This window comes from Bufo gargarizans, chromosome 1 (assembly GCF_014858855.1).
Source record: "Bufo gargarizans isolate SCDJY-AF-19 chromosome 1, ASM1485885v1, whole genome shotgun sequence".
Lineage (NCBI taxonomy): Eukaryota > Metazoa > Chordata > Amphibia > Anura > Bufonidae > Bufo > Bufo gargarizans.
The window spans coordinates 426,545,119-426,689,297 of record NC_058080.1 but is presented as its reverse complement, the minus strand read 5'-3'; the positions used below and the strand labels follow the sequence as shown (position 1 = coordinate 426,689,297).

Sequence of the window (144,179 nt, the reverse complement as noted above, 5' to 3'; positions counted from 1 at the left end):
CCAAAAACCAAACGGCGCACCTTTCACTCTACGCCCCGCTGTGTGGCCGTACAGTAGTTTACGGCCACATATGGGGTGTTTCTGTAAACGGCAGAGTCAGGGCAATAAAGATACAGTCTTGTTTGGCTGTTAACCCTTGCTTTGTTAGTGGAAAAAATGGGTTAAAATAGAAAATTAGGCAATAAAATGAAATTCTCAAATTTCATCCCCATTTGCCAATAACTCTTGTGCAACACCTAAAGGGTTAACAAAGTTTGTAAAATCAGTTTTGAATACCTTGAGGGGTGTAGTTTATAGAATGGGGTCATTTTTGGGTGGTTTCTATTATGTAAGCCTCGCAAAGTGACTTCAGAGCTGTAGTGGTCCCTAAAAATTGGGTTTTTGTAAATTTCTGAAAAATTTCAAGATTTGCTTCTAAACTTCTAAGCCTTGTAACATCCCCAAAAAATAAAATATCATTCCCAAAATAATTCAAACATGAAGTAGACATATGGGGAATGTAAAGTCATCACAATTTTTAGGGGTATTACTATGTATTACAGTAGTAGAGAAACAAACTTTGAAATTGGCAAATTTTTCCCAATTTTTGGTAAATTTGACTTTATGCAAAAAAAAAATTTTTTTTTAACTTTTTTTTACCAGTGTCATGAAGTACAATATGTGACGAAAAAACAATCTCAGAATGGCCTGGATAAGTCAAAGCGTTTTAAAGTTATCATCACTTAAAGTGACACTTGTCAGATTTGCAAAAAATGGCCTGGTCCTAAGGTGTAAAAAGGCTGTGTCCCTAAGGGGTTAAAATAAAAATACTTAACCAATAAAAAAAAAAAAATCATGGGCATCGCAGTATGCGAAAAAAATGCCCATACAATTAAAATAAAACCAAATTAATGGCATGTGGTAAATGGCGTTATGGGGGGGAGGATTAAAAACTGAATTCACAATTTTTTGTCACAGTGATCAAAAAGACTCATGCACTTCAAATTGGCATCACTGAAAAGTACAGGTCACCCCGCAAAACAATTGCCCTCACACAGCCCCCTACACATACAGAGAGTCAGAATGTGGTAAAAAAAATAACAATTCTCAAAAGGTTTAAAAACTAAAATTCGGTATTAACCACTTCAGCCCCCCTAGCTTAAACCCCCTTAATGACCAGACCACTTTTTACAATTCTGCACTACACTACCTTCACGGTTTATTGCTTGGTCATGCAACTTACCACCCAAATGAATTTTACCTCCTTTTCTTCTCACTAATAGAGCTTTCATTTGGTGGTATTTCATTGCTGCTGACATTTTGACTTTTTTTGATATTAATCAAAATTGACCGAAATTTTTGCAAAAAAAATGTCATTTTTCACTTTCTGTTGTAAATTTTTTCAAATAAAACTACATTTCTATATAAATTTTTATCTAAATGTATTGTTCTACATGTCTTTGATAAAAAAAAAATGCATTAAGTGTATATTTATTGGTTTGGGTAAAAGTTATAGCATTTACAAACGATGGTGCAAAAAAATTAATTTACGCACTTTGACTTTCTGAGCACCCGTCATGTTTCCTGAGGTTCTACAATGCCCAGACAGTAGAAACACCCCACAAATGACCCCATTTCAGAAAGTAGACACCCTAAGGCAATGGTTCTCAACCTTTCTAAAGCCGTGACCCCTTAATACAGTTCATGTTGTTGTGACCCCCAACCATTACATTTTTTTCCTTGCTACGTCATAACTAATTTTGCTACTGTTATGAATTGTAATGTAAATATCTGATATGCAGGATGTATTTTTATTGCTACAAATTGAACATAATTAAAGACAAATCACAAAGACAAAATGTTATATATTGTCAAATATTTATTTCTAATTACAAATAAATGAAATTTTGTATTGAAGCATGGTGTAGCATGGGTAACATACTTAATATAACAACAGTAAACAACATCGCTACATTTTGCAACAGTATGCATAAAACAGCCGTTAGTGCGAAGGTTGAGATTGCTTCCTTCTCACCAGATCAGAAATTCTTGGGGCAGTCTTTGCAAGAGCACACCGAAGATCATCTTCCACAACAAGTCTACTTCTGTATTTAGACTTGATAACCAACAAGCTGGAAAACCCTGTTTCACATAGATAAGTTGTTGGAAATGGAAGAAGGCGCAACACAGTCTCAGACAGAACAGGATATGACTGCAAATGCTTGATCCAGAATTTTGTAACTGGCATTGTAGAGAAATCAATTCTTGCTGCATAGTTGTTAATAAGTTCAATGAACTCCTCTTGTGCTGTCTCAGGAACATCTTTAACTTTGACTGTGAATGGGCTTCTGGCCAGAGCAAATGGGGTGTCTGGTAGATTTGGAAAGTACAATGAAATTTCATCTTCAAGCATATGCAAGTGTTTCACAGAAATTATCATTGTAATTCTTTTGTCTGGTTCAATGCCATGTGCCTCAAAGAAAGCAGCTATGGTAGGCAACATGTAAATATTATTGTTATCCAATTTTTTTTTGCCAAAGCTGAAGTTTCATTTGGAATGATCGAACCTTTTCAGACAAATCAAGGCACGTTGCATTTGGTCCTTGCAGTGATAAATTTAACTCATTCGAGATGACAAAGATGTCAACCAAGTAAGCTATTTTCTGCAGTTCACTTTTATCGCTGAAAAGTGCCTCAAACTGTGGTTTTGCCTTCTGATTAAAAAACCTTCTGAGATCATCACGAAGATCAAAAACACGTTTTAAAACTTTTCCTCTTGATAACCATCTCACTTCAGTATGAAATAAAGCATTGTGTGTCGCATCCAACTCGTTGCACAGTTGCGAAAACAGTCGACTGTTTAAACTGCTAGCCTTTACAAAATTGACACAACTTATGACGCTTTTCATAACTTCCTGTAAATTTTGTGGCAGCGTCTTCGTTGCTAATATTTGCCTATGAATCATACAGTGAGTTCCAATGACTTTTGGTGACTCATTCAGTACCAAACGTTGAAATCCAGATCGACATCCTAGCATAGCTGGAGCACCATCAGTACAAACACCACAAACCTTTTCCCAAGAGATCTGATGCTCTTTCAGAAATGATTCAACTTTGTCAAATACATCATGTGCAGTAGTTGTCGTTTCAAGAGGTTTGCAAAAAAGAAACTCATCTCCGCCATTAATATACCTCACAAAAACCAGTAACTGAACAGTTTGCCACGTCTGTAGATTCATCAAGCTAGATACGAAATATTGGAAGTGGAGCAGATTTAATTTCCTGTACTACCTGACTAAGAATATCAGCAGACATATCATCTAATCGTTTGCAAACAGTATCGTTAGATAAGGAAATTGCATTCAATTTCGTAACATATTAGTCTCCGATCATAACTCGAACAATGTCTTTGGCCGCTGGCAACAGTAAATCCTCACCAATGGTGTGAGGTTTCATAGCTCTGGCAATTCTACGTGCCACCAAATATGAAGCTTCAACGGCTGCTACATTTTGTTTGTAATACTTGCCATTAGGGGTGCACAGAAATGAAAATTCTGGTCCGAAACCGAAAATTCAGGATACCCCTTGACCGAAACCGAAACTGCCTTTTTGCCCAAATACTTTTAAAAGACCCCCCACCCCATAACAGTGCCATCCACAGACCCCCCCACCTCATAACAGTGCCATCCACAGACCCCCCCACCTCATAACAGTGCCATCCACAGACCCCCACCCACCCCATAACAGTGCCATCCACAGACCCCCACCCACCCCATAACAGTGCCATCCACAGACCCCCCCACCTCATAACAGTGCCATCCACAGACCCCCACCCACCCCATAACAGTGCCATCCACAGACCCCCACCCCATAACAGTGCCATCCACAGCCCCCCCCCCCCCCTCCCCATTGTACAATTATTAGAAAATAGCAGGGAGGGACTGGGAGGAGGAGCTGGGGGCCGGTGCGTTCACTGTGCTCCGGCCCCCAGCTCCAGTAGTTATAAAATGTTGTACAATTAATAAGCATTCTATTCATGAGGCCCCCTCTGCAGTATTACATTCAATACAGCCACATCCTACTCACAGGGCTGTCATCTTAAGGCTGGCCGGCCGGGCAGAGGAGCGGCAGCGTCACAACTGACGTCATGTGCCCGGCCTACTTTCTGAATGAAGGAGGCGGCGCAGGCATGTGACGTCAGTCGTGACGCTGCCGCTCGTCTGCCCGGCCGGCCAGCACAGCCCTGTGAGTAGGATGTGGCTGTATTGAATGTAATACTGCAGAGGGGGCCTCATGAATAGAATCCGTATTAATTGCACACTTTTTATAACTACTGGAGCTGGGGGCCGGAGCACAGTGAACGCACCGGCCCCCAGCTCCTCCTCCCAGTCCCTCCCCGCTATTTCCGGCCGATATGTAAAAATATCGGCACAAACAGATTAGGTGCATTTTCGGCCGCCGAAATTTCGGTGCACCCCTACTTGCCATCAGTGTCAAGTCTGGCTTTTTTGAGTGCATCAGCTTTGCTTCTAAAATAGTTGGTATCCCTGCCGGCAAAGCTCGGATGCTTGCTATCAAAATGGCGTTTTAGTTTGTTTGGCTTCATAGATTCAGCTGATAGAACTTCACAACAAATAACACATTGTGGTTTCTCAATCCCTACTGTAATTATTGAGGTAAAACCATACTGTAAAAAATCCTCACTATATTTTCTTATTTTAGGGTTCTGCTCTACACGATCCATTGTCATGGTGTTGCCCTGTCTTGCCTCCAATGCCTTTAACACAGCAGCTGCTTTCTACAATACCTGCTCTCTGCAGATGTGTGACCAGTCTGCATAAATACAATGGCGCCAACCTCAGTGTCGGACTGGAACTCCCGTGGCCCACCTGGAGAATTGGGTCTGATGACCCACCAAAAACACGCACAGACACCAATACACCAAATGTTAATTCAAATACACAAGTATTCATTCATAACCACAGAACTTTAGCATAAATACAAATAAATAACTTTAAAATAAATAAACAACAAATACCCCCTAAAAAATAAATCAATGGTGCGCATAGTACCCCTCAAATAAATAACTCAGTGGTGCTCAGGGTACCCCTCAAATAAATAATAAATCAGTGGTGCTTCAAGTCCCCCCCCAAATAAATAAATCAGAAGTGCTCAGGGTCCCCCAAATAAATAAATCAGCGGGGCTTCAGGTCTCCCCCAAATAAATAAATCAGCGGTGCTCAGGGTACCCCCAAATAAATAAATCAGAAGTGCTCAGGGTCCCCCAAATAAATAAATCAGCAGTGCTTCAGGTCCCCCCCCCAAATAAATAAATCAATGGTGCTCTGGGTCCCCCAAATAAATAAATCAGAAGTGCTCAGGGTCCCCCAAATAAATAAATCAGCGGGGCTTCAGGTCTCCCCCAAATAAATAAATCAGAAGTGCTCAGGGTCCCCCAAATAAATAAATCAGCAGTGCTTCAGGTCCCCCCCCCAAATAAATAAATCAATGGTGCTCAGGGTCCCCCAAATAAATAAATCAGAAGTGCTCAGGGTCCCCCAAATAAATCAGCGGTGCTTCATGTCCCCCCCAAATAAATTAAGCCTTGCTCAGCCAAATAATTAAAATAAAATTAGCCAGGCTTAATTAAATCATTGGTGGTGCATCAGTGGTGCTCAGCGGCAGTGTCATTAACGAAAAAACTCGGACCTCAGCAGACAGGCGGCCCGACTTACCCGTCCAGACGTCAGGCTCCTTCAAGCACAGGCAGTGATAGGACATCACTTCCTGTGCGCGAGGATAAGGGTCCGCAGCCGCTGTGCGGGCGACCCACAATAGGAAGCCTCAGGCCGATCGACGCCCAAAGGGGTCGCGACCCCTAGGTTGAGAACTGCTGCCCTAAGGTATTCGCTGATGGGCATAGTGAGTTCATGGAAGTTTTTATTTTTTGTCACAAGTTAGCGGAAATTAAATTTTTAATTTTTTTTCTTGTAAAGTCTCATTCCACTAACTTGTGACAATTTTTTTTTTTTACATGAACTCGCCATCCCCCTCACTAAATACCTTGGGGTGTCTTCTTTCCAAAATGGGGTCACTTGTGTGGTCCAAAAGTAGTTTGGAATTCAAATGCGTAAAAAATGCCCTGTGAAATCCTAAAAGTACTCATTGGAATTCAGGGCTGTGGAGTCGGAGTCGGAGTCAATTTTGGGTACCTGGAGTCGGAGTCGGCAAAAAATGAACCGACTCCGACTCCTACTAAATTTAAATTGGAATAAAAAAATAAAAAAGCAAGTTTAAATGTCCGAATTCATAAACAGTTATAATTAATGACTTCTCTACTGTAAGAATAAAGGCCAATGCATGCAGTGCCTCACCTAACCGCAAAACAAACGCGTTCAGTGATGTGAAGAAGCATGCTTTTCATATGCTTCACTATATGGCACGCAATGCACAATTAGGAGTGGCAATACATATACTTTCCATTGTGTTGTGTTCTGATGTTACAGGGAACACGATGCCCATGGTTTACCTAGCCTCTCACTGATAAGGGATTAAGTAAATATGTGTTTTGCAGTACTAGAGACACTTGTATAAGTGAAGGGAATGGAGGGTCAATAGTTCAAGACTGAAGCTGTAAACCATGGATGTCAAACTCATGGCCCTCCAGATGTTGCAAAACTACAACTCCCATCATTCCCTGATAGCTGTAGTATGCCCAGGCATGATGGGAGTTGTAGTTTTGCAACAGCTGGAGGGCCACGAGTTTGACATCCCTGCTGTAAACCATTGGAAAAACTGCTGTCATTCAGCTAAGGCTATAAAACGTGTAAACTCAGAATGTTATCTTAAACTTTAAACATGACTATGGGATTCTTCTAGGGAAATCATGTTTTAAAATAAATGTCCCTTCTTGGATCCTCCCACTGCCCTGTCTTCAGCAGAAGATCAGCACACAAAGGAGAAGGCAGCAGCTTCTGCCCAACTACCTGTCTGTGCTAGAAGAGCTTAGAAGAACTTTTTTCTTTCCTTCAAGGAATGTATAAAATACATTCGCATATTAAATACAGAGGAGTCGGGTTCGGAAGTACAAAAAACTGAGTCGTCGGAGTATTTATCTACCGACTTCCACAGCCCTGTTGGAATTTGGGCCCCTTTGCGCACCTAGGCTGCAAAAAAGTGTCACACATGTGGTATCGCTGTACTCAGTAGGGCAATGTGTTTTGGTGTATATTTTTACATATACCCATGCTGGGTGAGATAAATCTCTGTAAAAGACAATATATGGGTATATGTAAAAATACACCCAAAACCACATTGCCCTACTTCTCCTGAGTACGGCGATACCACATGTGTGACACTTTTTTTGCAGCCTAGGTGCGTAAAGGGTCCCAAATTCCAATGAGTACCTTTTAGGAGGGCATTTTTAGGCATTTGGATTCCAAAATACTTCTCACGCTTTAGGGCCCTTAAAATGCCAGGGCAGCATAAATACCCCACATGTGACCCCATTTTGGAAAGAAGACACCCCAAGGTATTCTATAAGGGGCATGGCGAGTTCATAGAAGTTTTTTTTTGGGCACAAGTTAACGGAAAATGATTTTTTTTCTTACAAAGTCTCACATTCCACTAACTTGTGACAAAAATAAAATTTTACATGAACTTGCCATGCCCCTCACGGAATACCTTGGGGTGTCTTCTTTCCAGAATGGGGTCACATGTGGGGTATTTATACTGCCCTGGCATTTTAGGGGCCCTAAAGCGTGAGAAGTCTGGAATCCAAATGTCTAAAAATGCCCTCCTAAAAGGTACTCATTGGAATTTGGGCCCCTTTGCGCACCTAGGCTGCAAAAAAGTGTCACACATGTGGTGTTGCCGCACAGAGAAATCTCTGTAAATGACAACTTTTTACATTTTATTATACATAGTTGTCAATTTACTGAGATATTTCTCTCACCCAGCATGGGTATATGTAAAAATACACCCCAAAACACATTGCCCTACTTCTCCTGACTACGGCGATACCACGTGTGACTTTTTTGCAGCCAAGATGCGCAAAGGGGCCCAAATTCCAATGAGTACCTTTAGGATTTCACAGGGCATTTTTACGCATTTGGATTCCGTGAGGGGTATGGTGAGTTCATGTAAGATTTTATTTTTTGTCACAAGTTAGTGGAATATGAGACTTTGTAAGAAATAACAAAAAAAAATAATTTCCGCTAACTTGTGCAAAAAATAAAATAAAAAATCTTCTATGAACTCACCATGCCCAAAAAGTGATCTTTATAGCGCCGCTGCAATTTTACGGTGTTTTTGCAGTGATCAGAAAAAATATTCTGTCACTGCGGTGGGGCGGACTGAACGCAAGTGTGCACACAAGATCAGGCCTGATCGGGCGAACACTGCGTTTTTTGTAGAGCCTATAGAACATGTCCTATTCTTGTCCGCAATTGCAGACAAAAAAAAGGCATTTTCTATATAGTTCTGGCAATGTGCAGATCCCAAAATGCGGAAAGCACATTGCCAGTGTCCGTGTTTTGTGGATCCGCAAAACACATATGGACGTCTGAATGGAGCCTTACAGGGGGGTGATCAATGACAGGGGGGTGATCAGGGAGTCTACATGGGGTCATCAGGGGTTAATAAGTGACAGGGGGTTGTAGTGTAGTGCTACTTACAGAGCTGCCTGTGTCCTCTAGGTGGCAGGTATATTAGACGCTGTTAAAACAGCGTCTAATATACCTTTCTGATGCAATTATTTTAACATCTACAGCCTGCCAGCGAATGATCAGCGCTGGCAGGCTGTAGTATAACTTCCGAGCAGCACGTTGCTGTGAACGCGCACGCATGCACACGCTTACGCGAAATCCCGGCTCTCGTTAGATGACCCGCCGGCGCGTCAATGAGGAACAACCCGGCCGCCTGCAGCACGCATCCCTGCGTTAGGTATTCAGGAGAAGGTTAAAACACAAGAAAAATTATACAAGTGTGGTATTGTTGTAACCGAACCGACTGGGAGAGTGAAGATAATGTAAGTTGTAAAAAAAATGATGCGTTGTTTCCCAATTCTACTCCATTTGGAATTTTATTTTCCGCTTCCCACTACATTGCATGCAACTGTAAATTGCGCCATTAGAAAGTACAACTTGTTCTGCAAAAATCAAGCCCTCGTAAGGCTATGAAAAAAGTTAGGACTATGGCAAGGAGGGGAGTGAAAATCAAAAACGCAAAAATCGCAGAGTCCTCTAGGGGTTAAGGAACTTTCAAATATTTTAACCCCTTCCTGCCAAATGATTTAACCGTATGCTTTGATTTAAAGTGATTTATTGCAATCTATAGTACAACTGCAGGGATAGGAGCTATCTCAGATCCTGGCAATTTAACCCCATAGGTGCTGCTGTCAGAGGGGAGAAAATAATGTATAGTGGAAGGTGAAAAATAAAAATGTCATTTTTCCACAAATCATTTCAATGCTCACTATGCTGTGTACAACTTGTGCCACTGTGAATAGTCAGCTCTGTATTACATGTATACCGTTTTTCCTGATTGTGGAAACACCCTACATGTGGACCTAAACTGTCATCTGTATATACAACAGGGCTCAGAAGCGAAACTGAACCATGCACATTTGACACCCAATTTGGCGATTTACATTGGTTGAGCCCCCAAGATGTGATGTCATTTGGGAAATTATGCCCTTCAAGGAATTTATCAAAGGGTGTAGCAAGCATTTGACCCCATAGATGTTTTCCAGAAAAGAATGTAGTGGGTGGTGAAAGTGAATATGTAAGCTGTGCTGAGTGTGACAAGATGGTGAAATTACAGGTACATAAAGGATAACTTTATTAATCCATGGATGAGTGGTGCACTTTGAACGAATCCTGGCAGAGGCTAGGTTTTACCGTGATAAATGGTTATCTTTTGTATCTTCCTTTTGGACTACACTTTTCAAACTGGGGTAAATTCTTGGGAGATTCCACGGTACTGGTACCTCAGAGGCATTGTAAATGTAACATGATATCCCACTACAGCAAAATCTGAGCTTCAAATTTCAAATAGCGCTCTTTTCCTTGTAAACTCCACTTATGGGATATACTCTAGAGAAATTGTGTAACAAATGGGGTGCTCTTTCTTCCATTATCCCTTGGGAAAATAGCTAAAAATTACATATTTTTGGAAACCTTAATTCAAAATGTTCACAGCCCAACTCTAATAAATTCGAAGAAAACTGTGGGGTCAAAAATGCTCACTACACACCTAGATGAGTTCCTTGAGGGTTGTAGTTTCCAAAATCGGGTTCATTCTTACATTTTGCTACCTCAAGAATGGATACTGTGTAAAACCTCTGCATAAAATCAAACTTTACAGTGCTTAATGAGAGCTGGAGGGCAGGAGAGAGGTGGCAGCTCATGACTATTACATTGGGTCAGCTTGTACTGCACCTAATAAAGTGTGGCTTTATGCAAACAACCACACGAAAGAAAAAAAAGTGACAGTGTCCATCACTACTAATTCCCTTAATCACTGCTTTCGTGTCTTATTTACCACAGGTTCCTTTAAACAAACTGTGGGCCTACTTGCAGCGTTAAACCAACTCTGAAATAGGCCCATACACTAACATTATACATGTACAACAGAAGACTCACCTCCAATGCACTCAAAGATAGAAAACGAGTATATTTAGCACCTGCACAATTATGTCATGTTGTCTGGAAAGTGGACCGATGTCTTATTTACTGAAATACCTAAAAAACTGTGTTGCGTCAAACACATGATTATTAAGGCGGCAGTAGATCTACATGTCCGAGTAGGACACCGACCTGGCAACCAATATAAGACATGTGTCTTCAAGTCAATGTTCCATTAAACACAGACCAGAAAAGTGCATGCCCCGATTTAAAATCAAAGTATCGGTAATTGGGCAATTTGTAGGAAAACATACATATCTAGAAAAAACTGTTAGAATTAAACAAGAGCATGTACAGTTAATGTATGTTGTGAAAACAATCAGGGGAAGGCTAATATCAATGAAAATCACTACCAGATGATTTATGGACATTCAAATGTTGGCATACATAGAGGATAGGGGTAATGGGGAATATTACCGAATTATGAACTTACTAAAGTGAAGTCTTCAAAGATTCTTTTTTTTTTATGGTCTCTCTCCCAAGTCGATCCTACCAGCCCAGTCGCTCCCATTCTGCAAATGGCAGGACACGTAACCCAGTCCAGCGCTGCCTCCAGGGGCCGATTGACCTGACAGTGAAAATTCCCGGTGGCAGTATTTTCTGATGGACTGTGGTATTTTGGCTCTGTTGGGGTGGCATAATGTGCCACAATATGGTATTGCTGGCTCTGCCTTACATCCGTTTGGACCAGACTACAAAAGGGGCCACTTTAAGTATTTTTCAAGGGCGACTTTAACTTCTCAGTTCGCCCCTAACTGCCTCCCACTGAAAGATTACACATGTGCCAGTTTCCTTTCTCGTTCAGGTCCTATGTCCAGGAAGTAAACTGGCACAGATGGTTAATTTCAGTGGGAGGAACTAATGGACGAACTCATGGACGAACTCATGTGCCCCTCTATCAGCTGCCATTTGCAGGACAGGAGCAGCAACGCTGTCAGGAGAGAGGACTTAGGCTACTTTCACACTAGCGTTCATGGGTCCGTTCGTGAGCTCCGTTTGAAGGAGCTCACGAGCGGACCCAGACGCCTCCGTCCAGCCCTGATGCAGTCTGAATGGAGCGGATCCGCTCAGACTGCATCAGTCTGGCGGCGTTCAGCCTCCGCTCCGCTCGCCTCCGCACGGACAGGCGGACAGCTGAACGCTGCTTGCAGCGTTCAGCTGTCCGCCTGGCCATGCGGAGGCGAGCGGATCCGTTCAGACTTACAATGTAAGTCAATGGGAACGGATCCGCTTGAAGATGAGCCCATATGGCTCAATCTTCAAGCGGATCCGTCCCCCATTGACTTTACATTGAAAGTCTGAACGGATCCGCTCAGGCTACTTGCGCACTTGCGAAATTTTTCTAAGTTATTAATGCAGACGGATCCGTACTGAACGGAGCCTCCGTCTGCATTAATATGATCGGATCTGTTCAGAACGGATCCGATCAAGCGCAAGTGTGAAAGTAGCCTTAGGCTACTTTCACACTTGCAGCAGAGTGATCCTTCAAGCAGTTCCGTCGCCAGAACTGCCTGCCGGATCCAGCAAAACGTATGCCAACTGATGGCATTTTTAAGACTGATCAGGATCCTGATCAGTCTTAAAAATGCCTGATCAGTCAGAAAAATGCATTGAAATGCCAAATCCGTCTTTCTGGTGTCATCCAGCAAAACGGATCCGGCATTTATTTCTTTCACCTTTTTTTTGGTCTGCTCATGCGCAGACTGGAAGGACGGATCCGGCATTTTGAATGCCGAATCCGGCACTAATACATTTTTTTTTTGGGCCGGAGATAAAACCGTAGCATGCTGCAGTTTTAGCTTTTGCCTGATCAGTGAAAAAGTCTGAACTGAAGACACCCTGAACAGATTGCTCTCCATTCAGAATGCATGGGGATAAAACTGATCATTTCTATTCCGGCACTGAGCCCTTTTGACGGAACTTAGTGCCGGAAAAGAAAAACGAAGTGTGAAAGTACCCTTAAATGGGAAATAGGCCATTAAAGAAAACAATGCAGAATATCTGGAGGCTATTTTTAGTAAGCTGGTCCCGATTACAAATAAGGAAGGGCTTGATCTGTTGGCAGCCAGTTACAGAGCGGAGGCAGCTGAGCAGACTGATGCAACTTTGTGGTTAAAGATTCAGTGTAAAGGTGCATTCACGCAACTCCCCAAAAACTATGGATGACGTCCATGTTGCATCTTTTATTTTTTTGGGAGGACCCATTGTAACAATGCCAATTTTTGGCTGCAAAACAGACAAGAATAGTACATGTTCTATCTTTCTTGTGGGGCTGTTAAATGGACATTGAAATCAATGTGTCTGAATCCAATCCGGAAAAAATGTGAATCGTATGTGGAGCAAAAAAATACGGTCTTGTGAACTTAGTTCATTCATTTAGATTCCTGCTCACTCTAGACTTAGGCCTCTTTCACACGAACAATGCGTATTAGGTCTGGATGCTTCAGGATGCGTTCTGTGAACTTGCACCATTTTGCAAGCAAGTTCAGTCAGTTTTGTCTGCAATTGCAATGCATTTTAATGCATGATAAAAAACAAAGTTTACAAACCGCTCCTAGCAATCAGTGAAAAACGCAATGCATCCGCACTGGCTTACGGATGCAATGCGTTTTTCACTGAAGCCCCATTCACTTCTATGGGGCCAGGGCTGCGAGAAAAACACAGAATATAGAACATGCTGCGTTTTTCATAAGACGCAGAACTGATGCATGAAAAAAAAAAAATATGTACACAGACCCATTAAAATTAATTAGTCAGGATTCAGTGCTGGTGCTAGGTGTTCACGTCACGCATTGCACCCGCGCGGAAAACTCTCGTGTGAAAGGGACCTTAGGAGTCCAGTGAGCAGTCTCATTAGGGATTTAAGTATACATCTAGATAGGTGTTGGTGAGTAGAACCATCCATTAAGAAATAAAAAAATAAAAATCCTCATGTACAGAAACGTAAGCAATCCACATTTTTTAAGGACCCATTGACTTCAATGGGTCAGTGAGCTGCATTTTTAAAAAAAAAAAAAAAAGAACCAGCACCTCCATAATAAGTAAATTTATGTATTAAAACAAGAGAGGATCAGATCATTCATAAAACAGATCTTATCGCGGATCAGTTTTGTAAATTTTATAGTCAACTGTATAATTTACAAGACACTCTGTCCCCCTCACAAATATCATCTAAGACCCAACTCATAAAACAGTGGCTAGACACTTTAAACCTACCCAAATTAAAACCTGAGCAAACGGCTATTCTAAACTCTCCATTCACTATGTTGGAGCTTAAATCTGCTCTACAAAACTCCCCACTTTATAAGAGCCCGGGTCCTGACGGCCTCCCAATTATTTATTACATCACTTTTCAAAATATACTTCTGTCACGCTTCCTCAAGGTTTGCAATGGGGGGGGGCGGAGTCATTCACCAGTGACATGCTTGCAGCGCAAATTACTATTATTCCCAAACCTAATAAAGATCATTCACTCTGTGCGAACTATAGGCCTATCTCACTCCTCAACGATCTTAAATTGTATGCTAAGATGTTAGCAAATAGACTAAAAATATACTTGCCAGATCTTATATCTGCGGAGCAAGTTGGGTTTATTCCAGGTAGAGAGGGGAAAAATATTATTATTAGGGTTATCCAACTGATGCAATGGGCTCAACATTCGAAAATCCCCCTAGCAATTCTCAGCATGGACGCAGAAAAGGCGTTCGACAGAGTGGATTGGTTATTCATGACCCAAACCCTGACCAAATTCGGAATCCCAGACTCTTATTACGAGAGTAATGGCAATGTATCAAAAACCTACCGCGCGTGTTCTGGTGAATGGCACACTGTCTCCGTCATTCAGTATATCAAATGGGACGAGACAAGGTTGCCCTCTCTCCCCATTGCTCTTTGTGTTGGTGATAGAAACCCTCATGCAAGCTTTTCGGATCAATACCGCAATTAAAGGTATTAAGATTGGTGCAGAGAACCATCAGACTGCAGCTTTTGCGGATGATGTGTTACTGTTTATTACTAATCCTGAAACGGCCTTTAAAGAGATTGAGTCGTTACTCCATGACTTCTTTGAATTGTCCAATTTCTTAGTGAATTTATCTAAATCTACGATCTTGAATGTCTCTTTACCGGTGACGATTATGGAGGTGTTAAAAAACGCTGCAACCTTTCATTGGACAACGGACCATATCACTTTTTTGGGAATTAATTTGACCACTAGTTTTTCCCGGTTATATCACGAGAACTTCCACACTCTTCCGAAACGTATAGAAGATCTTATAAGTTCCTGGGATATCCCATTTGTCTCTTGGTTTGGCCGTAGAACTCTGATTAAAGCTATTCTAATGCCAACAGTTTTGTATTACATTCAGGCGTTACCTATCCCAATTCCCAGAGCCTTCTTTAAGAAAATCCAAAGCATCCTTCTGAAGTTTTTATGGGGTAAAAAAAAGACTAGGATACCTTTTAAACAGGTCAAGCAACAGACAACTAAAGGGGGAATGGGGGTACCAGATGTATATCTATACCACAAGGCAGTAATGTGCTTGCGCTGTTTGGAATGGTTAAGAAGTTATTCTAATCGCTTAGATCTTTCAATTGAATCCAACATGGCTAACATCCCTTTGCGCTCTCTGTTGTTTATGAAAGGTACAGTGGCTAGAAAGACATTGATGACAGCTAGCTCCATAACTATATACTCAATAAAGATATGGTCAGAATCTAAATGGCTTACAATATTAACCCCGAATTATCTGACACTAATGCAAGCAAGGGATATATTATTTCAAGCACCTACACAGTTTTTAGACACCCTACCAGTTAGGGCAAAATCTATTACAACGCCTATTTTAAACCTATGTATAGAAGAAGATGTTCTTACATACGAAGATTTGCGTTCTCTTCCGGCGCTGACTAACCTTTCCACTTTTCATCTGGCCTATTTACGCCAACAGATAAAAAACACTTATTACTTCCGATAGTAACAACTCACACTCCATTTGAAAAATTAGCTTTACAAATAAAGGAACCAAAAGGGAAAATCTCACAACTATATGAGATACTACTTTCCATCCAGGGGTCAGAAACCCCTATATTTATTCAGCAATGGTCAGCAGAGCTGAAGATTCAATTATCCCCCTTAGAAGTAAAACATGCACTCAGTGCGTTTCTTAAGGTGTCCAGGTGCGTCAAGCTGCAAGAGAACAGCTATAAAGTTTTAACAAGATGGAATTACACAGCTCAAAGACTTCATCGCATGTTTCATGAGTGTAGCCCTGTGTGCTGGAGATGTAACCTAGAAATGGGTACACATACCCATATCTGGTGGGAGTGTAACAAGATGACCTCTTACTGGCAAGAGATCTGCAAACTTATATCTGACATTTGTAGCCTGGAATTGCCTATTTCCTCGAAAGTTTGCCTTTTAGGAGTTCTGGGTGAAATCAAGTGCCCCAAAAATAGACGTTTGCTATGTAACACATTATTAGCAGCAGCTAGACTTATGTTGGCAATAGCATGGAAACAACCAAACCCACCAACTATTCAAAATTGGATCCTCAAATGCGATCAATTATATCGTCTAGAACAAATCACGCACTGGGATGCTCGCACCCCTATGCAGTTCGAAAATGTTTGGAATCCATGGAAAACATTTAGGAATTTTTCTGGGATCTGAGTTTTTACTGCGATAGGAATGTTGTTGCGATGGTGGGCCTCCTCCTTTTGAGCTGCTTTCCTTTGAACGGGTCTCTTTCGGTTGTGAACACTCACACTGATTGCTACTGGTTGGAGTTAGTACTAGACATTTCACTTTGCACCTGCCTTGATGGAGTTCTGTGCTTTACAAAGCTACTCCCCCCCCCCCCCCCACAACTTACCTCTTTCTTCCCTTGCTTTACCCCCCACCCTTCCCCATTACCCATGTCTTCGTTTCTTTTTGTATTATTATATTTAAGGTCAGTTCATTTAAATATATAGTGGATACGCAAGTACCTGATAGATTAAGATGAACAGAGGCGTTTTTCTTAGAGGATATCATTTGGAAAACAATGTGCATGTTATTCTTTGGTATGTGCAACTATACGAATATACGTTTATGCTGTATGCTCAGGTTATGTGTATACTCACAGAAGCTTGAAAAAATGACGACCTTTATGATGTTTATTTCATGTCGGAAAACAACAAAAACAATTTTAAAACAAACACAAGTAAATTTGAGAGCGCAGGTGAACGCTACCTTGGCTGAAACACAATTGGATTAGTAGAACTACTGGTAACAGCACACTGCTTATATCTTTGTGCAATTGACTAGCAGTGTGCCGTTACCAGTAGTTGTACTAAATCCAATTGTGTTTCAGCCAAGGTAGCGTGCACCTGCGCTCTCAAATTTACTTATTATGGAGGAGCTGGTTCGTTAGCTTTTTTTCCCCTATAGTCCATGTGCTTTTAATTAGATAGATTGTACAGCTGTATTCTACTTTGCCCATACTGCAGGCTCACAGCCTGGGAGAGGCACATGTAGGATACAGCTTGGTACTACTTTCCCAGATTGTAGGCTGTAAGCCCAGGAGAGGCATGTTAGAGTAGGACCCATCTGATTAGAAGCCACCTTGACGCCTGGTAGATGGGCTCGACATATGTTTGCTCAATCATATGCGCAAAGAGCTTCTAACTGCACTTGCAGTAAGTATGGCCACCAAGCCGCTATTATTTTTTCAGTGTTTGCTTATATCTGTGCAATTGACTAGCAGTGTGCTGTTACCAGTAGTTCTACTAATCCAATTGAGCTGCATTTTGCTGACAAGTATAGGACATGTTCTATCCTTTGCAGGACAAACATACGAATGCGAAAAGCACATGGAAGGCATCCATATTTTTGTTTCACGAAAGATAGAACATGTCCTATACTTGTGCACAAAATGCACACTGTGGACCCTTTGAAGTCAATGGGTCTAAAAAGCACACAGACCACTTCCAAATTTTGGGGACAGCAAAATGCTTACAGTTGTGTGCATGGGGCCTTATCTGGAATCTTTTCCCACAAAATACCAATCTGTTCAGTGCATCTTGCTCTCAACATACCAATCACAGATCAGACTATGTTTAATATGTGTAATAAGTGTAACTACAGTTTCATATTTTTTTTTTATACCCTAATGGTATAGTACACCCTGCTGTATGAATGCTTTTGTGCTTTATAAATTTAATCTTTTTCAGTTTCACCTCATAACTCCCTGAAATGTGTCACTTTCACATTGAGCAGGTCTCTTCTCAAAACATCATGTGCAGTCCGTCTCGTCCCTGACAAACAAGAGACGGGAGAGCACTGGGAGGAGGAGCACAGCCTGGAGCGCCTGTGCTCAGGAGGAGCACAGCCCTGAGCGCCTGTGCTCGGGCAGAAAGTGGAGGGCTGCTTTAGATGGTGATATTTCCTGAATGGTAGCAGCTAGAAACATGCAACTGGTCTTGTTTGAAAGCTGAAATTCCAGATCATAATGACAGTTAAAGACCAACAGAGGAGAATTCACTGTTAGAAATCAAGTCTGGAATAATTACGGGTAAAAACCTGCTTTTAATTTTACTTTCAGCTGCATTCACTGCATTCCGATTTCTATCAGTGATCTCTTCTGTACTGAAGATATTGCTGTCATTCTGGTATTGTCTGAAAGCTTGTAATGTCAGCTTTCAAACAATACAAAGCCCATATCTCCAGTTGGTACCAAACCAGAGACAACAACAACTTTTAATGTGGCTATTAAGAGGCTAAAACAAATGCTTGCTTACTGATTTCATGTCATTGCAGGGCTTGTCTCTGGTTAGCTGTATGTGAGAGGATACACACTGCTCTGGGGTAGTTTGGGGAACTATCTGCATTCTAATTGGTCCTGCTAGTTCATGTAAGGAGGGTAAGGGGTTATGGGAAGTAAGGGAAATACAGGATGGCCTTAAGGACATGGCAAAGATCATCACAGGAGGTGCAGCAGAGGCCATCTTAGGAAGATGCTGAAATAGAGGCACAGAGAAATAGGGTTGCTAAGGGCTGAATACAAACATCAGAAAGGTAAAATTACATAGAAACATAGAATGTGTCGGCAGATGAGAACCATTTGGCCCATCTAGTCTGCCCAATATAATGAATACTATGAATAGCCCCTGGCCCTATCTTATATGAAGGATGGCCTTATGCCTATCCCATGCATGCTTAAACTCCTTCACTGTATTTGCAGCTACCACTTCTGCAGGAAGGCTATTCCATGCATCCACTACTCTCTCAGTAAAGTAATACTTCCTGATATTACCTTCAAACCTTTGCCCCTCTAATTTAAAACCATGTCCTATTCTAGCAGTTTTTCTTCTTTTAAATATTCTCTACTCTTTTACCTTGTTGATTCCCTTTATGTATTTAAAAGCATCATTTAACTGTAACTACAGCCATTACGCATTATCATTGCGGCCATGAATCCTTTGTATCGACATGCTGATTTTTACCAATTCTTATATAGTGATTGAAACCTGTCTGATTTATACAGGCAATTTGCAATGCATGCGTTCTGTAAAATTAACTAAAATAAAGCTTCATGAATATCTTCCCTTCAGCATCACATATGTTAGAATTAAATTTTTGGTAGTGAAATCGCAGTTACACTTTAATCCTTTTATTGGTAGTGTGGCAAAAGTGAAAAACAGTCATTTAAAGTCAGTTTTAAGATTGACATGTTGGTCTGGTTAAGGCCTCATGCACACGACAGTTTTTTTTCACGGCCCGCAAAAACGGGGTCCGTGATCCGTGACCGTTTTTTCGTCCGTGGGTCTTCCTTGATTTTTGGAGGATCCACGGACATGGAAAAAAAGTCGTTTTGGTGTCCGCCTGGCCGTGCGGAGCCAAACGGATCCGTCCTGAATTACAATGCAAGTCAATGGGGACGGATCCGTTTGATGTTGACACAATATGGTGCCATTTCAAACGGATCCGTCCCCATTGACTTTCAATGTAAAGTCTGGAGTTCTTTTATACCATCGGATTGGAGTTTTCTCCAATCCGATGGTATATTTTAACTTGAAGCGTCCCCATCACCATGGGAACGCCTCTATGTTAGAATATACTGTCGGATATGAGCTACTTCGTGAACCTCAAATCCGACAGTATATTCTAACACAGAGGCGTTCCCATGGTGATGGGGACGCTTCAGGTTAGAATACACTACAAACTTTGTACAAGACTGCCCCCTGCTGCCTGGCAGCACCCGATCTCTTACTGGGGGATATGATAGCACAATTAACCCCTTTAAGTGCGGCACCTAAAGGGGTTAATTGTACTATCATATTCCCCTGTAAGAGATAAGGGCTGCCAGGCAGCAGGGGGCAGCCCCCCCCCCCCTCCCCAGTTTGAATATCGTTGGTGGCACAGTGTGCCCCCTCCCTCTATTGTATTAAATCGTTGGTGGCACAGTGTGCCAACCACCATCGGCCCCCCTCCCTCCCTCTATTGTATTAAATCGTTGGTGGCACAGTGTGCCAACCACCATCGCCCCCCCCCCCCTCCCTCCCTCTATAGCAGTAACATTGGTGGCAGTGCGCGGTCTCAACAGTAGAAGATTCATACTTACCTGCTTCTTGCTGCTGCGACGTCTGTGTCCGGCCGGGAGCTCCTCCTACTGGTAAGTGAAAGGTCTGTGCGGCGCATTGCTAAAGAACTGTCACTTACCAGTAGGAGGAGCTCCCGGCCGGACACAGACATCGCAGCAGCAAGAAGCAGGTAAGTATGAATCTTCTACTGTTGAGACCGCACACTGCCACCAATGTTACTGCTATAGAGGGGGGGGGGGGGGGGGGGGGGGCGATGGTGGTTGGCACACTGTGCCACCAACGATTTAATACAATAGAGGGAGGGAGGGGGGCCGATGGTGGTTGGCACACTGTGCCACCAACGATTTAATACAATAGAGGGAGGGAGGGGGGGCGATGGTGGGGCACACTGTGCCACCAACGATATTCAAACTGGGGAGGGGGGGGGGGGGTCTGCCCCCTGCTGCCTGGCAGCCCTGATCTCTTACAGGGGGATATGATGCCGCACCTGAAGGGGTTAATTGTGCTATCATATCCCCCTGTAAGAGATCGGGTGCTGCCAGGCAGCAGGGGGCAGTCTTGTACCAAGTTTGCAGTGTATTCTAACTAGAAGCGTCCCCATCACCATGGGAACGCTTCTGTGTTAGAATATACTGTCGGAAATGAGTTTTCACGAAGTGAAAACTCAGCTCTGAAAAAGCTTTTATGCAGACGGATCTTCGGATCCGTCTGTATGAAAGCAACCTACGGCCACGGATCACGGACACGGATGCCAATCTTGTGTGCATCCGTGTTCTTTCACGGACCCATTGACTTGAATGGGTCCGTGAACCGTTGTCCGTCAAAAAAATAGGACAGGTCATATTTTTTTGACGGACAGGATACACGGGCCTCGGCTGCAAAACGGTGCATTTTCCGATTTTTCCACGGACCCATTGAAAGTCAATGGGTCCGCGAAAAAAAAACTGAAAACGGCACAACGGCCACGGATGCACACAACGGTCGTGTGCATGAGGCCTAAGTCAGAGTGTTCTACCTCAACAGCTTCTTAAAAAGTATCCCCAAGAACACAGGGGAAGAAGAAAATGTGTTATAGCTTAATAGGAGGTGAAAACATATGGAGGCCGTGTCACACAGAATAAAGTAGCAATTGCTGCCAAAACTATGTATACAAAATGTGCATTATTACAAAATGAAGTATGTGTATATCTTTTTATATGGTTATTTGAGAATGAATGTACTGTACTTTGTAGAGAATTTCTTTGACAAGACTATGCTGCCCTATGGATAATAGGAGTGATCGTGAACAAAGAATACACAGGGCAACTTTTTAAGAATTCTGTGCATTCATGAGGAGGGCACTCCTCTCCTGTGCGCCTCACATTGAATAAAGGGTTGCTGTGCATACAGATACACAATATCCATACATCAACCACCAATGCAGTATTTTTTTGATCACTTCTACTAACCAATTGCACAATATATTTTTGTGCTGGTTTCATATTTACCAACATTTAACAAGGACCTTTTGTTTTGTTTTTTAACCTACTACCTTATGAAGTAGTCTGCCTGCTGCAGATGCTAAACCAATAATAGCTTACATAGCGTGTTCAACATGAGATTTACCAAACCTTGCAAGAACAACTCTTCTCCCTGGCTGTGAAATGGTCAGCTGCAAATGGACAGGGTCACAGCAGGGAGAAGGAGATGCCTACTGAGCAGAGCTGAGGTCTCCTCCTCCCTTTACCAATGGTCCTAATTAGCATATGTGGCGCCAATGGGGGCATAGCAACGCAACAGAGGGGTTTTCATCTGAAAAATAAAAATTAAGCATGTGCAGCAGGTTAACTACTTCATAAGGTAGTAGGTTAAAATAAAATTCCATGAAAGATCCTCTTTAAAATCACTGTCCCCATAATTTTTGGGTGTTTTGCATAAGCTTGGCCCCTTTTGTGAGACTGTCCTGCCAATATCGGAACAGTTGGCAAGTTGGCAAAAATTTAAAAAAAGAAACTTGCAAGGATATTTTCCCTTCAACTTTGTTTATTGATGTACTAAACATGGAAAAAATACAAAGGATTCAAAACACAAAATAAAAAACACATACAGCCTGTGAAATACTCAACAAAATATATATTATATTTAACAGATGTGTTAAGTCATACAGTACAAGTTCAAAGCAAACACCAGTCTCACATTTTACCAAGTGCTCTGAGAAACATTGCAAAGTGAGGAATCATTTTCATGCTCTTTTACCAATTCTAGATCCATCATTCAAAAGTGGGACTGTAAATCTGTATTCCAATACTGCAGAACATTTACAGATTTGTATATAAATATACCATAAATACTTTTCTCAAAGGATGGCTATTCACAGATTTAAGAGAACTTTTAAAAAGGTAATAGAAGCAAAGAAAGAAGCCTGAAAAAGAGCATGAAAACTTAACACTTTGTCACACACCTTTACAGTACATGTACTGAACTACCATAAAAAAAACATAACATAAAACAAATATAAAAAAAAAAAAATTGCAGATGCAAGTCATACATGTATGTAATGCATAGCAAACGCTGCGTGTCCTTAGAGGAAGCCTTTCAATTTGTGCGAAAAAAAAAAAAAAACACAAAGAAACAGAAAAAGGCTTCCCTTCATACCTGTAAAAGGCACCTAACCCTCAATTTTTTTGCAAACCCCACTTTCAATTGCTTTCATATTTAATAACCACCACAATCTTTCCCGAGTGGGTTAATGAATATAGTGAATTGGATTTTCCAAAGCATACACAAAATAAATCCAGTTACTTTTATACAATCTAAATAAATCACAAATGTGCAAGCTAATGGTATACTACCTACTAGAATAGGATATAAAGAAAAAAAAAGTTGTAACAAATGAATGCATATTTCAAGTTCTCAGGACCAACCGAAAAATATGGTGCTTAAGTAACAATATAGTTACAATACATACACAACGAAAAAAATAATAGATATAGAAATGTCTTTCTTTGCCTAACAAAATAACCAAAAGTTGAGTGGACTTAAAGTTGACACCCAGCAGCAAAAAGATGTGTACAATCTACCAGCGATCCTCCAGGAAGCTGCAGACATCATCATGGCTAGGTTTCTTTTTTCTCTACTCTTAAATGATTATAGGATAATCTGTACAATACATAAAAGCTCAGGTGCTAGCTTTAAACAAAATTACATTTCCTAAAGGACAAAATTGTGCCTCTTTTGTAGGCTGGCAATGCCAACTCTTCTTACACAAAATTGTAAATTGTATAAATAAAACCAAATTAAATATTCAAACAAGACTGCAAGTACATCACTAAACACCATGAGCTCCTTTCTGAAGGGAATGATTTAGGAAGAACAGATTTTTAATTTTCCCCCAAAAATCTTTTGGCAATTTAACTGTATTTGCCAACTCTTATACTTGATTTTTTTTTCCATTTGTTCGAAAACTACAAACTGATGTGAGCAATTACAGAATAACCAGGATGACCAACAGGAAAATACAATACTAGAATCAAACAATATCAATTTTTGATTCCTTATACAAAAATGTTAACAAAAAGTAAAAGAATAAAAAAAAAAAAATATTCACCCTTATGTCACTTCGATTCCCAATGAGAAGTAGGACAGGATCCTTGTCTCCAAAAATACTGATAACACACAAATATCCTGGCAAGTTTTAAAAGCTCACAAGGTTGTCATATGAAGTAGATTTTGCAAAGTATTCAAGTCAAAATAGTTTGTTCCAGGACCAGTAAAAAGTTTGTTCAAATTTTTTTATTTTACTTTTTTATAAAAATAGATGCTTTTTCTCATTTGAAACCCACATCAAAGAGGTTCTCTCTTTGGCAAGGTACTACTTTATGAAAAGTCCGCAGTAATCTTACAATAGGCTTTATTAGAATTGAGGCCACCCTTGCCCCTAAACCTAAATAATAGCTGTAACATAAAGCTTTACACTTTACAAAAAGAATATATATATATATATAAAATAACTTTTCCAGAATACAACACTAAGAAGTGCATTGAACAAATAAAAACAAAAAAAACAAACGCAAAGCTATTTTTTATCCTTTCAAACACACAGGATCGAAGGCAATAATGTAAAAACAAAATAACGTTCTTCCCATTGCAGAAACCGTAAAAGGCCCCACCAACTGAAGGCATTAGAATGCAATGGGACAGGTAAAAACCCTGTTACCTAACGTCCATATTCAAACATAAAAGATAAGAAATGCAAAGACCAGTAATAACAAAATCTCACAAATACTAAGGTTGATAAACCATATTTAACTTTGCCTACCTCACCTCCACACACTGTGTGTAACAACTATCAAAGTAGAAAGTTTCTCAACTTGCCTTTGATGCGTGTGTGTTAAGAGGAGTGAGGTTAACTTGTTAAGCTTTCTGTGTTTTGCTAGTTTTGAAAGACACCTGCAAAACTCTGTCACCAAGGCGGTACCCGTTAAGACTGGCGATAGCCATTGCTGCCTCATCGTAGTTTGTCATAGTCACAAAACCAAAGCCCTTGCATTTATTTGTGTTGAAGTCACGGATGACTTTAACGTTGGTGACAGCTCCAAAAGGACCAAACATCTGCCACAAGATGCTTTCATCTGCGTCGGGTGCCAAGTTGTATACAAATATGCACCATCCAGTGCCAGCATGTCCAGGGAAGTTTATACCAGCTAAACTGGTCATACCGTCAATGGTCACTGGTGAGAATCTACTAAAAAAAACAAAAACAAAGCAAAAGGTAATCTGTTAGCCATACATGTTAGTAACTTGCCTAAGAAAAAATAAAATAAAAAAAATGATCACAACATGCCAAGACACACCCAAAACTAAAATCATAGTCGTGCATGCAAAACATTACAATATATTGTCTACAGAAAGTGCAAACTCTTTGTGAAAGTACAAAGAAAAGTCTAAATAATAGTTGTATGCAAAAAATGGAAACATGGAAGTGAGAAAAAAATTAAAAATAGAAAATCCAAATTAGACCCCTTACCAATTATTCTAAATTCGGGCAGATAGCACTAGACTTGTAGCTTAACATGCTGTAATGTTATTCACTGAATAAAATGCGCATAACTTAGAGGACCTTTCATTAGTTTAGCCCTAGTCCAATTTTGGCCTTACCTTAACAGGGCAGCCCCTACTGATGACATGGCACACTTTTGTTTTTCCAAAGTTCATCAGCTCTTGACCCCGTTGATTTCAGCACCTTATATTATAATGAGCCGACACTGTTATACTAGGTGGAGACTCGCAGTTTCACTGGGGGCAGTTCTCTTCTCCCTGGCTGTGAGCACATCCAATCAGAGTGCACTGCTCTTAGCCAGGGAGAATGAGCTCCTCCCTGGCTATAAGCGGTGCGCTCCAATTGAATGCGCTTCTCTCTGGCTAAGAGCGGTTCGCTCTTTGGTGGGGGCGGGCTTGCCCTATAAAGGTAAGACCATAATTAGACTAGGGCTAAACTGATGAAAGGTCCTCTTTAAATGGTTGCAGAACTTATTAGCTTTTCCAAGTTAGGACTTATTCACACGCAAGTGATTTCCATCAGTTATTTTGAGCCAAAACCAGGTACAGATCTTTTCCTTATACCTCATGTCTGTGGGGGCTCCAATCCTGGTTTTGTCTCACAATCACTGACCAAACACTGATGTGGGAACAAGGCCTTAATCAGTCACATGCAGTTTTTTCACTCCCATAATCTGTTAGAGGAAAGAAAGTCTTTAGAAAAGGCTTGCCCATTATTTTGATATGGAAAACACAGATGTAGGGTATACAGAGCTGGAATACTGGTGTGGATATTTATGTGGAAAATAAAAGGCAGATGCAGCTCTAGAAGGAAACAGCAATTACCTTATAAATAATATTGCTTTTACAATAGATACAATCCTGTATTCACATCATCTCTGTTGTTCTGCTCCATTACTTGAACAGAACGACAAAAGTAACTGAAGCGCCATTTCCAGTCAATTGACGAAAACAAAATGGCACCTAAAGGACCCATTGACTATAATGAGGTTTCTTGATGGATGCCCCTAATGTATTGTAATTGTCCATATTGCCTCCTTTGCTGGCTTTATTTTTCCACTGCATTATACTCTTCTCGTTTCAATGGTTATAACCACCCTGCAATCCAGCAGCAGTAGTCATGCTTGCACATGATCGGAAAAGGCGCCGGCCTCTCTTGTGGCCAGGACCGTGAGAGCTCACATAGGTCAGTACTTTTTCCTATAATGTGCAAGCATGGCCACCGCTACTGGATTGCAGGGTGGTCATACCCATGCAATTAGAATATAATGCAATGGAAAAATGAATCTAGCCAGCCAAGGAGGAAATATGGATAATCACAATACATTAGTAAGTGCCTTGTATTAACTATGTCTACATGATAAAAGCCATTTGCTGATACAAGACAACCCCTTTAAGTATTTCTTCAGCAAAAGAGGTGCCATCTAGTATGATCAATACAACAGTCAATTTGTTAAGAATATGGACAACACAATAGGGGGAGATTTATCATAAGGGGAATTTTTAAAGCCAGTTTTGCAGGAGTCTGCGCTACTATAATTCACAGAACATTCATCAAATATTGCAAGATGTTCCATAAACTTGGTGTATGTTTAAACCTTGCACTTATGTCTTTAGACGCTTTCTACATTACTCCTTTACTGAAGTGAGATTGAGATAAGCTTGATAGGCTAATAAAAGCAAGTGGAGTAAAAGTGCTTATTGTGCACATAAGCCCAAAGTCATTAAGGCCCTATTTGAAGACAGACTTCTGGAGTAAAGGGTTTGAGAAATTCCCCCTATAAATTTCACCTGTATGTTGTGTTCATTCGTATGAGATGGAAACCGGATGACACAAAGAATGGAATTAAAAAAACGCCAACATGGATGTGGAAATCAACACAAGTTACATCCAGAATTTGATAGACTACGTATCAAAGACTGCTTTAAGTTATGGATGTGAAGACACAAACTAAAAACAAAATGCAAAAGAACAAAGCCACAACTAGAAAAGATCTGCAGGCGGTTTACCTCTTTATGCCTCCATAAGCCATATTGAGCAAATTGTCCAACCTGCAAAACACATTCAGCAGACTGTTCAGTCTTGGCACAAATTGCCACTTGAAAATTGAGTGGAGAATTCCCTGATCAACAAATGAGCGTTTTTGGTTTCCCCCATGCGAGTGCCAATAGAGCACTTGCTCGTACTCAGCGAGCGCTTTGTGTACCTAGTTCTTTAAAGTAGCCGTGTAGAGTTAGGATACGGTCTCACACAAAAACAGTTGTGGATTTTTGTGCAGCAAATCTGTAGCTGTAAGAGATTTTAAAAAATCTCATCCACACGCTGCATAAAAAATCTGCAGCAACAATTGACCAATAGTGCCGATTAAATCTTCAACATATCAGTTTATGTTGCCAACTGCACTGCAGAAAGAAGTTTCCACAGCAAAAACCACATGTAATTCATGCGATTTATGTTGTGGACTAGCGGCAAAATCTACAGTGGACTCCCCCCCCCACTGTATTTTATATACCCTTAAAGGGGTTCTCTGGGAATAATCAGTTTTTAGCAAATGTCCACAGCCTGCCTCTCAAAACAGAAGACTCATACTTATCTCTTCCGTTCCAGTCCCCGCAGTACTGACATCTGGTGCAACAAGGGCATGGTCACATGCTCCACTGCAGCCAATGACTGGCTTCAGCAGGGACATTCTGATTCTGGCTTTTTCCACTGTTTGCTGTATGGCTGACACCAGTGCTAGACACTAGTCTGTCGGACCTCCAACTATTAGACACTGATGACCTATCCTTTGAATAGCTCATCAATATCTGGAGGGTGAAAATCCCTTTGAACATTTACAACAGAGATGAGCACATTGATTCTTCTCACAGCAAGGCTTCTTCACCTGTAGGGGCTTGTCCACCTGCCACAAGATTGACAGGGTCAGACCTTAAGACTGGCCATAAATTTCTTGCATGTAGTTAGATTCGATTTACCAATCTCTAATTTGCAATAAAATCTGACAGCAGGACGAACCTTATTGGGCCAAGGCCACACATCACCAGCATTTTCTCGTCTAGCCCTGTAATCCTGCACTGTACATTCAACCAGTTGCACAATACACCGACTTAAGATCCTAACTGCACAGATAATTACTGCGCATGTGCTGATGGTTGAAGAGCACAAGTGCAGATTTACAGGGCCAGGTGAGAGGATGCTGATGACAATCAAGGGGAGTGCTTCTCGGTGAACTGAAGCAATTAGGGTGCATTCACACCCTGCGGAATATGTTGTATAAAATCCCATAAATGAAAATCAGTTCCATTCATTTGAATGCGGTGGCAAGCACATGGACTTCTGAATGCATTCAGGTGATGAACTCCTTTTTTAGTTGCAGAAATGTCTGCAACAAAATCCACAGTATGTGAATGCACCCCTATTTGCATACAACGGCACAACAGATTTTCACATAGGTATGCAAAATCAACCCTGGTTAACTAGATAACCATATCTGCTGATAAATGCTCTTTAATCAACTCGCCTCAAAATCCAAATTGTTTTTCTTTCATCAAGAAGACAATTAGATAATCCCAGACAGATAGCTAAGCAACTGCAAGCCTAGTACAGTCCTTTATACAGTGTTTTTTCAGCACTTTCAAGAGCCCAAAACAGGCATCACTTCCATTCTTTGCATTTGCCTCCAATGTGCCGATCTTAGTGCAGACTCTGCCCCCTTTAATATAGTTCAGATAGTTAAAGCAATTTCCACTCAAACTGTTTAAAACCTCTAGGGACCGATGGTTTCACTAGAAACCATCATGAACTTTACACTTAAGAGTTAGCGCGCGCACGCCCCCCCCCCCCCCCCCCCCCCCTCACGAAGTGGGTTTGTGGGCAGATTCATTAAAAGGTTTCTGTTAAGGATTTAAAATGACTGCCAGACACCTGTCCCAGAATGTGAGTGGGACTGGTTGCCTCAACTTGCAGAGCTGCCTGGGAGAGAGAGGGAATGAGGCATCACTAAGCTCTGACACGTGCATATACTACACATTGGTGAGTGCTTCTGTCAGGCTGCTCAGCCATAATGGTATATCTTCGGTAAGATCACATCATTACCATCTATTGTGGAGAAAGTATAGTGTGTAGTGAGGACCTACCCCATCAACCCCCAGGCAGCTCTACAAGTGAAAGTAACCAGTTCAGCTCTCAGTCTAGGACTGGTCGCTGGCAGTTATTTTAAATAATTTCCGGAGAACCCCATTAACCTTGCCCTCTGAGCCAAGGTCTTACTTTTGACACAGAAGGCATCACAGATCGTAGATAAATTTGGCCTAAATAGCCATACTAAAGAGGACCTGTCACCACAAAATGCAGTGCAATCTGAAAGCACCATGTTATAGAGCATGGGAAGCTGAGGAGATTTAGATATATTGTTGTGGGAAAACATTCAGTAAAACCTCTAATTTACACAATTATATCTTTGCTTTTTCCACTTCCTGTGAACAACTATTGTTACAGGACGGAGGAGTTATCAGTGACAGCTCTCTATGTACTTATACACACAATGCTAAGTCGCTGATAACTCCGCCCTCCTGTACCGATGGCTGTTCACAGGAAGTGGAAAAAGCCAAGATATAAATGAATAAATTACGTGTACATCACTACAGTATTCTTACCATGACTTCTATAGATACCAGTAGCTGAAGTGAAGCTTACTTGCTTGCTGGCTCACCACACCTGCAATGCTCTGCTGTGCTCCCTCACCGAAAACATCCAATTTGACATTGCCTGCAGCCAATTCCTGACCAAGGCTGTGACATCCCCTTATGTCATGAAAAATAGTCATATGACGCAAGGGGATCTGGTCACTGCAGTGGCCAATGATTGGCTGCGGGCAATGTCAAACCAGATGTTTTTAGCGAAGGAGCCCAGCACAGCATCGCTGCAAGGAGCCAGAGCTGGAAAGCAGGTAAGTAAGTTTTTCTTTTATTGTTCCGGCCAAGTGTGTCTGTTCAAGGGGAAAGGGTTGCCTTTCTATATAATACCAAACGTATACGAGGTGAAGGAACTATTGAAGATAAACTGTACGTTACCAACTTGCCACTAATGGCAATTATGTATTCAGCTGAAACATTACATGGTGGACATCTATATATTCCTGATTAGGAAGCAACTTTGACCGCATGGGCCCTGCAATTGTTACGGATATGTGCGCACAATGCTAACGTAGGCCAAACAAAGAACCATTTTTAGAGACTTTTTTTCTCAATGATCATTTTCTTTATCTTGCATATAAATGCATTATGTTGCATTTATATATCCTGTTTGTTGGACTGTCCTGATACAATAATATATCGCAGTTTCCAGATAGTGGAAGTGCTGGTCCATCTATTTACTTACACTTGCACAGATTAACCATGTCCGCCTGAACTCCCTTCTCAAGGCTAAATACACCACTTTTAATGCCCCTAATCAGTTTAGTTGCTCTTCTCTGTACCTTTTCTAACTCCAGGACATCTTTTCTATGAAATGGTGCAGGAAATTGAATTGTATACTCCAGATGAGGATACTGTACCCAGCTGGAGACCAGTGATGCAAGGCTGTGTATATTGGGCTTCTGGATTTGGTGCAGTCATCTTTGATATTGGGCTGCCTGCTCCAAATTTTCTCTCTCAAAATGGCATCTGTTACAGAGGTATTTGCATGAAAGGCTATGCCTAAGAATAAAGGCGCCGCTGCTAATAATCGTTAATTTAAAAGAAAAAAAGGCCATTAAGGCCCAAACACCTCTAGCATTAGTTTCTAAATACTGTGCTTGTATGTTTTGCTTTACACAGTAAAAAATATAACAATGCACTTAAAAAAAAAAAATAAAAAAAAAATACGAACATACAAACCAACCTAAATCGCTGAGCTTGTTGAGCAAGTGGTCCTGGGTACCTCCGGTTTGGGGATTGGTATAACTGGGACAGAATAGTGTGGTTTACTTTTTGGCTTGGGTTGTTCGCAAATTTAACAGTTATGGGTTCTGTTGCTCCAGGTGGTTTCTGTCCATTGAGGCCTTTAATAGCTTCCTCAGCCTCAATCCTTTTGTCAAAGCGAATAAATCCAACTCCCCTGGATACACCTATTGCGGAAATATAACTGCATGTTATAAAACTGAATTACAGGGCAACAGCATGCAGCAAAGATCACATCAGCCGCAATAAGATCAGTCACAGAAAACGATGCCAAAACAATACGTTCAGGTTACATGTTTTACTTTGATCGTCAACTATGGCTTGCTTATATTCCTAGGGAAAAAATATATTTGTACTATTAACCAGTATATAGAAAAAAGGGCTCTCAACTGCTATCTTCTGAAAGAAAAGATAATTAAATGGGTTATGCCATTGTTCTATGGTGGCCACAGCGCACCTCGATTTGTAACAGGCTTTTGTCGGGTGCATGTCCCTTTATAGACCTGTCTCCACCTTAGGGCAGGTATTTTGTAGTGTACAGACAGCATGTGATCCATAGTTACATAGTTAATTTAGTTGAAAAAAAGACATACGTCCATCAAGTTCAACCAAGGGATAGGTGGGGACGCGAATGCCAGAAGGAAGTGAGCATCAGGGCTACTCATGTCCTAAAGCCCGAAATGTCACTACTATTATGCACCTGAATGTTTAGCTGAAATGAATAAAGAACACTTATGAATACTACAAATTGGTGTGCCGTCTGAAATCGTGTACCTACAAAGGTGTTGTCATGATTGATATAAATAATGAAAAGCAGACATCATATAGTACATGACAACCTCTTTCTAACAAAGCTAGAACCAGCCCTGTACCTCACATGGTCCCAGAGATCTCAGGTATTGCTCAGGTATTTTCTCTTTAGGCTGGCAACTCAAGGGGACAGTCCCTTTTTAGCTGCAGCTCTCTCCCCATCACAGCTCAGGGGGCAACATTATAATGAAAAGAATCTCACAAATAAAACATTTTTGGTAACTGTATAAATTACAAAAGTAACTACTTTTCATAATGGTGGCACAACCCCAGTCATGGCGATAAGCTCTTGACTAACCAGACATATAAATAGCTCTAAAGTGGCCCATTTTGAGCCTTAGCAATGCTCCTCTTTCTTCGGTTTACATAAGGCTACTTTCACACTTGCGGCAGGACGGATCCGACAGGCTGTTCACCATGGTCGGATCCGTTCTGCGGCTATTTCGCCGTGCCCTCGGACCGCCGCTCCGTCCCCATTATAGTCACGGCGGCACGGCGAAATAGCCGCAGGACTGATCCGACATGGTGAACAGCCTGTCGGATCCGTCCTGCCGCAAGTGTGAAAGTACCCTAACACAGTCAGACAGAGGAGCGTTGATAGGGCTCAAATTGGGCCACTTTAAAGCCATTTTTCTAATAGAAATTTAAGATTTTAGTAATTAAAGTATATTACAAAAAGGGTTAGTATCACTGACCCTACACACAAAAAATAAAAATTAAAAATATAAATAATTTATATATACACACACACACACACACACACACACACACACTTTAAGAATCGCTGAGACCAGGAAAAGTCTGTGTGGCACTACTGTGTACAGGGATCCATGGCACGCTAAACCAAAAAAGGCCAGCAGGGGAGCACTCTTCATGTGAGACAGCCTCCTGCTGGCAGTAAAATTAACTGAGCCTGCAGTTTCTGGATTAACCCCTTCCTGCCTCGACTGGCAGGAGGGGGTTAATTCACTTTTAAAAAAAAATTCCCCCCACACACACTTTCATTGATTTAAAAAACTATGTCCATTAGTTTTACTCCGATTAGTATGCTGGATCTTGTGTGTAAAATATACACACATTTTTTCCCATTTTGCTTTCTCAAAAAATTTAAACATTTAGAAAGGTCTTATTTTGATATCTTATAACTGCTACAAAGAAATTGAAAACTTTTCTTCATAATTCAGTTTTTCCTTAAAGAGAACCTGTCACCGGGATTTTGTGTATAGAGCTGAGGACATGGTCTGCTAGATGGCCGCTAGCACATCCGGAATATCCAGTCCCCATAGCTCTGTGTGCTTTTATTGTGTAAAAAAAAACAACAGATTTGATACATATGCAAATTAACATAAGTCATATCTTAGTTGTGTGACCAGAGAAGAGTTATATTTTCAAGCTCCGACTCATCTCAGGTTAATTTGCATATGTATCAAATCGTTTTTTTATACACAATAAAAGCACACAGAGCTATGGGGACTGGGTATTGCAGATGCGCTAGCAGTGATCTAGCAACCCATGTCCTCAGCTCTATACCCAAAATCCCGGTGACAGGTTCCCTTTAAATACATTTTTAAATATATCTAATGGCACAAAAGAAAGGTCTAAGATGTCCCATTAAAAATAGTATCAAATACATATAGATTGGCTCAAAAATCAGTTATTTGCAGTTAGATAGGCCCATTGCTAAAAAATTGGCCTGGTAAAGAAGAGGGTACACGTTGAGGTAATGAAGCAGATTCAATAGCAGGCTTTCAAGACTACTTAAACAGGAACTTTCACCTGAAAATGCAATTTAAACTAAAGATATACCCTTACTTGCTGGCCCCCAGTGGTGCTTATTCAGTTCTTCATTTTGCACTCAGTGCCCCCATTTGTCCGCGGTACCCCCCACAATATTTCCCGCCTTCTATGCTAATGAGCCATTTGGCTCAACTGGGCGGGCCTGCAAAAGGGCGTGCCTTTCTTCTCCCTGGCACGGAGCGCATCCAATCAGCACGCTCCGCTCTTAGCCAGGGAGAAGAAGCTCCAGTTCTCGCGAGATTCCCGAGAACTGGAGCGATTTCATCCATCCTGAGCCGGCGCCTCAGACGCTGCTCCAATGCTCGCCGTGGGAATCTAAGATGGCGCCGGCTCAGGATGGATGAAATCGCTCCAGTTCTCGCGAGAACTGGAGCCTCTTCTCCCTGGCTAAGAGCGGAGCACGCTGATTGGATGGTGGGGGGGTAAGCGCTCTGCAGTCAGCCCTGAGGAACTAAAAAGGAACCAAGGAATGTAAGTTCAGTAATCCTGGTGTTAAGGCACACCAGTGTTGCCCTAACTATAGCATGCGAGAGAAACTGAACATAATGTACTAGCATACAGGAGAATGCTAATACACTACAGACAAAATAATTTTTTAAGACAGTAAACCCTAACTGGGATGATTAAAAGAATACTGTTGCATTTCATAATAACATACCGGCAGCATATATACCTATAGGAATTCAGTTAAATTAGCGGGCCGCAGCCCAGGACCGGGCTCTGGAAGATTGTTTGCCGGGCCGCGGCGACCAGGGAAGTCTTTAACGCGGTACTAATGAAGCGCTTCCATTATGTAAGCACTTCATTAGTACAGGAGGACCAGGAAGCGGTGAAGGATCTGTGGAAACAATGGAGATGGTTTCGATTTTACGTAAAAAGTCCATAGTATGTCTAGTATATGATGGTAATGAGTAATGACTAAACGAAAATCCTCAAAACTGTCTAAATATATACCACAATGATTAATAAGAGTAGACTCCTGACACAATGGGACGACCCTTAAGTAACTGCAGCCCTTTATGCACCTTCGGAAGACTATAAAACGTAGCCAAGTGAGGAGATTGCGGAGGAAACGCATCGGGGTTTCCATCGTCTATAAGGTTGATTTTTACACCCATGTGAATATGTACATATCAGATACGTACACGAATGTAGGGTTTTAATAGGGCTCAGTCAGGCTCTAGGTACGGGGACAGGGGGCCTCTACCATGAGGGGCCTTCCTTGGGGAGAGACTAGAATTTAGGGCGAATAATAGGGATAGAAATTCTACCCAAGTGCTCAACCTTGCCACCCCACTTTAACCTTTTGGTTCGTGCATCAGCCCTGCTACAAAACCAGTTACTAATTTGTTTTGTTAGGCGAGAGCCTTTTTTTCTTTCTTTTGTCTATCACTAGGGTATTCGCCCTGTTACCATCAAGTCTAATTAAAGGTAATTTTAAAAGCACATTGACTCTCCTGAATTTTCCTGCATCCTAGACAACCTGCAAGTTTATCTGACCACAGGCGTCATAGTCTTGCACGGGCCAGGGAGAGTCAATTCTGGACGAGGAACCAGTGGGCCTCAGTGCTGTTCACTGATGAAAGTCGATTCATGCGGAGCAGAAATTATGGCTGCCGTCAAGGAGCGTGCTATGCATCAGCTACTGTTGTCACTAGACTAGCCTTTAGTAGTGGTGGTGGTGTTAGTGTGAAAAAGGTGTGTCTAGTCAAAACAGAATTGCCCTACACTATGTGAATGGTACAGTGACAAGCCCATACTACTTGCATAACATCATTAATCCAGTCATTGTGCCTCTGCATGAACACAGACCTATTTACATCTTCATGGACGACAATGCGCCAGCTCATTGAGATCGCATCATTGGGGAACGGCTGCTGGAGACTGGGGTACCTCAAATGGAGTGGCCTGCACTTTCTCCAGACCTGAATCCCATTCAAAACCTATATGATTAGCTGAGTCACCGTGCAGAGGCTCGTAACACTGTACCCCAAAACCTCAATGGTCTGAGGGCCGGTCTTCAAGAAGAGTGGGATGCCACACCTCAGCAGACAATAAGCTGACTTGTGAACAGCATGAGAAGTCATTTTCAAGCTGTAATTGATGCTCAAGGCTACATGACAAGTTATTGAGACATTGACATTTTTGTGGTGGTATACCCACCACTGTTGGCTTTTGTTTCAATAAATTGCTTGACATGAGGAAGTCATAATTGCATGCTTCTACTTAAATGCTCTACTTTCATAATATAATATCGCTGCAGCGTGAACTTTTTACGATTTCCATAAATTTCACCCGAAAGCCAAATATCCATAACTTTTTGTGAGTAGTGTATGTGGTATCACTAATCTTACTGACAGAAAATGAAGGGCACAGGTCAGTTATGCTGCATATGGAACGCTGTAAGGGCAAAACTCAAAACTGTGGCAAAGTTGAATTTTTCACTGTTCTGGGGAGATCTTTGGATGACACAGATATAGCTGTGGGCAGAGAGCTCCTGCGCTTATTTTTATAGTGCTAGCTTGGACTGAAGCCCACTGCAGTGCTGTTCTCATCTTCCTGTGCCTTCCCGCATGCTAATGGAAGCAGGCATTGGCATTTTCATTAGGTGTCCTGGCAGGGGGCCACATGAGATGATCCCGCGGACCGTATGTGCACTGCGGGCCGGAGGTTCCCCACCCCTGCTATATATACAAAAAATAATAATTTTGTTATGACTTCTGGAAAATGTTATTGGTCCTTAAAGGTAACCTGTCAACTTTATGTCGACATCACTGAGGGCAGCATAAAACAGTGACAGAAATGCTGATTTCAGCGGTGTGCAACTCATAAGCTAAAAGTTAGCGGTTTCCAAGAACCAGCATCATAATCCTTGCAGCCCAGGCCTTGAAAAGAGTCAAATCTACCTGAGAAGAGTAATGGTTATACATAATCCCCTGCTCTCTCACCCACCTGCTGATGGTTGGCAGTTCTCTCCTAGAGAGAAAGGGAGAAAACTAGGTAGAAGACTGTCAGTCATCAGCAGGTGGGCAGGGAGAGCAGGAATTCATGAGTAACCAGGACTCTCTCAGGAGCCCGGGACTCTTTTCCAGGCCCAGCAATGATTGTGATGTCTGTTCTCTGCAACCACTTACTTTTAACTTTTAAATTACAGACCGTTGAAATCACCTCACCTGTCTGTACTTTATTATACTGCCGTTAGTATGGGCAAAAAAAAAAAAAAGGTAATGAGTTGCGCATTAAAAAGATTAAAAAATGTCACTCTTATTATAAGAGGTTTTTCCAATTTAAATGGGACTATTAGAAGGTTAAAAAAATATATATTCTGCTTTACATATCACTGTGTACCGATCTGAGACAAGCTTATGCGCTTTGAGTCCTACGGGAGAAAAGCGCTTTACAAATGTTTTGTTGTTGTTTACATATCAGTGGTGTCCTATCCTATTAGGATAGCCTATCAGCTTGCAACCAATGAGGGTTTGACCTCCTCACCCACCCCATTGAGAAACCCCCACCCAAAGTCAGAGGCTGTGATAGATGCTCAACAGTGGAAACAAGCACCCATAGACTGTTACAGTAAAAGTCTGTTTGGCAGAGTCCTAAGTGGTCAGATCCCCATTGATCACACACTTCTTTATTATGTACAAGATAGGAAATACTGAATTGTTAGTCCTATAAAACCCACCTAGGTTTTAGAAAAGGAAAATATGAAAAATATTTTTCATCAGACCCTCAATATTAATCAGACCACAATAACCAGTTCCCGATCACCCATAGACTATAAACATCCTGGCGGTCAAGATTTAAGTCTCTGATAACATGTTACAGTCTTATCTTGGTTATCTTGTGACAAAAGCCATTGAAAAGTTAGTCTAGATTATTTTTCTTATTTCTTTTACTTAATGCATTAAAGGGGTTATAGGCCCCTAAAATACCTCCCCATAAGCCCGGTGTCACGGACACTCCCGTGACAGGTGCCAGGAGATCAGACTGGCAACACATGGGTTAATCTGAATGGTTCCTTGTGGATCATTTGTGTCTGTGTTGTTTTGGTAATGACCACACCTCTGGCAGGTGTTGTTGGTTTAGTCATTTAACTTCCCCCATCTATTACTGCTTAACCCTTTTGGGGGTGCGGTTTATAGCTTCAGTTTCTGAACTACCTGGTTGTTGGATCTCGGTTGAGCTCCTGACGCTGCCTTTGCTCAATGTGAAGTTAAGTGTCGTCTTTCCTATTTGTATTTTGTTCGTTATATTTCCCTGTCTTTTGTATCTAGGCCTGAGGGAGACTCCTGTTCATCCTTCTGGTGGAGGAATAAGTTGTCTCAAGTCCTGTCACTATACCAGGGCGTGTTGGGGCTCTATGTTAGGCCCCATGCACACGGCCGTTGTTCACGGCCGTGTGCGGGCCGTGGAACCGCGGCCTGGATCCCTTCCTGTGAGCTGGAGCGCACGGCGTCACTGGTTGCTAGGACGCCGTGCGCCCCCTGCTGCCGGCACAGTACAGTAATACACTGGTATAGATCGTACCAGTGTATTACTGTTCTGTGCCGGCAGCAGGGAGCGCACGGCGTCATAGCAACCAGTGACGCCGTGCGCTCCTGCTCTCAGGAAGGGATCCAGGCCGCGGTTCCACGGCCCGCACACGGCCGTGAACAACGGCCGTGTGCATGGGGCCTTACTGTGTATAAACTTTCCTACCATCGAGGTCAGTTCATACAGACAGTCAGGACTTGGATTAGGGTTGTTCTAGGAGGTGACCTTTTCCTTTACCCTAGTTTCCAGGCCTAGTTCCTATCCTTTTCTCCTGTGCTAGGTGTGGAGTTGCCCACCCTCACCACATCCACGAGTGACACTTGGCCCCTCACACTGATAGTATTTACCACGCTCTCTGGCACCCGTGTCACTTGATGCCCGCTGCTGCAGAAAGAGCCTCCCTAGCCTCACCCACGATGTCAGGGAGGCTTGTACCTGTCGCGGCCTGCTATTGGCTACCCCCCGGGATGTTTTCGCACGATTGAGAGATGCAGCAACGGCCATGCGGGGATAAGGGGAGACGCTGGTGCCAGGAAGCAAGGTAAGTACTATCCATGTGAGGGGCCTGGGCATATGGTGAGGCATTTTAGGGGTTGGATAACCCCTTTAAGTTTAGCTTAGATGCATCTGTATTAAAACGTGGAACCAAACTCTGCTTCGGTTCTGACTGGTACCTCGGAACTGAAGCAAAGTTCGGTTACAAGTTTTAAACTGGCTTTCCACTTTTAAAATCAACTACCAAAGTTATGCATTGAAGTCTCGCGCGTCTTCGGCTCATCAGAGCTCGTACATGTTAATGCTGTACGGAGATGGATCTCCGTACAACATTAAAACTATTTTTTTTGAGAAGCGACTTCGGATTTAGCATCTGAAGATCTCTTTGCTCATCACTATCCTTAACCAGCTCTATAACAATATCACACGATCTACTCCATTAGGTGGACGTCGTAAAAAGTGCAGTTTGTCCTGCACAAGACAAGCTCTCAGACATCTACATTATCAGAAAAATAGTTTATGGCAATGTAAAATACAACAGATTTTTTACAAAAATTATGAAAAAGTAGTACAACATGAAAAAAAAAAGAATGTCTCCTTATGGCTCCCATACAGTATAATGTCTCCTTAAGCTATTTCAGGGAGCCGCTGCACTCACTGGAGCTCTGGTGATGCGATACAGGCTTCTGACAGCTTTCCAAGGACATGTACATGGTATAGTGGCAGTGCTTGGTACTGCAGCTCAGTCCCATTGACTTGAACGGCGCAGAGCTACAGCTTGGCCGTGTGACTGATGTACAGTGATATCGCTGACCTAGGAAGAGGCTGTGGCGCTCAAGGCCTCTACTAACAGCTGATCGGCAGGGGTCTCGGGTATCACACCCATGCAGATCAGAAGGTATGCCAAATTAACCAACATCCATCAAAATAGAACCACCTCAATATCTTATGGCCAAGTACTAGCCAGGGCCTGGTGTTTAACATTTGCCTTGAAGAATCAGCTGTGTATTTCAGCATAGAATTTCTGTAAAAATAAGACTGTTCACTTCTTAGAGCAGAGGGACCATTTCTACACAGCAGCTTGGAAATGAAAATTATAGCGGCTGCAAATTTATTACAAGTCACGGAAATGATTCCAAACCTGCACCTTCAGGGTGGAAATGACTCAGGATTGGCTCACTGCATTCAAATATCTATTTTTGTACATGCATATTTATAAAGAACTCCAGCAGAAGATTGCATTTTCTGGCCCACATATCACATTTGCTATGTTCTGGAGGCAAGACTGCTGTTTTTCAGAAGACTTTTCTATAGCTTGATAATAAAAAAAAAAAAAGGAAAAAGGTGTCGCATGGCATTATTGTCTACTTACCAGTGACTTGGTCAACAAGAATACGAGATGTAATAATGCGACCGTACTGAGAGAACAGTTGTTCCAGCTCTTTCTGGGTCATAGTTTTTGGAAGTCCGCTTACATAGAGGTTTGCATCCCTAATAGATGCTGAACTGGGACGAGCATAGGAAACCTTAAAAACAAAACAGTGAAAGGTTTCAGACTGAATGTGTTCACACCGTATAAGATAAATAAAAATGCCTGCTTTTTCTGAAACTAAAATACCAATCTGCACGATGGAACACAAATGAAAAGGAAAGGGGGGGGGAAGAGAAACTGATTTCAAATCGAACCACCTAAATTAACCCCATAGCGACAGTACGTGTATGATGAACCCTGGGGGCTTTAAATATGCCACTCAGGAGCTGATCGGGCGCTGTAGTCATGGTCACTTAACCCTTCAGTTGCTGTGGTAAATTTTGATTACGACATCTGAGCAGCCATTTGGAGGAAGTGTGCTCCATCAAACAGCGCCACTGAAATGAGACCACAGGAGCAGTTTGGTTGCTATGCTGAAGGCTCCCAGATCTGCCACATTAAGATTCCTGCTGAGTCACCACTGCGTCTATGATATGACTATATAACTATCACATGTTCAAGCCCTCTAAAAGGAGGAAAAATAAAGTTAAGAGTAAAAATCATCAAATAGCCATGTCATCAGCCAGCCAGAATCCCACCCCATGCCGATGAGGGGCAAGCTGTCTACTGTGCTTAATCTTAGATTGCTTCACTAAGTGGTCTGGTGTTTCACAATCCAAAGTTAACCCGGTGAAACAGCGCTAAATGCAGTTTGTGGTCACACCCCCCCCCCCCCCCCAAGAAATAAAAACTACAGTTCACCCCGTATAAAAAAAAAAAGCCGTTAATTTTTTTTTTTTTTTTTTACTGGTTTACCTGAATAGCAACCTCTTAATGTTATCTATGTCAATGTATTATTTATATGAATTACTATGAATTCCATACTACTCCTTGGCTAACACATACCTCAAAAAAGCCAAGAGTAGAATAATTACCCTGCAGACAAATCTGGATGGAAGTGTCTATTTAAAAGGGTCCAGGGAGCTAAACATTGATTCCAGACTCAGGTCCAGTCAGCGTAGTCAAGTGCAATATTTAATGCACTGTATAAAGAGTTTTTTAGGGTCTACTAAGTTAACCTCAAGCGTTATATACAGAGGTCTCCTGGTGTGTGCAATTTAACTTCATAGGAGATTATTACAGATCTGCACTCTTCATTAGGAATCATCCAGAAGTATAAACGTCTGTTAAAATATTGAATACGTTCCTGTATATATGTCTGCTAATATGTAGTTGTCACTTATGGTGTGACTGTTGGTAATATACAACTGTCACTTATGGTACTTTCACACTGGCGTTATTATTTTCCGGTATTGAGTTCCGTCCTAGGGGCTCAGTACCGGAAAAGAACTGATCAGTTATATCCCCCATGCATTCTGAATGGAAAGCAATCCATTCAGGATGCATCAGGTTGTCTTCAGTTCAGTCGTTTTGACTTTTCAGGACTGAGAATACCGCAGAATGCTGCGGTTTTATCTCAGTCCAAAATTCCGGAACACTTGCCGGAATGCTGGATCCAGCATTTTTTCCCCCATTGTGTCACGGCTGGCGGTGGGGGAAACCCCCAGGCGTGCGGTGCCAGGAGATGGTAGGGTTACCCCTTGGCCGGGACCACAGAGTTAGGGAGCAGGTCACCTCCTATTGCGTCCCTAACGCTGACCCTGTCTCCTATCTGTATGAGCCGACCTTGGTGGTAGGAGGACTCATATGCCGGAACCTTAAAGTCCCTACGAGCCCTCAAGTCGGCCCTGTACTAGGGGACAGAGTGAGACGACCTGCTCCTCCTAGGCACGGGGGAGCAGGAGTCTCAACGGCCAAGCAACACCGGGGAATACAATAACAGACTTATGGCAGTGACAGGCAAATGGGACCAACACATCACTCACCTGCCACAGACAACAAACCCTGGATCCCATGTGCAGGTGCTGCAGTTCAGACACCAACAAACACAGCACACACCAGACATCCCACAGGAACCCAGGACCACAAGCTGCACTAAGACCCCACACACACACCTTGAAACCACAAGCTGCACTAAGACCCCAAATAACACCGTGAAACATAGAAATTCCCAACAGAGGTTTTATGACCAGAAGGATGGTCCTCACCAGGCAGATGGAGGAGACAGGAGGCTGCTCCAGCCAGCATGGCTGAGAGCAACCTACTGAAGCCTGCAAGAGACTCAGGCTATATAGGCCAAAAGGCCACACCCACCAGTCAACCACACCCAGTGACAACACACACACACTGGGAAGGGAGTTAACCCTTCCTACACCACAGAAGGGAAAACACCAACTTAAAGGGGAATAGCACACACACTCACTCACCTGTCACCGCTGGCAACGGCATGCGTGGCAACCGTGTCCTGCAGAACAACCAGCAGGCAGAGACCCTGCCACCACATGCACAACACCAGACGTTGCCACGGACAACCGCAGGTGAAGGGAGGTGTCCAAGTGCATACAACCAACACAACCTCGTGCACAACAAACAGACCAGGAAGTGCACACAAACACAGACGAAGGACGTGCACACCAAAACACGTTGCCAAGGGCAACCGCACGCATGCCTGTTATTCGCGGCAACCGCACCTGAGGCAAACCACTAAGTGCCCCCAGCTGCGGTTGCGACAACACCAGACCGCGGATAACTGCATGCGGCTCCCAAGGAATCACGACCATGACCAGGGGTCGTGACACATTGACACGCATTAATGCCGGATCCGGCCCCGGCATTTCAATGCATTTGTCATACGGATCAGGATCCAGATCAGTCTGACAAACGCCATAAGTATACATAAGTTTTGACGGAGCTGGCAGGCAGTTTCCACGACTGAACTGCCTGCCGGAATCCTCTGCCGCAAGTGTGAAAGTACCCTTATATGGTACAGTGCAGTGTATATATAGCAGTGTATATCGCAGCCCAAAAACCTTATAATTTATGCTCAAACGTATTGATGTTGTTTCAATTCATATAGTCCACATTCATAGATGTGCTGGTGCGCATATATATATATATATATATATATATATATATTAATTTTTTTCGATAATTAAAAACACTTATGTCCACAGTTCCCCTTATATTAATTTCATATATCCTTGAGGTATTGTTTCCTCTTTAATAATCTATCCTCAGTGGTGATGGGGTTCATGTACTCACTGTCGGTGGATAGTTGTACACTGACCGTGGCGTCCCACGTGGTAAAAGGTGGCGCTTACCCTTTACCTCAGTTTCCCTCGGCTGTGTACGGGCGCTGTCTGTATTGTAGTAGCACTCACTGAATCGCGATGGCTCACGGGATCGCCGTTCTAGCTCGGCATCCCATGTGCTGCAGAAGGTTGCACTTAGATTACTGGAGTATTCACAAGGCTCGTAAGGTTCTATCAGTATTGACCGTGGAGAGCTCCACATATATCCTTATTTTTCCAGCATAAGCAATCAATCTTTTTGAGTGGGTCCTGAATTTTAAAAGAGATCATGATTAAAACCAAATGCGTTTCGGAGCAAGGGTAATTTCACACTAGCATTCTTTTCAGGTATTGAAATCTGGTAAAGGGTTTCAATACTGGAAAAAAAAACGCATCAGTTTTATCCTAATGCATTCTGAATGGAAAGCAATCCATTCAGTATGCATCAGGATGTCTTCCGTTCCGTCCCTTGTACGGTATTAGACCGGACAAAATATCAAGCATGCTGCGGTATGTTTTCCCGGAACAATACCACACTTGCCGGCATTAATTTCCATAGACATGTATTAATGCGTCATTCCGGTACCAAGTGTTCTGGAAATTCGCACATTGCCGGATCCGGTTTTCCCGTCCGCGCATGCACCGGGCTTTTGATCTTTGAAATAATTTAAATACTGGATCAGTTATTCCAAATGAGACATCCGGTACATCACGCTATCCGTTTGTCCACGGCTTGCCGGAACTGCCTCCCGGATTCCAAAAACGCTACCGTGAAAGTACCCTTAATCGAACTCCTTCAGTGGCCATATTAGCCCAGGAGATCCAACCCACTTATATACCCATAGTTCAGGTCTCATTTAAAACCCAAAATGGACTTTCCATTTCCACAATTACTCCATATAGTTCTCTTTTAATCTTTAATCATAAAACTGATTAAAAATTTATAAAAATAAATAAAAATGCAAAATAAAATGAAAATAAGAATAAAGTGGAGACACATATCAAACTGTTTAGATATTGATGATTTATCATCTGACTTCTATACACATCCCATAATTCATCCGGAGTAATTTTCTTGTGTGTCATTTTCTTCTATCTAGACGTGTGGGGTGGGGGCCTCCTGCCAAGGGGAGATTGGAATGCTGGTATAACAGCCTGACTCCAATTTCCCCATCAGCGAAGGGCACCCATCCCGATTATACAGAAAACCGAAGAGTTCTAATTCTGCATTTGATCCCCCCCCCCCAGTTAAGGGTCCATTCATACCTCCGCAAAATGGGTCCGCATCTGTTCTGCAATTTTGCAGAACAAGTTCGGACATATTCATTTTCAATGGGGCCAGAATGTGCTGTCCGCATCCGCATTTGCAGAGCCGCACTTCCGTTCTGCAAAAAAATAGAACATGTCCTATTCTTGTCTGCAATTGCAGACAAGAAAAGGCATTTTCTATGAGTGCACCAGTGATGTGTGGTCCGCAAAATGCCGAACGCACATTGCTGGTGTTCATTTTTGCGGATCCGCAAAACACATACGGACGTGTCAAAATCAAATATTCTTCTTTATTCCTGCCGTGACATCCTGGCAATGTCATTTCCCACTCGCCAATGTTTTGTGACCTTATCGAAGGCTGCAAGTTTTAGGTATGTTGGATCTTGATTATGAAACTGTTTAAAAGGTTTTGATAGGGAGTCTTTTTCATAACCATTTTTATACTTTAAAAGCCTTTTTTGTCTTCCCTACATACTGCTTTGTACAAGGGCATTCGATAATGTATATGACCACTTGTACTGCATGTTAAAAATTTATTTCATAATAAAGTTTCGTGTAGAACAGACCTTTCTAGTCTTCTTTGGAAATGTAGTATTTTTACAGTTGCTACATTTTTCGCATTTATAGAAGCCTTTCAGATTGAGCCAATTTTTATTTGTCTAAGGGTACTTTTACACTAGCAGCAGCACGGATCCGACAGGCTGTTCACCCTGTCTGATCCGTCCTGGTGCTATTGTCATGTCGCCGCTCCGTCCCCATTGACTAAATATTTTTTACAAAGGGAACCGCCATGGGTATCAGGTTTGCCCCCAGCTACACTAATTTATGGCATAGTGGGAACAAGAACATATTGTGCCTAATCTGGAGACAAACCTGGTACTCTGGTGGAGATATATTGATGACATTTTTATGTGGCAATAATCAAAATGGAACTCTGGTCCCAAAATAATTTGTTTCTCTGCAAATCTTCTAACCTGTAGTACTTGCCATAAGCCAGTAACTAAAACCAGTTATATTCTGTATTCAAGTTGCCATCTATGTACCGTATTTTTCACCCCATAAGACGCACTTTCCCCACCCCCAAAAGTGCCATTTTTACTCTAACACTGATACATTGCGGGCCGCAATGCTGCACAGCATGGCCTGCGATATATCAGCGGGGAGGGAGGAGAGGCTGGAGGCCGGCAACTGCTGTTGTAATCGTGGCGGAGCCTGGTGCAGTCACTACTCACCGGGCCTCGCACACAGCAGTATACATATGTAAAGTGTAGCAATCCTCTGCAGTAGCGCAATCCACGTAGTACTCACTATGAAACGCCCGTACTAGCAGGCAGGCTGGCCAGTCAGGCATTTCATAACGTAAAGTGGGAGGAGTAGGAACGCAACTTAGTGACCAGCCAGCCTGCTAGCACGGGAGTTTCATAGTGAGAACTACATGGATTGCGCTTCCGCAGAGGATTGCTATACTTTACCTATGGATTGCCTACATTTTAAATATGAATACTGCTGTGTGCGGGGCCCGGTGTAATAGGGTACAGTGATTGCACAGACCCCCGCCGTGATTTAATCAACAGTTGCCGCGTGTTTAATCAAAACGCATTGCACCCGCGCGGAAAAGGCTGAACAACTAAACTCAATCGCAGACAAAACTGACTGAACTTGCTTGCAAAATAGTGCGAGTTTCACTGAACGCACCCTGAACGTATCCTGAGCCAATCCGTCACGCTTGTGTGAACCCAGCCTTACACTGCAGAAATACATCCAGGCCCCTCAAACTAGTGTCAATGCTTTTCACCTAAAGAATCCTCTTCTATGTTTGTGTACAAACCTTCCTTCCTCTAGACGCAGAGGATGTCCCCTTGTCACAGTCACAGTCCTGGGGATAAATAGATGATGGGAGAGATCTCTGTACTGACCCCTGATATATTTATACATAGTAATTAGATCTCCCCTCAGTCGTCTTTTTTCTAAAGTGAATAACCCTAATGTTGACAATCTTTCAAGGCAGTCCCCCATTCCAGTTATTACTTTATTTGCCCTCCTCAGCTCTGCTATGTCTGCCTAGTTCACAGGAGACCAGAACTGTACACAGTACTCCATGTGTGGTCTGACTAATGATTTGTAAAGTGGTAGGACTGTTCTCATCACGGGCATCTATGTCCCTATTGATGCAACCCATAATCTTATTGGCCTTGGCAGCAGCTGCCTGACACTGGTTTCTGCAGCTTAGTGTGCAGTTCACTAAAATTCCTAGATCCTTTTTCCTGTCAGTGTTACACCCAGTGTTTAACCATTTAGTATGTACGGGTGACTTATTATTCCTTCCCATGTGCATAACCTTACATTTGTCAGTGTAAAAGGACGTGGGTTGCTAGATGGCCGCTAGCACATCCGCATTACCCAGTCCCGATAGCTCTGTGTGCCTTTATTGTGTCCAAAAAACTATTTGATACAAATGCAAATTAACCTGAGAAGAGTCCTGTCCCAGACTTCTGTATCAAATCGTTTTTTGGACACAATAAATCCTGTATCAAATCGTTTTTTGGACACAATAAAAGCACACAGAGCTATGGGGACTGGGTATTGCAGATGTGCTAGCAGCCATCTAGCAACCCATGTCCTCAGCTCTATACAAAAAAATCCTGGTGACCGGTTCCCTTTAAACCTCATCTGCCACTTATTTGCCCAAAGCTGCAATCTATCCAGACCCATCTGTAGCTGTATACTGTCCTCTTCTGTGTCAATTACTTTACACAGTTTAGTGTTATCTGCAAAAATTGCTATTTTACTTTGCAAGCCTTCTACAAGATCATTAATATATTTGAGAATAGGGCCCAATACTGACCCCTGAGGTACTCCACTAGTGACAGTGACCCAATCTGAGTGTGTACTGTTAATAACCACCCTCTGTTTTCTATCACTGAGCCAGTTACTTACCCCCATACAGACATTTTCTCCCAGTCCGAGCATTCTCATTTTATATACTAACCTTTTATGCAGTACAGTGTCAAATGCTTTGGAGAAGTCCAGATATACAACCATCCATTGATTCGCCGCTGTCAAGTCTAGAACTTTTCAGTTCAATTTTTGTTTCATCTGACCATAACACAGAAGACCAAATGTAGTCTTTGTCCAGATTAGCTTTTGTAAAGGCCAAAAACAAGCTTGTGTGACTGGTCTGCATCCGTGGAACCCAGCAATGTGCAGTGTCTGTTGGATTGTCTGCCTTGAGACGTTGCCACCAGCAGAGCCAAGATTCACCAGGATGGCCTTGGTAGTGATCCATGGATTCTTTTTCACCCAACTAGCCTCCTGGCCAGCACAGGTGTCACTTTCCGACCACATTCTCAGATTTTCTACAGTGTGGAACATCTTTTATTTTTTGCTCAAATGTAAATAAAAGTTTTTGTTCCACAATAATGCCTCTTGTACATAGTTGTCTCCCAAAAGATACTAAGACTATGTAATTTCCCGTCAAAAACTTACTTGCTGGGTGAATAAAAGTAACCAAGTCAAAATTTGGCAGGGGAATGATTATGGGCAAAGCACACACCTCAAAAATCAAGAAAGGTCTTTGGCTCCTCCTGCTTCCTCTTCTGCTGCAGTCTCTCTCTGCCTCTTCATCCACCTCTGGAGTGACAGTGCCACCTGCCACCCCGCAAACAGGATCTGCCAACACCACCACCACCATCTGCGTCACCAAGCCTCTCTACAATGTACCACGGAAGCGTACAGCTCTCCATCTCCCAAATACTGGAGCGGAAGAGGAAGTACCCTTCCTACCCACCTGCGATCCCTGGCCCTGAATGCCAGCATTTCAAAATTACTGGCATTTGAAATGCTGTCATTCCATCTGGTGGTGACAGTTTTAAAAGCCATATGGCGGTGGCTGTCCGACAGTATGTTGTGCCCAGCCGCCACTACTTTCCCAGGCGTGCCATCCCTTTCCCTGCACAACCAAGTGGGGGACAAAATCAGGTGTGCACTGCGCAATGCCATCTGTGGCAAGGTGCACCTCACTACGGATATGTGGACCAGTAAGAACGGTCAGGGACGTTGTATATCCATAATAGCAAACTGGGTAAATGGAGTGGCAGCTGGGCCTGAGGCTGATAGCAGTTTGGCACATGTCCTTCCGATGATTGCAGGGCATTTCAGTTTGCCTCCTGTTGCTTCCTCCTCCCACTCCGCTTCATCATCCTCCTCCAGTCAGCATAACACCTTCACCATCAACTTCAGCACAGTCAAGGGGAAACAACAGCAGGCAGTTTTAAAAAGTATCTGTTTGGGGGACAAACCCCACACCGTGCAGGAGCTGTGGACGGGCCTTGAACAAAAGACCAATGAGTGGTTGGTGCCAGTGAGCCTCAATCCCGGCCTGGTGGTGTGCGATAATGGGCAACATCTCGTAGCAGCTGTGACTAGCCGGTTTGACGCACATCCCTTGCCTGGCGCATGTGCTGAATTTGGTGGTACAGAGCTTCCTTAAAAATTATCCTGTTATGTCGAGCTGCTGCATAAAGTGAGGGCTGTCTGTGCGCGCTTTCGCCGTTCTCACCCTGCTGCTGCTCGCCGTTCAGCGCAACTTCGGCCTTCCCGCTCACTGGAACAGAACCACTTCACCAATGACTCTGGTGAAGTTCAGGTCTGGTGACTGTGGAGGCCAGGTCATCTGGCACAGCACCCCATCACTCTCCTTCATGGTCAAATAGCCTGGAGGTGTGTTTGGGGTCATTGTCCTGTTGAAAAATAAATGATGGTCCAACTAAAAAGCAAACCGGATGGAATAGCATGCCGCTGCAAGATGCTGTGGTAGCCATGCTGGTTCAGTATGCCTTCAATTTTGAATAAATCCCCAACAGTGTCACCAGCAAAGCACCCCCACACCATCACACCTCCTCCTCCATGCTTCACGGTGGGAACCAGGCATGTAGAGTCCATCCGTTCACCTTTTCGGCGTCGCACAAAGACACTGTGGTTGGAACCAAAGATCTCAAATTTGGACTCATCAGACCAAAGCACAGATTTCCACTGGTCTAATGTCCATTCCTTGTGTTCTTTAGCCAAAACAAGTCTCTTCGCTTGTTGCCTGTCCTTAGCAGTGGTTTCCTAGCAGATATTCTACCATGAAGGCCTGATTCACACAGTCTCCTCTTAACAGTTGTTCTAGAGATGTGTCTGCTGCTAGAACTCTGTGTGGCATTGACCTGTCTCTAATCTGAGCTGCTGTTAACCTGCAATTTCTGAGGCTGGTGACTTGGAGGAACTTATCCTCCGCAGCAGAGGCAACTCTTGGTCTTCCTTTCCTGGGTCCGCATGTGAGCCAGTTTCTTTATAGCGCTTGATGGTGTTTGTGACTGCACTTGGGGACACTTTCAACGTTTTTCCAATTTTTCGGACTGACTGACCTTCATTTCTTAAAGTAATGATGGCCACTCGTTTTTCTTTACTTAGCTGCTTTTTTCTAGTCATAATACAAATTCTAACAGTCTATTCAGTAGGACTATCAGCTGTGTATCCACCTGACTTCACAACGCAACTGATGGTCCCAACCCCATTTATAAGGCAAGAAATCCCACTTATTAAACCTGACAGGGCACACCTGTGAAGTGAAAACCATTTCAGGTGACTACCTCTTGAAGCTCATCAAGAGAATGCCAAGAGTGTGCAAAGCAGTAATCAAAGCAAAAGATGGCTACTTTGAAGAACCTAGAATATGACACTTTCAGTTTCACACTTTTTTGTTCTGTATATAATTCCACGTGTGTTAATTCATAGTTTTGATGCCTTCAGTGTGAATCTACAATTTTCATAGTCATGAAAATAAAGAAAACTCTTTGAATGAGAAGGTGTGTCCAAACTTTTGGTCTGTACTGCATATTTTTTTTAGGAACGTATAAAATATTTTAACAGACGTTTATACTTCTGGATGGTTCCTAATGAAGAGTGCCGATCTATAATAATTTTTTATTTTCATACTTTTTGACGGGGTGAGTCATACAGATAGAGCACCTTATCCAAAACAATCTGGGTGGTGAGCCACTTAAATTTATTTTTCAATTTAACTTCATGCAGCAAACAGGCTTGTGCAGAAAGCTTCAAAACTAAAAATTTATATAAACAGTAATTGTACAAAATTTCAAACTGAGCAACTTTTTAAATGCTTCATCTATGTTTATAAAGGATTTTTACTAGACAAGTTGTTCATGGATTTGGAAATTCAGATTTCGCCATAAACTGGCAAGTGTCTCTGCAAGTAGACTGGCTCAGTTATAATTTCATTGAGAAAATGCAAGGTTCTGTAAAGGAAAGCTGCATTAAATTCAATGCTCAGCACAGATTTTTGCAGATAATGTGAACAGGGCATAATATACCCCAAACATACACATTACCATTGAAATGCTAGAGGCTTCTGCCAGGATTTATACACACAGACATCATCATAGTACACAGACAACATAGCCTTACTTTAGTCATATCCAAAGATAAGGTCCAAATGCTGACTTGTTTAGGCCGAATGCACACAGCCATGTTCCGCGGCCGAGAGTGGTCAGTGGTATGGCGGGCTGGATTCCTGTTCAGAGCAGGAGTGCACGGCGTCATTGGTTGCTATGACGCTGTGCGCTTCATGTGGCCGTTGCACTACAGTAATACACTATAATACACTATATGAGTGTGCATTCGGCCTTACTGTGAGCAGTGCACTGTGAAAGCAGTCTCAGGATCCACACTACAGAACTGAGAACACCAAAAATAAAAAAGGACTAGATGTACAGAGTTCATACAGGCCATTTTTGGCATGAACATTTTCGCATTCATCCAGTTCAAAAACCACCATAAGGCTCCATTCACACAACCGTATTTTTGGTCCCCGTCCGATGTGCATTTTTTTTGTGGATTGGATGCAGATCCATTTACTTCAAGGAAAGATAGAACATGTCCTATTCTGTCTGTTTTGAGAATAGGCATTGTTACAAAGGATCAGCAAAATAAATAAAAAAGAAAAGAAAAAACTAATGCCACCAGGATGTCACACAAGCGTCATCCATATTTTTTTGTGGATCTGCATTTTGCAGACCGCAAAATACATAAGGTCGTGTAAATACAGCCTTATCCAGACGTCACTGAAGGCAGCACATCGGAAGAGATGACCGTACGCGGGTGTTTTTTCTTTCTTTCTGATGTCACTTGCAGCTTCCCTCTTAGACATACACAGGCAAGAAAATAAAATTGTTCATGCAGTTCAGACTATGTGCAGCACCTCGAATATTACCGTATGGAGCATCTAGAAATGCTGATCCTGGCATTATTTGAAATCTTAAATTTCAGCTGTGACAAGCATTTAAAAAAATATCACATATTGCATAATGTACATCTGTACAACTGAGGGTTTAACTGAATTACCGTGCATTCAGAAAGTCTTCAGACCCTTTCACTTTTTCAATGTTATGTTGTGGCCTCTTGCTAAAATAGGGAATCTGGCAGCTCCAAAACAAGTGCAAGTGACGTTGCATCAGGTTATGTAATTTTTATCTTCATACTTGCTTTAGGGTTGTTGTGATACCAAAATTTTTGTTCCATTTCGATACCATAAAGTAGTATGGCCACTGCCACCAATGATTTTAATACTGGGGAGGGGCGCCACCAATGATAATTAACCTTTAATACATGAGGTGGGTGCCGGCAGTAGAATCACATAGCTGCAATCAGCGGCAGTTAACCCCTTAGGTGCCGCACCTGAGGGGGTTAACTGACGCTGATCACGGCTATGCGATTCTGCTGCCGGCACCTGTATTTGTATTAAAAGTTAACTTTCATTGGTGGCGCAGTGCGTCCGCCTCTCTCCTTATTGCCAGCAGCGGCACAGGGCGGAGGGAGGAAGCGACGACTCCTCCCCTGTGCTGCTGAGAACACGTGCACGCTGACAGCAGCACACTCCATGTTCTCTGATGCTAGGCTGTGCAGTAGCGCAGCCTAGTATCGTATCAATACCGGCACAAAAGTATCGATATTTCGATACCCGCAACAACCCTAACTTCCATTATGTGCCAAAAGCTCAGGAGTCCTCTCAATGCGTTTTACTGGTGGTTTGTAAAAGATCAGTGTCCAAAAGCAAGCGAGAATGAAGATAAAAATAACATACCGTATGTTTCAAACTATAAGACACTTTTTAGCAAGAAAAATTGCTGCAAAAAAGACCATTATATATATATGTTCCAAAAGGCAGAGTACCAGCAGCTCCGCACCCAACTCCCTCCTTTCTGCCCTGCTCTATGCTCCACTATCCATGCCTGACCTGCTCTGTGCTCCACTCACTACCTGTATCGAGTTCCTGGCACTTTGCTATATGTTCCTCCGGGATGGGTCAGTAGTAATAAATACAGGTTTTGAGCAGTCAGTACAGCCTTGGATCACGGCAGTACAAGCAAGCAAGTTTGCAGCACTCACAAAAGAGACAAAGGGGCTTGTGTGAGCAGTGAAACATTAAGGAGGTGTGCAGGTACTACAGCAGATATATTACAGCTAGGGATGAGCGAATTTCATATTTTGGACTCCAGCATAACGGAAACCGGACGGATCAGTTATGCAGGCCATAGACTTCAATTATGAAGGAATTAATAACTGAATGCCCCTAAAGGCATTCAGTTATGGTATTGTGTTATGGTCCGTGGTAACGGAATCCATAACAATTCAGATTATACCACTACCTGAACCCAAATTTCTAAATATGAAATTCACTCAACCCTAATTACAGCACTTGGTGTTACAGGTTAGTCAAAGTATGAAAATAGTGCTACAATTCAGTATTTGTGATTCATAGTAGAGAAGAGCCGATTTGCTGAGTGCAGTAATACACGTTCCTCTATAGCAGTCTCAGCCATTAAAAACAACCCAGCAGCACATGAGAACATTACTAGCCTGGAGAATGATTGTCATAGACAATGCTTTATGCTGCCAGAATCGTTCACCCTCTTTTTAGTTTGCATATTGCCTACAGTATATCCCTTTTACAGTCAGAGTTTTGCTGTTGTCAAGTGTTTAAGATGAGCATAAAAAATGGCCAGCCTACAAATGCTGTCACATTTACACATGATCACAAACAAGCATTGAACCACTTATCGTCCATGTAAAAAGGACACTGCCTTAGAACACCAGGCAAGTTTTCATTAGTAGAAAATAAGTTATTTTTTTCACATTTTCTGTGGTCTAAAACCTGCATATGTCAGTCAAGTGTCTTAGTCCAAAAAATACAGTAATTGAACTCAGCATCATTGAAGCTATAGTTTGGGGTGCTTTGGAGCTGACAGATTCCCTTTAATGAGAAAGTAAAAATATAATTTTAGAAATTATTGCAAATCACAGACCCTTGGCTATGACCCTTGAAATTTAGCTCTGGAAGCTTCCTATTTCTCTGGATGATCTTTGAGATGTTTTTACACCTTCAGAGTCCACCAGTTGATTGGACATTATTTGAAACGACACACCCTTGTCTATATAGGGTCCCATAACTGACCATGCCAAGTCATGAGGGGAAAACTGCCTGTAGAGCTCAGAGACAGGATTATGTGAAGGAGAAGGGTCCAAAAAAGAATTCTGCTCCATGAACGTTTTCAAGAGCACAGTGGCCTCCATAATTCTTAAATGGAAGATATTTGGAACAACCAAGGATCTTCCTAGTGTTGGCTACCTCTTAAAACTAAGTAATCTGGGGAAAAGGGTCTTGGTAATTGAAGTGACCAAGAACCCAACAGTCACTTTGGCTGAGCTCCAAAGATCCTGTGTGCAGATGGGAGAAACTTCCAGAAGGTAAACCATCACTGCAGCTTTCCATCAATATTGTCTTTTATGGAAGTTGCTGGATGTTTTTGTTGGACACAGTATCTTTAAATGGCATTTAATTTATCTTTTATTGGAAAATGGGAAAAATCACTGTGCACTAAAAATGACATGAAAACCTTATTTACATAGTTAGGCTACTTTCACACTTGCGTTCAGAGCGGATCCGTCTGAGACGGATCCGCTCATATAATGCAGACGGTGGCTCAGTTCAGAACGGATCAGTCTGCATTATATTGTTAAAAAAATTCTAAGTGTCAAAGTAGCCTCAGACGGATCCATTCAGACTTTACATTAAAAGTCAATGAGGGACGGATCAGTTTGAAAATTGAGCCATAGTGTGTCATATTCAAAAGGATCCGTCCCCAATGACTTACATTGTAAGTCTGGATGGATCCGCTTGCCTCCGCACAGCCAGGCGGACACCCGAACGCTGCAAGCAGCGTTCAGGTGTCCGCCTGCTGAGCGGAGCGGAGGCTGAACGCTGCCAGACTGATGCATTCTGAGCGGATCCGCGTCCACTCAGAATGCATTAGGGCTGGACGGAAGCGTTCGGGGCCGCTTGTGAGCCCCTTCAAACGGAGCTCACAAGCGGACACCCGAACGCTAGTGTGAAAGTAGCCTTACATAGTCAATACGGTTGAAAAAAAGACATAAGTCCATTCAAGTTCAACCAAGCGATAGGTGGTGATGTGAATCCCAGAACGAAGTTAGACTGATTTCTACACAGATCTAGGGTAGCCCGGAGAGGCCAAAGGACCAGCATATCTTCGACCTAACAAGCCTTTTCAGTCACCACACGTTCCCAGGTACCGAAGCAAAGATCCAATTGAACCTGCAGACAAGTGTGGGGCGTTGGTCATTATGGACAAGGCACAATATGTTTCTGAAATACAACGCCAACTTAATGATACTACAGTCTATCAGAAACTCGCCAATAACCCATCCTCTACCATCACCAGCCACATCAACAATATCCTCTGACACTCTCTCTACGAAAGGCAATTGACAATTCCCCATTTGATTTTCTAACACAACTATACCCAATAAAACTTGTATTCTATACTCTACCTAAAATTCTAAGATTTACATAATCCACCAGGACGCCACATAGTAGCGTCCACAGATTTCATTTTATCCCCCCTGTCCATATTTCTCAAAAAGATCCTCATACCCCTGGTCAAAGAAACAAAGTCAAGTAAGAAATACTTGACAACATCTTCTCCAAACAATTAGACAAATTGACCCTTTATCACCAGATACTATCTTAGTGACCTAGGATGTGGCCAGCTTGTATACCTCTATACATCATGACAAGGGTATTCATGCAGTGAAAATTTTTTGACGAATACAGTGTTACATAAATAGGCGATTGCCCTTTGTGTTGATCTCCTTGAGACGGTACTTCGCAACAACTTTATGTTTCAAGATGTCTTCCACTTTCAAAAACAAGGGACCGCGATGGGGTCCAACGTGGCCCCGCCCTACACAAACTGCTATATGGCAGACTTTGAAGAGACCCATGTTTACACCAACCATCTCTTTAGGGCCTACATTCTTATTTGAAAGAGATACATTGACGATATATTTTGTATCTGGAGGGGACCACAAGAAAATGTACTTATCTTTCATAATTTCCTGAATTTCATCTCTTTCCCCTATATCCTTCTCTGCTTCCTCTTATTTTTCTGTTTTCCCCTTCACATTTCACCCATGATACCCCTGTACCTATTTCCTCATGGACCATGACACTATTATATCCAGATTCACCTTTGACCATGTTATTTTGTCTGTAATTTTACCTTAATTCTTCATCAGATGCACTGGGAAACGTAACCAGTGTCCTTTTGTTACAGTACTACCATAGTTTTCCAGTGGTCACTACCAAGACAATTTGTATTCAGCATAACACTTGTACTGATAACCATTATGATACTATTAGGACAATTGTATTCAGCATTATGACACTACTAGGACTATTTGTATTCAGCATAACACTTGTGGTAATAAGGAGCATAGTCTTTTTTGGTATTCACAGCCTTCTTTTGTGTTATGTCAATGTATTATTTTGTTTGTTGTAGGATTGTATTTGTTTCATTGCACTTTTAGTGCCTGATGAAGGCTTGCATGCCGAAAACGTTAACACACGTACTGCCGCATGATTCCTATGTACTCAGCATTAAAAGCATCTTTGGTTCAAGATAAACTGCTGTGATCTGTTACCTGCAACTGGGATGGGAACCCTATATACCGCAAACATCAAGCAGTGTGTGACAAAGCTTTAAGAACCATACATATTTTCATAAGTATTTATGTCAATTACTTTCAAGAATTCATCTAAACCCTTTTTCCAACTGTCTACTGTTCCTGCTGTGACCACGTCCTGAGGTAGTCTATTCCACAGATTTACAGACTTCTAGTAAAGAAGCTTTGCTACTTCTGAAGACTGAACTTTTCTTCCCCAGTCGGAGGCAGGGCCCCTTTGTATTTTGAGGGTATTTTACATGGAACAGTTTTTCACTGCATTTTTTTGTATGTCCGATTTATATAGTTGTATAGGTTAATCATATCTCCCCTTAGATGTTGCTTCTCAAGACTGAAATACATGTAATTATTCCTCAGAACTAAGAACTAATGCCCCTTATCAGTTTAATCGCTTTCCTTTGTACTTTTTCCCAGCTCCAAGGCATCCTTTCAATGGACAGATTCCCAGAACTGAAATGCATATTTCAGATGAGGCTGCACCAAAGCTATGTAAAATGGTAATATTACATCTCTGCCCTGCGTGTCCATGCCTCGTTTAATGTATGACAATATCCTGGTAGACTTAGAAGAAGCTGATTGACATTGTATACTGTTATGTAATTTATGATCTACAAGTACATCCAAATCCTTCTCTACAAGTGACTCACCCAGTGTTACATCACCTAGGACATACTATGCAGAGAGAATTCTACTACCAAGATCCTTTTTTAATATAGGCACCACATTTGCATTGCGCCAGTCACTTGGCACTATACCAGTCCCTAGAGAAACTTTAACCCCTTAGGGACCAGGCTAATTTTCACCTTAAGGACCAGGACATTTTTTGCAAATCAAATGTGTGAATAACTTTAAAACGCTATTACTTATCCAAGGCATTCTGAGATTGTTTTTCGTTACATATTGTACTTCATAACACTGGTAAAAAGTAAAAAAATAAATAAATCCTATTTATAAAAAATACAAAATTTTATTTTTTGGGGATGTCACAAGGCTTAGAAGTTTAGAAGCAAATCTTGAAATTTTTCAGAAATTTTCAAAAACCCACTTTTTAAAGGACCAGTTAAGGTCTGAAGTCACTTTGTTAGGCTCACATAATAGAAACAGCCCAAAAATGACCCCATACTAGAAACTACACCCCTCAAGGTATTCAAAACGGATTTTACAAACTTTGTTAACCCTTTAGGTGTTCCACAAGAATTAATGGAAAATAGAGATACAATTTCACTTTTTTGGCAGCTTTTCCATTTTAATAATTTTTTTCCAGTTACAAAGCAAGGGTTAACAATATTTATGGCCCCGATTCTTTAGTTTACAGAAACACCCCATATGTGGTTGTAAACTGCTGTACGGGCACACGGCAGGGCACAGAAGGAAAGGAATGTCATATGGTTTTTGGAAGGCAGATTTTGCTGGACTGGTTTATTTACACTATGTCCCATTTGAAGCCCCCCTGATGCACCCTTAGAGTAGAAACTCAAAAAAGTCACCCCATTTTAGAAACTACGGGATAGGGTGGCAGATTTTGTTGGTACTATTTTAGGGTACATATGATTTTTTGTTTCTCTATATTACACTTTTTGTGAGGCAAGGTAACAAGAAATAGGTGTTTTGGCACACTTTTTATTATTTACAACATTCATCTGACAAGTTAGATCATGTGGTATTTTTATATTGCAGGTTGTCACGGATGAGACAATACCAAAAAATGACTTGATTCTTTAGTGTCTCCACATTCTGAAAGCAATTTTTTGGGCAACTGTCTTGTGTAGGGGCTTATTTTCTTTCGGGATGAGATGACTGGTTGATTGGCACTATTTTGGGGTGCGTATGACTTTTTGATCGCTTGCTATTACACTTTTTGTGATGTAAGGTGACAATGGCTTTTTTTTATGGTATTCAGCTGAGGGGTTAGGTCATGTGTTATTATGGACACGGTGATACCCAATATGTATACTTTTAATTTACTTAAGTTTTACACAATAAGCTTTTTTTTTTAAACAAAAAACATTATGTTTTAGTGTCTCCATATTCTGAGCCATAGGGTTTTTTTTTTTTGTTGTTTTTGGGCGATTGTTTTAGGTAGGAGCTCATTTTTTAGCGGGATGAGGTGACAGTTGGATTGGTACAATTTTGGTGGGCATACGCCTTTTTGACCGCTTGCTCGTTGTACTTTTAGTGATGTAAGGTGACAAAAAAAAGGTTTATTTAGCACCATTTTTTATGTTTTAAGGCGTTCATCTGAGGGGTTAGGCAATGCGTTATGTTTATAGAGCCAGTCAATACGGACGCGGCGATACCCAATAGGTCTACTTTTCTCTCAATTTAAAAAATAAATAAAAATTAACTTTATTTGGGGGGAAATGACTTTTTTTTACTTGAAACATTTTTTTTTTTTTAGGGGAAAACTTTTTCATTTTATTTTTTGTCCCACTTTGGGACTTTAACTTTGTGGGTCTGATCCCCTTTACAATGCATTCCAATACTTCTGTATTGAAATGCATTGGCTGTATGAGTAATACAGTGTGTATTACTCATACAGCTTCCTGCCTGCGAGATCCAGGGGGCTGGATCTCACAGGCTCTTCATCGGAAGGCGGCGCCGATGCCTAAGGAAGGCATCATGCTGCCTTCCATGCCATCGGGTCCCCATTACAGCAGCACGAGGACCCGATGGCACCGCCGACCGCCCGCCGCATTGACCAGTAAAACCCGCAGATTGGGTGCCTGCTCAATGATTTGTTCAGATCACCACCCGCCGTGGTGACCGGAAATACAGGACGTACAGGTACGCCCTGTGTCCTTAAGTACCAGGACATCAGGGCGTACCTGTACGTCCTGTGTGCTTAAGAGGTTAAAAAGGGGCACAGCAATGACTGAACTGAGCCGTTTAAAAACTATTGGGTGTAATCCAAATGGACTCAGAGCCTTGTTCACGTTTACCTTATTTAACCTCCTCCCGTCCGCCCATAGGATAAAAACGTCCTATGGGTGGATCTCTATTTCTGAAAGGACGTTTCTGAACGTCCGTTCAGAAACTGCAGCTGCACGCTAATCGTGCAGCTGCTGATCGGGTTGCCCGCTGTCAGTGACAGCAGGGCAACCCAGAGAGAAGGCAGGGACAGTGCCCAGGTGTCCCTGCCTTCTAGATCGCTGCATACACAGACATTTAGACATATTTGGTATTGCCGCGTCCGTAAAAACCAGCTCTATAAAAATATTACATGACCTAACCCCTCAGGTGAACAAAAAAAAAAAAGAAAAAACTGTCAAAACAAGCAATTTTTGTCACCTTACATCACAAAAAGTGCAACACCAAGTTTTCAAAAATGCCTATGTCCCACTAAATGGTACCAATAAAACAGTCACCTCATCCCGCAAAAAATGAGCCCCTACATAAGAAAATCTCTTTAAAAATAAAAAAATATAGCTCTCGGAACATGGACACATTAAAACATAATTTTTTTGTTTCAAAAATGCTATTATTGTGTAAAACTTTAATAAATAAGAAAAAGTATACATATTAGGTATCGCCACGTCCGTAACAATCTGCTCTATAAAAATGTCACTTGACTGAACCCCTCAGGTGAACGCTGTAAAAATAAATAGAAACTGTGCTAAAACGACCCATTTTTTGGTCACCTTGCCCCATAAACTGTTATAATGAATGATCAAAAAATCATATGTACCCAAAAATAGTAGCAATTAAACTGGCACCTTATCCCCTCGTTTCCAAAATGGGATCACTTCTTGGGAGTTTCTACTGTAAGGGTGCATCAGGGGGCTTCAAATGGGACATGGCAACTAAAAACCATGTGGAGTTCCTTTTCTTCTGCGCCCTGCCGTGTGCCCATACAGCAGTTTATGACCACATGTGGGGTGTTTCTGTAAACCGCAGAATCTGGGTAATAAATAGTTTTGTTTGGCTGTTAACCATTGATGTGTTAAAGAAAAAATTGGATTAAAATGGAAAATCTGCCAAAAAAGTGAAATTAAAAAATTTGATCTCCATTTTCCTTTAATTCTTATGGAACGCCTAAAGGGTTAAAGTTTGTAAAATCGGTTTTAAGTAACTTGAGGGGTGTAGTTTCTACAATGGGGTCATTTATGGGGGGTAACTACTATGTAAGCCCCACAAAGTGACTTCAGACCTTAAAAAGTGGGTTTTGGCAATTTTCTTAATTCCAAAATAATGCCAACATAAAGTAGACATATGGGGTATGTTGAGTAATAAATATTTTATGAGGTATCACTTTCTGTTTTAAAAGCAGAGAAATAGAAATTTAGAAAATTGCAAATTTTTCATAAATAAAGGTGAAATATATTGACTCAAATTTATGACTATCATGAAGTACAATGTGTCACGAGAAAAACTCTGAATGACTTGGATGTCATGGTCTTACCTTCTTGCTGTTCTCCTTCGTTTGACATGTGCTGGCGGCCATCTTGGTTTCTGGGTTTCTTGTAGCCTCCCACCCTGCGGCTTCTCCTTCCCACTGGGAGGAGCTGGATGCCTAGCTCATATATATAGGAGGTCTGTGGCTTCAGTTCCTTGCTTGGTCCTCCTGTGTTCACATGCTTCTAAGACTGCTGCTGCTTCTGGTTCCTGATCCTGGCCTCGTCTGATTACCCTGCTGGTTCCTGATCCAGGCTTCGTCTGACTACCCTGCTGGTTCCTGATCCAGGCTTCGTCTGACTACCCTTCTGGTTCCTGACCTCTGGCCTCGCAAGACCCTGCTTCGGTGTAGCCATCCGTTTGGACTTTTGCCTTACAGCTTTATGTTCAATAAAGCCTTCTTATTTCCACTTATCTCTTGTTGTACGTCTGGTTCATGGTTCCTTGACATTAGGACCAAGCCATGAATTCTGACGGTTACAGGGCCATCCTCGCTACCTACGCTGGTTGCCAGACTTGATCAGCAGGATCACCTGTTGGGTCGGTTCGCTGTGGCGTTGCAAACCCTGCTTGAACGCACGGCTCATTTCGCTTCCGTTGCCGATGGGTCGGTTGTCGCTCCTGGGCCCGCTCCTACTGCCGCTCCGGTTGTTGCACCAGAGTCTACCCCGACACCTGTTGCTGCGCCTGCGGTGTTTCGGGGTATGACCGGTTCTGCCCCCCTTCCACAGCGCTTTGGGGGAGAGCCAACTCAGTGCCGAGGTTTCCTTAACCAGGTGGGCATTTATTTCGAGTTGCTGCCACATGCCTTTCCTACTGAGAGATCAAAGGTGGGCTTCTTGATCTCGCTGCTCTCGGACAAGGCCTTGGCCTGGGCCAGCCCTTTATGGGAGAACAACAATCCGGTGTTTTCCGGTTTTGTTGCTTCTCTTCGGAAGGTATTCGATGTGCCGGCTCGTGCTGCCTCTGCTGCGAAGCTCCTTATGTCCATCAGACAGGGTTCACGATCCGTAGCTGAATACGCCATTGAGTTTCGTACCCTGGCAGCAGAGGTGGGCTGGAATAATGAGGCTCTGGTAGCTGCTTTCTCTCATGGTCTCTCGGATGCCTTGAAGGATGAGGTTGCAGCTAAGGACCTACCAGTGGAGCTCGAGTCTCTTATTTCTTTCCTGATTTTGATTGACACCAGACTCAGGGAGAGACCTTCCTTTAAGGAGAGCCTGCGGAGGTCTTCTAACAGATTGGCGCCTAAGTTTGCCGTCCCACCCGTGCCTCCCTCTCCTCCCACGCCTCCTGGGGATGACTTGTCTGGGGGTGAACCCATGTAGCTGGGGTTTGCTCGCCTGTCCGAGGGGGAGAGGGCACTCCGGAGACGCGAGGGCCGATGCATGTATTGTGGTCTCTGTGGGCATTTTCGGTTGGCATGCCCGAACCGTCCGGGAAACGCTCGCACCTGAGATCCTGTCGGGGGCAGATCTTGGGTGGAGTCTCCTCGTCCCCGGTTTCCCGTGTTGACAAACCACTGATCACTGTTGTCCTCTCCTGGGTCGGGGGCTCGGTGACGACCCAGGCGTTGGTGGACTCTGGTGCTGGTGGTTTGTTCATTGATAGTGTGTTCGCTGCCGCCAATTCCATTCCTCTGCAGCCTCGAGGTTCCCCACTGGCTCTTGAGGCGATAGACGGCAGACCCCTTCTTCTTCGTGACTCAGGAGACCCTTCCAGTGGGGATGGCCATTGGTGCCGTTCACAGAGAGTCGGTCTGTCTCCAGGTTATTTCGTCTCCACACTACTCGGTGGTCTTGGGGTACCCCTGGCTCCAGAAGCATAATCAGACTTTCGATTGGAGATCGGCCGAGATCCTCTCGTGGTCACCGCAGTGTGGGGCTAGTTGCATCCATGGGCCTGTCAAGTTGCTGTGTACTTCCTCGGACTCTCTGTTGCCTCCTGAATACGAGGAGTACCGGGATGTATTCGATAAGGTGCGTGCGGTTGCCCTACCTCCGCACCGCCCATACGATTGTGCCATAGAGCTACAATCTGGTGCCGTTCCTCCTCGTGGCAAAGTCTATCCACTGTCGGTAGCGGAGAATGAGGCCATGGAGGAGTACGTGAGGGAGGCGCTTTCACGCGGACACATTCGCAAATCCTCGTCCCCGGCAGGGGCTGGATTTTTCTTTGTGAAAAAGAAGGGCGGTGAGTTGAGGCCTTGCATCGATTACAGGGGTCTCAATCGCATCACGATCAAGAACGCTTACCCGATACCCTTGATTTCCGAGCTGTTCGATCGCCTCAAAGGGGCCACGGTCTTTACCAAACTCGACCTGAGGGCGGCATATAACCTGGTAAGGATCAAGGCGGGCGATGAGTGGAAGACCGCGTTTAACACCAGGACCGGTCATTATGAATCCTTGGTTATGCCCTTTGGGTTGTGCAATGCGCCCGCAGTCTTCCAGGAATTCATCAACGATGTTTTCCGTGACCTGTTGCAGCAGTGTGTGGTGGTCTATTTGGATGACATCTTGGTATATTCTGAATCCATGGAGGCCCACATTCTGGATGTCAGACGAGTGTTGCAACGGTTACGAGAGAACAAGCTGTTCGGTAAGCTTGAGAAATGCGAATTTCACCGATCCCAGGTAACCTTCTTAGGTTACATCATTTCCGCTGAGGGGTTCTCCATGGATCCTGAGAAGGTTTCGGCTGTCTTACAGTGGCCCCAGCCCAGTGGTCTTCGTGCCCTGCAGCGCTTTTTGGGCTTCGCCAATTATTATCGGAAGTTCATCAGGGACTTTTCCATGCTAGCCAAGCCTCTCACGGATCTGACCAGGAAGGGCAGTAATCCCCAGGTCTGGCCGCTCGAGGCCATCCGAGCTTTTGAGGCTCTAAAATCCGCCTTTGTGTCGGCTCCGATTCTGTCGCATCCCAACCCTGGGTTGCCTTTTGTCCTCGAGGTGGACGCGTCTGAGACGGGAGTAGGCGCCCTCCTGTCTCAGCGTAGAACACCAGAGGGTCCTCTGCTTCCTTGTGGGTTTTACTCCCGGAAACTGTCTTCCGCGGAGTGCAACTATCAGATTGGTGACAGGGAGTTATTGGCCATCGTGCAGGCCCTTAAAGAATGGAGGCACTTGCTCGAGGGTTCGGTGGTTCCGGTGCTCATCCTGACGGACCACAAGAATCTGACCTACCTCTCTGAGGCCAAGAGATTGACACCACGTCAGGCCAGATGGGCTCTGTTCTTGTCACGTTTTAATTACGTGGTCTCCTACCTACCCGGTTCCAAGAACATCAGAGCGGATGCCTTATCACGGCAGTACTCCGAGCTGTCCGGGGAGGAGTCGATTCCGACTTCGGTCATACCTCCGAATCAGATCCTGGCCGCTATTCGCACCAGCCTGACCTCTCCCCTGGGTGAGCAGATTTTGGCGGCTCAATCTGGTGCTCCCTCTGGGAGACCCAACGGCAGATGTTTTGTGCCTGAGGAGTTGCGCACTCGGTTGTTGCGAACCTACCATAACTCCAAGGCCGCGGGGCATCCTGGAAAGAATCAGCTGTCCTGGGCTGTTTCACGTCTGTTCTGGTGGCCTTCTCTACGTTCCGACATCGCCGCATATGTAGCGGCATGCTCCGTTTGTGCCCAGAGTAAGTCCCCTCGGCACCTTCCGTTGGGCCTTTTGCAACCCATAGCCACCGGGGAGCGTCCATGGTCACACCTGGGGATGGATTTCATTGTGGACCTCCCTGCATCCCGAGGCCATACGGTCATTCTCATGATTGTGGATCGGTTTTCCAAAATGTGCCACTGTGTTCCTCGCAAGAAGTTACCCTCTGCACAAGAGTTGGCCTCGATTTTTGCCAGGGAGGTCTTCCGGTTGCACGGTTTGCCCAAGGAGATTGTGTCGGATCGGGGGAGTCAGTTTGTGTCCAGGTTCTGGCGCGCCTTTTGCTCCCAGTTGGGGATTCATCTCTCTTTCTCCTCGGCCTACCACCCTCAGTCCAATGGGGCCGCAGAACGATCCAATCAGGCCTTGGAGCAATTCCTTCGTTGCTATGTCTCCGATCACCAAGACAATTGGGTTGACCTCCTGCCTTGGGCTGAGTTTGCCAGGAACACGGCGGTGAACTCTTCCTCTGGGACGTCTCCCTTCATGGCCAATTATGGGTTCCAACCTGCCGTGTTACCAGAGGTATTCTCTCCCCAGGATATTCCGGCTGTGGAGGATCACCTTTCCGTCCTACGTGCTTCTTGGGTACAGATCCAGAGGTCCCTTGAGGTCTCTGCGCAGCGCCAGAGACTCCAGGCTGATCGCAGACGAGCGCCCGCTCCTTCCTACCAGGTCGGAGACCGTGTATGGTTGTCCACCCGCAACCTCAACCTTCGAGTGCCCACTCCCAAGCTGGCGCCTCGCTTTGTTGGTCCCTTCCGAGTGCTTCGCAGGGTAAACCCGGTAGCCTATGCCCTTGCGCTTCCTCCTGGCATGCGGATCTCCAACGTGTTTCATGTCTCCCTGTTGAAGCCACTGGTGTGTAATCGTTTCACTTCCTCAGTTCCTCGGCCTCGTCCGGTCCAAGTGGGCAATCGTGAGGAGTATGAGGTGAGCAATATCCTGGACTCACGCCTGGTCCGCGGTCGGGTGCAGTTTTTGGTCCATTGGCGTGGTTATGGTCCAGAGGAGCGTTCCTGGGTTCCCTCCGCAGATGTCCATGCTCCTGCCTTGCTCCGAGCCTTCCACGTACGCTTCCCTCAGAAACCGCTCTTTACTCCGCGGAGGAGGGGCCCTTGAGGGGGAGGTACTGTCATGGTCTTACCTTCTTGCTGTTCTCCTTCGTTTGACATGTGCTGGCGGCCATCTTGGTTTCTGGGTTTCTTGTAGCCTCCCACCCTGCGGCTTCTCCTTCCCACTGGGAGGAGCTGGATGCCTAGCTCATATATATAGGAGGTCTGTGGCTTCAGTTCCTTGCTTGGTCCTCCTGTGTTCACATGCTTCTAAGACTGCTGCTGCTTCTGGTTCCTGATCCTGGCCTCGTCTGACTACCCTGCTGGTTCCTGATCCAGGCTTCGTCTGACTACCCTGCTGGTTCCTGATCCAGGCTTCGTCTGACTACCCTTCTGGTTCCTGACCTCTGGCCTCGCAAGACCCTGCTTCGGTGTAGCCATCCGTTTGGACTTTTGCCTTACAGCTTTATGTTCAATAAAGCCTTCTTATTTCCACTTATCTCTTGTTGTACGTCTGGTTCATGGTTCCTTGACATTGGATAAGTAAAGGCGTTCCAAAGTTATTACCACATAAAGTGAGATATGTCAGTTTTGCAAAATTAGGCCTGGTCAGGAAGGGGGCAAATGGCCCAGATGGCAAGTGGTTAAAGGGGTTTTCCGGGAATTAAAAAAAATAAAATACCTAAATATTACTTTATAATATTCCCAAATATCTTTCATTAGTTATAATCACTCGTTTTGCCTGGTGAGCAATTAGGAAAATTAAAATGGCCACTGTCCTATTCGTATACACAAAACCTCTCCTTATTCCACAGCAGGACAAAGCCACATACCCACCTCCTCTCTGTACTTCATGTCTCTTCATGAACTCCATTCCTACAGAGATTTAGCTGAATATCATATTAAACTGTATTCAGGACCCGAATCCCTGACAAGCAGAGCAGAGAGGAGAATGAGGCAGCTCTTTACCTCAGTGTTGTGAAGTAAATTGTCTTTCTGTGCGATTAGCACAGGTTTTATGTGTACTAATGGGACGGCGGACAATTTATTTCTCCTAATGATTGCTCCCCAGAGAAAACAAGCCATTATAACTAATGAAAGGTATTTGGGAATATATTTATAATAAAGTGATCTTTAAGTATTTTCATAATTCCTGGATAACCCCTTTAACTTGACTTGGACCATACCTACAGTTAGCCAGTTGAGTATATTACTGGATGTACCAACAGCCTTGACACCACCAATATCAGATCTTTTTTTTTTTTTTCTATATACAGAGCTTAAATAAAAAGAAAATAATAAATAAAAAAAAAGGCCATGTACAAAACTATAGGCTTTTTTTCCAGATCCCTTAGACGGATTCGGTGATATACCGGCTCAGTCTCATTCGGAATAATGGATCCTGTATTTAAATGTTTTCAAAGACCAAAAGCCCGGCGCATGCGCAGACCAGGAAACCATTAATACATATCTATGGAAATAAATGCCGGATCCTTCAAGTGTGGTATTGTTCCGAGATTTAGGCCGGAAAAAATACAGAGGCATGCTGTCCATTCCGACTGCTTACGGACTGCTTTTCATTCAGAATGCATTAGGACAAAACTGTGTTTTTTCGGGTATTGAGACCCTTTACTGGATTTCAATACCGGAAAAGAATAATGCTAACGTGAAAGTACCATAAGGGCTCTTTCACACTTGCATTTTTGTCTTCCGGCATATGCCGGAAGAATCCTGATCAGTTTTATCCTAATGTATTCTGAATGGAGATCAATCCGTTCAGGATGCATCAGGAGGTCTTTACTTCCGGAACGGAATGTTTTTTGGCCGGAGAAAATACCGCAGCATGCTGCGCTTTTTGCTCCGGCCAAAAATCCTGAAGACTCGCCGCAAGGCCGGATCCGGAATGAATGCCCATTGAAAGGCATTGATCCGGATACGGCCTTAAGCTAAACGTCGTTTCGGCACATTGCCGGATCCGACGTTTAGCTTTTTTAGAGTGGTTACCATGGCTGCCGGGACGCTAAAGTCCTGGCAGCCATGGTAAAGTGTAGCGGGGGAGCAGCATACTTACCGTCCGTGCGGCTCCCGGGGCGCTCCAGAGTGACGTCAGGGCGCCCCACACACATGGATGACGTAATCGCATGGCACGTCATCCATGCGCATGGGGCGCTCTGACGTCACTCTGGAGCGCCCCGGGAGCCACGCGGACTGTAAGTATACCGCTCCCAGCTCCTACTATGGCAACCAGGACTTTAATAGCGTCCTGGGTGCCATAGTAACACTGAAAGCATTTTGAAGACGGATCCGTCTTCAAATGCTTTCAGTACACTTGCGTTTCTTCCGGATCCGGCGTGTACTTCCGGCAAGTGGAGTACACGCCGGATCCGGACAACACAAGTGTGAAAGAGGCCTAACTCTGCCTTTTCCTCATCTTCAATGACTAATGTTATCGTTATTTAAGGGACCTACCTGCTCAGACCTTGTTTTTTTTAGCATTTATATGTTTAAATAATTTTTGGTTATTTATCTTTGCCACCTGCTGTTTGTATTTCTGCTGATTTTCTCTCCCATTTACACATTTTATTAAGCTCCTTGTAAAACGTCAAAGGCTACATTCGACACTTCAGATTTGTATTTTTTAATGCCTTTTTTATTTTATTTATTGCCCTGCAGTTCAGTATGATTACAGCAATACCAAATGTATATAGTAGTAGTTTTGCTACTTTAACCTCCTTCCCAGCAGACATGCTAATGCTGTGATCAATAACATCGATCATGGATATTTTAGTCCTCTGATGCAGTGGTCAAATGTGACCACAGCATTTGAAAAGTAAAAAACCAGAAGAGATCTGGAATGGTGTTCCATAGTACTAATAGGCCAGAGCCTGTACAAGACTTCTAGGCCTATTACAGGTATATTCCAATGTAGGACTGCATTGGAATATTTGATTATTTTAGTCTGTAATAGATACAATTTGATTACTTAATACAAATGGCAATCTCATTATTGGGAGCCTAAAAAAAAGTTAAAAAGTTTAATAAAAATAAAGAAATTCAAATTACCTTTTCCCAAAAAAATAAGCATTGCTGAGTTAAAAAATGCATGTACTATTAAAATACTAAATATTTATCCCATAAGGGGAATGGTACAACTAAAAAAAAAAAAAAAAAATTGCAGATTCACCTTTTTTCCATTTCACCTACTTCAAAAATGTAATAAGTGATCAAAAAGTCACAAATGTGCCAAACTGGATCAATAAAAACCACATATTGTCCCGCAAAAAAAATAAACCCTCACACAGCTCTGTAACTAACTAAAAATCATGGGGCAATGAAAAGAAAAAATATATTTACCAACATTTCTAGTTTTCTCAGTAAACACAGGAAAAAACTAAATAATTGTGGCATCGTTGAAATGAAGGACGCAAGTCAATTTTATCACAGTGAATGCTGTAAAAACAAGACGCATAAAACGATGGCATAATTGCATTTCTTCCCAATCCCACCCCATATGGACTTTTTTCCAGCTTCCCATCGCATTGTATGCAATATTAAATCATGTAAAGTAGGGCTGCATCGGGTATAAAATGATTGATACTTTACCCGGTTCGATTCAATACTGGGATTAGCATTTTTCGTTAGTGCAGTTCAATATCAGTCCGTATCAGAGAACATTGCATGCGGAAAAAGCACATTACATGCCATGCTCTCATAAGCAGCCGCACAATGGAGAAGGAGGAAAAGCATCCATGAAATAACGGAGTGGCCTGATGGGGAGTCAGGAAGGAAATGGGAAGGCAGGGGGAGAGAAACTCCCCATGGTCATTACGGCGCTGGATAATCATAGGTTAAAGAACCTTTGATGATGCTATTGCCATGTGACCAGTAACATCCACTTGTTATTGGTCACATGGTGATATCATAGGTACTTTATCCTTTAACATCCAGAAGGATCTTTCTCAGTGCTCCAGACCAAAAAATATAAATACCTAGTAGCCATTGGTTCCTGAACTGAAAAATGTAGTCACCAAATACAATTTTTAGTCACCAAATCGAAACCGAATCAAAATTTTGGTATCGTGACAACGCTACGCCGATCAGATCGGCGTAGAGTTGTTTCGATACCAAAATTTTGATTCGCTTTCGTCACCATCAAAAATTATTGCGATACTCAATACCATGCAAAAAAAAAAAAAAAAAGCTGCGTGCATTTCACATTTTATGAAACGTTCGGCCCATAATAGAACAGTCCTATCCTATTTTGGTGAATCGCATGGTTTTTATTTATTTGTTATGACGCTCACCGCATAGGAAATATTTTTTAATAATTTAATAGTTTGGACTTTTCGGACGCAGCGTTTATTATTTTTAATTTATTGTTTGTTTATATATTTTATATGTAAAATTGGGAAAGAGGTGATTTAAACTTAATATTTTAGGGTACTTTCACACTAGCGTTTTTCATTTCCGGCATAGAGTTCCATCACAGGGGCTCTATACCAGAAAATAACTGATCAGGCATATTCCCATGCATTCTGAATGGAGAGCAATCCGTTCAGGATGCATCAGGATGTCTTCAGTTCAGTCATTTTGACTGATCAGGCAAAAGAGAAAAAAAAACTGTAGCATGCTACGGTTTTATCTCCGGCAAAAAAAAAATAAAGACTCGCCTGAATGCCGGATCCGGCATTTTTCCCCATAGGAATGTATCAGTGCCAGATCTGGCATTCAAAATACCGGAATGCCAGATCCGTCCTTCCGGTCTGCGCATGTGCAGACCGGTAAAAATGTGTAAAAGGATACAAGACTGATCCATCTGTCCGCATGACAAGCAGAGAGATGGATTCGTTCTTGAAATGCATTTGTGAGATGGATCCGGATCCGTATGCGTCTCACAAATGCTTTCAGTCACATCCACATCGGCGGATCCGGCGGGAAGTTCACACTGCCGCAAGTGTGAAAGTAGCCTTAGTGGTGAAACTCGCACTATTTTGCAAGCAAATTCAGTCAGTTTTGTCTGCGATTGCGTTCAGTTTTTTCCACGCGTGTGCAATGCGTTTTGATGCGTTTTTGATCTCTTAGCAACCATCAGTGAAAAACGCATCGCACCCGCACTTGCTTGCGGATGCAATGCGTTTTTTCACGCAGCCCCATTCAATTCTATGGGGCCTGGGCTGCGTGAGAAACGCAGAATATAGAACATGCTGCGATTTTCACGCGTGAAAAACAACGCTCATGTACACAGACCCATTGAAATGAATGGGTCAGGATTCAGTGCGGGTGCTATGCGTTCGTCACGCATTGCACCTGCACGGAAAACTTGCTCATGTGAAAGGTGCCTTAGCCCCCTTAGGGGCTGGAACCCTTGTCCTATTCACACGGGCGAGATTTCTGAGCAGGTGCAATGCTTGAGGTGAACGCATTGCACCCGAACTGAATCCGGACTTATTCACTTCTATGGGGCTGTGCACATGAGCAGTGCATTTCACGCATCACTTGTGTGTTGCGTAAAAATCACAGCATGCTCTATGTTGTGCGTTTTTCACGCAGCGCAGCCCCCATAGAAGTTAATGGGGCTGCGTGAAAATCGCAAGCATCCGCAAGCAAGTGCGGATGCGGTGCGATTTTCACGCATGGTTGCTAGGATGAAAGTCTATTCACTGTATTATTTTCCCTTATAACATGGCTATAAGGGGAAATAATAGCATTCTTTAATACAGGATGCATAGTAGAAGGTCAATTGATTGGGGGGGGGAACTCACCTCCTCCAATTGATCGCGTAGCTGCTGTTCTCCTGTTCTTTCTTCAGGACCTGTCAAAGGACCTGTGGTGACATCACTGTGCTCATCACATGATACATCACCATGGTAATGGACTATGTGATGAGCTCAGTAATGTCACCACAGGTCCTTTGACAGGTCATGAAGAAAACTGCCCCAGCAGTGTAATCCTGGGGCTCCGATCGGTTACCATGGCAGCCAGGGCGCTATTGAAGCCCTGGCTGCCATAGTTAGCTCCCTGCTGCTGTGTGCACAAAGCACAGAGCAGCAGGGACAGTGTGAGGTCCTATTCACCCTCTATCAAGGTGAATAGGACAAGGGTTCTAGTCCCTAAGGGGGGCTAAAAGTTAGTGTTAAACAAAAAAAATAAAATAAAAAATAAGTATAAATGAAAGAAAGATTTACAAAAAATAAATAAAATACACGTTAAACATTGAGGGGCGAGCCTCCTCATCTCAGAGCGCCTGCGCTATGGGGTTCCTGGTGCTATGGTAATCTCATATGTTGTACAGTGTACTCATTTGACATCAGTAGGGATGCGATTTCAAGTTCAGCATACAAGGTCCAAGTTATCTAAAAATTCCGTTATGCTTTCTGCTACCACAGACCATAACTTATGTGTGATGCTTCGCGATCTCGGCAATACGAATAAATCGCAAATGCATCCAGTTTTAAAATTACGAAAATCACAAGAGCCCTCTCATTCACACAGAGTTAAAACTTTCAGTTACAGCTCACAGAGCAGAGGTAAATTAGCAAATCCTTGCCAAAGATTCTTCCTGATCCCATGATGGGTTATACATCCATCAATCTGATATTGTCTTGACAAAACCCGATAGAAGTGCCCTCACTATTGTCTGAGCGGCCCCGCCACAGCAGGGGTTCTAACACCCTTAAAACTGGTCAGAAACTTCAAGAAAGAATGACCGATCCTTATCACGCATCTGGTTGGTACAAGGAGGGAGATGACCCTAAAGTCACCTCCAATCCATATATTGCATATGTTCCCCATATTTTCTTATATTTCATGGGTTAGGAAAATACGGAATAAACGATCTCTTCCAAAATGGTTGAGGTCATTCTCACACACCTTCCAGGAAATCCACAAGCAAATCAGAGATTCCCGCTTCGAGATATAAAAGTTCTCAGGCACACGGTATTGTCTTCCAGTCATATTTGGTATCAGATGACTCTTAAAGTTCTACGGATTATAAATATGAATTTTATTTCTTAATTTGACCCGTGGGTATGGAGAAACTGGCAAAGCAACGATTCTGCCAGATTTTCTCTCTCGGGGGCATGAACTGCCCCTGTTCCAATTACCAGAGGCTGGGCTTGTATGTGTCACAGCCACCCCCAGCTCCAGAGTGGGTAAAACACATGGAAACACTCTGGTCCTGGTCCTTAATCTACCATCTGAAGTCGATTAACATCACGACCGCCAGCTGGACATGGGCACCCCGCCATCTTGGATTATTCCTTGCAAAGACTATAGTTTACTGGACTCTACCACGGTAATTCTAAACGTTACATCTCTTAATTATTTCTATCCAACCAATCTGTTCGACTGGCAGGTATATTTATCTGTCGTTTTTAATGTACATTTCTGTGTGTAGTTTTTATAATAAAACAATTTAATAGTTTCAGTTTTGCCCTTCTTACTTGATTATCTGTTCTATGCTTAGACATCTGTCCTCAGAAGAGACATACTACCACATTGTCTTATTTTTATAAATTGTTGATTTGTTAGCTAGATTACAAATAACAGTTTCTTCCCTTTAGGAATAGCTATCCCGATTCAATACGAAGAGTGGTGGTAGCAAATTAAGTTTGGCCTGCTCTCCCTCATTTACTGGAAGCCATTTGGCACCAGGAGAGATATAGTTGTGGACTCTCATTGCATTCTTTGTTGGCCGTTTGGCACCAGGAGAGGTGTGGAGTGGGCCCGGCATGCATGTTGATACCTGCATTCTTTGGATAGGTGACAGAAATTAAAGCAGGCCCAGCATGCATGTGGAACCTACACTCCGTGAATTGTATGGTAGCCGTAATGGCACATAAAGGGTAGTATTTAGTGTTAGGACCCCCATCTTACAGAGATCGCCTTGACGTGCGGCAGACGTCCTCAAATAATTTTGTACAAAATGATTTGCCAAGCATCTCTAATTTATAAGTATATGTAGCACTAGAAATCATTATGCATTTTTGTACTTTATTTGGTTTGCAGAGAGCTGTTGCATTGCATGTTTTGTCTTACAGTGTTGTTCTCAGCCATAGCAATGTGCCCCTGCGCATTGGGATGTGCTGACTGACCTCCTTTTTCTCAGCAAATTAAGTTGGTTTCCTGCCCGAAATCGATAATTTTATTTTACCAATTGTACATACAATTGCGATTGTATCATGTATGGGCACACCAACCAATCTTAAAAGTTTAATGTGCTCATAGTGGATTCGCCTCCAGAAGTCTCTAGTGGACAAGACCTGTATGGCAACTGTGGCATAGTACGATGGGATTGGCGGGTGGTTGTCACAGTATGGTCCTTAGTAGCGGAACCCATAACTGAATTCTTTGAAAGCACAACTTCGCTCATCCCTACACATGACTATACATGGAAGAATTAGAGGATTGTTGGGCTGAACATTTATTGAACAAACTATCTTAAAATATAACATGGAAAAACTGCATTGTTTCATATATGATTATCTTTCCCCTGAATAAGGCCTATAAAATATTCTTATCCACTAATTTTATATTAGAGAGCCCCATGTGTTAAAAAAAAATTATAAAACATTTTGAGGTGGACTGCAGGGGGGAAAGACTTTGGGGCTAATGCACACGACCATGTGCTGGCCATGCCCGTGCTGCAGACCACAATTCACGAGCACTGACAATGTGCCTGCCGTCTGCAGACATGTACCACTTCAAAATGTCAAGTTTTGCTCTGGTCATGAAAGGATCAAAAAAGGGTACTTCAATTTTTCTGATGGATACTATAAGTCCCACATCCTCTGTACAGATGTGGCAGAGCTATAAAGGATGGTTACAGGGCATTTATTAGCAGGTTTGTACCTATGACACTGGCTGACCTGTTACATGTGCACTTGGCAGCTGAAGACATCTGTGATGGTCCCATGTTCATATGTGAGAAAGCTGATCCTCTAGGTGTAACAGCACTACCCCTGTTGCTCCTAGAGGCTCATTTGCATATATTAAAACTACATTTTTCTCAGCAATGCGGGCACATATGAACATGGGCCAAACATGACTTCCACTGCCAAGCGGATAATGCCACAGGTCAGCCAGTTTCTGCTGACAGATGCCCTCTAACTCATTAAAGAGGCATGTGCAAATCCCACCACTTTACCTCAGGGCCATACAGGAGATATTCAAGATAGTTCTGCTTCATTTGGTCACACAGGGTCCAAGAGAACTGTCAATTTAGTTAATCCCTTTGATTCAACTGCAAGCTACTGCGACTGGTGATGTCACTTTACCATGGGCTATAGATCTAGTAAATTAATATATTTTAAATTTAGGTCAGTCAACGATGCCTATTCACTGCAAAGACTTTGTTTCATATTTGCCAATCTGGCAGGCTGTTTCGGCCGGGAGCAGCCTGCCCGATCCAGCTGGAATGGCGTCCGACCTCATTAACTATCATGGGGTCCAGCGCTGATCCAGCAAATATGCTGAGAATCGGGCAGACAAATACCGCTGCATGCAGTGGTGTGTGGCCAATTCCCAGTGTTTTATGCCAGAACAGGCTCCCGGCAGTGTGAAACAAGCGCAACAGTCTTTCTGCAGCACTGCAACTAGGTATGCAGTCTCCTGGCCCCAAATGAAAATTATGGAGAAGCAAAACAAAAATGCACTACCATTTAGCCTTAAAAAAGCATAAAGATCAGCTCATAAACCATAACTAGGGATGAGCGAATAGACTTTGGATCAAACATCCGAAGTCTATTTGCATAAAACATCTTTAGAATACTGTATGGAGCGGGAGGTACCACTTGAACTTAACCAGAGTTCGGTAAAAGCTACAGTGGAAATTCATTTTTGAAGTTATTAACCAAAGTCTCAAGACTTCGCGACATAACGTCAGCGCCAATACATTCTAATACTGTACAGATCTCCCGCTCCGTACAGTATTCTAACTTAGTTTTATGCGACTCGACTTCGGATGTTTGATCCGAAGTTAATTCGCTCATCCCTACCCACAACCATCAATTTCTAGGGGGGGATATGTCCAAGAATACATAGGACATCCCTATAATCAAGGCATATGTCGTCAGATTTGTACCTATGAAACTGGCTGACCTGTTGTGTGTGACCTGAAGATCTGTGTAGGTCCCATGTTCATATGTGTCCGAATTGCTGAGAAAAATTTGGTTTTATTATATGCAAATGAGCCTCTAGGAGCAACGGAGGCGTTGCCATTACTCCTAGAGGCTCAGCTCTCTCTGCAACTGCTGCACCCTCTCCACTTTGATTTACAGGGCCAGGCAGTGTACATTTGATCACCCCTGTCTTGCCAATTATAGTGCAGGGGGCACGGCAGCTGCAGGGAGAGCCCCCAAGAGCACATGTAACAGGTCAGCTAGTTTCACAGGTACAAATCTGCTGACAGATGCCCTTTAGATACTTCTATAAAAACTATTTGGGAGCACCTTTTAATCCTTAGCCTTTCCTCCTGGAAACATTAACTGGGTCTTAGTATTCCACTTGTCAAGAATCCTAGGACCCAGTTGTCAATTCATGCTTAAATTTCCTGAAGGAAAAACAGGAGAATGATTAAACACAGTAATAAGAAAAGGCGCTCTACAGTAACAAGGAATACGTATTTACTAAACCTATAATGTGGCACTGGAGGGAGCTGGCTGCCAGTGGCAGGAGTCCGATATTCTGGATGCAGGCAAACGATTGTTACATTTAGGATCATCGGGAGATCTCAGACATTTCAATACAGACATACTAGGCTAACCGCCTAATGCTGCTGCGAGAAGACTGTATTAACAAGCAACTTTAGTTAGCAGATTCCAATAGTCATTTTCTAAAGTCTATAAATGTGCACATCTTTCCTTAACCCACAGTATAAAAAAAAGTGAGGAGATTATGGTTCACGGCAACTCAAACGCCAAATAAGTTCGTAGCAAAAATACTGAAGAAAGGCAACATTATATATGGAAACAAAAATCTGGACCTACTTTAATGGTTTTGGTTTGAAGTCTTAGTCCATTCAGGGTATTGATGGCCTTCTCAGCATCCTTGGGGTCAATGTAGTTCACAAAACCATAACCCAAGCTTTGTCCTGATCAAACAAAAAATAAAGCCATGGTTTAGGACACAGACCAAAAAAGTCACTGGAATATTGTGCACCTATTACTTTGCCCAAGGGTCCATTCACATGTCCGTTGTTTCTTTCCTGATCTGTTCCGTTTTTTGCGGAACAGATCTGGACCCATTTATTTTCAATGGGTCCTGAAAAAAATCAGACAGCACAATGTCCTTATTTTTTAATTTTTTTCCAGGACCCATTGAAAATGAATGGGTCCAGATCTGGTCCGCAAAAAACGGAACAGATCAGGAAAGGAACAACGGACGTGTGAATAGACCCTTATTAAAATATAAAAATAAAAAAATTGTGGTATACAAAATGCTGCATTCAGATAAACATTATGAAGATTAACCTTACCACAAACATCTAAAGGGATCTAAAAAAAAAAGGAAAGGCTTACAAGAATTTCAATAATTCACATTACGAACTCAATACATGACAATAATGTGCCAACATACTGTAAATCAACTAGTGTATATCCTGATTTATAAGAATTATTTAAGGCCGGACAACTGATATACGCATGTCAGGGCACAGATTATATGAGCATGCAGCTTTTTTTCTCTATGGCACTGCTTGACCTTCAGCATCACCAGATGTATGGGAATGATTCCACAGAAACCTATGGTATCATTTATGGCTTCAGTGAAGAAAAATAAGAGGGGAAATGAGTAGATTGACAGATATATGTGAAGGGGCCCTAACAATGGCACTCATTATGGGGTTCGCTGCGTTTTCCACTGGGAAATGAGAGGAATTTGTATGTTTGCTAGTGCTACACAGTAGAAATGTTCTAATTTCTAATAGTGATGAAAAGAGCGCAGCACCATGAAACCACTATAAAAGGGAGGTTTTGTGAAATTTCACCAAGTGTGTTTTGGGTATATTACACATGCCCTGGAATAGGCCGTGGCAAGTTTCCAGAGGCAGAATTTTATTTATCTGATTTTTTTCCTAACTTTTTATCCTAGTAGCCAGAAAATGAAATTCTCAGTCATCCATTTGTGAGCCACTAATCTCAGGCTAATGGTAAACTGTCATTCAACCCTCTTTCAGAGCATTTTGCTAGTTTGTCATGTTACCGGCAGCACTTCTACATCAGTGAATTAATATGAGAATATTGAGAATTCCGTGTAACATAGTACAGAGCAACCAAAGGTCACCCTTGATGAGATTTTTATTCCAGCTAAGCAAATAATAAGGTATCAGTAAAAAAAATACAGCTTCTTAGACCTCATGGTGTATTTGTTTTGTACAATATGCCACATTAAAGCGTCTGGCCATAGGACACAGAGACAGGGTCATTTGGTTTGAAGAAGGTTCTAGCTGCATGCATGTAATGCTCAATTAAGAAATAATAAAAAAAATTCTTAAAGCTTTACTATATTATATTTTGACATTCAAATCTTTAAATTTTCATTCAAAGATGTGCATCTCTCAGTCCTGGACTATTGTCATGTACCTAAATATTCCAAAAGGGCTTTTAGGCAAGATTTCAGCTACTGGCAAAAGTTTTGAGACAAAAAAAAATTTGGTTTTCACAAAGTACAATTCTAAGCATCTCATAATTTTGTTTTTAAAGGGGTTGTCCAGTTTCAGAGCTGAACCCGGACTTATCCCCTTCACCCAGGCAGCCCCTCTCAGATAAGCATCGGAGCATTTCATGATGCAATGCCCTCCCTTGCCTTGCATGGTATCGCACAGGGCAAGGGCTATTTCATTAGATCCAGTGACATACTGTGTCAATGCTAGGCAGACGTCTCCGTCTAGCAGCGAGCCCAGTAACCTCACCGGTAACACTTGCTAGGCGGAGGCATCCGTCTAGATCACAGGCCAAAAGAGAGCATCCGAGCATCCGTTCAGGGCTCTCACAAGCGGTCCAAAACTGATCAGTTTGCATTCTAATGCATTCCGAATGGAAAGGGTTCCACTCAGAATGCAGCAGTTTGCCTCCATTCCGCTTTGGAGGCTGACACCAAAACGCTGCTTGCAGTTACAAAGCAAGGGTTAACAGCCAAACAAAACTCAATATTTATGGCCCTGATTCTGTAGTTTACAGAAACACCCCACATGTGGTCGTAACCTGCTGTACGGGCACACGGCAGGGGTTTCAAAAATGAAATCATTGTGTAAACCATACATAAATAAAAAAAGAAGTATACATATTAGGTAAGTTTTACACAATGATTTCATTTTTTAAAACAAAAAAAATAAATATATGTTTTAGTGTTTCCAGGCTGAGAGCCATAGTTTTTTCAGTTTTTGGGCAATTATCTTGGGTAGGGTATGATTTTTGCGGGATGAGATGATTAGTGTCTCCATATTCTGAGCCATAGCCTTTTGGCAATAGGCAATTGTCTCAGGTAGAGGCTCATTTTTTGCGGGATAAAGTGACTGTTGGTGGCCACACGCCTTTTTAGTTTATTTAGCACAGTTTTTATGGTGTTCATCTGAGGGGTTAGGTCATGTGATATGTTTATAGATACGGACGATATGTCTACTTTTCCCCCCCCCCCCCCCCCTATTTTTTTTACTTTATTTGGGAAAAATTTTTTTTTTTTTACTTGAAACTTAATTTTTTTTGGGGGGGAACTATTTTTTCAACTTTTTTTCACTTTATTTTTGGGTCTGATCCCCTTTACAATGCATTCCAATACAGTGAGTATTACTCATACAGCTTCCGGCCTGTGAGATCCAGGGGGCTGGATCTCACAGGCTCGTCACAGGAAGGCAGCGCCGATGCCTCAGGAAGGCAGCGCCGATGCCTTCCATGCCATCAGGTCCCCCCTACAGCCCGATGGCACCGCCGCAGCACCTTGTAAAAGCCGCAAACCACAGGTCTGAATTGACCTCCGGTTTGCGGCGATCGCCAACACGTGCATTGTACCCAGGTGCCTGCTAAATGATTTGAGCAGGCACCCAGTTCCGATCACCACCCACCGGTGATCGGAAATACATAGGACGTACAGGTACGCCCTGTGTCCTTAAGTACCAGGACATCAGGGCATACCTGTACACCCTATGTCCCAAACAGGTTAAAGAGCTGGTGGGACTGGAAACACTTGACTACACTGTGAGCAGGACTACATTGTTCAGGTTTTCAGCCTCTTAATGTAAGTCATATTCAGCTTCACAGACTGCAAACAAAGCTTTTGAAAACTGAGAAACTGAAAAGCAGTAGATTACAACAAATGATAACTTCAGTTAATACAGTGAGTAATTTTTTGGCATAAAAATAAAAAATTACAATTTTTCAAATAGAAATGCAGTCTGTAGACTGGTTGGTCAGAAAGCAAGATGAATATCAATATATCTGACTAGCTCTAGGCCACATAGGCCATTTTCAAACCGCAATAAATCTGAAAAATATAGCACATCGTTAATTTGAATTCAAAAAATGCATGTTAAAGGGGTTATCCCATCTTAGACAATGGGGGCATATCGCAAGGATATGCCCCCATTGTCTGATAGGTGCGGGTCCTACCGCTGGGACCCGCACCTAAGGAGAACGGAGCAGAGAAAGTGGAGGAGGGCGCATGCGCAGCCGCCCTCCGTTCATTTCTATGGAGCCACCGAAAATAGCCGAGCGCATGTGCGGTGCGCTCCCATTCACTTCAATGGGAGAGGCGGGGAGCTGTGCCTGGTGGTGGTCGGACCCTGGGAAACCCGGGGTCCTCCAGCCACAACTCTCCCCGGCTCCGTTCTCGTAGGTGCGGGTCCCAGAGGTGGGACCCGCACCTATCAGACAATGGGGGCATATCCTTGCGATATGCCCCCACTGTCTAAGATGGGATACCCCCTTTAAGCTGTCTTCTGCCAAATGAGAGTGAGTCTGTACAACTATTCACTTGCACTGAAACTTTTAAAGTTTACTAGCTGAAAACTAAATACCAACTGAAGAACAAAAAAGGAAACATGCAAATGTAAACTGCTATAGATGCATGTTTTAATACATAAAACACTGGATACTAGCATGGCCTGCCGTGAGTCAGTACCAGAAATACTGTACATCGTAGAGAGTGACCTTATGGATGAACGGTATGAAGGGAATGTATTCTATTCTTTTGAAAGGTTTAACTTAACTTTCACATGGAGGCTAGGCACAAAGAATGGTGTTTATTTTTAATAGCAATATACCTCTCCAAGCATTTTCTGAACATTGACACCCGAGGCAGAGTGAAGTAGACACAGGGATAACTGCTCTTTCCTTGGGCTCTATTGTTAAGACAGGCTATTTTGAAGCATTGTGTTGAGAGAGAACAGCTTGATAAAAATAGCATAGTGGCAAGGACACCATCCAGCCAGGATGATTACACCTATTGTACTATACCCACCTCTGTCATTCTGAGACACTCAACCTGCAGAAACTTTAAATGTCTTGCAGTTTTACCCAACTTTACACTAGACTAGGACTGACAAGCTGCTCTATTTCCTTGCACTCTAATGGATACTACAAGAAAATATAGACTAGCACATTCATATAGTCACAGGTGCATATCCATCAAGCAAACATGGTTGGTGTAAAAAAAAAAAAAAAAAAAAAAAAAAAAAAAAAAGGCTGCACAACATTTCACATAGAAACAATAGAGCTGAGAAATGGGGATCATTCTAAATTAAAGTGGTATTAAACCTACGATAAATGAAAAAATAGAAGCTCTTTGCACACATTTTTGATCAAACATGTGTCGGGCCCATCTACCAGGCACCAAGGTGGCCTCCGCAGATGGGTACCTAAAGTGTGCGCAAAGAGCTTCTATATTTCCATTTATAGTAGGTATAATACCACTTTAATTTAGAATGATCCCCATTTCTCAGCTCAATTGTTTGTATGTGAAATGTTGTGCAGCCAATCTTTTTTATCAACCATGTTTGCTTGATGGATATGCACCTGTGACTATGTATTTGCTAGTCTATATTTTCTTGTAGTATATTTTGAAAGTAGCGTCTTTTAGACTGAGCAACGCCCACCTGGGGCTTCGGAGCAGAGTACGTATGTAGCTGGTTCCTACACTGCCCTGAATATTGTAGGCTTAGGCAAGTCCAAGAGAGGTGGTGTTGGGCAGAAAAGTTTCCTCCGGACATAACACTAACAACAGGGCCATAAAGTTAACCAAACCAAAGAATCATGATTCTCAGTCGGTCCTATAGATTTTAATTTTTGCAAACTCCAGGTAGGCTTTCATGTGTCTTTTACTAAGGGGAGGCTTCTTTGTGTGCTGTAGTGATGGCTGACGTATTCTCAGCTGTGAAACCCTTTTATACACAAGGAGCGTCTTTCCAAATCATATTGCAATTTGCAAACATTTCTAAAATTCTGGGGTAGATTTATCAAAGCTAGTGTAAAGGAAAACTTGCTTAGTTGCCAACAACAAACAGATTTCACCTTTCATTTTTCAGAGTTCATTTGGAAAATGAAAGGTTCAACCCGATTGGTTGCATTAGGCAACTAAGCCAGTTTTTCTTTACAAAAGTTTTGATAAGTCTCCCCCTCCGTTTTCACTCATTATGGGGTATTGAGAGCAGACTGATGGGGAAAACCACTTTTTTTTTTTTTTTTGGTTTAGCATTAGGCTGTGAGGTGAAAAAGTGAAAGGGCCTGAAGACTTTCCAAATGCATTATTTACTCCTCTCATACTTTGCTATTATTTAGATTATGTGCTTTTTCATAAGTTTAAACAGTTATATTTACTTATTTTAGTTATAATGGGTATTCATTGCCTTTAAGAGCAATGTTGATTTATATTCACTGTTTTGTATGGATTTTCATGTAGGCCGAAGTAAGTCCATGAGAAAATTACTGTGCCGTTCAAAAGCTAGTGTTATTGTAACAATATATTATACATTTAGAAAGTTAGATTACACCGCACCTGCGGATTCTGAGGCTTTATTGTTTTTCCTATCTGAACATGAATTCTACAGTGTGAGAATGGTCTAGATGTTCCTCAAAGTATATATTCATGTATCAAAGTTTGTCCCTCAGCGCTGAGACAAGGTTTCAGATGTCAGAGGTGTGAAGTGTTGAAAATATTAGGCATGTATGAGTTAACCCTTAATGGTATGATGCTTATTGCTTATACAACAGTGCCATCTAGATATAAGCGGTTAATACTACATCAGTAGCAAAATTACATTCTGGGTAGTATTATGACGTCATGCTCCTTATCAATGCACACACCCCTCCAACAATGATTGGAAAGTTCCAAACTCGGAGGGCGTGTTCATCTGATAAGTTTTGGGTTAAGAAACCAGTTACCAGGAAAAGAAAAAAAAAGGAGAAAAGGAAAAAAAATAAGAGAAACAAACATTTGCATTATAGATCTCTGGAGAATCATTTGGATTATCGGGAAAAACTCTTGAGAGCTGGCTGCCCCAAGACTCTGCACATCACTTGACCCTTGGGTAATGTATATTTTGTTTTTATGTAGTATTGATCTAAATTAATTGGCTTGATACTTTGCCAGATACCCGTTTATTTGCGAACGTGTAACGTTAGTTGCTACATCAGTATTTTCTCTGATTTCAGTTACGATGCATATAACTGAAAAAAGGGGATAATATTGGAGAACTCTTTGTTGGGAATCTTTGTAATTCCTAGTTTGATATCAAGCCAATAATTTATAAGTTTTGTTGCAATACTACCATTATCTGAAGATTGGTCATCTTTTTTGGGGCGGAGCAAGGGCTCGCATCTGTCATCTTCTTGATTGAGTTTTCCGCATAATCCATTGATTGTATATCTCTCACAAATTTAAAGCTGTATTGCATAATATTCTTGTGTTGGTTGAGTAGTGTTTTGTTATCATATAGTGGTGAATTCTGGGTACTGCATATCATTGTATATTATTGAAATTTATGTGGATTCATTTTTGTTTGTATTTTAACCTATTGTATAATAAACCATTTATATTTTTGCATAGACGCTTGTACCCTGTTTTACTGATTGCACAAAATAATCAGGTTCTTGATTGAACTCATTTTGAGATGTTTATGTCATCTCACGGGTCAATATATTTTGCATAATTTTTCTTTTGACCCGATAATTGTTTTTTTATATTTATATAAAGCCTTTGCTTTATATACCCGACAACTAATGTAGAACTACACACTTATTTGTCTCAATATATAAATATCGGGTACTAGAGACATTTTTGGCAAACACATGGGGTCATTTATTAAGACCACATTTTAGATGATGGTCTTAATACTCCTTGCGCTGGTGGTGGATGCACTAAAAAGGTATGTAGATGTGTCAGTCTCTACATAACTTAAGCGCATCCAGCGCCTGTCTAAATCTACACATCCTCCCTTGCTGGTGTAAATGTAGATCATTTTCTACTCCTAAAACAGGCATAGAAAATAATAAATGAGATGGGGCTTGCCAGCCTGCCCCATTTTTTAGACCTGGCGTGAGTGGGGAAAAGTCGAATGTTCAGCCGCAAATCCCTGCTGCAACCAAATCTGACAGATATGCCAAAAATTGGTGTATATATGATAATAAATAACCCCCATAATTTTCAAGTTATATGACCACTGTCTTAGGTCTAATTTTTGCATGGATAGCCAAACTCAAAGTTCAGCTCTCCATTCTGGTTAATAGAGAGGTAATAGGGGACAGGGGTTGTCATATTAAAATAGAGTAAAAACTAGGATAACGATAGTGCTTGATGTCAATATGCAGTACTTGCTTCTCAGACACAGCCTATTCCTTAGGAGTGTTTAGACTGGGAGTGACATACATTTACACCTCAGCTTCACCAGCCGCCTATTAAACATGCATAGCGCAAGAGCTAGACCATGGACATCTGACCTTTTTTGTTCATATGCTTCCAAGATGCAAAATTAAGTAATTTTATAACTAGACTTCAGGGGGCAGTTAAAAGGTGGTTTCCGAGAATATTTTCTTACTGATAACGTATTCTCTGGATAGGTAATCAGTATCTCGCAATGATCAGGTGGAAGGGCTAGACCATGCAAAAATAATAAATAAAAAAAATGAAAATGTGGAAAGGTCCTCATATACAACATGCACAGAGCAAGAGCAAGACAATGGACATCTGATCTTTATTTTCTTTAAATAGGGAGGGAAGGACTCAAGGCAGTTTGTAGGATAAAGACAGCAGCAGCATCCTAGACACACAGATCAAGCAAATATTACTTGGAGGGGCACACCCACAAGAGTAAGGACTGACAATAGGGGGCAGTTAAAGGGGGTTTGCTCCCAAAAACTTTTTTACTGATAACCTATACTCTGGATAGGTCATCAGTATCTGTTTGGTGGGGGTCAGACATCCGGGACCCCCAACCACTCAACTTTTGAGAAGGCATCGGCACACCTGTGAGCGCTGCGGCCTTCTCTCTGCTTTTCCTAGGCCAGTGACGACATGTTCATCGATCACGTGGCCTAGGAGCAGCTCAGCCCCATAGAAGAGAATGATGCTGAGCTGCAATACCAGGCACAACCGCTATATAATGTATGGTGCTGTGCTTGGTAAGCTGCGAGAAGACACCGGTGCTCACAGGAACTCTAGTACCGTCTCACAATAGCTGATCGGCAGGGTTCAGGAGGATAGTTTTTCAGTACAAAAAAAAATAATTAAAAGTTAGAAAACCTTTTTAACTATTCTTATTTTTGGGGAATCAGTAGGGGCAGTGATATTGACCATTTTTGTAATATATTCTAATTACTGAAATCAAACATTTCTACTCTGTTTTACAAACGCTGTCTTCTCTTCTATGTTTACCAGCTCATAGTCACAACTGCAGTGGTGAAATGGTGTAATTACATCTCAGCCGTCCCACTCACTTCTTTGAGATGGCTCCTTCCTATACACTTGAACAGGAAGGATCCGTCCCATTGAGGTGAATGGGATGGCTGAGATGTAATTACACCAGCTCACCTCTGCAGTTGCGACGGCGAGCTGGTAAACAATGAAGAAAAGGCAGCTCTCGTGTGAGAGCTGCTTTCTCTTCAAACAGCTGATCTGATATTAATGACCTATCCTGAGGTTAGGTCACCAATTGGACAACCCCTTTAGTTAAACAGAAAGCAGGGAGCATTGCTAAAGCACAAAATGCATAATACAAAAATGGTCAGTATCACTGCCCCTACACATTAGGGCAAACTGCAGATCCACAAAACACTGACGCCGCCCGTGTGCACTCCACAATTTGTGGAACATAACCGGCTGTCCGCAAAACAAACAAAGAATAGGACATGTTCTATCTTTATTTTATTTTTTTGTGGGGGCCATCTTTTGCAGCCCTACTGAAGAGAATGGGTTTGCATCGGATGTGGACCCAAACATTTGTGTGCATGAGCCCTTAAAGAAAAAAAGAATGACAGTTGCACATCAAGACAGTCTATTGTGGTATAGAACTCCGGATTTCCTTCACCGGATAAACATATCCCCCCTCAGACAAATGTTGGAGATGCTCATCAGGAGTTGGTAACATCTCGCACATTTGGTGGTTCTGCCCCAAAATGAGTGTTCTGGTCAGGAATTGAGGACATAATCAACAAAGTATGCCCTGAGAGGGTAAAGCTTACGGCCTCGCTAATACTGCTTTGGCTACCAGAGGGGAGTTTTAGACCAAGTAAAGCAAACTTAGCCACACATATGATTACTGCAGCTAAACTATTGATTCCGCTAAGGTGGAAGGATGAAAGTCCCCCGTCACTAACAATGTGGTATGAAAAGATGGCGTATTTGTGCCGTATGGAAGAAATGATTGTGAGTACAAAACCAGAATTTTTTTCTTCAAGTGTAGCAACCATGGTTAACACATAAGAAAAGAATGGAGTTGGATGCAAGGGATTAAGTCAAGTGGTGAATTAGGGGTATTCAAAGATTCATTTGTTTGTCTAGAGATTACTACCTCAGGTTAGAATGTGCTCTTAGTTGACCCCCCCCCCCCCTCTTTAAAGTCTAACTATTATTTCCTGTTCTTATAAGGTCTGATTATTCAAATGTCAAGCATATTTGCTATGTGTATTGTCAAGATGGTGTGTACTCCATGCCTCCTGTGTTGTCAGGCATTTAGCCTTTAAAGCTATGGTTTACTTTGCTTACTCATTGCATGGAATTGGATTTTTATTCTATGATACTTCATTGTCATGTATCTCATGTTCATTTCTGTATAACATAAGTTCATTTCTGTATAACATAAGTGCATGCTTATTATTATTGTCACAAACATGCCAATAAAAAGAGATTTGTTAAAAAAAAAAGACCGTCTATTGTGCAACTTATTAGCAATTATAAAAAATTAAAAAAAAACGCATTCATAGTCCATTTGATTAATAGAAACATACTAAAAGGGGTTTGTATAGAAAGCTAGGATACAAAATGTTGCATGGTTACCAAAATGTGAAATTCTTTACATCTACTATAGGTTTTTATGAACTTAGGCAAAGTTGAAATGTAATTGGCTCAAACTGATGAACACAAATATGTAACACACGACTGCTCATAAGGACAGCTGTGATCCTACTCCTGTTTGGCAGACTTTGACTATATACACATTGGCATTTTTACCGAGTGACAACAGGCATGGCTGACCGTGTGAAAGAAGAAGAAAAAAAAAAAAAAAAAAAAAAAAAAAAAAACACATATCGATGTTTATTGCTGAAATATAGTGCAGTTCCTGTGAACCAGGCCTTAACGGGATAAGCGACAGCAAACTTTTTATTGTTAAAAAGGCCATATCTCTGTTTTTGTTTAAAACACGGTTTTTGTAGCAGTCAAAACCAAACATACCCATAACTTTACTTTCCATGACAGACTATGAACAAATGAAATGGGTTTGCAGCATACAGACATAAATTAGGCTACTTTCTCACACTCGTTTTGTGTGAATTAGTCATGGTGTGAAAGTAGCCTTACTGGTTTACTTAATGTAGACAGCTGTAGCCTTTTCTGCATAACCAACATTGCTGTCTTCTAAAGTTATAAAGGGTCAGAGATGATCATAATTGCAGAAAATATGATGGCCCTCTGAACTACAAAAAGGTTAATTCATGGCAATACGAGTCAATAATATGAAGGGGTTGTCAAGTCAAAAACACACAAGTGCACAAGGGGTTCAAAAGGAAAGTACAGTAATATATACATAAAAGTAATGTCCACATACCTTCTATTTTAGGAAATGCCAGTTTGTAAATCCGCAAAGCATGGCAGAAAAGAAAATGCAGGTGAATCAGCAGGAAGGGACATTAAAAACAAAACAAAACAAAAAAAAAAAAAAACAACAATTTAAAGAAAGCGGCGTGCAATTTAATGCATGTGTGAAATCAGATTACATTTGGGGAAACTAAAAATTTATCAGCAAGAAGTAAAAAAAAAAAAAAAAAAAAAAAAAAAAAAGGTATTCTTTAGTGACGCATAATAGATCACTTGGTAAATACTTAAAGCCGCTTATTTGGAAATAAAGCAGAAGAGGGCAGGTTTAAAAATATTAAGTATTTGCAAGCTCAGCAGATATTTTTCAAGCTAGCCACAGGTGGCACTTTCCCTGTCAATGTCCTGAGGTCACAGGCTGTCACACACATGGAAGGCTTGATGATGCGCCTAAGCTTTTAGGCAGTTTTTTCTGACTGCATTAGGCCTCCAGCCTCTTTGGCATACAGCACCACACTACGGAGGTCTTCTAGACTGGTGCCAGTTTCAGACGAGTAACACATGTATTCATACACCTCCATTACAGCCAAGTATCAGCCCAACCGCATGCCTACTGACAGGGATCTATGATGCTGCAAGTACAAGATAGAAGATCCTTAGTCACACCTGGGCACTTGTCTGTAAGACAGGCAAAGACACCCACCATACACTCAGCTGAAACTACTGGGGGAGCATACCACTTATTTTTCATACAAGTCTGATAAAAAAAACTGCTTTGGCATAAAAAAAGAAAATAAAAAAAGTCCGATAGAATGGGACCTTACAAATTGATGCCTGGAGCTTGGACAGAGCTGTAATAAGGTCAGAAACATGCGCCATAACACATTCTACTTAGGGCGTGTGTGCCCCGTCCGTATTGCGGACCACTAACATCTGGTTCGCAGTGTACAGGCACCGGCCACGTGCACTCCGTATAACCCACTGACTTGAAAGGATCCTCAAGATACAGAGCGGTGCAGAGGCACGGATCGGAAGTGCTTCTGTGGGATTTTGATCTGTGCCTCCACACCGCATAAAAATAGAACATGTCCTATTATTTTGCGGCGCGGACCATCTTTTGCAGATCACAGACCCATTAAAGTCAAAAGGCGTGCATTGCGGACCGCCATTTGTAGTCCAGAATACAGGCACGAGACACACGATCATATGCATGAGCCCTTAAAGGGAACCTTGTCACCGGGAAAAGACAATTTACACTAATCACAGTACCTTAAAGTATCTCTCATAGTGTGCCCAAAGATGTATTCATATCTTCTTTCTGCGTTGTGCTTTCTCATAAAATCGACTTATAAAACTGTGTTTGGCACCTTTTTGAAGTCGTGCTGAAGTCACGGGGGCAGCAAACTCCTTGACTCAACCGTCGGATAAGCCCGCCCCTATGCCGCTCCTCCGCATATTGATGGACAAAGGCCCCCTTCTACTTTATGCTGTTAGTCTAGGACATAGCGATGACAGATGGGACAAGGGTTACCTAAGGAGGCATAGTTTAGGCCTGTCAGCAGTAAACAGGACCCGCTGCTCACAATGATTGCAGATGCACAGTAGCAGTCCTTCATCCCCCATACAGGAGGGATGATTGCTGTATCAGAATGATCGGGCAAGGAGGAATGACCACAGCCATGTAACGGTGCCCTTCACTTACCTAGTCACAAACATAGTACAGGTAGAAGAAACAGGAAAAAAGCACTCTCCTTGTACCAAACTTAAGAGGCACTAGCACTGGAAAGACAAACTGGAGGGCTCCTTAGTCAGACCTCCATAAGCAGTCTGCACTATATAATACTCAAAGCTACAATAAAATTCCTTTAACCCCTTTCTCAACCACCAATTTACACTGTGAGTCAGGTATTTAAATATGGTGCCCGTTCATAGGTGCCTTGTGTTGATAACAGCGGACACTGGGGCTAATGTTTACGATCAACGATGACGTCAATCGCACACGTTTAACCCCTAATGTGACCACCGCATCTAAAATCCAGGATCACATGACCCTGGGTGTGCAACACCTCCCTTCAGTGGGGATCAGGGGAGCCGAACAGTGTGTGCAGCAGCCCCAGTCCTCCTGAATGATACAAGGTTGCCACAGGTAAGTTCCTACAGAGACCCTGTCTGTGGCAGGGCTCCATTGGAAACGCTCAGACGCCAACGCTAATGCACTTGGGTCTATGAGAGAAGCAATCTAATAATTGTTTAAAGAATAACTGTCACATTTAGACCCTAATTTCAATTTTCATATATGTAGTTACTAATAACATGATATTCCAGAATCAGTTACTATTAGACTGACTTACCCCATCTTTAATAAGATTCAGCCCTTAGCAATTAGACTGCATAAAACTGCAATCTCACTATTCAGTTAAGATGGCCGCCACTGCCCACACCCTGAGGCTAATCCCACCTGCCCTCACTAGCCAGTAACAATAGCCCCCCAAAAGTGTCAGTAACCAGAGCCCTCCCCCTAAAGGGTTAATCTGCAGCACAAAGGGGTCCTCTTACCACATGTTGCTTTCATTTATACACTGAGCAGATGGCAGATCTCCCTTCCCTGGTCTGCGCTGCACCAACTCTACATTCTCCAGCTCTGCTGAGTGAGGGAGCGTCTGCCAAGCGCAGGGACAGGGAAAAGTGCACACAGCTCAGGCACTGTTATCAGCTGCTGGGGAGGACCTGGCTTTAATCATTTACTTACAGTCCCTGGCTGTCAGTAATGTGACCTTGCACGCAGCCTGCTTCTGCGTCCTCCAGCCAACACATAGACTGACCATGCCTAGCAACACTATTTTAAGCACAGGTAAAAGTAGGCAGTACAGGGAACAAAACTCTGGAATTAAGGGGTAATTGAGTACACAGTGAAAAGTTGAAATAGGGCCACCAAGGAGATATTAATCACCACAATCCAATACGCCCCCCAAAAAAAAAAAAAAAATATTATAATAATAATAATAATAATAATAATAGAAAATTATATAAAAATATTTAAAAACTATAACCATTCTAAATCCCCTCCCTTTCCCCAAAATTGAAATGAATAAAATAAATAACCATAGACATCGCTGCATGTGAAAAACGCCCGTACTAGTAAAATATCAAAATGGTGGCATTTGAAAGTATATCTTGTCCGGTAAAAAAAGCAAACCCTCATATGGCTATATGAACGGAAAACTAAAGTTATGACTCTGGGAAGGCAGAGAGTAAAAAACAAAGAAAATGGTCTCATCCAGAAGGGGTTAATCTTCATAAGGTCTTACATTTTGCCTGGGACAAATGTTTAAGGTTATCTGGAATCTCACAGGAAGAGAAGAAAAACAAGGAATGGCAGACAATCAATGTGAATTTCTTTTCCCCTCACAGATAGAATTTGTAAACTTTTATATAACAGTCATTTCAGAATAATTGAAAATCTGCCACCTGTCAGGTCCTGTTAACACTGCACACTGTGCTGCTGCAGACACCTTTACATTTCTATGCCTTGGGTGTCCCCATGCTCAAGACCTTACCTATTAGGAAGTGCTGCTGCCATCCTGACAGATTTGGCTCACAATCACTAATGGAAATCACTGACCAAATAAATTTTTATACTACAGTTTTTGCACGCACGATCTGTGTGCGTGCTGCAGTGCACCGATCAGTAGTGTGCTCAGTAGCATCTGCACATTTGTGTGAAAAAAGACCTGCAGTTAGTGGTAGTTAAAAATATATATTTTTCTTTATTTCAGTTAGTGTGAGTTTAGGTTTTTGTATGAACGCACCATCTGCATACGTGCATTTTGCAACCACTGAGCGCCAATCAATAGTGTCCATTACTGATTGTGTCTGCTCAGTTTGCGGCAAACACTCCTTTTTACAACTTTTCTTCAAAATTTAATTTCAAATATGTTACAAGCCCTTTCACGTGTGAAAACACTACAAACACACCCCACACTAAAGTTTTACACGTTTCACACATCACACCCCAATAAAATAAAAATGGCTCGTCCATCCCAACGTGTATACTCAGCTGAAGCGGCATATGCCATGCTTGCCTCCAATACAGAGTCTGCCAGTGAGGGAGAAGAGGATGCCACTTTCCTCCATCCCCTCATCATCCGCTGATTCAGGACCATCTAGAAGGTGCCCCAGGGTAGCAGAGGAGGCAGTCACCCAGAGTGAATCCTTACGGACCCCACCCCCTGATGATTATTAGCCCCAAATTTTAGGGACTCTTGCTGCATATGGGCGTTGTAAAAAAATAAAAATAACCATTAGGCAAAATTAGAGTTCAGACATTTTCTACCAATTTACAGTCAGACCATGACCCGGAATCGATTTGATTCAATTCGGAAATTCCTACACTACACTACAATGACAATGCACAGTGCCCACCCCAAAAACGCCTGTCTGTTCAAAGCTAGGCCTGTCATTGACCACTTCAGCACCAAGTTTGCTGAGGAGTACAACCCTGATAAAAATGTCACTGTAGATGAGTCCCTATTACTGTTCAAACAGGCAGGGTATGGCATAAAAATATACAAACTTTGAGTAGCTCCAGGTACACACACAAATTCCGCATTTATGAAGGGAGAGATTCCCGGATAGAACCCCCAGAATGCCCCCCCATCCTAGGAGTTAGTGGGAAGATTGTGTGGGAGTTACTGCACCTAGCCGGATAAGGGTTACCACCTCTACGTGGATAACCATTATACCAGCATACCCCTATTCAGGCTTGCAGCACAGTGCGCAAAAATCAGAGAGGCATCCCTAGATCCCTGGTAGGGCAAACACAGAATGGGTGAAAGTACGGCTCTCCTCCATGATAACATGCTGGTGGTTAAGTATAAGGACAAGAGGGACGTCCTTGTACTGACCCACATTCACACCAACGCCAGCTTCCCTGGCCCTGTACATGGTAACACAACCACTACCTCCAAACCAGTTTGCATCCTGGACTACAACAGGCACATAGGAGGGGTGGATCTTGCAGAACAACTTATGAAGCCCTACAGTGCCACACAAAAAACAAAAGTGTGGTACAAAAAGCTGTGCTATTTCATTCTGCAGGCCACAGAGGAACTTTCCTTTAGTTTCAAGAGGTGGTAATCAAGGCCCTAATCTTTCAAACCCAGGCCGGGGAGGGTCCCAGTACTTCATTATGTTACGGCCCCTGTGTTGTACCAAGGCAATATTTTCCAGGTCAAGTCCCCCAGACAGCAAGGAAGAGAAGGACCCAAAAAAGATGCAGTATGTGTTCCAAAAGGGTTCTAAGGAAAGACACCATTTACCACTGTGAAACCTGCCCTGAAAAACCTGGCCTGTGCATGCAGGATTGTTTCAGAATCTACCACACCTCCATGGAGTATTAAAATTTAATCCTTTATGCTCCCTGCAATATTTCTACATTATATCTCTGATTTAGTCCACCTCGCTTGCATATCCACTTTCCAAAAACCACTACATATTTTTTTTCTGTGAAACAACCGTGCCCTTTCCACCCTTAAAATGTTCGTACGGGGGTACACTTTCCAAAAAGGGGCCACTTGTTTATTTTTTATTTCTGGGGACCATGTCTGTTTATTCAGGCCAGCAAAAAAATGTTTTTGCACTTTGCCTCTAGAGCCATGCTGTGCACCCATACAGCAGGCTACAAGCACATATGGGGTGTTTGAAAAAAAAGGGGAGAAAAAGGGGAACATATACTGGGTGCATTTTCTCCTTTAACCCCTTGTGAAAGTGACAAATTAGGGTCTACTAGTAATTTTTTATTTTTACAAGTGTGTGCTTTGAAATCCTCTAGTATTTCTGCCTCCTGTTTGCTGAAAAGTACCCTTTCCACCACTTAAAATGTTCATACTGGGGTGCTCTTTCCAAAATGGGATCACTTGTTGGGGTTTTTCATTTCTGGGGACCTCAGGAATTTATTTAATGCAACATGGCACCTAAATTACATGGCTGCCAATTCATGTCAGCAAAATCCATATTTAGCTGTTTGACTCTAGAGCCCTGCCATGCGCTCATACATCATTTTTTGAGCACATATAGGGTGTTGGCGTATTCGGGGGGGGGGGGGTGCATTTAATCCTGTTATTCCTTATGAAAGTGAAAAATGTGGGTGTAAAGCAACTTTTTCTGGAATAAAATTGGTGGGTGACCCTCACAGATCAGATACTGATGACCAATCCAGAGGATAATCACACCAGATTTACAGCTGGAGGTGGCCCCCTATGGACCCTCATTGGCAATCACGTGAGGCAGGGTCTAAGCGGCGACAGTGTAATAGGGACAGGTAAAATACTGCACAATATATACTGTAATGTATTTTACTAACAACTAGAATATTGTAAGTTCAAGTCCCTAGTCATGATACATTTTGAAAAATAATAAAGTTTTAATAGCTTTTCTTTAACTTCTATCCAGTATTTTAATAAAAAGATTTTTTTGTGAAACTCACCTGCAAAATCTTTTTCTCGTCTTTTCCATTGGGGGGCACAGACCATGGGTAAAGCTTAGGCTACCACTAGGAGGAGACACTATGCAAATAAGAAAAAACAGCTCCTCTTCCACTGGCTATACCCCCATGCTCTAACAGGAGGACCTCAGTGCGTGCAAAAGCAGTAGGAGAAGGAGACCAAACCCAAATATTAAGAAAACAGAACCGAGGAACACCGCCATCAGGCCATTAACCATAAGGTCCCAGAATGGGTGGGATCTGTGTCCCCCAATGGAAAAGACGAGAAAAAGATTTTACAGGCGAGTTTCACAAAAAAAATCTCCTTTTCTCACCCATTCCATTGGGGGACACAGACCATGGAACGTCCTAGAGCAGTCCATGGGGTGGGAGACCAACACGTCCAGAGGGAAACGTCCAACAGTTAAACTAGGGTTGTCGAAATTTCGATACGATACCGGGATTTCAGTTTTTTTTCGATACTGGGCTGCGCTTCTGCGCAGTCTAGTATCTCTGAACATGAGCGCGCTGCTGTCGGCGCGCTCATGTTCTCTCAGAAGCACGGGGAGAAGGAAGCTGTCCTCCCTCCCCCCTGTGCTGCTGTTGCTACCAATGAACGGGGAGAGGGACGGAGGAGGGGCGGGCGCACTGCGCCACCAACGATATGACTTTTCCTACACTGAGCGGCGCCCAGCGATGTCCCAGCACTTACTATTAGTCCTGGGCGCTGCTCTGTTCGCCTGCTATGCCCCATTACTGTCTCCTCCCCTGCTCCATATGCTGATTACTATCGGAGCGATGGGGAGGAGACATCAGCTTCACTAGTGGGCGTTCCTTCTCCCTGGCTGTAGCGCTGTCCAATCGCAGCGCAGGGAGAAGGAACGCCCCACTAGAGAAGCTGATGTCTCCTCCCCATCGCTCCGATAGTAATCAGCATGTGGAGCAGGAGAGGAGACAGTAATGGGGCACTGCGGGGGAACGGAGCGGCGCCCAGGACTAATAGTAAGTGCTCTGTGTAGCCTGATACTTAAAGTCTGGACCCAGGAAAAGTAGTCTAACACATAATACAGGAGGCGGGTGCCGGCAGCAGAATCACAGTGTGCGGCCCCTGAGGGGTTAACTGCCACTGATCTGCCAGTACCCACCTCCTGTAATCATCATTGGTGGCACAGTGCACCCCCCCCCCCCCAACCCCCATCCCATTAAAATCATGCGCCAGCCCCTCTCAACCCCCCAGTATTAAAATCATTGGTGGCAGTGGCCACAGGGTCCTCTCCCCTCCCCCTCATTGGTGGTGCAGTGGCAGCTTCTGATCGGAGCCCCCAGCAGTGTAAGCCTGGGGCTCCGATCGGTTACCATGGCAGCCAGGACGCTACTGAAGCCCTGGCTGCCATGGTAACATCCCTGATGCTGTCTGCACAGAGCACAGAGCAGCAGGGACAGTGTGAAGTCCTATTCACCCTGATCTCTATCAGGGTGAATAGGACAAGGGATGAAAAATATCCCAGGTTCTAGCCCCTAAGGGGGGAAAATGGTTATTAAATAAAAAGTGTAAAAATAAAGTTAAAAAAAAAAAAAAAAAAAAAAAAAAGTATAAATCACCCCCTTTTCCCAATTTCACATATAAAATGTATAAATAATAAACATATTACATATTGCCACGTCAGAAAAGTCCAAACTTAAAATATAAAAAAAATTCTATGCGGTGAACGCCGGAACAGAAAAAAAAAAAAAACTGCGCGATTCGCCATTTTTTTCAAATGCGGAATGCACGTGGCTTTTCTGGGTTTTTTTTTTTCGCGTGGTATCGAATGGTATAGAGTATCGCAATACTTTTTCATGGTATCGAAAATGAATCAAAAATTTGGTATCGCAACAACTAAGTTAAACAGGAAGCAAAGCCTGCAATACCTTGTGCCCTAGGGCAGCATCAGCCGACACCAGAGTGCAGCTGGTAGAACTTGGTAAAAGGTATGTAAGGACGACCAGATGGCCACCTTAAAAAGTTGTGATGTAGAGGCTCGATTGCGTTTAGCCCAGGGGGCCCCCACCGCCCTGGTGGAGTGCGCGGTAATCCCCGCTGGGGGAACCGTACCCCAGGACCAATAGGCCATGGAAATAGTCTACCGAATCCACCAAGCCACAGTGACCTTGGAGGCCGCCAGACCCTTACGAGGCCCCTCAGGAATCGCAAAATGGGGCAGTAACCGACAGGTACACCTGCAAAGCAAGAACATCATCCAGATAATGGAGAGCGCCCTCCTTGGGCTTCACCGGAGCGGGTCAAAAAGAGGGCAGAATTATGTCCTCATTAAGGTGGAAGGCTGAGACCACCTTGGGCAAAAAAGAAGGGACTGGGCGCAGTACCACCTTATCCTTGTGGAAGACAAAAAATGGTCCCTTGGAGGAAAGGGCGGCCAGCTCCGATACCCTCCTGATAGAGGTGATGACCACCCTTCAGGTGAGAACACTTAGGGAAAATGTCCCTCAGGGGCTCAAAAGGAGCCATCTGGAGAGAAGACAGAACCAGGTTCAGATCCCAGGGGGGCAGGAAAGGGACATACGGAGGGACCGAATGTGCCACCCCCTGAAGGAAGGTCCTTACCGCACTGAACAGAGCTAGAGACCGCTCAAATAAAATGGCCAGAGCAGAGACCTGACCCTTCAGAGAGCTCAGGGACATTCCCATCTCAAGGCCAGACTGGAGAAAGGAGAGGACCACTGGAACGGAGAAGCGAAGGGGAAAAACACCTAACTTCTCGCAAAAGGCAAGAAAGGCCTTCCAGGTACGATGGTATATGCGGGAGAAAGCTGGTTTCCTGGCTCTTATGGTCCTCACGACAGAGTCTGAGAAGCCCCTTTTCTTCAAGATGGTGGTCTCAACAGACACGCCGTTAAAAACGAAGAGTCTGTAAATTCTGGTGGAAGAGCGGTCCTTGAGACAGCAGGTCCTCCTTGAGAGGAAGAGGCCATGGAACATCTGCCAGCATCCCAGTGATCTCCGAGAATCAGGCGCGGCAAGGCCAATCGGGGGCGATGAGTATGGTCAGGATCCCTTCCGCAGAGACCCTGCGAAGAACCTTTGGGAGTAGAGGCAGTGGTGGGAAGACACAGAGCGGCGCAAAGTTTTGCAACGGAGACACCAGAGCGTCCACCCCATACGCCTCCGGATCCCGAGCTCGGGCCAGGAACGTGGGAACCTTGTTGTTGAGCCTGGACACCATCAGGTCCACGTCCGCGTCCCCAATGGCGACAGACGTCCTCGAATACATCCGGATGCAGAGACAACTCTCCCGGATGCACCCTGTTGCAGCTGAGAAAGTCTGCCGTCCAGTTTTCGACCCCTGGGATGTACACTGCAGACAAATTTGGGACATGAGTTTCCGCCCACTGGAGGATCCTTTTCACCTCTTGCATCACCATCCGGCTGCGGGTTCCACCCTGATGATGTAGGCTGTGGCATTGTCCGACTGTACCCTTACCGGGAGACCCGCTAGGAGGGGAGTCCAATGAGAGAGGAAAATTGCTCTGAGCTCCAGTGTGTTGATCGGAAGGCGTGCTTCCACCTCTGACCACACCCCCTGAACCGTCCGAGCCCGGAGAACGCCACCCCAACCCAGGAGACTGGCATCGGTGGTGACAGCTGTCCAGGAAATTGGGAGGAAGGATCTCCCTGAAGCCAGATTCTGAGGGGACAGCCACCACGGGAGTTCCATGTGAACCCGAGGAGGTAGGCGGATCTGAGAGTCCAGACCCCTCAATGTCTTGTCCCAGAAGGACAGGATCGCCTGTTGCAGAGGCAGAGTGTGAAACTGGGCAAAGGGGACAGCCTTAAAAGGAGGCCACTATAAGCCCCAGAACCTGCATGCACTCCCTGATGGAGATACACGGGGAATACAGAAGGCGAGACACCGACTCCTGTATCCATGAGAACTTGCAATCCGGAAGGAATACCCGGGCTGCAGTGGTGTCCAGAATCATCCCCAGGAAGGTCACCCTCTGGGAAGGTTGTAGAGGACTTCGGGAAGTTGATCAGCCAGCCGAACTGTTGCAGAGTCTGAACAGTGATCCTGACGCAGTCTTTGGCCTGGGGACGAGAGGGAGCCTTTATCAGTATGTCGTCCAGGTAGGGAAACAGAGATATGCCCCTTGTGCGAAGAAGCACCATGAGCGGCGCCAAGATCTTTGAATACCCGCAGTGCTGTCGCCAGCCCAAATGGAAGGGCGACTAACTGATAATGACGGCCGCCAATGACGAAGCGCAGGAATCTGTGGTGAGATTCTGAGATAGGGACATGCAGATAGGCATCCCGGATGTCCACTGACACAAGGAACTCCCCTGGAAGGATAGAAGCAATAACTGAGCGGAGGGATTCCATCCGGAACCTCCGCACCCGCAGGGACTTGTTTAAGAGCTTCAGGTCTAGGACCGGACGCACCGATCCCTCCTTTGGCACTACAAAGAGATTTGAGTAGAACCCTGTACCTTGTTCCTCCAGAGGAACTGGGACAACTACTCCCCGGACCAGAAGGGAAGAGACCGCTCAGAGAACGTTCCGGAGGTCTGGAAGCAAATTCTATCTTGTAACCGGAAGTTTCCAGGACCCAGGCATCTTGAACGTGAGCTCTCCAGACCTGCTGAAAGGAGAGCAGGCGGTGGGGGCGCCCCTTCTGGCGGAGGACTGCTTGGGAGCCACGGGGCGGGCAGAACTCCCCTGGAATTGTGCCCGCGGGCGCCAGGAAGGTTGAGGCTTAAAGGAAGGCTTCTTGCGGGAGTCCGGAGGAGGGGGTTGTCGCAGACCTGGAGGAGGAGCGCCAAAAGGACTGGTTCCTAGAGCCAAAGGGGCGAGCTCTGAAGGCGCGCTTGGATCTAGATTGGGGCAGATGTGTGCTCTTGCCCCCCGTAGCATCAGAGATGATCTCGTCCAGCTTAGCACCGAAGAGCCTGGAGCCTGCAAAGGGGAGGATAGCGAGGGAGCACTTGGAGGAAGAGTCGGCGTCCCAGACCTGCAACCAGACCTCCCTGCGCTGAGTGACCGAGAGGGCCGAAACACAAGCAAAAAGAGTGCCGACGTCCAATGAGGCCTCACAGAGGAATGTTGTCGCTTGGGACATCTAGAGGACGAAGTTCAGGGTGTCCGCAGAGGCATCCTGCTCCGCGAGGTCCTGATGATGGCGCTGCAACCACACCAAAAGCACCCTGGCTACCCAGGCAGAGGCGAACGCGGGCCGCAGACCTGTGCCCACCAGAGTAAAGATGGCTTTGGAAAGAGTCCAAACGCCTGTCAACGGAGTTCTGTAGGGAGGCCCCGTCCAGGACTGGTATTGCCGTATTCTTAGCCAATCTGGCCACCGGCAGGTCGACCTTAGGAGGAGAAGACCACAACTGCACATTTTCTGCCACAAGGTGCATGGATACTCTGTATCCTTTCCCGGCAGATAAACAGTGATTAGGGTGCTCCCAAGCCTTTGAAAGGACCTTGGCGAACTCTCCATGAATGGGGACTGTGACTGCCACTGGTGCGCCACCCCTTCTGGAGTGGAAAAGGGGAAATTCCTGGCTACTAGCAGAAGGAGGTTCCCCCTGGATGTCAAAGGTATCACGGACCGCCGTGACCAAGTCTGCCACCATGGTAGAGAGCTTAGGCGAGGGTTCCGGTTCCGTGTCCTCATCCGAGCTGGACCTTTCCCCTTCAGACCTGTAGTCCCTGCGAGGGGGAGAGGCTGAACACGCCTCCAGGCGAGGGGGAGAAGCAGAGTCATCCGAGGAGGGATGCTGCTGCGTCTGCTGCCTCTTAACGGTCGAGCGCCCTCTGGGGGGGGGGCACCGGGAGGTGGAGCAGTGCTAACCACAGGCACCGCAGGCGATGGATCCGAGGCCACCATGCGTTCCATAAAGGCCATGGCCGCGCGCGAGACTTGGGCCAAGTCCGCGGCCGCCCTAGCTATGGCAGAGGCCCAGGAGGGCTCCAAAGGGGCGGAGGAGGGACTGGGCTGGTTTGGTGGAGGGGGAGGATGATCCTGTCCCGAGGCAAGGCAAGAGTCACAGGAGCCTGTAACCGATCGTGGCAAGCAGCATAGCAGCCAAGCGTGGATGAAGCGCTGAGGCAAAGCAGAAGTGCCGGAGATGACGCGATAGGCTCTGCCCCCCAGTCGCATCACAGAGCGCACGAAAAAATGTCATGCGAGAGAAAACATGGAAAAAGGCAGACCCCCGACTCCAAAAATGGTGCCCGCCGTGCAGGGGGCGCTGCGAATAGCCACTGCCCCAAGAAGGAAACTCCTTCCTCTTACCCAGCAGGCCCACCCAGATCCACAGGTAAGCCCTAAAGAGCCGTGTCACAGTGTGAGCACAGGGGGAGGAGTTTGCAGGAGAGCCGCTGTACTTATCTGAGTCCTGCAGTCTTCACCCTCTGTTCCGGACCAGCAGGGGTTCACCTCTTCAGTCATCTGGCACAAGGAGAGGCATTGCACTGGAAAGAGGGCAGGACTAGGTGACACCGGATCTGGTAGGCCACCAGAGCTGCAGGTCGAGCCCGGTTCCACTTATCTTCTGGGGGGAAAGGGAGGTAAGCCTGGGACGTTCATTCGACCCCGGCGCTCGCCCCGCTGAGAGACCAGGGACGCACCATGCGACCCTGTGTCCTATGATTAGGAAAACAACAGGAGAAGAAAAAAAAACAAAGGGCCAACCCTACAGGAGCAGGAGTGTCACCTCCTTATCAGACACCAAGCTAAAACTGAGGTCCTCCTGTTGGAGCATTGGGGTATATATCCAGTGGAGGAGGAGCCTTTTTTCCTATTTGCATAATGTCTCCTCCTAGTGGTAGCCTAAGCTATACCCATGGTCTGTGCCCCCCAATGGAATGGGCGAGAAAAAATGTATACTACACAGTATCGCCATGTCCATAATAAGTAAAAATAATAATAAGTTAAAAAGTCCTGCACAATGAATAACCCTATGAAAAGAATACAATACAATTCTTATTTATACCATGCAGTGAACAGAAAATAAAAATAACCAAAAGTTAAGATTTTATTTTGGACCACTTCCCAAAAAACGAAGCCGTATGTGCTCCCAAAACAGTACTAATAAAAACTACAGCTCCGCTCACAAAAAGACACAAGTCCTCCCATCAGCTCATTCAAAAAAAATATTCACTTCTGAGCCCTGCAATGTCCCCAAACAGCTGTTTATGACCACAAATCGGGTACTGACATACTTGGGAGAAATTGTGTAACAGTTTGGAGAGCTTTTTCGCTCAATTAACGACTGTCAAAAAATACCGTATTTTTCGCCCCATAAGACGCACTTTCCCCCCCAAAAAAATCGGGGGGGAAATGCCCCTGCGTCTTATGGGGCGAATGCTGACAATTTAACATCGCTGGATGCGATGTAGCGTGAGCTGGGGCCGGGGGAGGGACTGGGAGGAGGAGCTGGGGGCCGGGAATAGCGGCGGGGCGGTGCAATCAATGTACTATAGCCCGCCCCGCCGGTATACGAATATTAAATGTCTTATTCGATTAAAATGTATTATATATGCCCCCTCACTCCTATATTGCTAATCGTACCTTAAATCCTATTCCTAGGTGCTGTAATGCAGGCTGGGCGGGCGGCAGCGTAACTCCTTGATGTCACGTGCCTGCGCCGCCTACTTTATGAATGAAGCAGGCGGCGCAGGCAAGTGACGTCAGCGAGTGACGCGCCGGCCGCCCGGCATGCATTACAGCACCTAGGAAAAGGATTTAAGGTTCGATTAGCAATATAGGAATGAGGGGGCATATCTAATACAATTTAATTGAATAAGACATTTAATATTAGTATACAGGCGGCGGCGGGGGGGGGGGGGGGGGGGGAGCTATTGGATGATCGGTGGATGGCACAGTTAAGGGGGGGGGGGGGTCTGTGGATGCCACTGTTATGGGCTGGGGGGCTGTGGATGGCACTGTTATGGGCTGGGGGGCTGTGGATGGCACTGTTATGGGGTGGGGGGGGCTGTGGATGGCACATATGTAACAGTGCCACCCACAGATCCCCCCTGTAACAGTGCCACCCACAGATCCCCCCTTTAACAGTGCCATCCACAGACCCCCCCCCTGTAACAGTGCCTATCCACAGATCCCCCCCCCCCCCCCCCTGTAACAGTGCTATCCACAGATCCCCCCCCCCCTGTAACAGTGCTATCCACAGATCCCCCCCCCCCTGTAACAGTGCTATCCAAAGATCCCCCCCCCCTGTAACAGTGCCATCCACAGATCCCCCCCCCCCCCTGTAACAGTGTGTCAGTCATCCACAGATCCCCCCCATAACAGTGTCCGTCATCCACAGATCCCCCCCATAACAGTGTCCGTCATCCACAGATCCCCCCCATAACAGTGTCCGTCATCCAGAGATCCCCCCATAACAGTGTCCGTCATCCACAGATCCCCCCATAACAGTGTCCGTCATCCACAGATCCCCCCATAACAGTGTCCGTCATCCACAGATCCCCCCATAACAGTGTCCGTCATCCACAGATCCCCCCATAACAGTGTCCGTCATCCACAGATCCCCCCATAACAGTGTCCGTCATCCACAGATCCCCCCATAACAGTGTCCGTCATCCACAGATCCCCCCCATAACAGTGTCCGTCATCCACAGATCCCCCCCATAACAGTGTCTGTCATCCACAGATCCCCCCCATAACAGTGTCCTTCACAGATCCCCAGTAATAGTGCCACCCACAGACCACCATTAGTTCCAAACCCACCAAAAGCACACCTTTTGGTTAAAAATAATTTTTTTCTTATTTTCCTCCCCAAAAACCTAGGTGCGTCTTATGGGCCGGTGCGTCCTATAGGGCGAAAAATACGGTAATCTGAGGAAGTCCTCATACACAAGGCTATGGTGCAGAGACAGACTCTTTTCTTCGACTCCATTCCAACTGTGTGTTGATTTAGGGTCGAGGTGTTTGAGTGGTTGAGGCGATTGGCACCACGCGGAGAAGCGTCACTGGGAGAGAAACGGGATAGTGGCAGGGGGCAGGCAGCAACACAGGGATACATGGGTGAAGGAAGTCACATGGTCCAGTTGTCATAGTGAGGTGATGCTGGAAATAAACCAGAGAGCCCATTGGAGGGGGAAGGAGGCTAGCAAGTGGAGGAGACGTACTAAGCAGCTAAGGGGGAAATGGAAAACTATATACAGTTGCAAGAAAAAGTATGTGAACCCTTTGGAATGATATGGATTTCTGTACAAATTAGTCATAAAATGTGATCTGATCGTCATCTAAGTAACAATAGACAATCACAGCCTGCTTAAACTAAAAAATAATTAAATGTTACCATGTTTTTATTGGACACACCATGTAAACATTCACAGTGCATGTGGAAAAAGTATGTGAACCCCTAGACTAATGACATCTCCAAGAGCTAATTGTTGTGAGGTGTCAGCCAACTGGAGTCCAATCAATGAGATTGGAGGTGTTGGTTACAGCTGCCCTGCCCTATAAAACACACACACCAGTTATTTTCACAAGAAGCATTGCCTGATGTGAATGATGCCTTGCACAAAAGAGCTCTCAGAAGACCTACGATTAAGATTTGTTGACTTGCATAAAGCTGGAATGGGTTATAAAAGTATCTCCAAAAGCCTTGCTGTAAATGGAGAAAGTTCAGCACTGCTGCTACTCTCCCTAGGAGTGGCCGTCCTGTAAAGATGACTGCAAGAGCACAGTGCAGACTGCTCAATGAGGTGAAGAAGAATCCTAGAGTGTCAGCTAAAGACTTACAAAAGTCTCTGGCATATGCCAACATTCCTGATAGCAAATCTACGATACGTAAAACACTAAACAAGAATGGACTTCATGGGAGGATACCACAGAGGAAGCCACTGCTGTCCAAAAAAACCATTGCTGCACGTTTACAGTTTGCACAAGAGCACCTGGATGTTCCACAGCAGTACTGGCAAAATATTCTGTGGACAGATGAAACCAAAGTTGAGTTGTTTGGAAGAAACACACAACATTATGTGTGGAGAAAAATAGGCACAGCACACCAACATCAAAACCTCATCCCAGCTGTGAAGTATGGTGGTGTGGGCATATTGGTTTGGGGCTGCTTTGCTGCGTCAGGGCCTGGACGGATTGCTATCAAAGGAAAAATGAATTCCCAAGTTTATCGAGACATTTTGCAGGAGAACTTAAGGCCATCTGTCTACCAGCTGAAGCTCAACAGAAGATGGGTGTTGCAACAGGACAACAACCCAAAGTAAATCAACAACAGACTGGCTTAAACAGAAGAAAATACGCCTTCTGGAGTGGCCCAGTCAGAGTACTGACCTCAACCCGATTGAGATGCTGTGGTATGACCTCAAGAAAGCGATTCACACTAGACATCCCAAGAATACTGCTGAACTGAAACAGTTCTGTAAAGAGGAATGGTCAAGAATTACTCCTGACCGTTGTGCACATCTGATCTGCAACTACAGGAAACGTTTGGTTGAAGTTATTGCTGCCAAAGGAGGTTCAACCAGTTATTAAATCCAAGGGTTCACATACTTTTTCCACCTGCACTGTGAGTGTTTACATGGTTTTCAATAAAAACATTGTAACATTTAATTATTTGTGTGTTATTAGTTTAAGCAGACTGTGATTGTCTATTGTTGTGACTTAGATGAAGATCAGATCTAATTTTATGACTAATTTGTGTAGAAATCCATATCATTCCAAAGGGTTCACATATCTATTTTTATACAATTGCAAGAAAAAGTATGTGGAGAATAAAAACTTTGTATATAAGAATTGAGTGAAAAGTGTGGAATGGCAATAGATGGGTAAATGTAGTAAGAACGCTGATAAAAACATAGCAGGATCAATGAGGGGATGTCTGAACTAAGGGCGGTCATACACATATATATATACACACACACACACACACACACACACACACACAAATGCATTACTGTACAGCAGCGGCAGCGCACGTCGTCATAGCAACCAATGACGCCGTACGCTCCTGCTCTGAACAGGAATCCAGGCTGTGTTACCACGGACCGTTCTCAGCCGCGGAACACGGCCGTGTGCCTTCAGCTTAAAAGGGATGATAGAGGGGATGATATAAAAAGGACCTATATGTATACACACACTTGCTTGACATGAGTGGGGCCAGTTGGAATAGGGGATGTGCAAGTGTGCTCACTGATGGGCATATGAAGGTTGGTGGTAATGTGAAAAAAAAATATGTATAAAATATATGAAAAATAAAAATTGTATAAAAAAAAAAGGGGGTGTATGGATGATGAGTGGGAGAAGAGACTAATAAGAAATGCCTGGGATAGGGCGATAGGTGGAGGATGTGGGGTAAGATGGATGGGGGGGGGGGGGGGGGGGATTTTGAGATTAGGAATGGTGGCATGGAGTGTAGACTGAATGGTGGTGATTTATAGATTAATTTCAAATGCCTCGTTTAATCGGCACAGATTCAGAGTGTTGACTTTGTAAATCCAGTACATTTCTCTCCTTATGTACTGTATATTGTCTCTTTGATGTGCTGGTATCTGTTCAATGGGAGTAATTTTAAAGCCGACCAGACTCCCGTCGTGGTATTCAGCAGAGTGTCTGCCAGTGACGCTCCTCCACGTGGTGCCAATCACCTCAACCACTCGCCTCCACCAGCCGCAGGACATCTCTCTCCCTGCCCTTTTGGGGAACACATGACCGGAGTCAGTCACATGCCCTCCGAAATACCATCCTCTATTGGCCGCCTCTCCCGCAGTGTCCCCAGCATTCATGGAAACTGGCCACGTGAACGTCGGCCTCCCGATCACGTGACCCTCTCTCCTGCCGCACACCAGCTTGTGTCGGGTTTTCTGCCCGATCTCTACAATCCTAACTGTGAACCCTCTTCACTGTGGCCTTTGGTTTATTCTATGGATCTGCATTTTAATATGTACATATGTAAAAATCGCATCTACCCACCCCTGGGGGCGGGCCCATATTCTGGCTCCCGCCCAGGGGTCCAGGGCTCTAGATGGCGACCAAAATGGTCGCCAATGCGACTTAGAATTTACAAATGGCATTTGCGACTATACCCGCCGCTGCAGCTCTGCCGTTGAATACAGCGGCGGGGCACAGGCGATGATAGTTCTCTGCCCTGCCGCCGATGTTCTTAGCAGCGCAGGAGTCTCCCTCCCCCCTGTGCTGCTGCCACCGCCAATAAGAAGAGAGACGGGAGGAGGAAGATAACTGACCTGTTAATACAAATACAGGAGGCAGGTGCCGGAATCAAATAGCTGGCACCTGACCTCTGACAGGGAGCTGCGATCAGCGGCAGTTGAGTTGACCCAGGTGCGGTACCTGAGGGGTTAACTGACGCTGTATTAAAGAATGCTATTATTTTCCCTTATAACCATGTTATAAGGGAAAATAATACAGTGAATAGACTTTCATCCTAGCAACCATGCGTGAAAATCGCACCGCATCCGCACTTGCTTACAATTTTCATGCAGCCCCATTAACTTCTATGGGGCCTGCGTTGCGTTGTGTTCTATGTGCACAGCCCCATAGAAGAGAATGGGTCCGGATTTAGTGCGGGTGCATTCCAGTATTTTGAATGCCGGATCTGGCACTAATACATTCCTATGGGGAAAAATGCCGGATCCGGCATTCAGGCAAATCTTCGCCGGAGATAAAACTGTAGCATGCTGCGGTTTTATCTTTTGCCTGATCAGTCAAAATGACTGAACTGAAGACATCCTGAATGGATTGCTCTCCATTCAGAATGCATAGGGATATGCCTGATCTGTTTTTTTCTGGTATAGAGCCCCTAGGACGGAACTATGCCGGAAAAGAAAAACGCTAGTGTGAAAGTACCCTAAAATATTAAGTTTAAATCCCCCTTTCCCAATTTTACATATAAAACAATAAACAAACATATTAAATAGTGCTGTCCAAACTATTAAATTATTAAAAAATATCTCCTATGGGGTGAGCATTTGCCATTTTTTGTCACCTTGTCACCCCAAAAATAGGATAGGACTGTTCTATTATGGGCCGAACGTTTCATAAAATGCAAAATGCACGCGGCTATTTGAATTTTTTTGCGCTGTATTGCAATACTTTTTTATGGTGATGAAAGCAAATCAAAATTTTGGTATCAAAACAACCCTACGCCGATCTGATCAGCATAGCGGTGTCACGATACCAAAATTTTGATTCGGTTTCGATTTGGCCACTAAAAATTTGATTTGGCTCCAAAATTTTTCAGTTCAGGACCCAATGGCTACTAGGTTTTTTTTTTTTGTCTGGAGCACTGGGGGTGCATTTTTTTGTGTGATTTTTTTATGATGTATTTAAGTCTCCACATTACTGTGACATAGCTGTACATTCTAAACCTGATGAAGGGGACCCAAAATTGCGTTTATACGCTTTTTATCAAAGAAGTACTATTACTTAAAAAGACCGGCTGAAGTGGGGTTGAAGCGCCGAAGGAGGAACTCTCTTCTCCTGCTGGCAGTGAATGGAAACCTTCTAGGTTGACATCCACAGCCTAAATGTCCAGCCACATGTACAGAGTGAGCAGCACTAGAATATGGGCAGTCTTTCCTCCCTCTGGGAGCAAAGGTTTTCATTCACTGACAGGCAAGCAGAGGTGTTGAGAATAAAGATTAAAGCTCCTGAAGTATTACATTTATATGCCTCCATTGTCTTATAGGTGTGGGTCCCATCGCTGGGACCCGCACCTAGATAGAGAACGGAGCCCCGCAAGGTGGTGGCTGGAGGACTGTGGTCAGGGGGTCGAAGCGCCAAAGCAGGAACTCTTACTCAAGCGATCCTCCGGAGGGACTGGACATCTCTTCTGAGGAACCCAACAGCCTGTGGCAGCACACCCAGGAACCGGATCTCGCCTGATAAGTCCACAATAGTGTTACGCCTATTCTAGCATAACCAGACAAGGTGAGCTTTTTACTTATTTTATTGGTTACCCAGTGTGAACATACTACCCTATTGTGCGCCATCTCTATCAAGCCCTAGGCACGTACACCACTTTAAAATTCACTGCCAGCAAGCAGAGGTGTGGGGAAGGTAGGAGGTAGCTGAACTAGCCTGTGCTTCACCCCTTACAGGCTGCTTTAGTGAAATTATCCCTCTTTAACTTCACATGTCTTTGGAGTAGAAAGGAGCAGCTAACCGCTCTCTTCCCATCACCTCACATGTCAGTAAGGAGCAGCGTACTAACATAGTTGTCCTTTTCTAGACCGCGCAGGAGCTCTGTACTGACCTCCCAGCACTGCCAGTATCGCATAGCATCATATATCAATAGGTTATGTAACCCTTACAGTTCTGGAATGTATTGGATAACACTGACAGCATTAGGTCCGTGTTATCCAGTACACTCCAGACCTCTAAGGGTTACATAGCATTATAAAAATCAATATAATGCTATGCGACTCGGTCAGTGCTACGCAGACCAGGACTGGGGATTCAACAGACATTCTGTGGTATGAGACCAGAACAGTGAGTGCTTATAAGTGTTCTTACAGGGTTTACCAATCCCTGACTTTTCATTAAGACCTCAGTAATAAATATGTATACCTGTGACTCACCTAGTCCGTGGACTGTGCGGGACCTCTGTACGTCCTCCTTTAGTTGAAATGTCTTCAGCAGCTCAGCTTCACCTCCAAAGTTGCGAGACTGCTGGAGGCAGGAGCCCAAGATGCGAGAACCCAAGCTACGCCCACGCTTTATGCCAGGTAGTGTGAGGGGCAGATCTTCACCCAGCAGACTACAAAGTCTTGTCGCTATTTTGCAATTCTAAGTTGCATTAGCAACCATTTTGGTCACCATCTGGAGCCCCGATATATATTATACACATATGAAAAAGCTAAAAACATGAGGTGGGAATAAATCCTGGGTGCTGTCATGGGCTCATGGAAAAACAATTACCGTAAGTGCAATCCTAAATTTCCCTTATGCCCATGACCACACCCTTGAGCGAAAACTAGAATAGTAACTAGCTTAGGAGAGGGTGGGGGGAGAACTACTGCCTGTAAAACTTTTCTCCTAAAAGACAGACGGTCCTTAGAGAGTCTAAATCAAACTTTTATTGTTGAAAAAATTGAGACTTCCAGGTAGCAGCCCTTCAAATTTGTTTATGTTTTAAGGATGCATCAGCCCCCTCTGTCCAAGAAATAGAAATGGATCTGGTTGAGTGAGAACCAAATCCCAAAGGTGGAGGTTCACCCGCTGAGGAATAGGCTAAAACTATAGCACCAACTATCCATCTGGCTAAAGTTCTAGAAGAAACCCTATAGCCCTCGTTTCTTCATCCAAACTGCACAAACAGCCTAGAGGATTTCCTTCACTGACCAGTGATTTTCAGATATTCAGACAGGCAGCTTTTAACATCTAGACAATGGAGCCTTCTTTGGGGACTGACTCAAAGATGGGAGAACAATATCTAGGGATCTATAAAACAAAGACCACTTTTGGTAGAAAAGATGGATCTGGCTTAATGGGGGAGAAGCTGTAAAGGCAGAAATCTCACTTACTCTCCTGGCCATCACCTCAGCCACCAGAAAAGCCGTTTTAAAAGACAACGTGTTAATAGATAAATCCTGTAGAGGTTCAAAAGGAGGCTCCTAGACAACACTAGATTAAGATCCCACGGGGGATCAGAAGACCTGATCACAGGCTTAATTCTACTGACTGCCTTTTAAAGGACCTCCTAATCGAAGGATGATTGGCAATGGGGAAATCAAAAAGCATTAAGGGCAGAAACCTGTACTTTAAGAGTGCCAAGTCTTAGGTTCTTATCAAGATCCTTTTGCAAAACATCTAGCATTTTGGACATAGGAGGGGGACTCAAAGGATCTTAGAAAAGTTTAAGAATGTCTTCCATACTCTAAGGTAAATATTGGAGATTACTTATTTCCTACATGATAGAGTATAGATGTAGTAGAGTTAACACACACGATTTAGGAGACGTGATCTAAACTAAATGTGTTAAGCAAACACCTTCAGTTGCTTTTGTTTCAAGATAACGCAACGAGTTAAGAAATTTGAGTTAAGTTTGAGTGTTAGCTCTGCTACATCTCTAGATATAACTTCCTTAGATAGACCCCTACACTCTAAGATTTCCCCTTCAAATGCCAGGCTGTTAGATGAAGGTTTCTCACTTCCGGAATGAAAACAGGACCCTGGAACAACAGATCCTGCCTGTCCAGAAGAATCCAGGGAATTGAAAGGGATAGCTTCCTCAGTCAAGTGAACCAGGCTCTTCTTGGCCAGAAAGAGGCAATTTGAATGAGCGTAGTCGGTTCCTGCCCCAGCTTCTGCAATACCCTCGTAAGAAGTCTTAGAGGAGGAAAGGCATACAAAAGCTGATCTGGCCACAGAAGGGAGGAGGTGTCTATCCCTGACTGAAAATCTCTTGAATTTAGAGAAAAGAGACTGCATTTCTTGTTCTGTCTGGCTGCGAAAAGGTCTACCTGAGGATGACCCCATAGCTGGACTATCTGACTGAAGACCTCTTGATTTACACACCATTCTCCCTGATCCAAATGGTTTCTGCTTAGATAATCCACCACCTTGCTTTCTGTTCCCTCTAAGAGCACTGCCTTGATAAAGGGAACATAAGGAATGACTAGAGAAAACATTTCTGCGGTTAAGGACATAAGACTTTCTGACCTTGTCCCTCTGCCTGTTTAGGTAGGATACCACCATAACGTTGTCAAAAATTTTTTTACTCCCTTCCCCCGTAATCTGGGCAGGAAACCTTGTAAAGCTAACTGAACCGCTCTCAATTCCCTCACATTCTGAGAATCATGGCTTTCTGTTGAACTCCACGGTCCCTGCAGAACCCCCCACTGACAAAACGCCCTCACCCGGACTGACTGGCATCCGTAATGATTATTACTTGCTCCTGTAGAACTTATGGGAAGCCCTGAGTCCGATTTGAAAGTTCTAGCCACCAGGTTAAGTATTGTATCACTTGATGGGAGAGAGGAAGTGGGGCATCCAGCAGGGACACTGACCCCTACCACTCTTAGAATCTGCCACTGAAGAGTCCTGGAGCGAAACAGGGACCAACTCACAGCAGATATTGTGGAGGCGATTCTGCCCAATACTGCCATTCCTTGGCTGATAGAGGCTGTTTGAGGCTACCAGAGCCCGCACGTCTTCTCTTATCTGCGATATCTTGCACTGAGGTACAATGCATTGCAGATTCACAGAATCCAGAATCAGCCCTAAAACACACATTCTTGAGAAGGGGCCAGGTTTGACTTTTCCCAAGTTTTTTGCCACCCAAATTTTTCTAGAATTTCTATTACTTCTAGAAGACAAGAGGTTAGACGACCTACGGATTCTGACACCACCAGAAGATGGTCCAAATAAGGAATAACCAGAATGTCTGTCTCTTTCCCTTATATGGGACATAACCTCTGCCATCAGTTTCATAAAAAACCTGGGGGCTTGATCTGTATTACAAATGATGAACTTGGCCTTCCATAGACACAGCCACTCATTTTTTAAATTGACAGAGGATCCAGAGGAAACCAAACAGGGTGTGTAATTAGGGTGTGGTTGTCTAATTAGGAGAATGTAAAAAGCCAGCTCTGAGGGCAGCCCAGTCCTTTGAATCCAGAGGAAACAAAACAGGCTGGTTTTGAGAGCTCCATTTATATAAGCAGGCATATATAACGCGAGTTTGCGCGTCGCATGTTTGATTTAAGTGTGTGTTTGTATAAGTGTGCGAATTCAGATTCAGGGACTTGAGTGGGGGACTGCAGTAAATCAGTCGCTTTGTGTAATCCCCATTAGTATGTGTTCCATAATTGACAGTGCAGTCCAGTGCACATCTTGTCTGCTGTATACAGTCCTGGAACAGCCATTCGAGTGTGTATATCATTGTTCAAAATGTGAGCAAATTAAACGTTTGGCATCACAAATGGAGTATCTAAATGGGCGAGTTTCAACACTGAGAAGCGTTAATTTGGAAAAGAGTTTGCTGCTCACTGAGCAAGCACTCTATGGGATAGATGAGGGGGAGGGGTGGTAGCGAGGAGGCTGAAGAAAGTGAGGTGGCTAGCTGGGTAACAAAGCGGGGTAGAGGGAAGAGTGCCAGGAAGGCTAGCCCTGATCTGTCACACCCCAATATGTCTGCACAGTTGGCAGATGAGGGGGATGTCAGTTCAGGGACAGCACTGCTGCAGCCGAACACTTCCTCTGCCAGTCAGGGAAATGTCAGCTCCAGTAAGGGGACCAGGAGAGCAGGGCAGGCCAGACAGGTGCTGGTAGTGGGAGACTATTATTAGGGGTATAAAAAGGGCAATCTGTCACAAAGACCGTGATCGCCGAACAGTGTGTTCTCTTCCTGGCGCTAGATTTAGACACATCACGGATCGGGTTGACAGATTACTGGGAGGGGCTGGAGAAGACCCAGCGGTCATGGTCCATATCGGAACCAATGACAAAGTTAGAGGAAGGTGGAGAGTCCTTAAAAATGAATTTAGGTCAAAAGCTTAGGGCAAGGACCTCAAAAGGTAGTGTTTTCTGAAATACTGCCTGTAAAACGAGCCACACAATAAAGGCAGCGGGAGATTAGGGAGGTTAACAAGTGGCTCAAGAACTGGTGTAGGAAGGAGGGGTTTGGGTTACTGGAGAACTGGGCAGACTTCTGTCAGCTACAGGCTCTATTGTAGGAATGGGCTGCACCGGAAGGGGCAGCTGTGTTAGAGGGAAAGGTGGCTAGAAGGTTAGGGGACACCTGGGAAATAGTGACCATAAAGTAATACCCATCCAATTATCCATTAAACAAGCGTTTCTACGGGGAGGAACAAAAATATCAAACTTCAAAAAAAAAAAATTTTGCCAACTAAGAGGCCATAACTAACTGGGACAAAGTCCTAAAAAAAAAAAAAAAGCCACAAAATGGGATATTTTTAAAAGCATCCTAAAATCTAATTGTAAGAGGTACATACCTTATGGGAATAAAAGGTTAAGGAACAAGAAGAAACTAGTGTGGCTAAATAGAACAGTGTAAAGTAATTAACACTGAAGAGGACATATACAGCTACAGATGGATCTGGATAGATAAGAGGCTTGGGCAGAGAAGTGGCAGATAAGGTTTAACACTGACAAATGTTAGGTTATGCACATGGGAAGGAATAATGCAAATCACCCATACATACTAAATGGTAAAACACTGGGTAACACTGACATGGAAAAGGACCTAGGAATTTAAATAAACCGTAAACTAAGCAGTAAAAAACATTTTCAGGCAGCTACTGCCAAGGCCAATACAGGGCTCCAGATGGCGACCAAAATGGTCGCCAATGCGACTTAGAATAATTTACAAATGGCGACAAGACTTTTTAGTCTTGTCGCCATTTGCGACTAGACCCTCCGCGGCAGCTCTGCAGTAGAACAGCGGCGGGCACAGGAGCTGATAGTTCTCTGCCCCGGCCGCCGCCGATGTCCTCCTCAGTCTGAGTCAGCTCGGTCACAGCACACAACAGCAGAGACGCTGGCAGCAGGGAAGGGAGGGGAGGGGCTGGGAGGAGTGTAATCTGATCCTAGAGTGGAAGCTGCTTCTGCCAGCCCCTCCCCTCCCTGCCCACCAACCAATCAGAGCTGAGGCAAGGCAAGGCAAGTACTAGCAGCTCTGAGTCACTGACAAGTACAGGGAGAAGGAATCGAATGAGTCACAGGTGAAAAGAACTAAGGATCCGACTTGGTGACTCATTCAATTCTTTCTTAGACTCCCTGTACAGTGTGCCCCCCCCCCCCCCCCAACACCCCCAGTATCAGAAACATTGGTGGCACAGTGTGCCCCCCCCCCCCAGTATAAGAAACATTGGTGGCACAGTGTGCCCCCCCCCCCCCAACACCCCAGTATAAGAAACATTGGTGGCTCAGTGGGAAGTGCCAATGAGGGTTAACCACCTCCCGACCGCCGTACGCGTATATGCGTCCGGGAGGTGGTTGCTTTATTCCTCCTGGACGCATATACGCGTCTTCTCGCGAGACGCGAGATTTCCTGTGAACGCGCGCGCGCTCACAGGAACAGAAGGTAAGCGAGTGGATCTCCAGCCTGCCAGCGGCGATCGCTCGCTGGCAGGCTGGAGATCCGAATTTTTTAACCCCTAACAGGTATATTAGACGCTGTTTTCATAACAGCGTCTAATATACCTCCTACCTGGTCCTCTGGTGGTCCCTTTTGTTAGGATCGACCACCAGAGGACTCAGGTAGGTCAGTACAGTCCCACCAAACACCACACTACACTACACTACACCCCCCCCCCCCGTCACTTATTAACCCCTTATAAACCCCTGATCACCCCATATAAACTCCCTGATCACCCCCCTGTCATTGATCACCCCCCTGTCATTGATCACCCCCCTGTCATTGATCACCCCCCTGTCATTGATCACCCCCCTGTCATTGATCACCCCCCTGTCATTGATCACCCCCCTGTCATTGATCACCCCCCTGTCATTGATCACCCCCCTGTCATTGATCACCCCCCTGTCATTGATCACCCCCCTGTCATTGATCACCCCCCTGTCATTGATCACCCCCCTGTCATTGATCACCCCCCTGTCATTGATCACCCCCCTGTCATGCTCCGTTCAGACGTCCGCATGATTTTTACGGATCCGATCCATGTATCCATGGATCCGTAAAAATCATGCGGACGTCTGAATGGAGCCTTACAGGGGGGTGATCAATGACAGGCGGGTGATCACCCATATACACTCCCTGATCACCCCCTGTCAGGCTCCATTCAGACGTCCGCATGATTTTTACGGATCCGATCCATGTATCCATGGATCCGTAAAAATCATGCGGACGTCTGAATGGAGCCTTACAGGGGGGTGATCAATGACAGGCGGGTGATCACCCATATACACTCCCTGATCACCCCCTGTCATTGATCACCCCCCTGTCATTGACCCCCCCCCCTGTCATTGATCACCCCCCTGTCAGGCTCCATTCAGACGTCCGCATGATTTTTACGGATCCGATCCATGTATCCATGGATCCGTAAAAATCATGCGGACGTCTGAATGGAGCCTTACAGGGGGGGTGATCAGTGACAGGGGGGTGATTACCCTGATCACCCCCTGTCATTGATAACCCCCCTGTAAGGCTCCATTCAGACGTCCGCATGCGTTCTGTGGATCCGATCCATGTATCCATGGATCCGTAAAAAATCATGCGGATGTCTGAATGGAGCCTTACAGGGGGGGTGATCAGTGACAGGGGGGTGATCACCCTGATTACCCTGATCACCCCCTGTCATTGATAACCCCCCTGTAAGGCTCCATTCAGACGTCCGCATGCGTTTTGTGGATCCGATCCATGTATCCATGGATCCGTAAAAAATCATGCGGATGTCTGAATGGAGCCTTACAGGGGGGGGTGATCAATGACAGGGGGGTGATCAGGGAGTCTATATGGGTGATCACCCCCCTGTCATTGATCACTCCCCCCCTGGTAAGGCTCCATTCAGCCATTTTTTTGGGCACAAGTTAGCGGACATTTTTTGTTTGTTTTTGTTTTTTCTTACAAAGTCTCATATTCCACTAACTTGTGTCAAAAAATAAAATCTCACATGGACGCACCATACCCCTCACGGAATCCAAATGCGTAAACATTTTTAGACATTTATATTCCAGACTTCTTCTCACGCTTTAGGGCCCCTAAAAAGCCAGGGCAGTATAAATACCCCACATGTGACCCCATTTCGGAAAGAAGACACCCCAAGGTATTCCGTGAGGGGCATATTAAGTCCATGAAAGATTGAAATTTTTGTCCTAAGTTAGCGGAAAGTGAGACTTTGTGAGAAAAAAAACAAAAAAAAATCAATATCCGCAAAAAAAAAAAAAAAATTCTAGGAACTCGCCATGCCCCTCATTGAATACCTCGGGGTGTCTTCTTTCCAAAGTGGGGTCACATGTGGGGTATTTATACTGCCCTGGCTTTTTAGGGGCCCGAAAGTGTGAGAAGAAGTCTGGGATCCAAATGTCTAAAAATGCCCTCCTAAAAGGAATTTGGGCCCCTTTGCGCATCTAGGCTGCAAAAAAGTGTCACACATGTGGTATCGCCGTACTCAGGAGAAGTTGGGGAATGTGTTTTGGGGTGTCATTTTACATATACCCATGCTGGGTGAGAAAAATATCTTGGTCAAATGCCAACTTTGTATAAAAAAATGGGAAAAGTTGTCTTTTGCCAAGATATTTCTCTCACCCAGCATGGGTATATGTAAAATGACCCCCCAAAACACATTGCCCAACTTCTCCTGAGTACGGCGATACCAGATGTGTGACACTTTTTTGCAGCCAAGGTGGGCAAAGGGGCACCTTTCGGATTTCGCAGGCCATTTTTTACACATTTTGATTTCAAGGTACTTCTTACACATTTGGGCCCCTAAATTGCCAGGGCAGTATAACTACGCCACAAGTGACCCCATTTTGGAAAGAAGACACCCCAAGGTATTCCGTGAGGGGCATGGCGAGTTCCTAGAATTTTTTATTTTTTGTCGCAAGTTAGTGGAATATGAGACTTTGTAAGGAAAAAAGAGAAAAAAAAAAAATAATCATTTTCCGCTAACTTGTGACAAAAAATAAAACAAACATTCTAGGAACTCGCAGTGCCCCTCACGGAATACCTTGGGGTGTCTTCTTTCCAAAATGGGGTCACTTGTGGGGTAGTTATACTGCCCTGGCAATTTAGGGGCCCAAATGTGTGAGAAGAACTTTGCAATCAAAATGTGTAAAAAATGCCCTGCAAAATCCGAAAGGTGCACTTTGGAATATGTGCCCCTTTGCCCACCTTGGCAGCAAAAAAGTGTGACACATCTGGTATCGCCGTACTCAGGAGAAGTTGGGGAATGTGTTTTGGGGTGTCATTTTACATATACCCATGCTGGGTGAGAAAAATATCTTGGTCAAATGCCAACTTTGTATAAAAAAATGGGAAAAGTTGTCTTTTGCCAAGATATTTCTCTCACCCAGCATGGGTATATGTAAAATGACACCCCAAAACACATTCCCCAACTTCTCCTGAGTACGGCGATACCACATGTGTGACACTTTTTTGCTGCCATGGTGGGCAAAGGGGCGCATATTCCAAAGTGCACCTTTCGGATTTCACCGGTCATTTTTTACACATTTCGATTGCAAAGTTCTTCTCACACATTTGGGCCCCTAAATTGCCAGGGCAGTATAACTACCCCACAAGTGACCCCATTTTGGAAAGAAGACACCCCAAGGTATTCTGTGAGGGGCATGGTGAGTTCCTAGAATTTTTTATTTTTTGTCGCAAGTTAGTGGAATATGAGACTTTGTAAGAAAAAAATAAAAAATAAAAAATTATCATCATTTTCCGCTAACTTGTGACAAAAAGTAAAAAGTTCTATGAACTCACTATGCCCATCAGCGAATACCTTAGGGTGTCTACTTTCCGAAATGGGGTCATTTGTGGGGTTTTTCTACTGTTTGGGCATTGTAGAACCTCAGGAAACATGACAGGTGCTCAGAAAATCAGAGCCGTTTCAAAAAGCGGAAATTCACATTTTTGTACCATAGTTTGTAAATGCTATAACTTTTACCCAAACCATTTTTTTTTTTTGCCCAAACATTTTTTTTTTTATCAAAGACATGTAGAACTATAAATTTAGCGAAAAATTTATATATGGATGTCGTTTTTTTTGCAAAATTTCACAGCTGAAAGTGAAAAATGTCATTTTTTTGCAAAAAAATCGTTACATTTTGATTAATAACAAAAAAAGTAAAAATGTCAGCAGCAATAAAATACCACCAAATGAAAGCTCCATTAGTGAGAAGAAAAGGAGGTAAAATTCATTTGGGTGGTAAGTTGCATGACCGAGCGATAAACGGTGAAAGGAGTGTAGTGCCGAAGTGTAAAAAGTGGCCTGGTCATGAAGGGGGTTTCACCTAGCGGGGCTGAAGTGGTTAAAGAATAATTTAAAAAAATTAACTCACCTCCTCCAGTTGATCGGGTAGCTGCCGGTCTCCCGTTCTTGCTTCAGGACCTGTGGTGATGTCACTGAGCTCATCACATGGTCCATTACCATGGTGATGAATCATGTGATGAGCACAGTGATGTCACCACAGGTCCTTTGACAGGTCATGAAGAAAGAACAGGAGACGATCAATTGGAGGAGGGGAGTTAATTTTTTTAACCCTCATTGGCACTGCCCACTGCGCCACCAATGTTCATTATATTGAGGGGGGCACACTGCGCCACCAATGTTTATTATACTGGGGTGTTGGGGGGGGGGGGGGTGTGCACTGCGCCACCAATGTTTCTTATATTGGGGGGGCGCACTGCGCCACCAATGTTTATCAAACTGGGGTGTGGGGGGGCGCACTACGCCACCAATGTTTATTATATTGGGGGTGCACACTGCGCCACCAATGTTTATCATACTGGGGTGTTGGGGGAGCGGCACTGCGCCACCAATGTTTATTATATTGACCTTCTACTATGCATTCTGTATTAAAGAATGCTATTATTTTCCCTTAGAACCATGTTATAAGGGAAAATAATACAGTGAATAGACTTTCATCCTAGCAACCATGAGTGGAAATCGCACCGCATCCGCACTTGCTTGCGATTTTCACGCAGCCCCATTAGCTTCTATGGGGCCTGCGTTGCGTGAAAAACGCACAACATAGAACATGCTGCGATTTTCACGCAACGCACAAGTGATGTGTGAAAATCACTGCTCATGTGCACAGCCCCATAGAAGTGAATGGGTCCAGATTTAGTGCGGGTGTATTCCGGTATTTTGAATGCCAGATCCGGCACTGATACATTCCTATGGGAAAAAATGCTGGATCCGGCATTCAGGCAAATCTTCAGGTTTTTTTCGCCGGAGATATAACCGTAGCATGCTGCAGTTTTCTCTTTTGCCTGATCAGTCAAAATGACTGAACTGAAGACATCCTGATGCATCCTGAACGGATTGCTCTCCATTCACAATGCATGGGGAAATGCCTGATCAGTTCTTTTCCGATATTGAGCCCCTAGGACGGAACTCTATGCCGGAAAAGAAAAACACTAGTGTGAAAGTACCCTAAAATATTAAGTTTAAATCACCCCTTTCCCAATTTTACATATAAAATATATATAAAGAATAAATAAACATATTACATAGCGCTGTCCAAACTATTAAATTATTAAAAAATATCTCCTATGCGGTGAGCATTCACCATTTTTTAGTCACCTTGTCACCCCAAAAAATAGGATAGGACTGCTCTATTATGGGCCGAACATTTCATAATATGCACGCGGCTTTTTTTGGTGTTTTTTTTTTTTTTTTTTTGCGCGGTATTGAGTATTGCAATACTTTATGGCAGTGTTTCCCAACCAGTGTGCCTCCAGCTGTTGCAAAACTACAACTCCCAGCATGCCCGCACAGCCAAAGGCTGTCCAGGCATGCTGGGAGTTGTAGTTTTGCAACAGCTGGAGGCACACTGGTTGGGAAACACTGCTTTATGGTGACAAAAGCGAATCAACATTTTGGTATCAAAACAACCCTATGCCGATCTGATCGGAGTAGCATTGTCACGATACCAAAATTTTGATTCGGTTTCGATTTGGCGACTAAAAATTAGATTTGGCTCCTAAATTTTTCAGTTCAGGAGCCAATGGCTACCAGGTATTTTTTTTAGTCTGGAGCACTGCAATAAGATAATGGGTTGCATCAAAAGGGGAATAGATGCCCGTGATGAGAACATCTAATTACTATGTATAAATATATCAGGGGTCAGTACAGAGATCTCTCCCATCTATTTATCCCCAGGATTGTGACTGTGACGAGGGGGACATCCTCTGCTTCTGGAGGAAAGAAGGTTTGTACACAAACATAGAAAAATATTCCTTACAGTAAGAGCAGTGAGAATAAGCAGTGTAATAATATTACAGGCTATAGCTACTAGAGAGGGGTCTTTGATCCAGGGAGTTATCCGATTGCCTTATTGGAGTCGGGAAGGAATTTTTTTCCCCCTTAAGTAGGGAAAATTGGCTTCTACCACAGTGTTTTTTTTTTTTTTTTGCCTTCCTCTGGATCAACTTGCATGATAACAGGCCGAACTGGATGGACAAATGTTTTTTTTTCGGCCTTATATACTATTTTACTATGTTGGCATGTGATAATAGGTATCCTTTATGTCTATGGTAGCCATTATACAATCTTTGAAGAGGAGATGTTTTATTGCAGACTGTACAGATTTTATTCTGAACTTTTTGTATTTGAAATACCGATTTAAGTCTCAGGTTTATAATCATTCTGAATGATCCGTCTGGCTTGAGTACGAGAAACAGATGAATGAAAACCCCTCCTTTTTTCTGAGTCTGGAACGGGAACTAGGACTTTTTTCTTTATTAGGGGGGAAAAAAAAACCTCTTGTTTTAGTGCCCTTCACAGAATTTGAAACTAAATTAGTAATTTTTAGCCTTTCTGGTGGGGGGAGGAGACAAACTAGTGGAAAACTGTCCTTTATGATACAAAATATCCAGAGGCTTGCAGAGATTTTTTTCCCAAGCAAGAAAAAAAAAAAAAAAAAAAAAAAAAAAAAAAGTCTTCCCCCCACGGAACACTAACAGTCACTGTTGACCAGCCTTGGGCCCTGAAATGGACTCTGTATTAAAAGAGAAGCCCCTTATCCTTTCTACCTCTGTTTACTTTCCAATTATGTAGCTTTTTGTCTGCTATGCTGAAATTTTTTTCTGTGAAAAAAAAAAAAAACTGTCTCCTCCTAGGGGGTCTGGAAACGGGCAAACTTTTTTTTATTTTCAGATGCCTTATCTAGGTGGTCATCCAAAACCAATCCAAAAAGGAGATCTCCCTGGCACGGGATAGAACCAATTTTTTTTTTTTAAAAACCTTTGTCACCAGACCATCCCTTACCTGTACGCACTGTGTCCGGAAGAGGTTAAAGGACACAGGGCGTACTGGTATGTCCTGTGTATTTCCAATCACCACCGTGCGGTGGGCGGTGCTCGGAACAAGGTGCCTGCTCAAATCATTGAGCAGACACCTTGGGTCAATGCGCCATTGGACTGTGAAGAGCCTGTGAGATCCAGCCAGGATCTCACAGGCCGGAAGCTGTATGAGTAATACTCACTGTATTACTCATACAGCCAATGCATTCCAATACAGAAGTATTGGAATGCATTGTAAAGGATTAAACCCCCCAAAAGTTGAAGTCCCAAAGTGGGACAAAAAAAAAAGTTCCTTCCCCCCCCCCCCCCCCCCCAAAAAAAAAATTAAGTTTCAATTAAAAATAAAAATGTCATTTTCCCCTAATAAAGTTAAAAAAAAAAAAAAAAAAAAAAAAGGGTAAAAAAATGGGGGGGGGGGGGGGGTAGACATTAGGTATCGCCGCATCCGTATCGACCGGCTCTATAAACATCACATGACCTAACCCCTCAGATGAACACCGTAAAAAATAAATAAAAACTGTGCTAAATAAACAATTTTTTTGTCACCTTACATCACAAAGTACAACAGCAAGCAATCAAAAAGCCATATGCCCATCAAAATAGTACCAATTTAGGAGTCACCTCATCCAACAAAAAATGAGCCCTTGAGACAATCGCCCAAAAAATAAAACTATGGCTCAGAATACGGAGACACTAAAATGTCATTTTTTTTGTTTGAAAAAAAGCTGTTATTGTGCAAAACTGTGCTGAATAAACCATTGTCACCTTACATCACAAAAAGTGTAATAGCAAGAAATCAAAGTCACACGCACCCCAAAATAATGCCAATTAAAGTCATCTCATCCCACAAAAATCATACCCTACCCAAGATAATCGCCCAAAAACTGAAAAAAAATATGGCTCTCGGACTATGGAAACACTAAAACATGATTTTTTTTATTGTTTCAAAAATGAAATCATGTGTAAAACATACATAAATAAGTATACAAATTAGGTATAGTCGCATCTGTGACAACCTGGTCTATAAAAGAACAAACATGATCTAACCCGTCAGATGAATGTTGTAAATAACAAAAAATTAAAACTGCCAAAACAGCTATTTGTTACCTTACCTCACAAAGTATAATATAGAGCAACCAAAAATCATACCAACAAAACTGCCACCATATCCCGTAGTTTTTAAAATGGGGCCACTTTTTCGGGTTTCTACTCTAGTGGTGCATCAGGGGGGCTTCAAATGGGACATGTGTATAAAAAAAAAAAAAAATCCAGCAAAATCTGCCTTCCAAAAAAACGCATGGCATTCCTTTTTCTGCGTTGCCGTGTGCCAGTACAGCTGTTTACGACAACATATGGGGTGTTTCTGTAAACTACAGAATCAGCCATAAATATTGAGTTTGGTTTGGCTGTTATTAACCCTTGCTTTGTAACTGGAAAAAAAATAATTAAATTGAAAATCTGCCAAAAAAGTGAAATTTTATCTCTATTTTCAATTAATTCTTGTGGCACACCTACAGGGTTAAAGTTTGCAAAATCAGTTTTGAATACTTTGAGGGGTGTAGTTTCTAGAATGGGGTCATTTTTGGGTGGTTTCTATTATGTAAGCCTTACAAAGTGACTTCAGATCTGAACTGGTCCTTAAAAAGTGGGCTTTTGAAAATATGTGATGAAAAAATCTCAGAATGGCCTGAATAAGTCAAAACGTTTTAAAGTTATCACCACATAAAGTGACACTGGTCAGATTTGCAAAAGATGGCCTGGTTCTTAAGGTGAAAATGAGCCCGGTCCTTAAGGAGTTAAGCCAAATGGCCCTCCTAGCAGAATTAAATAGCGCCACTGACCTGACATTTAATCTTAACGTATCAGCATACACTTCCAAAATAAAGTCCACACCTTTAAAGATGGTTGAAAACACCCCTAGCAGCTGGTCTCTGGAGGTTTTATTCTGGATATGGGATTCCAACTCTTGTAGCCATAATGTTAAGGACCTGGCAGTAGAGGTAGTGGCTATATTAGGTTTAAAGGCCTGAGCAAGAGGACTCCCATACTTTTTTTTTTTAAGGTACACTTCTGCCCGTCTATCCATCAGATCTGTGCCGAGGTCTTCAAAATAAAATTTTTGCAAAATGGGGAATCAATTTAGGAGGCCTATCCCAACAGGATGACTCTCCAGCAAAAGCATATTTTCTTTCAACATTTCTAGGGATAAAGAGCTTCTTGTTAGGCTTCTATTTTTTTTTATTAAATATTTTATATTTTCATTTAATGGAAAAACTCTAGATCTTTTGTCATCAAACACTGTATCTTGAATGGATTTCTGTTCCCTAGATTCATCCACTTTCATAGTGGCTCTAATAGCCTTGAGCAGAGAATATGCATCCTCAGGAAAATAAAGGTCTACCTGCGGTTTCTTTGTATAAGGCAAAGCTTGAATCATCTAGGATTTCTCCTTGCTCGTTCTCGTCAGAAGACTCTGAATCATATTATATTAGAGTGACCCTGCCTGCCCGAGCCTGAGGAAGGGAGGCACTTTTTAAACATTTTGATTGAATCGGAAACTTCAGATATGACAATATCTTTGATACTCTGAAGTAGTGACATGGATTCCTCCTCTACCAACTTGTTAATGCAATGCTGACATAACTTGACCAGGAAGGAGCAAGTTTTTTTTCTTGCATACAGCACTCTTTTTTTAGATTTAGCAGTAGCTTTCCTAGAGCCCTCTTTGGTGTTCTAAAATACACTGAGAATAAGCCCCATTAGGATCTGAAGGAAGAGATAAAAAGGTGAGGATTGACCCCCTTTACCCCACCAGGAATACCAGTCTGACATGACCCTCCTGGACATCAGCGTGCTGACTGCTCTCTTACTCCATGCTTCCAGACAAGGATGGAGTTTTCCATAGGTACATCCACAAATGCTTGCAGGCTGGCTGGGATCCTTCTGACCGCACGCTAAAGCATTTATACCCTATGTCAGGTCCCTGCTGGTGTTCCCATGCAGAAGAGCATGTTTCCCTGATCACTTCCAGAACGGTCCTCATCCGGAACCACAAGCGCTCCAAATAACAAAAGTTGCATCTCGCAACCTCCGGTTCGCACGCAGATTACGCTCAGAAGACTCTAAGCCCGCCCCCTGCAAGTTACAATAGGAGGAAGACTGAGAGAAGGTCCGAACCTCCTAAACACCGGCATGCCAGCATCACCTCCCGGTGACGCTGGGACTGCCCAGGAACACCAGCCCAACAGAAAAGTCCAGGACCCAGAAAGATTGCCCCAGACTCAGCAGGTGGCTCCTAGTGGAGTCTTACGCCGCACCAGGTAACCCCCATAAATAAATGCACCCCAGGGGCCCCTGCAGCCTAACCCTAGCTCTCCACTATGAAGTCCTATCTATAGGACAGCAAAACAGGAACTGGTGCAGAGCCCCTCCTTAAGAGCTCTCCATGTAAGTTCCTGTTTCCTGTCCTGGATGGAGGCGGTCTCTCAAGGGTGCGGTCATGGGCGTAAGGAAAGTAAACAACCCAAGGATCCTGTATATAAGTAAAAGCATACCAAAAAGAATACCACAAAGTGGCATGTCACCTTGGAAACATGGGGCTAAAATATTAAAGGCGTTGTCCTTTTAAAACAATTTGTCCCCTATCTGCAGGATTTTCTAATTGGCAGAGATCTGACAACTAGGGCTCCCATCGATCACTAGAACAGGGCCTGTGTTCCCCCCGTTGAATGGAGCAGCAGACATGCATACTGTACTCGTTTGCCAGTCCAAACAGGAGAACACAGGCCTGTGTTTCTTAATTATCAGAAGTCCATAGATCAGACATCCCTACCGTGCAGGTTGCACCCTTAAGGGGCTAAACAACTCAAACAGAACAGCTTTATTTCCACACTGCACTCCTGTACCATTTTCCCTTTGCACCATTATTGAGAACCTGCTCTCCATTTCTCTAACCAGCACTGGTGATTTTGCTGACTGGGCAGGGAGATATCCAGTTCCATGAAATGTTTGTAGCGTACCTGTAATCTTGTCCCTGACTAGTTTACAGGATTCTATTTCTCCAATGCTCCCAAATAAGCTCTTCAGCTCCTCTTGGGTCATATTCTGAGGCAGGTAGTTGACTATTAGGTTGGTCTTGCTGTCTTCTGTATTGCTGGAGTCCACTGGTGACGTGCAGTTGTTTATGGTGTTTTGACAGTTGCCTGTGTTATTGCAGCTGGGACCATTGGACAGCTGTGTTTCCATGGCAGCAATTACCTGCTAGCGAGACACAATACAGGGGAGAGGGGAGAAAGAAGCTGTCAGAACCTTCAACCTCTACAATTAGTCATGTGCAAACAAACACCCAACACTTAGATAAATAGGCCAAGTGTCAAAAAGCAATAACGCCGCTGAATAGGAAAAACTTAAAGCATTTGTAAGCATGATCAACCCTATTAATCCAGGCATACACCTGGTAGAGTTGATTATGCTGATAAAAGCGATACACTGATTAGGACAATACATTGCCCAACTGATTAACAAAAAAACAAACTTTAAATCATGCACAAGTAAGTTTACCAGAACACCAAGGGGCCAGCCAGGGACCTCAGAGTACCAGATTGCTACACCCCTTGAGCTTCAGTCCCTCCCCCTTCCCTTCGGTTAAAAGGACCAGACTTTTGGTCTAGCCTAGTCTTCTCACACCTGCGTTGTGTCCCAGTCTCGGCACTTGCACAGTGCATTATATGCTCCTCTCAAAGCAGTGCTGATTCCCATTTAGCAAGCCCTGCAACCTGTCAGATCTCACCTGCACTGAGCCTTCTGCTACTCTTCAAGCAGTACTGAGACTGGGAGACAACACAGGCACAAGATGACAAACGTCAGCACTTGCTAAAAGGGAATCTGTAATGCTTGGAGAGGTCTAGCCCTGTCAATCCAGGTGAAGGGGAGACAAGCTCATGGAGTGCAAAGCTGGTGCTCCAGGACTGTCTGGCCCCTTGGTGCTCAGACAAGCTTATTTGTATATAAATAAAAATCAAGTTTTACTGTCATAGTCAGGGTATCGTTATCAGTGTGATCAACCCTACCAGGCTGTATGCCTGGTTTAATAGGGTTCATCATGCGGACATATGCTCTTTAGAAACCAAGTATTTGACTTTTAACATCGCTCTATAAAGATCGTATCAAATTGGCACTCTGATCATTTCCATTTACAGAGTGTTGTGTCTGACTAGGAAGGGGGAGGAGGGGGTGTAACTGGCTCATACATAAAATGAGACTATGCTGGAACTCCTTAGAACGTCACATTGTGCTGTTCCCTGTGGAAATGTCTGAATAAACTGACAACTCGGCATCACTATTCCTCTAGTCAGAATTGTGTAAGACAGGGATGTCAAACTCGTGGCCCTCCAGCTGTTGCAAAACTACAACTCCCATCATGCCTGGGCATACTGCAGCTATCAGGGAATGCTGGGAGTTGTAGTTTTGCAACATCTGGAGGACCATGAGTTTGACATCCATGGTGTAAGACTATTAACTGTGTGGCTACATTCCCTGAAGGAGTAAGAGGAACAGTACAATGCAGAGTTAAGGCTATGTTCACATGGGCAAAATCTCACTGATTCTGCAGCTTAAAAAGGGACTCTGTCATCAGATTTGTGCCCTATAAGCTAAACATATGGCCATGTCTGTGCTAATAACATGAATCCTAAACTGCCCTTATTAAACCTGCTTGTGGCTCTATTAGCCCAAAAAACAGGTTTTATCAGCTGTCACTCACCTACCTAAGGTGCCCAAGGGGTTTTACGTTAATCCAGGATGCCCGCCTGCACCAGACGGCGAGGGGTGCAGGCGGGCATCCTGGATTAACGCAAAACCCCTTGGGCACCTTAGGTAGGTGAGTGAAAGCTTATAAAAACCAGTTTTTTGGGCTAATAGAGCCACAAGCAGGTTTAATAAGGGCAGTTTAGGATTCATGTTATTAGCACCGACATGGCCATATGTTTAGCTTATAGGGCACAAATCTGATGACAGAGTCCCTTTAAAAAGTGTGGTTTTGGCTGCATAATCCACATTCAAAACGTTATTAACAGCTTCCCATTGATTTCAATGTAAGAAACTCGACTACTTGCAAACCTTGTTCTCAAAGTGGACTTTTTTTCAGTGCCAAACTTTAGTAAAATTGCTTTAGTAAGTCATTGTGGCAGGCGACTTGATGCAATTTGACATACTTATTACGTCATGCTGATCAGGCGGGCACCGCTCTAATGTCCGCCCAATCAGTGCGGAGGCCCGACAGTCACTGATAGCTGGGCCCCTGCTGCATCTACCAGCATCGCTGTAAAAGCCAATGCCAGCGGATTTCAACCTTCTATGCCGTGGTCAGCGCTGAACGCGTCATAGATGGTGTTTGCGGAGGGTGAGGGATCCCATCGGGTCCCCGAGCTGTGGTGACGGGGACCTGATGGGTGAGAAGGTAGCCCGATGCCTTAACACTAACAAACAATTGATAACAATACAGATATATTGTAATGCATTGCAGATTGAATCACACCCCCAAAAGTTAAAGTCCCAGAGTAGGACAGAACTAAAGGAAAAAAAAAAAACTATTTCCCTGATTTTATAATAGAAAAAAAAAAAAAAAAACACCCAATTTCCCTGATTTTATAATAGAGGGGGGGGGGAAACAAAAAAAAAAAAACACACACATTAGGTATCGCTGCATGCATAAAAACCGGCTCTATAAATATATCACATAATCTACCCTGTCAGATAAAAAAAAAAAAAAAAAAAAAAACTGTGCCAAAGCAGCCATTTTTGTCACCTTACATCACAAAAAGTGCAACACCAAGCAATCAAAAAGTTGTATGCCCCCATAGTACCAGTCACCTCATCCCACAAAAAATAAGCCACCACATAAAACAAAATCGGACAAAAAATAAAATTATGGCTCTCAGAATATGGAGACAAACATTTTTTTTGTTTCAAAAATGCTTTCATTGTTTAAAACGTAAATAAAAAAAATAAAAAAAAGAAGAGTATAGAAAATTTTGATTAGATTTCACTACCACAAAAAAAGTATTGCAATACGCTATACCATGTGAAAAAAAAAAAAAAAACACCCAAAAAGCTGTGCGCATTACGCATTTTATGGAACGTCAGGCCCATAATAGAACAGTCCTATCCTATTTTTTGGGGGGACAAGGTTACTAAAAAATGGCGAATCGCACAGTTTTAATTTTTCGATTATTTTAATAGTTTGGACGTGGAAATAAGTTGTTTATTGTTTATATATTTTATATGTAAAATTGGGAAAGGGGGTGATTTATAATTAATATTTTGTTTTTTGCGTTAATAACTTTTAGCCCCATTAGGGGCTAGAACCTGGGATATTTTGATCCCTTGTCCTAGTCACCTTAATAGAGCTCTATCAGGGGGAATAGGACGTCACACTCTCCCTGCTGCCCTGTGCATAGTGTACACAGCAGCAGGGAGATTACCATGGCAGCCAGGGCTTTAGTAGCGTCCTGGCTGCCATGGTAACTGATCAGAGCCCCAGGATCACACTGCTGGGGCTCTGATCACAACTGCCACTGTACCACCAATGAGGAGGAGGGGAGGAGACCCTGTGGCCACTGCCGCCAATGATTTAATACTGGGGGGTTGGGGGCGCAATGCGCCACCAATGTCTTTAAATCATTAATACAAATACAGGAGGCGGGTGCCGACTATGCGTTTCTGCCGCTGGCACCCGCTTCCACAAAAACCTGAGGGGTGTAGTTTCTCAAATGGCATCATTTACAGGTAGTTTCTACTATGAAAGTCCCACAAAGTGACTTCATAACTAAACTGGTCCTTAAAAGGTGGGTTTTGGAAATTTTATAAAAAAAATTTAATTGCTTCTAACGTCCTAAAAATAAAATAACATTTACAAAACGATGCCAACATAAAGTAGACATATTGGGAATGTTAAGTAATAAATATTTTATGAGGTATCACTGTTTTAAAAGCAAAGAAAGACATTTTTAAAATTGAGAATTTTTCCAAGTTTTTGGTCAATTTGGATTATTTTTTTTTATGCATAAAAGTGAAATATATTGACTCAAATTTACCACGGTCATGCAAAATCTCAGAATGGCTTGGATAAGTAAAAGCGTTCAAGAGTTATTATTACCACATAAAGTGATAAATGGCCTGGGCAGGAGGGTGAAAACTGCCCTGGGGAAGAAGGGGTTAAAAAAATGAAGATTTCGATAGAAGTCAATGTGAAAGCCGTAAAATCTCAAACTCTTCTAAACCACTTGTAAACTCCACTAAAACACCCACCAAAATGACCTGTTCATCTAGTGATTTTAGCTGCTTGATAGACCCTCCCCCCTCTGAGTGACAGCTACAGTTGCAAGAAAAAATATGTGAATCCTTTGGAATGATATGGATTTCTGCACAAATTGGTCATAAAACATGATCTGATCTTCATCTTAGTCAAGACAATAGACAATCACAGTCTGCTTAACCCCTTAGGGACGCATGACGTACCGGTACGGCATGTTTCCCTGAGTCCTTAAGGACCCATGACGTACTGGTAAGTCATGGCTTTAAATCACGATTCCGGCGCCATGGGGATTAATCGGAACAGGATGCTGGCTGAAATTATTCAACCGGCATCCTGTAACAACGTGGGAGGGGGTCATTTATAAGATACGGCCGCTCATCGATCACTTCGGGGCCAAATTTGAGCAGGCCTACGTACCTGGAAGGGAGGTCGCGATTGATGAGTCTCTCGTTGCGTTCAAGGGGAGACTCCGTTTCCGCCAATACATTCCCACAAAGCGGGCGAGGTATGGTGTGAAGCTATACAAAACTTGCGAGAGTACCTCAGGGTACACTTACAAATTTCATGTGTACGAGGGGCGAGATTCCCGTATTCAACCCCCAGAATGTCCCCCCACTCTGGGTGTTAGCGGGAAACTCGTGTGGGACCTTATGTACCCACTGCTGGATAAGGGTTACCACTTATACGTGGATAACTTTTATACCAGAATTCCCTTGTTCAGGTCCCTTGCCGCCAGATCCACGTTCGCTTGTGGGACCGTGCGGAAAAATCAACGCGGCCTCCCTGCCCACCCCCTCCAGGTACCTATCCCCAGGGGTGAGACCCGTGCACTTACCAGTGGAAACCTGTTGCTGGTCAGGTATAAGGACAAGAGGGATGTCCTTATGCTGTCCACAATCCACGGTAACAGCACCACCCGTCTCTGTGCGAGGTACCGCGGCAACGGTCCTCAAGCCCGATTGTATCGTCTACTACAAATCGGAATATGGGAGGAGTTGATCTCTCTGATCAAGTCCTCTAGCCATTTAACGCCATGCACAAAACCCGGGCATGGTACAAAAAAGTTGCGGTCTACTTGGTACAGGTTGCCTTGTACAACTCTTTTGTACTATCCTGAAGCGCTGGCAGCACAGGGACATTCCTCCAATTCTATGAGGCAGTCCTCAAAGACCTGATCTTTTCGGACCGGGAAAGAGCAGGCCGGAGTACCTCGGGTACTGGAGGCGCCCGGATCATCCCTGGCCAACACTTTCCAGGTGTGGTCCCCCATACTGGAAAGAAGGGACGAACCCCAAAAAGATGCAGAGTGTCACAAGAGGGGGATACGGAAGGACACCACCACTCAGTGTGACACTTGCCCCGATCATCCGGGCCTCTGCGTTATCGATTGCTTCAGGGAGTATCACACTTCCATGGAGTACTAAATTTTTATAATCCCCAACAGTCCACTAGAGAACATAAAAAACTATGGCTCTCAGACTTGACACGGAAACAATTTTTTTTCCCCCAAAAAAATATTAGTTTTAGTGCAGGCATCCTCAAACTGCGGCCCTCCAGATGTTGTAAAACTAAAACTCCCAGCAGGCCCAGACAACCTACAGCCATCAGCAGGGCATGGTGGGAATTGTAGTTTTACAACATCTGGAGGGCCGCAGTTTTAGGATGCCTGCTTAGTGTTTCTAAAATCTGAGAGCCATACATATTGGGCATCGTCACATGCGTAAAAATAGTCTCTATAAAAATAACATTTGACCAAACCCATCGGATGAACAGCATTAAAAATATAAAATAAAAACGGTGCCAAAACACACGTTTTTGGGCAAAATTATCATTTGAATACTTTTTTCCGGTAATAAAGCAAGGGTTAACAGCCAAACAAAACTAAATATTTATTGCCCTGATTCTGTAGTTTGCAGAAATGCCCCATATGTGGTCGTAAATGGCTACTTAGCCGCACGGCAGGGCATAGAACGAAGGGAACTCCATATGGTTTCTGGAAGGCAGATTTTGATGGACTTTTTTTTTGACACCATGTCCCATTAGAAGCCCCCCCCTCCTGATGTAGCCCAGACTAGAAACTCCAAAAAAGTGACCCCATCTAAGAAACTACACCCCTCAAGGTATTAAAAAGTTACTTTACAAACTATGTTAACCCTTTAGGTGTTCCACAAAACTAAATAGCGAATGTAGAAACAATTTTAGAATTTACATTTTTTTGTTACCTTGCCTCAAAAAAGTAATAGAGCAACCAAAAATCATATTTACCCCTAAAATAGTCCCAAAACAACAACCACCTTATCCCGTAGTTTCCTAGATGGGGTCACTTTTATGGAGTTTCTACTCTAGGGGTGCAGCAGGGGGCTTGAAAGGGTACATGGTGTAAATAAACCAGTCCAGCAAAATCTGCCTTCCAAAAACCATATGGTGTTCCCCTTCTTCTATGTCCTGCCGTTTAGCCAAATAGTAGTTTACGACCACATATGGGGTGTTTCTGCAAACTACAGAATCAGGGCAACCCATTTTGAGTTTTGTTTGGCTGTTAACCCATTTTTTCCAGTAATAAAGTAAGGGTTAAAATGGAAAATTTTCCCAAAAATTTCTAAATTGTTTCTCCATCTGCCGTTAACTCTTGTGAAACACCTAAAGGGTTAAAGTTTTTAAACCCAGTTTTGAATACCTTGAGGGGTGTACTTTGAGATGGAGTCACTTTTTTGAAATTTCTATTCTAGGGGGTGCAACAGGGGGCTTCAAATGGGACATGGTATAAACAAAACCAGTACTGCAAAACCTGCCTTGCAAAACCCATATGGTGTTCCCCATATGTCCTCCCGTTTGGCCAAACAAAAGTTTACGACCACATATGGGGTGTTTCTGCAAACTACAGAATCAGGGCAACCCATATTGAGGCAGAAGAGAAATTAGCTCAGTCAGGGAAAAAAGGCGATAAGGCATTCTTCAGATACATAAATGAAAAAAGGAAACTAAAACAAGGAATTACCAAATTAAAAACTAAAGAAGGAAGGTATATGGGAGAAGATAAAGAACTAGCTGACTGCCTCAATGAATACTTCTGTTCAGTTTTTACAAAGGAAAATGAAGACAAAGGACCTCAGTTAGGAAAGAAGACTAATGAATCTTTTGACGCATGTGTCTTTACAGAGGAAGAGGTTCTAAGTCAACTGTCTAAAATTAATACAAATAAGTCACAGGGGCCTGATGGGATACACCCAAAGCTATTAAAAGAGCTCAGCGGTGAACTAGCAAAACCATTAGCAGATTTATTTAACCAATCACTGGCAACAGGAGTCGTCCCAGAAGATTGGAAATTAGCAAATGTTGTGCCCATTCACAAAAACGGTAGTATGGAGGAATCGGGCAACTATAGGCCAGTAAGCCTGACATCAATAGTGGGGAAATTAATGGAAACCATACTTAAGGAGAGGATTGTGGACCATCTAAAATCCCATGGATTGAAAGATGAAAAACAGCATGGGTTTACTTCAGGGAGATCATGTCAAACTAATCTTATTGATTTTTTTGATTGGGTGACTAAAATAATAGATGGAGGAGGTGCAGTAGACATCGCTTATCTAGACTTTAGTAAGGCTTTTGATACTGTCCCACATAGAAGGCTTATCAATAAAGTGCAGTCATTGGGCTTGGACTCCCATATTGTTGAATGGATTAGGCAGTGGCTGAGGGACAGACAACAGAGGGTTGTAGTCAATGGAGTATATTCAGACCAAGGTCTTGTTACCAGTGGGGTACCTCAGGGATCTGTTCTGGGACCCATATTGTTTAATATCTTTATCAGCGAAATTGCAGAAGGCCTCAATGGTAAGGTGTGTCTTTTTGCTGATGATACAAAGATTTGTAACAGGGTTGATGTTCCTGGAGGAATACACCAAATGGAAAAGGACTTAGGAAAACTAGAGGAATGGTCAAAAATCTGGCAACTAAAATTTAATAAAATTTAAAAATACTGGGCACTCTCACTTATGTAGAACCATACAGTTTATTACAGTACATATAATCATAAACGCACAATCGCAAACTTGCGATTGTGCGTTTATGATTATATGTACTGTAATAAACTGTATGGTTCTACATAAGTGAGAGTGCCCAGTATTTTTAAATTTTATTTATCCCCCATTAGAGGAAGGACGGATCCTCTCTACTGTGAGCACCTTCTCCATATTTTTCCACAGCCCTGTGCGTCTCACAACCTGTAGTTTTTCTTTAACTAAAATTTAATGTTGATAAGTGCAAGATAATGCACCTGGGACGTAAAAACCCAAGAGCAGAATATAAAATCAGTGATACAGTCCTAACCTCAGTATCTGAGGAAAGGGATTTAGGGATCATTATTTCAGAAGACTTAAAAGGTAGGCCGACAATGTTACAGAGCAGCAGGAAATGCTAGCAGAATGCTTGGGTGTATAGGGAGAGGCATTACCAGTAGAAAGAGGGAGGTGCTCATGCCGCTCTACAGAGCACTAGTGAGACCTCATTTGGAGTATTGTGCTCAGTACTGGAGACCATATCTCCAGAAGGATATTGATACTTTGGAGAGAGTTCAGAGAAGAGCTACTAAACTGGTACATGGATTGCAGGATAAAACTTACCAGGAACGATTAAAGGACCTTAACATGTATAGCTTGGAAGAAAGACGAGACAGAGGGGATATGATAGAAACTTTTAAATACATAAAGGGAATCAACAAGGTAAAAGAGGAAAGAATATTTAAAAGAAAAACTGCTACAAGAGGACAGTTTTAAATTAGAGGGGCAAAGGTTTAAAAGTAATATCAGGAAGTATTACTTTACTGAGAGAGTAGTGGATGCATGGAATAGCCTTCCTGCAGAAGTGGTAGCTGCAAATACAGTGGAGGAGTTTAAGCATGCATGGGATAGGCATAAGGCCATCCTTCATATAAGATAGGGCCAGGGGCTATCCATAGTATTTAGTATATTGGGCAGACTAGATGGGCCAAATGGTTCTCATCTGCCGACACATTCTAGGTTTCTATGTTTGGCAGTTAACCCTTGTTTTATTTCCGGAAAAAATTGATTATATTGGAAAATTTTCCCAAAAATCGAAATTCTTATGTCCATTTGCCATGAAGTCTTGTGGAAGACCTAAAGGGTTAAAGTTAGTAAAAACTGTTTTGAATACCTTGAGGGGTGTAGTTTCTAGAATTTTTGGGGAGGTTTTTATTATCTAAGCTTCACAATATGACTTCAAACCTGAACTGGTCCATAAAAAGTGGGATTTTGAAGATTTCTGAAAAATTAAAAAAATTTCTTCTAAACTTCTAAGCCTTGTAACATCCCGAAAAAATAAAATATCATTCCCAAAATGCTACAAACATGAAGTAGACATATGGGGAATGTAAAGTAATCACAATTTTTGGGGTATTACTATGTATTACAGAAGTAGAGAAACTGAAACTTTAAAATTTGCTAATTTTTCAAAATTTTTGGTAAATATGTTTTTTTTATGCAAAAAAAAAATTAACTTTTTTGACCCATTTTTAGCAGTGTCATGAAGTACAATATGTGACAAAAAAAAAAACTATCTCAGAACGGCCTGGGTAAGTCAAAGTGTTTTAAAGTTATCAGCACTTAAAGTGATACTGGTCAGATTAGCAAAAAATTGCCTTTTTTTGTTTACTTATAATCCCTACACTGCGATTTATGCCTACATAATCTAATCATTTTGGTCCAGTAGATTTTGTTTAAAACGTGCTTTTAAAATATGCAAATTACCTTGCTACCAGCAAGTAGGGCGGCTACTTGCTGGTAGCAGCCGCATCCTCCAATCCTAAAGATGCCCCCTCCGCATGTTGATTGACAGGGCCAGGGAACGAAATCGTTCTCTGCTGGCCCTGCCTGTTTGCATTCAAAATCTGGCGCCTGCGCCGCGGCCGTACCTGTCTTCAATCGGCGTAGGCGCACTGAGAGGCGGCCGCTCCATCCTCAATGCGCCTGCGCCGGGTGTAGATGTGATGTCATCGGCGCAGGCACTTTGAGGATGGAGCGGCCGCCTCTCAGTGCGCCTGCGCCGATTGAAGACTGGTACGGCCGCGGCGCAGGCGCCAGATTTTGAATGCAAACAGGCAGGGCCAGCAGAGAACGATTCCGTTCCCTGGCCCTGTCAATCAACATGCGGAGGGGGGTGTCTTTAGGATCGGAGGATGCGGCTGCTACCAGCAAGTAGCCGCCCTACTTGCTGGTAGCAAGGTAATTTGCATATTTTAAAAGCACGTTTTAAACAAAATCTACTGGACCAAAATGATTAATTAGATTATGTAGGCATAAATCGCAGTGTAGGGGTTATAAGTAAGCAAAAAAAGGTTTAGTGGGGTGACAGAAGCATGCTACGGTTTTATCTCCAGCGGAAAAAAACTGAAAACTTGCCTGAATGCCGGGGGAGGCATTTTTCCCCATAGGAATGTATTAGTGCCAGATCAGGCATTCAAAATACAGGAATGCTGGATCTGTCCTTCCGGACTGCGCATGCGCAGACTGGTAAAAATGTGCAAAAAGATACAAGACTGATCCATCCATCAGTCTCTCCACTTCCGCATCCGGATGAGTCTAACAAATGCTTTCAGTCACATCCAGATCGGTGGGTAGTTCCGACGATGTAACGGCCTGCCGGATCACACTGCCGCAAGTGTGAAAATAGCCTTACCGTATCATAAAAAAAAATACATAAAAAGAATCATCTATCGCCGAGAGCGTGAATGCCGAACAGTGTGTTGTCTGCCGGTGCTTGGGATCGGCATATTGGGGATCAGATTGACAGATTGCTGGGTGGGGCTGGGGAAGACTCGGCTGTCATGGTACACATTGGCACCAATGACAAAGTCAGGGGGGAGATGGAAGGTCCTTACAAATGATTTTAGGGAACTAGAAGAAAAGCTCAAGTCCAGGACCTCCAAGGTAGTGTTTTCAGAAATACTACCAGCGCCACAAGCATCACCAGAGAGACAACGGGAGCTAAATAAGTGGCTCAGAAGCTGGTGCAGGAAGGAAGGGTTTGGGTTCATGGAGAACTGGGCCAACTTCTGTCGGTCACAGGCTCTATAGTAGGGATGGGCTGCACCTTAATGGGGAGGGTGCAACTGCCCTGGGTGACAAAATGGTTAGACGGCTGGAGGAGCATGGCAGGTCAAACTAATAAGGGGGTAGATAGTGTAGATAGAGTGTGGGATATAGAAGGGGACAGTGGGGATTTAGTAAGGGGTGGGGTTAGCGAGAAGACTGGACACAACAATACACTTATGAAAAATAGAACTGCTGGTAACAAGAACCCTGTTACAAACATCAACCAAGGTAACCAAAAATCCCAGATATTCACTTTACAGGTAATAGTAATTTAAGACGTATTTTCACAAATGCCAGAAGTCTAGCTAGGAAAATGGGGGAGCTGAAGGCTATGGTACTAGAAGAACACATAGTTGGTGTGGCTGAGACCTGGTTGGACTCTTTGCATGACTGGGCTGTAAATATTAAGGGTTTTACACGATTTAGGAAAGATAGGGTCAATAGAAAAGGCAGTGGAGTGTGTCTGTATGTGAGGAGTGATCTGAAGACAAGTGTGAAAGAGGCAATTGTGTGTGAGGATGTGGAACCCTCATGGGAAGTTCAAAGGGATAAAAACACTGAAAAAAATACTTGGTATAATCTCTAGACCCCCCATCACCACAGAAGAGAGAAACGCAACTGTATATCCAAATAGAGATTTTAACTTCCCATACATTGACTGGGGTCATGGTTATGCCTCGACCACAAAGGGGAGAAAATTCCTCAACTTGCTTCAGGGACCACTTTATGGGTCAGTTTGTAGAAGCTCCCACTAGGGGCGATGCTCTGTCGGATCTGGTAATTTATAATGATGCAGAGCTTGTTGGAAAGATCACTAATTAAGAAACACTAGGCAAAAGTGACCACAATATAATTATATTCCCCCTAAACTATAAGAAGCAAACTGTCAGGCAGAGCAAAAACACTACATTTCAAAACTGCTAATTTCCATGGGTTGAGGGCAGCATTTCAGGGTATAGACTGGGTGCAGCTACTGTCACATAATACTGCGGATAAATGGGAGCACTTTAAAATCATATTGAGCAATTGCACTAAAAAATGTATTCCCTTAGTTAACAAGTATATACTGCCAACATTAAACCCCCCATTGCTTACAGCTACTGTAAAAAGGGCAATAAAAGAAAAAAAAAGGGCATTTAAAAAATACAAATCTGAGGGGTCAGCTGAAGCGTTTGAAGATTACAAAGGGCTTAATAAAATCTGTAAAAAGGAGATAAAATTAGCAAAAATACAAAAACGAACAGCAGGTAGCAAAATAGAGCAAAACAAATCCCACAAAATTCTTTAAATATACAAATGCTATAAAAAAAACAAGGTCCGAGCAGGTAGGTCCCCTAAATAATGGTAAAGGGGGGTAACCACTGAAGATGAGGAAAAAGCAGAGTTGCCAAATCTTTTTTTTAGCTCTGTATATACAAAGGAACAGAAAGGAGCCGATATCTGTGTAAAGATTCTCTAGGTACTGGTACAGTGCCAAGTGAATGGCACAAGGCAAACGTGGTGCCCATATTAAAAAAAGGATCAAGGTCCTTCACAGGTAATTATAGACCAGTTAAAGTTCTGCTGTGGGGAAAATGTTTGAAGGACTCTTAAGGGACGATATACAGGAGTATGTGACGATAATATCAGTGATAACCAGCATGGGTTTACCAAAGACAGAAGTTGTCAGACTAACCTGATTTGTTTTCATGAGGAGGTGAGTAGTAGCCTGGACAGAGGGTCGGCTATGGATGTAGTGTTTCGGGATTTTGCAAAGGCTTTTGATACTGTCCCAAGTGAATGGGGCTGAGCACAATACCAAGTACAGCGCTGTGCTTCTTAAGCTGTGAGAAGGCAGTGGCGGTCATAGGAGTGCTGGTGCCTTCTCAAACAGATCAGCAGGGACCCTGGGGGGTCAGATCCCCGTCGATCAGATGCTGATGACCTATCCAGAAAGACCTTTTAATAATATATGTGGTGTGAGTGTAATGTGGTTTACACCTTTAGGTATAAGTACACAAGGGAGTTGCCTGGCATCGGATCACAACTTTTGCAAAAACTGCACATCGTAAATGAGCCATAATCTAGGTCAAATCTCACTTTTAGCTCTTAAACATAGATTACTATACAAATTGACATGGATCATGAAATGTCACAAAAATGTTGCAGTTGCCATGACTTTTTCAGACCACAAAACTGACATATCCAATTAGATAAATGCCCTCCTAAGGCCTCTTTCACACGAGCGTGACGGATTAGGTCCAGATGCGTTCAGTAACACTCACACCATTTTGTAAGTAAGTTTAGTCAGTTTTGTCTGCAATTGAGTTTAGTTTTTTCCGCACAGGTGTAATGCGTTTTGATGCGTTTTTCGCACACGTGATAAACTGAAGGTTTACAAACATCTCTTTGCAACCATCAGTGAAAAGCGCATTGCATCCGCACTTGCTTGCGGATGTGATGCGGTTTTCACTGAAGGCCCATTCACTTCTAGGGGCCAAGGCTGCATGAAAAATGCTGAATATAGAACATGCGGCATTTTTCACACAACGCAGAACTGATGCATGAAAAAATGAATGGGTCAGGATTCACTGCGGGTGCTATGCGTTCACGTCACGCATTGCACCCATGTGGAAAACTCTCTTGTGTTAAAGCAGAGAAATGTCTAAGTGCTAGCAGAGAAATAAGTAAAAATGATATCCCACAAACACATAATGGAAAGGGTACGGCCACATGGGGCAGATATTCCCTCCAAAAAAATTCTGTCATTAATTTTGTTGAGTTTCCACAGCATAAAATCCCACACCAAATTTGTCATGGATTTTCAACTGATTTTCAAATGCTGTTGATTTGCTGCATGGAAATCCACAAAGCACATCTGGCCAGTGTGAACATACTCTGAAGCCTACTTGGTGAATTCTGAAGCAATCAACGATAATGTTCACAGAGCATGATTTTGTACCAGACAAACTGTCCAAGATTTGTATTAAATTTTTTTTAGGACCTGATTTTTTTCTTCACCGAGATTTAGACCTATATTTCCATGAAAAACTCGTGTTTTACAAAACTGTTGGGCTCGCAAAGTAAAGCTAGGTGTCGCACTGTTTTCCTGCATTTTTTTCTTTCAAAGGATGCCCTATAAAAGAGGGCGCCTAAGGAGACTTCCCCAGAAAATGCCCAACAGAGCAAATGACAAATTGTATAATCTGGATGAACTGATAATGCACCCATCAATCCCAATTTAAAAAAAGCAAATACTAAAGGTATGGCTACACATTCAGGTTTCTTGGTGCAGTTTTTGAAGCCTAAGTCAGGACTGGATTGTAAAAGGAAAGAACGTTAAGGACAGATACCAATTCTTTTCTGAATTCACTCCTGGTTTTGGTTTTCAAAACTGCATCAAGAAACCCGCTGGTGTGGCTGTATACAAATAGGGAGCTGCAATGCCATGAAACTGTGTACAGCATATCAGCAGCAGAAATCAGCTCTTCTCATCTCCACTGAAAAAAATAACGTACCAGTCATGTGGAAAAGGACACAGCCAAACTGGTAATCTCGCATGCTATACATATAAAATATATAGCTCAATCGTGTATATAAAATATATATATATATAATTTTTTTATTTTAACTCCTTGCCATTCTGTTTGTAGCCATATGAGGGTTTGTCTTGCAGGAGAGGTTGTACTGGCATCAGTGTGATAAAGGGGGAAACTGAAAAAATTATGGGATGGAATTGGAAAAATCCACTAGCACAGTTCTATGGTTTTCATTCTTAGGCCTGTTCACACAGAGGCTTTTGACAACCGAGTTGTCCTTTTCTCGTCAGAATATGATGTATATTATTTTGTTTTCACCCACAACCTTTATTTTAATTTCTGTTTACAGAGCTATGTAAAGGCTCCCTCTTTGCAGGGTGATCTGTAGTTCTTATTGATGCCATTTTATGGTATGTATGCCTTTTGGAAACTTAGTTTAAAAAAAAAAAAAAAAAAGAACAAACAACATTAGTGCATTTTGACAGGCCTGGAGCCTTCTTAAGGCCCCCTGCTTCCACAGCAAACACATTTGGGGGAGGGCATTCAGTCACCAGGAGCAGCCTGCCCCCCCATAAATGACCCCTCCGATACCACAGCTTAAATTCATCATTGCATTTAAGGGGTTATATGTCCATGATCTGAGTCTCTCTCTGATCTCAGACACTGCCAGTGGATGTCTCCTATGTATAACAGCAACAAACTGGCCCCCGGTCAGCTCTTGCTTGGGAGACATCTTTTAAAAAATAAAAAACTCTGCATTACATGTACAATGAATGTTGAGAAGGGGGCTAAATATATTGTAAAAAATTTGGCCGATACAGGTATACTAAATGTTTGGACCTTCTTTTACCAATTTACTCTGTTGAACAGAAATAAAGATAACGGGGAAGATTTACTAAGCTAACTGTGAGCATCTTCATTTGTGGCATAAAAATGGCCTTCATTTATTAGGCATTTCAGACAATTTTTGTGCCTGGCTCAACAAGGGGGCATAAGCGGACATAGCTTAAAGGGATATTCCAGTTGGTTAAAGTTATCCCCTAGCCAAAGGATCAGATCGTTGGAGGTCCTACCACTGATCAGGAGAAAGGGGAATCCATACCCACTGCAGTTCCCCTAAAAACAACAGAGCTGCCGGTCAGGCATGCGTGCGGCCACTGTATTCATTCCTATGGAGTTAGGCAAGCACTGTACTTGGCTATTTCCAGAACTCCAATAGAAATGAATGGAGCAGCTGTGTGCATGTACGACTGGCTGCTCAGTTTTTTTCAGGGGAGCTGTAGTGGGTAAGGGGTCCAGGTGGCAGCACCCCCACTGATCTGATAATTAGCTCCTATCCTGTAATACCCCTTTAAGATGCACCAATATGCACCAAAACTGTACTAAAATGTTGGCACAAAGTAAACCAACCAAGAGGTGGTATCAAGTTAGATAAAAACATGCACCAAATTCATCAGCCTGGCATGAGCTGCTGTAATAATCTGGTGCATCTTTAAGCGGTCTAGTCTAGAGTATCAAATTATTAGACAGAATGGGGAAAACTGCCCTGTCTTGACTGTATTCTGCAAATAGTAAAATATAATTTTTGCCCAATCGCAAATTATTTTCAAGTGAACAGCTGCACAAGGCCGGGTGTGCTGAAATAATAGCATTGCTCAGCTATAGGACCATCTGCTCTGAATAAAATGATACTCGTGTTGAAAGTTTCACAAAGTAATTAATATTGTGTTGATAGGATCAACAAAACTGTTCTCACTATATAGCCAACATGAAATCTCTAAACTGAATGAGGCATCAATTCATCTGTGATAAATGTACACGGAAGTATAAAGCGGTGACTGCTCATAAAATGGTCTGAGACCATACCAAAACATATCCAAAGTTAAATTCGGACCTTTATCTGCTTCATTCTGAAGCCTTTCCAAACTTAGTCAATACGTGCTGTTCAAAAAATGTAATTTGTATAAACTACAACAAAAATAAATTTAGCAGTAATGTTAAGCTGAATAAAAAATAAAAATAAATGGATGAAAAAAAGATTGTATAGTTTTGGCATGGCCTCATTTCACTATTAAAAGCCTACAGAAATTAAAGGAAAATCCCACAGACCCCAGTCCAAGGCTCTGCTGCCCACGAACCACTTCTAAGCAGAGAAGCCACATCACACAGTCTGACTGCCATGTTAGTTTGGAGTTGCCGTCTGCAATATGGACACAAAAGTACTGCATGTTAGATAAGCAATAAAATGCAAATACAGCATTACAATCATCCTGTCCTAGAAGAATCGACATTAGCAACACAGGAGTATTGTCAGAGCAGCAGATTCCTATGAGAGCTGTACAAGTCGCAGCCAAGAGGAGGGCGGCCCAGTCTGGGGGAAGCACAGAAAGGTTTCCTCTCCTTTCCCCAGACAGGATCAGTCCTGTATACAGCCCTTAATGTATTCCAAGCTAAAGCATGCAACATTGTCAGGTCATACACACATTTAACAGCCTACATGCCACCTTTTCTCCTGCACTAATAAATGAATGTTCACATTTGAGGAAAACTCAGGAAAACAAAATGTGAAAACAACAAAGTGATCACACAAAAACTCTCCAAAAAGTGTGGTACATTAGTGATCCCTATTCTCTAACAACAAAACAAAGAAAATACAGTATCTCACAAAAGTGAGTACACCCCTCACATTTTTTGTAAATATTTTATTCCATCTTTTCATGGGACAACACTAAGATCTGACACGTTGATACAATGTAAAGTATTCAGTGTACAGCTTGTATAAGGGTACTTTCACACTAGCATTCTTCTTTTCCGGTATTGAGTTCCGTCACAGGGGCTCTATACCAGAAAAGAACTGATCAGTTTTATCTTAATGCCTTCTGAATGGAGAGCATTCTTCTGCCTTTTTAGGACGAAAATAATAACACAGCATGCTTTGGTTTTATCTCCGTCCAAAATTCCAGAACACTTGCCGGATCCAGCATTTTTCCCATTGAAATGTATTAATGCCGGCCCCGAGTGTTCCGGCAAAACAGATCTGGCATTTCAATGCATTTGTCATATGAAACAGGATCCTGATCAGTCTGACAAATGCCATCAGTTTGCATACAGTTTTGACAGATCCGCAGTTCCGGCGACGTACTCCCTTTTCTTGCCAGCGGTTTAGATATTAATGGCTGTGTGTTATGAGGGCACACCAAATTTACACTGTTAGCCAGGCTGTACAGACCACTTTACATTGTATCACAGTGTCATATCTTCAGCGTTGTCCCGTGAAAAGATAGAATAAAATATTTACCAAAATGTGAGGGGTGTTCTCACTTTTGTGAGATACTGTAGCGGACTGCAATCTTTTTTTTGACAGGTGTTTTTTGGGTCAGTAATGGTTTTAATTTTTTATTATAATTTTTTTTAAATCATAGCCTCCTTTACCGTTTTGTCTCCCATAGATATCCATTTTTATGCCCTGCTTGAAAAGACGAGTGCTTTTTGTGTGCTGCTTTTTTAATGACACTTTGGAAGCGACATTATAGGGGGGTATATACTTTGTCATAACAATGCA

The 144,179-nt window shown here is 43.3% G+C and overlaps 1 protein-coding gene and 1 pseudogene across 8 annotated transcripts; both read right to left on the bottom strand.

Annotated features, from left to right (window-relative positions):
• Nucleotides 1-1,981: 1,981 nt before the first annotated feature.
• On the bottom strand, nucleotides 1,982-4,729 carry LOC122927643 (annotated as a pseudogene).
• Nucleotides 4,730-24,638: 19,909 nt separating this feature from the next.
• Nucleotides 24,639-142,811, bottom strand: ELAVL2 (ELAV like RNA binding protein 2). Of its 8 annotated transcripts, none has more exons than XM_044286556.1 (7): nucleotides 142,727-142,811; nucleotides 125,693-125,933; nucleotides 76,986-77,089; nucleotides 40,234-40,387; nucleotides 31,165-31,390; nucleotides 27,294-27,335; nucleotides 24,639-24,969 (listed from the first exon to the last, which is right to left on the bottom strand). In XM_044286556.1, the coding sequence occupies exons 1-7, from the start codon at nucleotides 142,796-142,798 to the stop codon at nucleotides 24,639-24,641; spliced, it is 1,170 nt and encodes a 389-aa protein (XP_044142491.1). In that variant the 5' UTR covers nucleotides 142,799-142,811. The 8 variants fall into 8 exon arrangements, with proteins under 8 accessions (XP_044142491.1, XP_044142500.1, XP_044142509.1 ...); XM_044286565.1 differs by having other exon boundaries at nucleotides 24,639-24,966; XM_044286574.1 differs by having other exon boundaries at nucleotides 125,693-125,930; nucleotides 142,727-142,798.
• Nucleotides 142,812-144,179: the final 1,368 nt, after the last annotated feature.

Coding starts and splice junctions, on each gene's coding strand:
- ELAVL2 (XM_044286556.1), bottom strand. CDS start 142,798: ATGGCAGTCAGACTGTGTGATGTGGCTTCTCTGCTTAGAAGTGGTTCG. Junction 40,388..76,985: donor TTCAAACCAAAACCATTAAA/GTAGGTCCAGAT, acceptor TTTGTTTTTAAG/GTTTCCTATGCTCGTCCCAG. Junction 24,970..27,293: donor GCTTATGGAGGCATAAAGAG/GTAAACCGCCTG, acceptor TGTTTTTTTTAG/TAGATTCTCACCAGTGACCA.